General features: G+C 42.8%; 1 protein-coding gene and 1 long non-coding RNA gene across 3 annotated transcripts in view; one reads left to right on the top strand and one right to left on the bottom strand.

Annotated features, from left to right (window-relative positions):
- LOC116562378 overlaps positions 1 to 17,213 on the bottom strand; it is a 29,826-nt gene extending 12,613 nt beyond the window's left edge. The window contains exon 1 of one of the 2 annotated variants that reach the window (XR_004273902.1): positions 17,070 to 17,213. This is a non-coding gene — a long non-coding RNA (uncharacterized LOC116562378). The remainder of the gene's footprint in view (positions 1 to 17,069) is intronic. The other variant, XR_004273901.1, reaches the window with a different exon arrangement.
- Positions 17,214 to 51,367: 34,154 nt separating this feature from the next.
- On the top strand, positions 51,368 to 108,609 carry FAM124A (family with sequence similarity 124 member A). The gene is made up of 4 exons (XM_032294570.1): positions 51,368 to 51,596; positions 60,259 to 60,290; positions 79,511 to 80,244; positions 104,836 to 108,609. The coding sequence occupies exons 1-4, from the start codon at positions 51,529 to 51,531 to the stop codon at positions 105,640 to 105,642; spliced, it is 1,641 nt and encodes a 546-aa protein (XP_032150461.1). The 5' UTR covers positions 51,368 to 51,528; the 3' UTR covers positions 105,643 to 108,609.
- The last annotated feature ends 35,570 nt before the right edge of the window (positions 108,610 to 144,179 follow it).

Here is a 144,179-nt window from a genome sequence, read left to right as displayed (position 1 = left end):
TTTGGACTTTGTCAATGAGATTTCTGCCTTCCATTCAGGTTCAGCCAATGGGAGCATGAGCGAGAAATCAAAGACCCAGACCCTCCCAGCTGAGCTGCCTTATGTTGACTCTGTACCTGCATCAAAGGCTATAGCTCCCACCAGCCAGCTCACACATCTGTTACCCTTTTTCGGTTCCAGTAGCCACTTCTATTCTAGCCCCTTCAGGTTCTCCACTGTTTCTAACTCCAGATACTGCATTATCTATTGTTAATGTGTCTAAATTGTGCTGACATCTATAAAATGTCCCAATATTATACTCTCCTTAAATTACCCAGGTATTTCCTATTGGAGTCCTGACCAATGCAGGGAGAAGACACAGAAATAAACCCAAGACTAGGACCTGGGCAGTCAACTTAAGAGGTTGGGAAGAAGGGCAGGAGCAAGTAAAGCAATCAGCAAGAGGAAGCAACCAGGGATGTAAGAGACAATGCAAGAAGACGCGGACCCCAAATGAAGAAAGCATCTCCGGAGGGATGACCAACAGTGTTGATGGTGTAGACAGGTCATGTGAGATGAGGACCCACTGTGGATATGCCATTGGCTTAGCAACACTGGAGTACTGATCACCTTGACAAGAGTAGTTTTGGTGGAATGCTGATGGAATGTTTCCATGTACAGTGGTCACAGATAGAAAATGAGAGGAGATTCTGCTGACCTGTTCCAAATGATCATAAGTAAACACAGTTTCTGGAAAATGAGATATAAAACTATAGTTAAGCATATTTTTAATCAGCATAGCGCTAAGCAAATGTAGAGACTCCCAAATAATAATGGCAGCCACCATGAAACAAGCACCAAGAACCAGGCTCAGGGGCAGATGCTTTGCATACATTGTCTTATTTAATCTTCAGAGCCAGCCCATGAGACAGAACTATTATTCCCATTTAATTGATTTGTTTGACAGGTATTTATTAAATACCTACTATGGACTAAGTACTGCTCTAACTTATGTAACAGGGAATACATCAGTTATCCAAAGGGAAAAATGAATCTGCTTTAATGAACTTACTCTCTGGTGGTAAGGTTCAAATAGGAACTGCAACACAGCGAAGTCATGTAATTTTTTCCAAGTTCAAAAAGCCAGGAAGCAAAGGACCTGGAATTTGAATAAAACACTGTTTTTTCCAGTTCATTTTTGACTTTGAAGTAGCATACCAATAAATTTACAATCTAAAGGGTTGTTCTAAAAAATCAGGGATAACTTTAAGCTTTCTGGAGAATAAACACGATTGCCAGGGCACGTCTCAATTCTATATTCAAATATAAAACATCTAGGCTGGGCGTGATGGTGGTTCATAGCCTATAATCTCAGCACTTTGGGACGCCGAGGCAGGAGGATGGCCTGAGGTCAGGAGTTCAAAGCCAGTCTGGCCAACATAGTGAAACCTTGTCCCTACTAAAAATACAAAAATTAGCTGGGTGTGGTGGCATGCACTGTAGCCCCAGCTGCTCAGGAGACTGAAGTAGGAGAATCGCTTGAACCTGGAAGGCAGAGGTTGCAGTGAACCAAGATCGCACCACTGCACCCCAGCCTGGGCGACAGAGCAAAGCTCTCTCTCAAAAAAAAAACCTCAACAAATATGAAACATCTGATGGCCCAATATTTGTCAAGGACTAAGATTTTAAAAGCTCAAATATCAAGTAATTCTGTCCAGGAAACCCACCAGTAGTTTGCTGCATTTGAACTCCAAAGGAAGTACAAACACATACACAACACACACACTCAAACACATACTCTGCCTCTTACATGTATCTCCCAGATAGATATATAAACCTATCTGGGAGGGGAAGAGGAAGGGAGAGTGACCCTGGCATTGCACGTCTTGGACAAGTCAGAAGAAGGAGTGAATTTCTAGAAGAAAGTACACACGAGCACCTTCTAAAGCTGGAAAGCCCTGTTTAGATATTTGTCTAACAGCAATAGACACACAGTCCATAACTCAAGGATTCCCCAAATCCCTCTGGAAAACAGAGTCTAAGGAGTTAACCACTGAAAGCCTGGACCTCACCTTCCAGCAATGGCACAGAGCCCCTGGTGGTGGGGGTGGGGGGAGTGCTGGGTACACAGGAGGGAGAAATAGCCTTGCTCATGGAGACTTCAAATCTCTTTGTGATACAAAGTGACAGGAAAGTGACAAATAGCCATTAATTCCATTTTCATGATTTAAAAAGTCTCAGTGCTCCATTTATTTATTTTTAATCTTCTGGGTGGGTGTCTCATTTCTATGAGCACAAATGCCTGATTGGGCCTCAGCTAATCAACTCTAGCAGTTTCCGATTCCACCAGTATGATGGAAGATAACACATGTGTGTAATTTGATTGCCAGGCTTTGGTTGTACTGTACATCCTGCTGCCTTGTGGCTTTTACCTTTAATCTTTGTGAGCTCTGTATGCTCAGAGAAGCTTTCAAAATCATTTATCTCAAGCTCTCCAGCTGCTGCCTCTCAGTGTGTATGTCCAGCCAGAAGATGAAATTCCCATGAGCAAAACTGGGCTCTAAGCCCTCAGTGGCTATACAACACAGTCTTCCTGATAGACTCTCCAGAGTTTCATATTTTTTAGAAAGGGGGAGAAAAAAGGGACACTTCATTTTTGACCACCTACTATGTACCAGATGCTCCAACAGATGCCTTATAAGCTTTACTCCCCTTTATGGTCTCTTTTTCATAGACAAGAAAATGTGCCAAAGGAAAGCCCAGTTTGCAAGAAGCAAAGCCAAGATTTAAACATAGTTTAGATTGTCAGTTGCATAAATTGGAGGAGTAGTTTCTCATTGTCTCGTAAAGTTTTATGTGCCAGAGATTGCTAGCTATCCCCCAGTAACTGTTCTCCCTTTTATCTCTCAATTTCAACTGAACAGTTTCCCCAAAGAAAGGCTGTATTTCCCAGCCTCCTTTGAAACGTGGTGCTGTCATGCAGCAGAGTTCTGACAAGTGGGAAGTAGTTGGAAGTGATGTGAGCTTCTTCTAAGTAGCTCCATTAAAAGGAAAGGGCTTTCTTCCCCTGCCCATAGCCATCTTAGGCTAAAATGATGAGTTATTTTAGACTATGTGGATAAAGGCAATAATGCAGAATGGATCCCCTCATCATTGCCACAAAGCCATCCTACCAATCCTGGGCTGCTTACATACCAACTAACATGGTTTGAATTTGTGTCCCCACCCAAATCCCATGTTGAACTATAATCCCCAATGTTGGAGGAGGGGTCAGGTGGAGGTGATTGGATAATGGGGGCACTTGCTCCTTGCTGTTCTCATGCTGATGAATGAGTTCTCATGAAATCTAATTGTTGAAAAGTGTGTGGCACCTCCCTGCTCTCTCTCTCCCTCCTTCTCCCACTATCTAAGATGAGCCTCCTTCCTTTTTGCCTTCTGCCATAATTATAAGTTTCCTGAAGCCTCCCCACCATGCTTCCTGTACAGCCTGTGAAACTTTGAGCTAATTAAACTTCTTTTCTTTATAAATACACCAGTTTCAGGTGGTTCTTTATAGCAAAGTAAGAACAGACTAATACAGAAAATTGATACCTAGGGGTTGGGCATTGCTATAAGATATCCGCAAATGTGGAAGCGACATTGAAACTTGGTTTAATGGGCAGAGGCTGGAACAGTTTGGAGGGCTCAGAAGAAGGAAGGAAGATGAGGGAAAATTTGGAATTTCCTAGAGACTTGTTAAATTGTTGTGCCCAAAATACTCATAGTGATATGGACAATGAAGTCCAGGCTGAGGAGGTCTCAAATGGAGATGAGGAATTTATTGACAACCAGAGCCAAAGTCACTTTTGTTATGTGTGAGCAACGAGATGATCTGAAACTAGAAGCAGAGTGTAAACATTTGGAAAATTTGTTGCCTGGCCATGTGATAGAAAAGAAAAACCCATTTTCTGGAAACGCATTCAAGCTGGCTGCAGAAATTTGCATATGTAAAGAGGAGCCAAATGTTGACAGCCAAGATAATAGGGAAAATGCCTCAAAGAAATTTCAGAGGTCTTTGCAGCAGCCCCTCCCATCACAGGCCTGGAGGCCCAGGAGAAAAGAATGGTTTTTGGGCCGGGACCAGAGTCTGGCTACTCTGTGCAGCCTGGGGACATGTGCCCTGCATCCTGGGTGCTCCAGTTCCAGCCATGCCTAAAAGGGGCAAGGTACAGCTCAGACAGGGGGTGCCTGCCATAAGCCTTGGCAGCTTCCATGTGGTGTTAAGCCTGCATGTACACAGAGTTTGACAGTTGAAGCTTAGAAGCCTCTGCCTAGATTTCAGAGGATGTATAGAAACCCCTGAATGTCCAGAAAGACTGCTGTAAGGGTGGGGTCCTCATGGAGAACCTCTACTAGGGCAATGTGTAGGGGAAATGCAGGCTTGGAGGCCCCCCACATAGAGTCCCCACTGGGGCACTGCCTAGTGAGGCTGTGAGAAGATAGCCACTGTCTTCCAGACCCCAGAACTGTAGGTCCACTGACAGCTTGCACTGTGCTTTTGGAAAAGCCACAGGTACTCAATGCCAGCCAGTGAAAGCAGTTGAGGGGCTGTATCCTGCAGAACCACAGGGGTGGAGCTTCCCAAGGCCTTGGGAGCCCAACCCTTGCATCAGTGTAGCCTGGATGTGAGACATGGAGTCAAAGGAGATTATTTTGGAGTTTTAAGATTCAATGGCTGCCCTACTGGTTTTTGAACTTGCATGGGGCCTGTAGCTTCTTTGTTTTGGCTGATTTCTCCCTTTTGGAATGGGAGCGTTTAGCCAATCCCTGTACCCCTGTTGTATCTTGGAAGTAACTAACTTGTTTTATTTTACAGACTCATGGGCAGAAGGGACTTGCCTTGTCTCAGATGAAACTTTGGACTGTGGACTTTTGAGTTACTGCTGAAATGAGTTAAAACTTAGGGGACTACTAAGAAGTGATGATTATATTTTGCAGTCTAAGAAGGACATGATATTTGGAAGGGGTTAGAGATGGAATTTTATGATTTAAATTTGGGTCCTCATCTCCAATGCCATGAAGCCATCCTACAAATCCTGGGCTGCTTACACACCAATAATATGGTTTGAATTTCTGTCCCTGCCCAAATTTCACATAAACTGTAATCCCCAATGTTGAGGAAGGGTCTGGTGGGAGGTGATTGGATCATGGGGGGCAGACATCCCCCTTGCTATTCTCATGATGGTGAGTTCTCATGAGATGCGGTTGTTTAAAAGTGTGTAATACCTCTCCTCCTCTCTCTCTTCCTCCTGCTCCAGCCATGTAAAATGTGCCTCCTTCCTCTTTGCCTTCTGCCATGATCATAAGTTTCCTGAGGCCTCCCAGCCATGCTTCCTGTACAGCCTGTGGAGCTGTAAGCTAATTAAATCTCTTTTCTTTATAAATTACCCAGTTTCAAGTAATTTGAATTTTTTTATAAAAACTTTTTATAGTAATACGATAACAAACTAATGCATCAACTATGACAAAGAAACAAATCTCTATTTTGTTTAATCAACTATCGTTTCAGATCTCTGCCACCATGACCAAGGCTATAGCCTAACTAAAATCTCTTTTTTCAGAAGGTTGTATTTTCTTCCCTTATCCCTCTTCTAGGAGCAAGTATTCCCTCAAAGGAATTTACATAAACACAAGAAGAACACATATTGGTGGGAAACCCTTATTGGTTACAGAACACCTTCAAAAGATAATAATTTTGCATTCAAAGAAATATATAATGTTAAGAGATTCTGAAAATAAAAAACCTTAGCAACATCCAAGGGCCTATTAGGGTAGATATTATTGTTTCTAAGATGCACTGATGAAGTAATATGTGTTAGAAAAACACATGCTATATTCATTTAATTTTTAACCTTTTGGGCAAATGCCCCTTTTTTTAGGAATGCCCCAAAAATATGGATGTGAACATAGTGGCTTTGAAATCAAAGAAAAGCAAGGCCAGGTGCCAGCTCAGCTACTCAGTAGCAAAGTTAATGTCTTTAATTTTTCTAAGCATTAAAAACTACTCAGCTAAAGTAACTAAGACCTCATGCAATAGGAAAAGAAGTAAAAGCAGTGATGAGCAAATTCACAAACAATATAAGACCAATATGCATATGGGAAAAAGTCAGCTCAATAGATATCAGAGAAGAGTAAAAATGTGAAAGAATTATATAACTGGAATAATTATATAACTGAAAGAGCTGTCCCAGGAAATTTGGAACCATAATACAGTACCTTATATATAGTAGAAGCTTGGCAAGTGTACATGGTTGGTCCAGCCTTCTCTGAATTTTGTTTGCATTTCACAGCAACTAATTCCTTTAATTTCAGGGAAAGTGGCTGCACCTGCCACTTTATGTCTGCCTTATAGGAAAAACTAGTTCAATATAACTTGAACACTATAGGAGGAAGGTTATAATAATAGACAGTTCTGTTTGGTTTACATTTAGATGCTTGTGAGAAGATACATCCTTGGACACAGAAAAGGGCACAAAACATGATGTCAGGAGCCACTAACTTTAGTCTGAGTTCTACCATCTACTGGCTCCATCAAGTTTTGGTCAGCCTCAGTTTTCTCATATGGACCTATGGCATTACATGTTAGTTTGTTTCCTTGTTTTTTAATTAACAGCTAGATACTACAATTAGTGCAAACATAGATACCAAGCAATGAAATAAACCCTGAAGAAGTGAAATGATAATGTGTAGCAAACAACCAACTACCACTCAATGAGCCAGAGGAAGTTATCCGTCCTCCAGAATACAGACAGTGAAAACGAATGAACTACAAAACTCACAGACCTTCCACATTCCCAACTGTCCTGAAGAGCTAAAATCCATGTGCCATTATTTCAGACTGCAGCTCTTACCACACACACACGTAAACACTCACATACCCTTTCCATGGATCTCTAACTTATGTTTGTCCCCCACACTAGATTTTAAAGATTGACATTTCCAATCCAGTGTCTACCTCTATACATGCTGTAGTCACATGTCTGCTACATGCTCCAGACTCTCTGGAACTAGACTGAACATCTCAAGCCTCCATGACCTGGGACTATAATTCCATTGTTTGTTCTACTTGGTGGAGAGGTCTTTTTCCCAACTCAGATGCCCCTGAGACAAAGTAGTACCTAAAAAGCCCATTGAAAAAATAAAAATAAAAATGAAAAGCTCATTTAATCAAGGGCTCCCAATCTCACGATATCTCTCTTCTGCTCTTATTCAGAACTTTGACCAGAGTCTGCCCCTTTGCACTCTGGAAATTCTAGAACTCCCACAAATGATACTCACTTGGATTATTAATTAACTTCCAAGTGACAAGCTGAGTAACAGTGGTCTCCAGTCCCCTGCTTGCCCCCTTGCTGAACAGCAAGTAATGAAAGGGCAGTCACAAGGTTCAGAGTTCTTTCAGTGCTTATCGAAAAAGAGGCAATATGTGTAGGAAAATGTCCTCCTCTCACAAAGTTGCCTCTGCTCTCAGGGGTCTATTTTATCCTCTCTTTGTCCTGAGTTGATCACCTCTCCATGGTATAATAGAATGTCCACAAGTGATTCCTAGGTAGAAATGAGTACCTCTGGGGAAGAAGTCAGGCTTCCCACACAACAGTCAATTGACGAAGTGCCCACACCTGGTCAAGCAGCACAGCGATCAACCCAAAGACCATCCTACAGGGTCATTATTACATAGAATATAGGACCTAGGCCAACATCCTGAAACCACAGAGCTACATGTTGTTTTTGAAGGTGCCCTCTCCATGACTTTTCCGAGTGCTCCCTTTACACATTGTGAAATTCAGCTCCTAGACTGACTTCCCAATCCCTCAATAATGCTAGGCTTTCAAAATTCCTTGCACTCCAGTGCCGCACCAGGCCAGCCATCTGTCTTGGCTGATAAATTCTGCATTAGCAAGAGAGACATTAAACTTGAAGTAGTTCATTTCCAAGAGATATGCTTTATGTTTTTATTTTGTATGAATTTTCCTGGAAAAATAAAATTGACATTAAGTTCCAGGTTCATCTGGAAGACCAGGAAAACTCTCCCTTCAGTGAACACACACGCTTCTGTTAATACCCAGGAGTGCCTGTGGGAAGTCACTGTACCTCGATGAGAAACGGATGGGTTTTGGAGTACACAGACCTGGAGTTGAATCCAAATTCTCCCAATCACCAGCTATGGGATCTTGAGCAAATTATTAATCCTTTCTGAGCCTTTGTTTCACTATCTATGAATGGTGATGGTGATAATATTACTTTGCCAAATTAGCAAAACATCACATATAATAGCTGATACCTAACACTAATTCAACGGATAGAAGCTAGTATATATCCTGCCAGAAGGCTATATCACTAATCAGAAGTATATATCCCTTAGTATTTATCCCTAATCAGAAGGGATTAGGAACTTGAGCTTTCATTTCAGACAAACCTGGCTTAGCATCCACATCACTAGTATGACTTGGGAAAATTTATTCAACCACCTGAGTTTGTTTCTCTCTGTAAAGTATTAGTGAAAACTAATGTATTTCTTGTTGGAAGGATTAGAGGCAGTTTTTGTAAGCACTTAGCACGTGGTGTGTGTTTAATAAATGGTAGCTGTTATCATCTTTGATGTTGCTACTACACCTGTCACTAGGTATTAATGAGGGGATTGGTTCCAGGACCCCCTCAGATACCAAAATCTGCAAATGCACAAGTCCCTGCTATAAAGTCACATAGTATTTGCATGTAACCTTAATAATCTCTAGATTACTTATGAAACCTAAAACAATGTAAATGCTATGTAAATAATTGTTCTATTATATTGTTTTTATTTGTTTTTTTAATTGTCATACATTTTATTATTTTTTCCCCAAATATTTTTGACACATGGTTGGCTGAATTTGCAGATGCAGAACCCATGGACAGGGAGGGCTGAATGTATTATTATCATTGGGCACCTTTCCTATCGCTGGCTCAGAATGCCCCCTCTCAGCAGAATTATCTACCAAGTACGTTTAGGAGGCAACTCTGTGTCTTGGAGGCCACGTTTCCATTTTTCCCACATTGCAGCTGAATCCTGGGTAGGAGAACAAGTGAAGATTTTCGCTTCTTGATTTTAAAATTCATTAAGGACCTTTGTGGCCTCCCTAAAAAATGTCTCAGTTACCCAGTCCCCAGTCTTCAGAGTGATTAGGAAAGCTATAAGTCGTGATAAAGATTTCCTCTTCACAGGTGGAAGAGTGGTCCAGGGAACTATGAACCCAGGGTTATCAAGGCTTACAGAGCTGAAAGCCCAGAACGACTCAGTGCTATATGTTTTAAGGGAACCAACAAAGATTATTGTTACTCAAGCAGTGAGATTCCTGCCACACAGTGCAGGCTCTCTACATTTTTATTTACCACCTTCATGTTAAGCCCCAAGTAATATTCAGATTGTTTTGTAAAACTCAAAATTCTGCTCCAAAAGAAGATTCTGCCAAACCCATCTATCCGAGTGTTTGCCACTGAACTCCTCATCTTCTTGTCCAAAGGCAGTCCTTCAATCAATTCCTCCAGAAACTTACTAAACAAAGAACAGCTGACTGCATTTGAATGCTCAAGACCTCAGTTGAATGGGGAGGGAAAGAGTTACACGAAAAAACACACCAGCTAACTGGCTTCAACTCACTTGAAATATGAGAGATTCTGAAAGACCCTCATGAATAATGTTGGAAAAGGAATACACTCAGTTAAATTCTTTGAATACTCATGACAAAAGCCAACCCTATATCCAGCAGAAGTTGAGTATAAATGGGGAAAGGCTGCACTGAAAATTATGAAAAGTAAATTATTATATGTAAAGCATGTACCTTTGCATGGAAACAGAATTTTATGACTGCACCATCTCTGTCCATTAGCCAATAAAGTTTTAAATGATATTTTTGATCATGTCTCGAGAACCTTAAGTGTTGGAGTTTCCACAACAGAGCACTGACATGAGAAAGAGACAAAAACAAAAACAAACAGGTAGATGGCTCTCTGGGCATGACAATCTCTATGGTAATCATAAGGGTGGGAACCTCCCTAACAGGTATCCAGGGTTCAAGGATCAATGCCCCAGGGGTGACTGTGAATGTGATAATTAATTCACAACATTTGTACTCATGCATGGTGAATGTGGAAACCAGAATAATCATCATTTAAGTATATGTAATCATATAAATATACGTTCATAGATATCGATATCTATCAATCTAGCTATCTATGCCTATCATACATAATTGTGTAGCCAGGGCAAATCCTCCTTAGCACTGACATCCCTGGCTGGCAGCCTAATTAATAGTCAGTACTTTATTAGGCTATTGTGATTTCATATTGTCAGTATCTGTTTTACTCTTCAAACTTCCAAATGAAATATCCATCAAAATATATTTAAAAAACCATTACTAGAAACATGTTATTATTTTTAACTTGATGTGTAATACACTGAATTTATCTATCAATATTATATATATAATATCCATCTTTTAAATTATTTTGCTTGAATCATTATTCCTTCGCTTGCTTTACTTGTCAGAGACTGAATGTGGTATCTATTGATCTCTTAACTCCAGCATCCTGACCTTAGCCCTCCCCACTCCACTCCCACCAGCCCAAACAAATCTATTAATAATCTGGAACTCGTTTCCAGTATTCTCAACTAAGCTTCATGACAAAAAATAATTCTGATCAAACAATCCAGTGATAGCAGTTGCTAAAGATGCTTATAATAACTAACAGAAGGTTTTTGAGAAATGAATTATCACTCCAGATATCCCTAAACAGTGTCTTTGAAACATGCCTGAAAATTGATCATCTCATAGGCCACAAAGAAAATCACAATAAATTCCTCAATAAGCTCTGGTGGCATTGGGACCAGGTTTCCCATGGGGGTGGCCAACCAGTTAAGCACACTTCTATTAGATTTTCCTCATTTATTTCACCAGCACCACTCTCCTACTCTTTGGATTTCATCCCAAATAAACCATCTGCCCATAAGCCCTTACTTCAGCTTTGTTTTTCTAGAAAACAAAATCTAGGATATGCTCTTTCTTTGCACTAATCGTTCGCATCCTGCTCAATTTGGACTCTATGCCCAGAAGTTTCTCCTCAGTTCGTGTTTTATCTTACAAGGGTGCTGTACTTTCTTGGTTTTGACAGTCCATGGGGTCCAATCACCCATAAATTGCAGGTTGCTAAGTGCTCCTGAAGTTCTGTTCTCAGACCAGTCAGGTGTACTTCCCTATGAAAACCTGTTAGCAATTTCGAGGCTTTTCACCCTCAATCTGTCAGAAACCCAACTGCTTTCCCTTCTTTTTCATCTATAGGTAGGTGCTGATATTAAGCAGATTTGGTTACTATGCATAGTTCACTTGTATGTAAGTGTTCATTGAATACCTTCTCACACACTTGTATGTGGGGGTTCATATGAATATCTTCTCACAGGGCTTTTGTTGTAGATTTCTCTGTTCATTTGGGTTTGCTCTCCTAGTGGCATTCTATTCTATTCCATTCCATTCCACAACCACACATGAGTAAAGGATATATTCTGTAAATGATCTACAAACCAATTGATTGAGAAAAATCGTGGTCATTACTTTACAATACATACTAAAATGAGCTGCAAATGAATTGAGATAAATCTTAAAATGTAAACATAACAAGAAGAAATAATAAGCAAGCATGTATCTTATTCGTGAAGAGGAAATTGTTTTTCTAAGCTTAAAATCCTAAAATGAAAAGAAAAAAATGATAGACTCATTTATATTAAAATTTCAAAAGCTTGATATAAAATAGTTAATAAGTTTAATGCAAGTTAAATAGCAAAAAAATACCAGAGTTGATATGGCAAATGATTAATTTTTAATATATAAATGCTATGAAACTCATCAGTGTGAATGATCCTAAAATCTAGATAGAAAAATGAGCATAAGGCATGAACACAGAATTTGTAATAAAAGCAACAGAAATGACTAGTAAATGTGTGAGTAATTTGCAAGCTCTCAAGCAAAAAAAGGTGCAAATTAAAACAACAGTATAATATCTATCTTTTTTCTCCAAATTGCCAACCTTTAAAAATCAGATAAGTCCTGATTAGTTTACTTATTTCATAGTTTTATAATTTCATAAATGAGTATTTCATATTTCATCATTTAAGGAAATTAATCAATTAGAATGTTGTTTGGCAAAATAGAGAATCAGAGCAAAAGGAGGCAGTATATGAAGGTATGTCATACTGTTAAGTTGGCAACTTCAATGCATCATCCTTCTCCATTACAAGGATGAATCCCGTCCACAGATGAGATTTGCCTATTAACTACGGCATCCCCTACCCAGGAAACATATTAGAAAATAGTTACTCTGTAATTCACCTTTTCCTAATCTCTTTGAGGACTATAGTCTTTCTCTTTGCTCTTGTTAGGTTGCCCTTCTTTATTTATTTTCAAATCTTGGTTAATGGCCTCATCATCTAATTAGTCAACCTAGCTGGATCCTAAAATATCCTTAAACTTCTTCCTGTATCTTGTTCCCACTCCTGACAAGCCAGACCTTGGGATGCCAATTTAGATGTAATATCCAGGAAACTTGAATGGACCCCAAATATGGGGTATTATTGGTGGTGGGGTTCGCAAGGGTGTGGTCCAAGAACAGTGAATCAGAGAGCTGGGTAAATTTCCAAAGGAAGTATCACATCAAGGGGCTAGACAAGTGACATTCGTACCATCTGTGAAATGTTGTAAAATACAGATGCTCAAGTCTCCCCACAAGAGATGTCATTTAAAAATGCTATCACCGAATTTATCAGTGACTTCCTTACCACTAAATCCAATGGGCATTTTTTTAACCTCATCTTGACTGAACTCTCAGCAGAATTTGACACTCGCAGGAAAAACTCTGCTGTGCTTCTTTGGCACTATGCTCTGCTGTTCCCTTCTTCCTCTCTGGCCAAGGCTTCCAGTCTCCTTTTCCAGCTTTTACACTGTTTAGTCTTCAAATGTTGATGTTCCTTGAAGCTTGCTCCTCAACTCTTCTTGCTCCGCAAACTCTTTCTGACAACATCATATTTTCACTTACTGTATACATACCAAAGACTTCTACAAATATATCTTCGGATTAATAAATGTTCATTTAATTCATAAACAAATAAATGACAAACATTTCAAAAATGTGTAATTACTTTCTCTTCAAACTCACTTTAGTATATTCTTGGTGACATGGAAATCACCCTTATCTCACAATATCTCCAATCCTTAATTTCTATAATCAGTAAATCCCGGAGTTTGAAAATTGGTATAAACTTTAATACAAAGAGGTTCTCTTCAATGATCTATCTTCATTTTGACTTGCGAATTAGTCATCTAACATATTGTTGTTTATCCCATTGTATCTAGTATAATAATTTACATATAGAGTTCAGTGAGAATGTATTGTATGTTTGATTTTGTTTATTCCTTAATTTCCCTAGAGGAGGCCAAAGCAAAATTTGAGTTACTTCTATTTGATATAATCTGATATAATTTTGTGTGGATTGATCCCACATAATAACATCTTTCTTTCAATTTACGCTTTTTTGCTTTGGACTATTCAATTTCGGGCTATATTCTTTCTAGAAACTAAAAATATCACAAGTGATTTTTGTAGAAAAAGAGTATATGGCTTTGACAAGCCTAGTAACTAAAATCAAGCAATTAGAGACTGTCATAACTGCACAGAAACTGCATAGAAAATAAACTACTTATAAATATCTACATAGCCAATGTTTTTAAATAAATATTTCAGTACAAAAGTGTTTGCCATATTATATATCTTACTCTGCTCCTTATCTTGTCTCATTTCTTCTAGTAATAATTCTTTGTACTTTTACAGAGTAATTCAGAAAAGAGACATCCTTTCTTTTAATAATTTTGAACTACAAAGTCTCCCCAAAACTACCTCTAATGCATAATAATTTCTGTTTCAGCACATCTTTTTTGCCCACAGTCAGGAGAGGCAGACTTCCAAAATAAAAGATTTTTTTTAAAATAAATTGACCAGTATAATAAAAGTGAACTTAAACTATTTCAGAATTCTACTTTCTCTATGCTCAGTGCAGATGTTGGGACTGGAGTGTTAAGGAAGGGCCTATGTATAAATTCCTTCTTCATTTTTTTGTCCAGAATAAGGACTGCCCTAGATCAGCAGGGTTAAAATTGTACAGAAAATTACTCAGATGTGAAAGGAAACATAGACTTGGTTTACCTATCTCCTGAGCTTCTACTCAGTGGAGAAACATAGGGGAAGGTGAGATGGGTGAGTGCCACAAAGACCTCAATCAGTTATTGTAATATGCTCTTATCTGTTTTAAGTAAATCTCTCTCAATATTTTTCCTTTGAGATAATCCAGTTTATTTCCACCTATCTTCTCAAAATGACATCTTGCTGCAGTTTATTTTTAGCTGTAAGAGCCAACAAGTACACCCTTCACCTCAGAAATGAGGTAATAGAACTCAGGGGAAAAAATGAGAAAAATCATTTCAGAAATGACTAAACCAGAAGCAACACAGAGCATCACAACAGTGATGGTGTAAGAGAAATGGAGGACTACAAGAATAAATTTTTTTAATTGAAAAGAAATCTACAGATAAAAAGGATTCAAAAACTATATAACTAATATTAAAAATAGGCAAATAATCCATTTTATAGGTAATAGGAGTCTCAGAAGAAGAAACCCAAAATAAAAAAACACAATACTAAAAAATATGATTCAAGAAAAGATTTGAAACTACAAACTGAAGAACACCATGTACTTAAGAATAACAACCCATAATGACCAACATCAAGTCATGTTTCAGTAAAAGTACTAGACTTCAAAGAGAAAGAAAAAACCCTGCAGTCATTTAGATAAAACCAGTAAATAATATATAAAGGAGATTGAAGTAAATTGCCATAAGAATTCCAGAATTTTTAACAGCAACATATATGCCAGAGAAAGTAGAATAACAGACTTTAAACACTCAAGGAAAACTGAACCAATCACTATATAACCAGCTAAACTGACTTTAAAATATAAGGGCAATAAACTATTTGACATGGCAAGAACTTAGGAAATACTATTCGCATGAGCCCTTACTGAAGAATATACTAATGAATGAACTTCAAATTTGATTGAGAAGCATCAAAATAAGGACTGGTTATTATTAAATACATATTTACTTGTAGAGCTAAATTATATTTAGGATAAAAAGGAAAGAGAACAAAATACAATGTCTACATGTTCAGGCAGCATAGATTTTATATAATTGCAAAGAGTCGAGGATGAAGGGGAGCACATCTGCAAAAACAATTTTAACTGGTGGTGGTAGTCCAGTATTACTGTGGATATTCTTATCTTAGACTATGTGTGCAATGTAGGAAAGAGAAAAATAAATACTTATGAAATTTTCTAATTGATTATTCCTCAAGTCCTTGAAAATCAGGATCCTCAGATTCTCAATATGGAAAAAGAAGATACAGAAGTAATATAAAAGATTAAGAAAATCTCTGAATTTTACATCTCTGAATTTTAATTAAAAGTATCAATATAAATGCATAAGATTACATAGCATAGGGTTATTGGAGGTATATATTACTCTGCCTACTAAGAGCCTAGAAACACCCAGGTTATGGTCTTAAAATACCTTTTCTAACCAAAGAGGCTTGAATATCTTTGAGGAAGTGACTGATTCCAAGTCTGAGGCAGAAAATGAACAAGATGAGCCTAGAACACTTCGTTATACCAGGTAGAAAAGAGGCTATCAAAGACTACTAAGGCCATGTCAAAAATACTAAGAAACTGACTTGAAGAAGCTCCCACTGGCTAAAGAAGGAATAAATGAGCTTCAAAGGGATTACTGCAATCATACATCCATTAAATCAATGAGTTTATAATGACATTTTTAAAAGCCAAATTTTTGTTCACCTTCAGAGAATAACAGAAAAACAACATATCTTGAAAACTAGCAAACAATTAGAAAGAAAAAAGTATCATCCTGTCATTATATATCAACTAGACCACTCTATAACCAAATTGCAGATGTATGAAATTTCTCCTTGTAAAGAGTTCTACACTAAATAAATGGCCAGAAATAATAGAATTTAAATTTGACTATTTCCAAATCCCAGGGAAGTAATGAATCAATGAGCATCAACAACTGCAACCACAGAAAGAAATGACCAGACATTATGTGCCTCTTCACTACAGAACACACCATGACCTGCAGCCTTGGAGAAAGGATTAAGCAAGAATCTGATCAAGACTTTGGATCCAACTGCCAATTTGCAGAAAATACAGAAGATGGAGGAAGATGCTGACTCACACTATGATTATGTAATTTAAAAATCCTCACTGTAGATAACTGTTCAGGTCAAATGCAACAGATACATTTTAAGAGAAAGAGATGGAGGGAAAACTGGAGATTGAGAGACTTAACAGCTGCAATTTTTCAATGGACAAGACTATAGTATCTATTGATATACATTTAGATAATAAAAATATTTAAATATCACAAATGATTGATTGCCAGATTAGTTTATTTCACTACATAAATTTAGTGGTGTACTATTGGGGAGGTGGGGATTAAGACTAGGGTAGGCCTTATGGAGGGGTTTCTAGAGTGACCGGCGAAATTCTATTTCTTGACCTGATTGTTTGCCTTATGAGTCATTAAGTATACATTTGTTTTGCAGCTTCTTTTGCATCTGGTTTACTTCTAAATCTAAAAGTTTTTAAAATGTTTTTCTTTAAAATGTTATTCTTTACTGCTTCTCTATTGTGCTATTAAGACAGACATGGAGACTTTATGATAAATATAAAACTGAAAAAATTTTTTACATTAAAAATATAATGAACAATCAGACATAAAGAAGATATAAAGTTTTCATGAAAAGAACTTGGAAGTTTTCTTTTATAGTAAGCTTAAGGTGTATTAATATTTAGATAAGAAAATTCCCAGGCACTAACATGGTCTTGACACATTAATAAAACAGAAAATCTAAAACAACAGAATAATCGTTGCTCTCTTCACTCTGAATGGTTGTAGGCTATATACCTTCACAGGGACCCTGACAGGCAAGGGTGCCCAGAGACAGACAAGAGAGGGAAGGGTTTCAAACCACATTATACAAGGAACTATGAGACAATGAAAAATATTTACTCTGAAAAGACTAGACTGAAAGACGTGGCCATTATCTTCAAACATCTGATGAACAGCCTGTTGAAAGAGGCATAATAGTTGTTCTCAGTGGTCCCAAGTCCAGTGGGTGGAAGAGACAGGGAGACAAATTTCCTGTCATAAAGAATTTTCTAGCCGGGCCTGGTGGCACATGCCTGTAATCCCAGCACTTCAGGAGGCTGAGGTGAGGTCAGGAGTTCGAGACCAGCCTGGCCAACATAGTGAAACCCTGTCTCTACTAAAAAAAACAAAATTTAGCTAGGTGTGGGGGCCTGCACCTGTAATCCCAGCGACTCGGAAGGCTGAGGCAGGAGAATCTCTTGAACCCCTGAGGCAGAGGTTGCAGTCAGCCAAGACGGTGCAACTGCTCTCCAGCCTGGGCAATAGAGTGAGACTCCATCTCAAAAAAAAAAAAAAAAAAAGAAGAAAAAAAGAATTTTCTGACTGAGAAAATGTAGTGAATTGCTTTAGAAAGTAAAAATTTCTGAATGAAAGGCTGGTTCAAAAAACACAAATCAATAAACATAATCATCACATAAACAGAACCAATGACAAAAACCACATGATTATCTCAATAGATGGAGAAAAGACCTTTGATAAAATTCAACACCCCTTCATGTTAAAAACTCTCAATAAACTAGGTATTGATGGAATTTATACCAAAATAATAAGAGCTATTTATGACAAACCCACAGCCAATATCATACTGAATGGGCAAAAACTGGAAGCATTCCCTTTGAAAACTGGACCAAGACAAGGATGCCCTCTCTGACCACTCCTATGCAACAAAGTATTGGAAGTTCTGGCCAGGGCAATCAGGCAAGAGAAAGAAATAAAGGGTATTCAACTAGGAAGAGAGGAAGTCAAATTGTCTCTATTTGCAGATGACATGATTGTATATTTAGAAAACCCCATCTTCTCAGCCCCAAATCTCCTTAAGCTGATAAGCAACTTCAGCAAAGTCTCAGGATATAAAATCCATGTGCAGAAATCACAAGCATTCCTATACACCAATAACAGACAAACAGAGCCAAATCATGAGTGAACTCCCATTCACAATTGCTACAAAGAGAATAAAATACCAAGCAATACTACTTACAAAGGATATGAAGGACCTTTTCAAGAACTACAAACCTCTGCTCAAGGAAGTCAGAAAAGATACAAACAAATGGAAAACATTCCATGCTCATGGTTAAGAAGAATCAATATCACGAAAATGGCCATACTGCCCAAAGTAATTTATAGATTTAATGCTATTCCCATCAAGCTACCATTGACTCTCTTCACAGAATTAGAAAAAACTGCTTTAAATTTCATATGGAACCAAAAAAGATCCCACATAGCCAAGACAATCCTAAGCAAAAAGAACAAAGCTGGAGGCATCACACCACCTGACTTCAAACTATACTACTACCAGGCTACAGTAACTAAAACAGCATAGTACAAGTACCAAAGCAGATATATAGACCAATGGAAGAGAACAGAGGTCTCTGAAATAACACCACACATCTACAATCACCTATCTTTGACAAACCTGACAAAAACAAGCAAAGGGGAAAGGATTCCCTATTTAATAAATGGTGTTGGGAAAAACCAGCTAGCCATGTGCAGAAAACTGAAAGTGGATCCCTTTTTTACGCCTTATACAAAACTCCACTCAAGATGGATTAAAGACTTAAATGTAAGACCTAAAACCATTAAAACCCTAGAAGAAAACCTAGGCAAAATTGACAAATGGGATCTAACTAAAGAGCTTCTGTACAGCAAAAGAAGCTATCATCAGAGTGAACAAGCAACCTACAGAATGGGGGAAAAATTTTGCCATCTATCCATCTGACAAAGGACTATTATCCAGAATCTACAAAGAACTTAAACAAATCTACAAGAAAAAAAAAAAAAAACCATCAAAAAGAGGGTGGAGAATATGAACAGACACTTCTCAAAAGAAGACATTTATGCAGCCAACAAACACATGAAAAAAAGCTGATCATCACTGGTCATTGGAGAAAAGCAAATCAAAACCACAATGAGATACCATCTCATACCAGTTAGAACCGCAATCATTAAAAAGTCAGGAGACAACAGATGCTGGAGAGGATGTGGAAAAATAGGAATGTTTTTACATTGTTGGTGGAGTATAAATTAGTTCAACCATTATGGAAGACAGTGTGGAGATTCCTCAAGGATCTAGAACTAGAAATACCATTTAACCTGGCAATCCCACTCCTGGGAATATACTCAAAGAATATAAATCATTCTACTATAAAGACACATGCACACGTATGTTTATTGCCGCACTGTTCACAATAACAAAAACTTGGAACCAACCCAAATGCCCATCAGTGTTAGACTGGATAAAGAAAATGTGGCACATATACAGCATGGAATACTATGCAGCCATAAAAAAGGATGAGTTCATGTCCTTTGCAGGTACATGGATGACGCTGGAAGCCATCATTCTCAGCAAACTAACACAAGAACAGAAAACGAACCACCACATGTTCTCATTCATAAATGGGAGTTGAACAATGAGAACACAGGGACACATGTGAGGGGAACATCACACACCAGGGCCTGTCAGGAGAGTGGGGGGCTAGGAAAGGTATAGCATTAGGAGAAATACCTAATATAGGTGATGGGTTGATGGGTGCAGCAAACCACCATGGCACATGCATACCTATATAACAAACCTGCACGCTCTGCACATGTACCCCAGAACTTAAAGTAGAAAAAAAAAGTACAAAGTTCTGTTTGAAGTCCGCTATCAGCAGATATAAACCTTGCTACACACACACACACACACACACACACACACACACACACGTTAATTTAAGACACCTTTATTGCTTCTGTGCCTTTTCCATTAAACTTCCCTGAACCCTTTCCAGATACTTTTCTTGTCCTTGGCAGCATTTCTATGAGTTGCATCTTACCTACCATTCGAGCCAGGACATAATGGAGTGCAAATATACCATTAGTCTGCATATCACCCTTTTTCCGGGAAACATTCTACTTTCATTTAAGGTGGTCAATGTGAGGATGATGCTGACTATACATTAGTCCCAGAGATGGGTATATGACCCAAGATAGGCCAATGGCCGGGCTCCAGCCCTATGGCCACAATGATGGTTTCTAAGATGGCCCTGTTATCCTGACTGAAGCACAATCTTCCCAAGGAATTTTCTGTCTGGGCTTTTTCTTCTTCTGGGATCTTGAGTCCTAAGGTTAGTAAGTTTAAATTCCTTTGAAACACTTTCCTTGATTAGGAAAAGCTATCTGTTATAGCAATTTAAAAGACCAGCAGTTAAAAGAAGCAGAAGAGAAAGAGATTGAAAAATTAATTCTTTAGGTCCAAATATACCTTAAGTATACCTGAATTTTGTAGTTACATAAATCAGCAAGTACCTTTCTGTTTTCTTTAAATCAGTATGAGTTGTCACTTGCAACCAAAAGAGTTCAGATTAATATGTAGAGCATATCATAGTTGTACATTTGTTTAATATAATGCTTTCTTGGATAATTGTGTTAATGAAACAAGATCTGAGAATAAACCTTTAAAGTGCAGACAGTAGTATTCAATTAACTCAGTCACATATTCACATATACAATTGTTGTTACAGAGAGTAAGATTTGGTTGAGGAACTGGAAATCATTTATAGCATAAAGCTCTGATATTCTGGATTGCAAAATTCTAATCTCTGTAAGATGAATAAAATATAGCTCTTTCTGCTTGAGAAATAACTGGCTTCTGCCTAATTTTGAATTTTTGCCTCATTATGTGCTCTGAATCAGTACTTTCACAAATGGAAAATATTAATTCTCATTAGAACCCATTTGAATTCTGACAATAGTTGCGATTTGTATTTGCATTTAATTACACTCTAGTAAAAGGAGCAAATTGGATGCAGCAGAGATGAAATCTGTTGAGTCCTAAAGAGTAAGGGAGTCTACAACAATGAGAGGGAGACTCTGGTGAAACTGGAAGTGGGTAGGTGCCTGAATGCTGTCATATTTTCACCTCCTGAATATATTACAAGAAATATCAGCCTTTCTTGGCCCTGGATTCCCAGTGAAAGTAGGGCTTCTCTAACACACACACACACACACACACACACACACACACACACACACACTCTGATCGTAGCTCCTTAAATATCAAGAAGTCACTGGCCACATTTATTACTCAAATAATTTAAAGTATGATTAAGAAGCTACAAAAGCGTCACTGTGTCTACAGTTTGACTCATTTCACTATCCTTTTTAGTTACTCCAGGACTTCAACATCTTTAAAACAGGCACTCTATGGTTTATTAAAAACATTACATTCTAAATTTCTGATGGCCGTTTTAGATATTTTATAGAGACATCTACAATATGTTTTCCCACATGCTACTGGAAATAAAACGTTTTGCTTGAAGAAGCTTCAATACTGTACTGATTCCTCTGGTTCTTGCATTAATTAATCTTCAACCAGGTTTTCAATAGCTCCGGTTCCAAAATCCTGCTGCATATCAGAGTTACCTAGGGGGCTTTCTTGTGAATTCAGTTGTGGAAATCCCTGCTCTAGAGCCCTCACCCAAAGCAGCATTGACATCACCTGGGAGATGATTAGAAATGCAGACTCTCTGGCTCCACCCTGGACACACTGAATCAAAATCCTCATTCCACAAGCTCCCGGGGTGATTCTATGCACATCAGTGTCCAAAACACCCTTATCTGCAGAGCGTGGTCAACAGAACTAGTCATACTTCTCTCCATTCCTATTCCTAGTCTACAAAATTCTGACTTCTCCTTAATTAAGAACATTATATTGTAGACAAATTTGATTGGTTCTTCATCTACACCTTATTCCAACCAGACTTTAAATCCTTAGACCACAGGTGAGAAATAAGATTTCAAACTTTTTTTTTTTTTTTTTGAGACGGAGTTTCGCTCTTGTTACCCAGGCTGGAGTGCAATGGCACGACCTCGGCTAACTGCAACCTCCGCCTGCTGGGTTCAAACAATTCTCCTGCCTCAGCCTTCCAAGTAGCTGGGACTACAGGCGCGCACCACCATGTCCAGCTAATTTTTGTATTTTTAGTAGAGACGGGGATTTCACCATGTTGACCAAGATGGTCTCAATTTCTTTACCTCGTGATTCACTGGTTTCAGTCTCCCAAAGTGCTGGGATTCTAGGCGTGAGCCACCGTGCGCGGCCGACTTCAAACGTTTTAAAATTCCTCTTTATGTCTCATTCCATTCCTATTCCCCATAGGCCTGCACCACTGAAGCCTCCTGAACACCATCTCCCCTTCTATATTTCCCCTGTAGGTTTTATTTCGAAGGCTTTTTGATCTTAGCTGTGACATCATCATTCCCTTCTGCTACCTAAATGTTTAAAAATCCTCCCTGTAAAAGACTTCCCAGGCTCTTGCCAGCCTTTCATCTCCCTATGGGCCAGCTTTACTTTTGGATTACATGGAGGCCCGTTTTCCGGAGGCTCTCAGGCTAGACGCCATGAGCTAGTCCAACTTCTAGATTTCCTTTCTAGAAAACTGCTCGCCAATCCCTACTTTCTGTCCGTCCTTCCTGACTTCAAAACATCTGAATAAAAAAGGGAAATTCATCAGTTACCTTGACATTGATCTTTCCACTGCTGGAGGCGTGGGTGTTGCCCAAACCGTCTTCTTGAGGATCCTCCTTTTTTCCCCTTTCCATCTGGATATTTTGACAGTACACATGATAAAAAGAAAAACTTAAGCCAAATTAAATTTAAAGGAGTTTCATCCAGCAATGAAAGACTCGCAACTCGCGTGGCCTCCCAAACCAGAACAAGCCCGGAAACTCCAGCGCAGCAGTGCAAGATCTCGGGACAGAAAACGGAAGTGACGTGCAGAAAACGGAAGTGACGTACAGAAACAGTGGCTTGGTTTCAGGTTGACATTTGCCTTATTTGAACGCGCGTAAAACAGTTGGCAACATTAGATTGGGCAAAACTCGGTGACAGGTACAAGTACAGGCCACGGTCTGTTTACACCTCCGCTTGTTACAGTTCGCGATGTACAGAAAAACCTTTAGGCCAAATTTAAATTACGTAAGTAGTCAGCTTTAGGCTTAACTTGATTCAACACGCAGATGCAGCAGACAGCAAGCGCAAGGGCAATGGTTAGCTTGTTCTAATAGCAGTAATGAGTAAGCCCTGATGATCAGAGCATGAGGGTTGTTAGGAATGAATTCTGTCTGGTTTCTTCAATCTCAGTCCCTAAAACCTTCACTGCCCTCCCTTTCAATCACCTCTCCATCATGAGCCCCAAGGCCAGGCCATCATAGGGAATTATCCACCTCCAACACCCTGAACACCAATTTCCCACTGCTCAATCAAAAACCTTTTACCTGTGACGCTCATATTCCCTCATTCATGCCTGTTGACGCTAATTCAGGCTGAATCAAGCAGACATGACCTCGGCCTTTCAGCAGTTTCCACGGGAAATGAAATGACCTAAGAATGTCATCATTTCTGAAGTCATTACTGAAGACTTGTGGAATCATAGAGAAAAGTTACCTCACACATAGGATAGTGTTATGAAGGTGTTTTCTCTTCACATATCTGGCACTTTGCCTACAGACTCCACTCTGATAGCCCCTATACCTCTACTCAACATTTCACTCAAGTTCTCCCATCCCTTGTGCAAGGCAATTTCGGTCTGCACCCAGCTCCTACCCGCAAAACGTCAGAGAACCTAACAAAACCAAAATTAGTGTCTGATACGCAGCAAGGTTCCAGGAATGCAAGAAAACATACTGGTAGAAGATGAGACCAAATAGCAAAGAATGTGGAGCAACAGAAGAGGAGCTCAAAAAAGAGAGTTTGCAAATAAATCTACTTGAAATCAAAGTGCATGAGCACTCTCTATACTTCATGTTAACTAGATTTGTGCATCACTGGTCCTCCATGTATGAAAATTATATTAACTCATTAGAAGATGGTATCAGGTCTTACAGTATAGAGGCTAGATGCAAAGGCTCTGAAGTCTGGCTGCCTCTTACCAGCTGTTAACAAGTTATTTAGCTCCTCTGTGCTTCTTTTGTAAAATGGGAATAATAAAAGCATTTGCCTCCAAGGGTCATGGTAAGGTTTATATGAAATATTGTATGAACACCGCTTAGCACGCAGCCTGCCCAAACTAAGCACTAAATGCATATCAGCTATAGTAAGAATCAGCATTGACCATAAAGCTTCCTTCTGAAGGGCTCACATTAAAAACAGCTTTTTATTTTGATAACTCGTATTCATCTGTTATTTTGATATAGCATCTGTATGGACAAAAAGATAAGAGAAATAGAGATAGAGTGAAAGAGAGGTAGGATGGAATGCTGGACTTTTAAACAAACACAGAAGTGATGAAAAGAAAAATGATTCCTCTACCCTATTGAATTATTACAAATATCAAACCAACAATGCCAATGAAAATGAAAGGTCAGCGACTTTCCTCTCTCAACATCATTCAGGACCACATCCAACTCATCCCTCGAGGAATGCATTTTATTTCCAAAGGGGCTTTTAGCAGAGATTGGGCATTCTGCTTGAGTAACCAACTCCTTTCTTCTGACTGTAAGATTAGAAAATGCATTCCTTTGTATTCTCAAAATTGATGTGTGTATAGAAATAAAACTGAGTGGTCAGTGGGCACAGAATGGGGAAATATCCATGTCTCTTATTTACATTTCTGTTTTCTAGTTATCAAACATAATTTGCAATAAACAAGAAACAATGACCAAAAAATGCTGTAGTTTCACTCAGATTATTCTCAGAAAATTTTGCATTGTTTCTTCAGTTTGTAAAACCCTTGTCACTAATACAGTCTTATCCACCTAAATTTGCAAAAGTGATCTTAATACATTTCAAACAATGACTGCCACTTCAAGAACAGATCTTCAGCAATCGTCCTTGGGTTTTAACCTCTAGATTTAACCTCTTCCCTGAACTCCGAGCTTATATACCCAGCTACCTACTCAGCTTCTTTACTGGCATAGCTATTAGGCTGGTGCAAAAGTAATTGCAGTTTTTGCTGTTATTTTCACCTCAACCTACTGTACGCCTCTTAACATGCCCCAAAGTAAATTCCTGGTCCTTCCCGTAGCCTGCTTCCCTGGCTGCTCCCCTCACCTTATCGGCTACTCTACTCTTAGTTGCACAGGTCAAAGGTCTTACAGTCCTCCTGACTCCTTTCTTTCACATGTTCCTTCCAGCCAGTCAGAAAGTCTCAGGTTTGCCTTCAAAATGTATCCAAGAGTACCCTTAATTCCAGTAACAATGGGCTAAATTATTCAAGCCAAATCAACCTTGGCAACTAAAAATTCTGGACAAAATATTTTAAAACATGTAAGAGCTGACAAAATAATAAGGAAATATAAAAATGAGGAAAAAATTATAAGGGGAGAAAATATCTGTCTTTGCTCTGAGGACATGTGCCTATCCCAAAACAGTTTTCCTGAGGACCTAAATATTATGGGGATATAACAAAAAGACTATTTCTAATTTGAGAAAATAAAGGATTGGGAACTTAAAGGATTGGGACCTTAAAGGACCTAGAAGGTGAGGTTAGTTCAGGAATAGATGACCTCACATAGAGTTACACCTGAACCTTATTCCTGGGTCATCCAGTATAGCAGTCTCCAACCTTCTTGGCACTAAGGACCGGCTTTATGGAAGACAATTTTTCCACAGACTGGAGTGGAGGGATGGTTTAAGGATGATTCAAGTGCGTTGCATTTATTGTGCACTTTATTTCTGTTGTTATTACATTGTAATATATAATGGGAGAATTATACAACTCACCATAATGTAGAAACAGTGGGAGCCTTGAGCTTGTTTTCCTGCAACTAGACAGTCCCATCTGGGGGTGACAGGAGACAGTGACAGATCATCAGGCATTAGATTCTCATAAGGAGCGTGCAACCTAGATCCCTCACACGCACAGTTTACAATAGGGTTTGTTCTCCTATGAGAATCTGAAGCTGCGCTGATCTGACAGGAGGTGGAGTTCAGGTGGTAATGTGAGTGATGGGGAGTGGCTGTAAATACCGATGAAGCTCTCTCGCCTGCCACTCATCTTCTGTGTGGCCCAGTTAGGCCACAGACCTATCTAGGTAGGTTTGTGGCCTGGATGTTGGGGACCCTGATCTAGTGAATCTCAAGCCTTGAATTTGATTTAAGGTAGCATCTCCAAACCTGGCAGAAACAATTAGAAATCCTATCTGAATGAAGTTTTCCTTAATAATAGGCTTCAAATTACCCCTGTAGTTTTTTTTTAATGCAACATCTAATATCCAGTCAAAGATAACTAGGCATGTAGGAAGCTAGACAGCATGAGAAAGAACCAAGCAGAAGTAACAGGTAACAGAAATAGATTCACAAGGCTTACATAGGAATTATCAGCCTGTAAAATAATCATGCTTGCTATGTTTGAATTCATAAAACATAAAACTTGTGGATCTCTGCAGCAACAGAAAAAGATAAAAAATGACAAAGCAAACTTTAAAATGAATTTCACAGAAATAAAAACAAAATAAAATTTAAAATTACATGGATGGGTTCAACAGCAGATTCTATGTGATTGAAGAGAATTAGTAAACTGAAGGATAAATCAGAAGAAATTATACAGACTGCAACATGGAGAGAAAAATGATTAAATAGTATATAGGTAGTCAGTAGGAGTGGCTGGGGAGCAGGTGTCACTTCTTTGCCTCATGTCCCCTGTCACTACCTGCATGCCACCAGCACCATGAAGATCTGGATTTCAGAGCACATCTTTGACCACCCATGGGACATTATTACAACAGCTGCAATGCAGAAATATCCAAACCCTAGGAACCCATGAATTGTTGGATCTGATGTACTGAGCAGAAATACAGGTCCCTTTGAAAGTTGCATAGCCATAGACTTCTCTACAGAGAGTGGGAACTGCCTTCCATTACAAATTCTCAAATATGATTTATTCCAAGAATGAAAGGTTGGTTCAACATTAGGCAATGGAATGCACCACATAAATAGCATAAGGGAGAAAAACTATATGACTAACTCAAGAGAGTCAGAAAAAGGCTTTGATAAAATTCAACATCTGTTCTTACAAAAACACTTAATGAACTAGGAGTAGAAAAGAATCTCCCTTATCTGATGAAAAGTACCTGTAAACATCATACCTGAAACACTGGAGCGCTGGAAGCTTATGCTGTGGAACAAAGAACACCATGAGGATGGCGCCAGTAGCACTTCTTTATTATATTTTATTGGAGGTTTTGGCAAGTAAAGTTAAAAAAGTAAAAGAGTGGGGGGATTATACTTATACAGATTAATGGGAAGAATTAAAACTACCATTATTTGAGAATGATATGCCTGCATGTATAGAAAGTTCCAAATACTCTACAGACAAATTATCAGAATTAATAAGTGAGCTTAACATAAGTGATCTGGTTACTGAAAACAAGACCAATATGCAAAAATCAATTGCATTTGGACATCTTGCTGTGTGGGAAAGCAATGAAGCACTTACAGACTAATGGGAGCAAGTTAAATGGACATAGGAGGCAGCTTGAAGAGGTCTCCACCGGCTGAAATTTGAGAGAATTTGAACATTGAAAAGAATAATGATTGTAATTAGCTGTAAAGTATTTAATAAATAAAACTTCATGAGTACAGTGAGAGAGAGGAGAGAGGCTTAATAATAAAGCTGCCTCTGAGACCCCCAGGAAGCTGCTGGAGCACTGGTGGAACTTACTGGGGAGCCCTTGTGTCGATATTGCTAAAGTCACTGGGAAGTTTCCCTCAGGGATGCTGCTAAAACTTGCTAGGGTGTGAAAACACCTGGGTGTCCCACATGCCAGTGAGCACCACAGGAGAAAAAAAGAGAAGAAAGCACTGGAAGCAGAAAGAGAAGACCTGGCTTGTGCAATGTCCCACCAGTGTCCTCCACTGACAAAGCCTAGCATCCTAGCATCTGGTAAAGTAGAAGTGTATACAGAGTCCAGCTACAGTATCATAAAGCAGAGCTGAGAGACAGTCAATCAATAAACACATACATATTTATGTATGTAACATGTATACTACAGTTTTTATTTAATATGCTGATAAAGTTAACTATACTTATGCCAAAGTTGAAAGCTTTAAGTTTAATGTACCTTTTTATATGTGTGTATTTGGAGACATGGATACATAAAGGTGTATTAAGATTATATTTAATTTTCTAAAGTAAACTTCTCAATATGTCAGAAAAAGAGAAATCTTTGAGTATATTTTCTTTGGGTATCACCATTGTAACTCACTTTAACAAAAGTCTCTAATTCATCAAAAAAGCTCAAAGTTTCTAATAACCATTTATTATTGCTGTACTGCTTCAAAATAGTGCCTGTGACTATTTCTTGCCTTTAAATAACTATAACTTATATTCCTATCTGACAATTCTTGATGCCTATATTATAAACTCTCTTTTGTTTTTTTGGAACAGCTACCATGTAATTCAAAGATTTGCTGCTCCCCCTTATAAAAGAATGAATCATAGAAATACTGAGATTTGCCTTACATTCTCCAAATTTTAGATAATAACTTTAGATAAATGTGTTTCAGTGACTATGAGGTTTTTTCAAGTTAAAAAAATACACTCTTCTTCAATCACAATTATTAGTACAATAACAGTCAATAAAAAATGGGGAAAATGGCCTCTTTAGTAAATCATTCAGAAACAGTTGGATATCCATATAGGAAAAAATTAACTTGTTCCTACTTCACAAACATATAAAAAAATCAATTGTGGGTCTAAAAATGAAAATTAAACTATAAAACTCTAGTAGATGATACTAGAGAATTGTTTCATGATCTTGGACATGTCGAGGAAAAAAATGAATAAATTGGAGTACACTGAAATTACAAGCTTCAGTTCATAGAAGACACCATGAAAAGAACAAAAAAGGAAGCTATAGAATAGGAGAAGAAATTTACAATAAAAATAGTTGACATAGGGCTTATTTGCAAACTACATAAAGAACTCTCACAAAGCAGTGAGGAAAAACCCAAAAGAAGAAGGGCAAATGACTTAAACAGGTGCTTCACAATATAGGAAATGCAAATATTAAATAAATATGTATATGCGAAGATGTACAACCTTATTAATAATCAGGTAAATGCAAATGAAAACAAGACCAACAGGTTACTATATAAGCACCAGAACACATAAAATATGAAAGACTGACAATAACAAGTGTTGGCAAAGAAGTGAAACAACAGGATCTTTCATACATCACTAGTGGGAATGCAGCCTGGACAGCCACTTTCAAAAATAGTTTAAGGTTAGCTACTAAAGTTGAAAATACACGTATCACAGCCAGAAAGGTATATGTCCTAATACAAACATACATGCATATACACACACACACACGCACACACACACACACACATCCAAATGTCACATATCCAAGAGTAATGTGTATACCAATAGATATTAAAAGAATGTTCAGAGTAGCACTATTAGAAGCGGCTAAAAAATGGGGACAATCCCCAAATCCTCAATATGCAATGGTTTTAAAGAATTTTGATCTATTCATGCAATTTAACATTGCACAAACGTAACATTGGATACAAGAAGTCAGACATAAAATACATACTGTATGATGTCATTTTCTTAAAACTCAAAAACAGGCAAGAGCAGACTTTATGCATAGGTATAAAAAATATAAAGAGAAGCAAGAAAGTGATTATTATGAAAGTCAGGAAGGTGGGTGCCCTTGGAGAACATGGCAGACTTTCTGGGGAGGTGAATACTTATGCTTTGATCTGGTAAGTACTCACACTTAGACAATGAGCTGTTACATTTTTATTTACATTTTTCTGAATGTACATTCTATTTCACCATGCAAATGGACTGTTCAAAGTCTTTCTAAAAAGTCTTAAAGGTTATCAGGCAACCAGGACAAATTGGTTACTGTAGTTGAGGACAAGATCAACTACCAAGACTCCAGGCAACTCAGTGTGGAGAAACGAATGTCCTCTATGGCTTCCCTACAGGCTGATGACCCAAGGACTGGCTGGGAAAAGGGAGCTTGCTGCCAAGGAATCCAGGCCATATGCAGCTGCTTTAACATCTCTGGGCCTGTTTCTCTCCTCTGTAAAAATGATAAGTTTCACCAGATTACATTTAAGGTCATTTTTAGTTCTAGAAATTTGTGATTCATTCTTGATTCATTGATCAATATTTTTAAATGTCCCAGTTCATTCTGAGAAGCAATTTATTTTTCTTGGTATTGATTTGTAGGGGAAACATGTGACAGAGTTCTTGATATCAGGCACATTGAGTCACTCAACTAACAATGTGCTCATTATTTTTCTTTTTGCAAAGAAAAAATACAGAACTGCACATTTAGAAAATTTTTTTTGTATCCTCCCTTTATAAAACTTGAGGACAAGAAATATAGATGAGCTCAGTGCTTCCTAAAGTTTGTTCCATTTGTACTGCGAGGCACAACTTGAAATTTGTAAGTAAAATTAAGGAGGAAAATTCACAGTTAATATTAGCTTATCAAGGTGCATAAAGATAGGTAGGAAAGACTTTTTTAAACCCAGGGTTTCTGAAAACTTCATTGCATTAAACCAATTTAATACGTAACATAGCTCACATTCTGGAGAACTCACTTTAGAAAATGTTAACATTCCATTTGTCATTACTCACTTTCAGCAAAAATGTTCAAGATATTTGACCAGGAATGCTGCCTCCAGCTCTTCATCTCCTACTCCAGTGGGGCTTTCGGTTTTTTCACTCCAGTGAAATGACTCTTAACAACCTCAGTGAAAACCCTCATGCTCTCAATCCCAGAGGCTTGCGCCTGTATCACCTAGCTGAATCCAGCTGATGGCTGCTCCTATGTTCTAGAAGCACTTCTTCTCTTGGCATTTGTCTGGTTGTACTTTGTTTCCTGTTCCATCACTGCCCTCCTTTCCACCCTCCTCTTTGAAGCCTGTTATGCCACACTTCAAAGTGGGGCTGTTCCTCTGCGGTGCTGGGTCTTCTCATTTCTGCCTCATCTATCTACACCATTCCCATGGGTCATCTTTTCCTTCCCCACAGTGTTAAATGCCATATTTGTGCTGATGGCTTCACAGTTTGGTCGCCAGCTCAACCCTCTTTGTCATATTTTGCTCCCCCTTTCTCACTATGCTCCTAGAAGATGTTTTAGGCTTTTCTGCCTTGGGGCTTCAGACTTGCTGTCTCCTGTTCCTAAGACACTGGACTCATGGCTTTTCCTATTTCTTCTTTTGTCATCTTAAATGTCACTTCTTAGAAAGGCTATTCTGACTCTTCCTCATCTAACATAGGCACCTGACCAATTATTCTCCATCACACATCCTATTTTTCATTGTAGCACTTGTTCAAGCTATCAACGTTTTATTTGTGACTTTTTGGATCATTTCTCAAACAGGTTCCAAGAGTGTGAAACTATGTCTGTTTTCCCAAGTACCTAGCACTCTGCCAGATGCACAGCAGGTGCCTGATAAATATTTGTTGAATAGCTAAATTAATATGGTTCTTCTGATTTCTTACACTAACAGAGTCCTCCTCACGCTGTTTTCTGGTGATCTAGGCATATAGTCTAAAACAGAGCTCTTAGATGTCTCTCCAAAGTATCGATGCTTCAAGGGAGATAATATAGTTTGGATATTTGTCCCTTCCAAGTCTCATGTGGAAAATTGATCCTCGGTGTTGGAGATGGGGCCTAGTAGGAGGAGTTTGGGTCATGGAAGTGGATCCCTCATGAATGACTTGGTGCCTTTCTTGCTGCAGTAATGAGTGACTTCTCACTCTATTACTTAGAGCGAGAGCTGGTTGTTTAAAAAGAGCCTCCCTCCCCTCTCTCTTTAGCTCCCTCTCTCACCACGTGCCATGCTTCTTGTATAGCCTGCAAAACCATGAGCAAAATACACCTCTTTTCTTTACAAATTACTCAGCCTCAGGTATTTCTTTATAGCAATGCAAAACAGATAAACACAAAAAGTTTGAAGAAGAGGTGGATGACAGACAATTCCCAGTCTACTTCTCTGAAGATTTCCCTAAATGCCAATTCTGGCATATTGTATTTTCTTAAGATGGCCACAAAAATGCCTCCCAGCCCACATCGTCTTCTTTAAAATATGACTTTGACATTCCTTCTGTTGATAGGCAGGGTCTATATTCCTATACTGAATCTGGCAAGTTTGTAACTTTAGCAGAAATGATACTGTGTCTTACAAGTTCCCTTGAACAAAGAAACAAACAAAGAAGAATCAAGGCCACATCATAAAAGGCAATACAGCCTCCACCTGGTCCTCTAGGGATGCCTTCACTTGAAACCTAGCTACCACCCCAGGAGAATGTCCAAGCCACTACACGCAGAGACCATGTCTGGGTGTTCTGGACAATAGCCTCAGCTGTGGTTACAGATGAAGGCCAATATCAATGTCAGACATGTGAGTGAGGAAACCTTCTAGATAATGCCAGTCCCCCAGTTAGCAAGTAACCCCAGGCTTTGAGTGTCCTCGTTGGAGCCTCTAACATGTAGCAAAAATAAGCCATCCTTAGATATCCATTCTCCAAATTCCTGACCCACAAAATCCATGAGCATAATACAGTTTTGGGGGGGCATTATGTTTTGGAGTTTGTTGCAGCAATAGTAACTAGAATACCAGTATACTTTGTTATTAGTTATAGAAAAATGTCTAATTCCTGTTGTCCATTTCAATGGACGGCATTGAAAATTTGCAAGCAAGGACTGTGCTTGGAGAGACGAAGAGTTCTCTCCCATTTGTATGAAAGTAACACGCAGAGGTGCACCAGCGATAGCCCATGTGACTTGTGAGAGCCAGTTGTGTGCAACTCTTCCCAACTGGTCACGGTAGGAGTATTTACACAATGAAAATTGGCATTCAGGGCTTTATTTTTTTCCCAGAGAATTGGTTTACCAGCTTACCACTGAAAATTGTAGCTTCACTTCTTGATGTGAAGTGAATTCAATTTCTGCCTTACTGCAAAACAAAAGAAAAAGAAAAAAGATTGTCTTTGTTGACAGTTTTTCCAGTAAGTCTGCTTATGGCTGGTCTCTGGTGTTCCAAGAGCTGCTCCTGAACCTAAGACTTGCAGGTTGGCCTCCCGCATTCCAGTGTTCTCGTGTTTCCACATGGGCTGTCCCATCCCTGCAGCATCCTTGATATACAGTGATAGGCAGAGATGGAACAAGCCCAGATGTTCTGGAATGGGTCAAATGGCCAAAAGAGGGATTTTCCTCTCTTCACATAGTGTGTGTCTATGAAAAGCTCTCCTGCTGGCCACAGCTAAGCCACCAAAGGCCTGGCCAGCAGGCTCAGCACAACTGCAGTTTTAGATGGTGGGGCCTAGCAACTTCCATACTCCTTTCAGTTGTGGCTGAGGACCACATATGGAACTGAGATGTGCACAAAAAATGAATCAGGCCTGGCCAGGTGCAGTGGCTTCTGCCTGTAATCCCAGCACTTTGGGAGGCCAAGATGGGCAGATCACCTGAGGCCAGGAGTTCAAAACCAGCCTGACCAACATGGTGAAACCCCATCTCTACTAAAAATACAAAAGAATTAGCCAGGTTTGGTGGCGAGTGCCTGTAATCTTAGCTCAGGAGCCTGAGGCAGGAGAATTGCTTGAACCCAGGAGGCAGAGGTTGCAGTGAATGGAGATCTCACCATTGCACTCTAGCCTGGGTGACAAAAGTGAAACTCCATCTCCAAAAAAAAAAAAAGAGAATCAGGCCCATGAGTTGAGCCTTTAATAAAGAACTAAGGAATTGAATTATTAAGTCAATCTCCCAGTGCATAAGTGGTACTTTCTGCTGCCACTTTAATAAATTACATCTCCAGTGTATTATTGGCATAGCTATTAAATATCTTCATTATTAGAATAGGAAATTGGGCAGCAAGAGATGAAGCATCAACCCTGTGTTAGTCCAACACAGTGGGACTGCTAGGAGCAAAACCAAGTTTTGCGTTTATTCAAACTAGAGTCTGAGAAAAAAATACTTTAAACCCTTTTAAGCATTTCTATTAACAATTTATCTTACAAATGTATTTACACATGGACAAATTAACAAAGAGATATTATAAGGATGTTAATTGAGGCATTTGAATTCATCAGCAACTTACTAGTTTAAAACATGATACTCCATGCAATAAAATATAAAAAGAAAAGCTTTTTCAGATGGAGGTCGATCTGTATGTATTCATATAGAAACATATCCAAAATACATTAAGTGGAAAAATAAAGTCAAAGCATAGTCTGTAATATTGCAAATTGGTGAAAGATAATACATTCATATATGTGAGTATATGCATGAAAAATGTCTGGGAGGAAGCAGAAAAACTTGGAGAAAATTAGGTAAATGGGACAAGAAATTTGGGGTAGAAAATACCTTATTTTTCATTGTATTAGGCTTTACACTATTTGAAATTTTTACCATTTGCACATATTTTAAGCTTAAGAAATCACATCACTAACTCAATAATAACTTAATATTTAATAGAATAATTTGGGTTAAGATGCTTGAAATCTTCTATGGTTTGAATGTGTTTCCCAAAATTTTATGAGTTGGATGCAAACATGGTTCCCAGTGCAGTATTATTGAGAGGTGGAACATCTGGGAGGTGTTGGGTCTTGAAGGTTCTACCCTCATGAATGAGCTAATCCACTCATGAATTAATGGATGATCAAGGAAGGGGTTAGTTATCACAAGAGTGGGCCTGTTATACAAGCCAGCTTGGGCAACTCTCCTGAGCCCCACACCACGTGATGCCCTGTGCCACCTCAACACTCTGCAGAGTCCCCACCAGCAAGAAGGCTTTCACCAGATACAGCCCCTAAACCTTGGACATACCAGCCTCCAGAAGTATAAGAAATTAGTTCTTTTCTTTGTAAATTTCCCAGTCTCAAGTAGTCAGTTGTAGCGAAAGGAAGACTAAGATAAAATCCTTTTAGACGATTTTGTCCTCTTCAATTCTATTGTGTCTGAGACCCCTCAGTTTTCATCTTTGGTTACCTGGACACACCCTTGAAAATTTGCTCCTTCCCCAAGCAGCTCACAGAGGCATTCGTCCACAAAAATGTTGTCTGTTTTATCACTGTATCTCCAACACCTAGAACAGCACCTGTGCACAGTGGGAGCAAATAAACCATTAAAATACCTAGCATGTCAGATGGTGGTGAAGTATTGAATTGAGTATGAAATTAACACCAAGACAAAAGTATGCCAAATTGCAGGGTCTTTATTTCCGGCGGCCACAGAGGACTCACGTCTCTCCAACCTGTGGCCCCGAGCTCAGGGAGAGAGGGGTTTTTAAGCTGAAAAACCACATCCTGGTTTTAGGACTGAGAGGGTGAGGGGCGGGGGTGGGGCTGAAGGGATTCAGACATTCCGAGGGCCAGGGGATTCTGTAAATCACCTCCTGAGCAGAGATGAGAGTGGGGGTCTCCGGATATTCCAAGGGCTAGGGGACTTTTGTCATTCCAATTGTTACTCAAGTCATTTACAGAAGTCAAGATAAATGTTAGTTTACACATTGTCTGGGTAGTGGTGGAAGTCACAGATCTTAGTTACTTATTACAAGTTGCAGGGGCCAAGATGGCATTAGCTTGGGCTGCTTATTCTGGTACTGATAAGAAAAGGTAAGCAGCCTTACACAGTGGGCATTTTTCAGAGCAAGCTAGCAGTTTTATTTACAGAAGCCAAACACAGCTTTATCTTATAAAATGGCATAGCTCAGGTTCTGGCTCTAGGCCAGCTATAGCACAGTGGCTAGTGCTATGAAGAAAATAAGGCAGAGGAGGGAAAGGGGAAGTATACTTTTTAAAAGATGATCAAGGAAAGTTTCCTTGGCAAGTTGATAATTGAGTAAAGACTTAAAGAATTTAGTAAAGCAAGGCACAAGGCTATCAGGTGGAAGAGATTTAGGGCAGAAGAGTAGCAAGTGCAAAGGCCCTGAGGTGGGATGTGCTTGATCAAACAATAAGCTGAATTATTTTAAACTTTACAATTCAAATATACACAGATCTCTTGTGAACTTACCATGAGACATTAATACAATAGATTTGATCTACTTCATCATTTCTTTAATCCTAGGGTTAAGGACATTAACCAAGATAACAATTTTATTATCTCAAACAAATGGGGATTATTGTTCTAACTTCAGTAAACGGGCTGCAATTACTAGCCCAAGAAAATGAGGGGTGGACTCTCCCAAGAAAGCCAAGGTGATTCCTCTAAGAATCGAAGTTGCCTACTATCTAGTTGTAGATATTTAGGGCAATTTTGCCAATGGCCCTGAGCAAGAAGACTTGAGCTTCCTTCTACAGACATTATCTCAATAAGGACACCCCATTCACTTCTGCCCAATGGAGTTGTCTTTCAGCCTGTATACCTGGATTCAGGTTCACATTGACTAATTATCAAATCTGCTTTGGATCTGCAACCACCTTGACTGGAGTCAATAAACCTCTCTGTCACCTGATTCTCAGCATCTCTAACTAGGAGCCACAGCTTCCCCAGCCACTGTGATGACATCTTGTTTCACTTTTCCAGCAAGCCTTTCTGACTCTCACCGACTTCTTAAATGGTGAGGTTCCCAAGGTCTGTTTTGACATTTTTTTCTCTCTCTCCCTCTGGCACTGGCTCCCACTTAGATGCTTATAAGACCCTGTCTGTGCTGACCCACAAAGAGAAGTGAGACAATTTCCACCTCTACCCCATATCATCCATCACCATTGTAATTTATAAATAACATCACCTGATGAGTGTTCAACAGAAAACCAATGATATGGTAAACAATGTTAATCATATATGGAAGAAAACAAAGATTATGCATAAATATAAAACATGCAATTTGTGTTAGCCCAAGGCCAGTTAAGCTAGCTTGCTAGTAGCTTCATCTTGAAGAGGCACAATTAAAGTGGGATTTTTAATTAAGGAAGCTGAAATCTGAGCAATAGTATTTTGTCCTTTTTGAAGAAACATTTTAATGGAAGGCTGGTGGTCAACAGGTAGCCTAGGGAAAAAGCCACAAGACAGTGCAACTCTGTCCAAGTGTCTAATGCATAGACCAGTGGAGAGGGATCCCGTCCCTGTGGACTGACCAGAGAGCTGCTGTTCCCCCATGGTTTGCCTGGAGTAAGCAGTCTGGAGCCATGGCACTTAAGAAAGGGAGCCATCCGGGGGGATTGTGTGAGTAAGGAAGAAAAAAATAGAAAAGGCACCAATGTCCCAGTCCCCACCCCAGTCCATTCCCCAACTCAGGTCCTTGGGTAGATCCCCTCCATGGGTGCAGACATGCATCTCCTCAAGCGATTGTGGCTTACCGCAGACATTGTGTTATCATCTCCTTTGGGACTATGGATCACTGACTTGGGGCACGGCATCATTTCCAGGGAGAGCAAAAGGAAGAGATCGTGTTCTTGAGACGGTGAACTCAGGAATCAAATCACCTTGGTTGAAATCCCAGGTTAGCTGCTTTCTTGACTATGCTTTAGCAAGTTACTTGCCTCTTTGAATCTCCATTTTATGCAAATTGAGCAAATACACCATCTAATGCACAGGGCTTGGACAATGCAGAGTTAATATATTTAAAGGGTGAAGAATAGTGCCTGGCTCAGAGTCAAATTCTCAACATTATGCTAATGAGGACAGGATGAATACCACAAATCTCAGCAGTTGTGAGCTCAGAACTGTTATTGTGCTTCTCCCAACTTCTCATTAGAGCAGAGCTTGGGTCTCACTGATTCTTTTCCCCTAAGGCAATTATATCAGAAGCGTGGTACTTATCCTTCTTCAGTGATTTTTTTTTCCTCAGACCTAAGCAGAAGAGAGGAATCAAATGACTATTTGCTAAACTGCTCTATCTGTCTCAAGGCAAAAAGTTTAGTAAATTAAAACATTCTTCCAGCTGGTTCCTGCTGAGAGTGCAAAGCTACCTTTTGACTTATGATATGTTTTGAAGCAAATATTTCTAAATACTACACATTTCCATACCCTTGTGCTTTTCTTTTGTTGATTGTTTGCTGTTTTGTTCTGTTTTTATAAGGGACAAAAGCCATTTCAGAAAAAAAATTATCATATATTTGTAAAAATTGCTTTACAGCTTTTAATCTCAATCTTAAATTTTGCTAAGCACAAATAAGTTTAAGACAGAGTCTTGACAGGGGCTGGAACATGTACATAAATATACTAGACCCACAGTTTAATAAGAATCATTTCTCTCACTTCCCTAGCTTAGAATCTATGCTCACCAAGAAGCCCTCTGATTATAATTTGTCTTCATTTGTCTTTAGGCAGCAAAAGTATTGAGGCACTGTTTGACTTTGGTAGTTGTATTTCCTACTGTGAATTAATAAATTGACATGTTAATTGTACATCAATCTTTTGTGATTTGGATGTATTCAAAACAGACCCTAAAAGACTGGTTAATTCAGGAAGCTCTAGAAAGCGAGAGTGTCCTATTCTCTAAAGTATCTGGAATGCTGTGGCTACACCCAGGTGTGATTGCCAATGTGAGGCTATGATATGGGGACCTCCTAGCTTACCTTTACAACATCTCTAGTTGGTTCTTAGTTCCTACACCTACTACATTATAGCCTATTATAGCCACTATCTGCAACTGCCCAGTGGACTCTAAGTTATGTGTACCTGAAGCTCAACATTTCTAAGACATGATTCATAGTATCAGCCTGCAAGCCTGTTCTTCCCGCTATTTCTAGAGGTGTCAGGAGACCAAAGAAAGACCTTAAGCAGAGTAGAAACAAAATCTGGTTTGTATTTCTGTAAAGGTTCTCTACTTGCTATAGAAAATAGATTGCTAGAGGGCAGGAGTGGATACAGGAGGGCCAGGTAGGATGATACTGCAAGTTAGCTAGGTCTATAATGACATTGACCTGGACTGAGGAGGTGACATAGGAGATGAAAAGAAGGTGATAATTCAAGAGACACTTATGAGATGTATCTCTGATGGCTGGATATGAATGGTGGAAGAGGCCAGGCGTGGTGCCGAACACCTGTAATCCCAGCACTTTGCGAGGCCAAGGTGGGCAGATCACCTGAGGTCAGAAGTTCAAGACCAGCCTGGCCAATGCAGCAAAACCCCGTCTCTACTAAAAATACAAAACTTAGGGAGGTGTGGTGTAATCTCAGTTACTGGGGAGGCTGAGGCAGGAGAATTGCTTGAACCTGGGAAGCAGAGATTGCAGTGAGCTGAGATCGCAGCATTGCACTCCAGCCTGGGCATCAGAGTGAGACTCCATCTCAAAAAAAAAAAAAAGGTGGAAGAGATGGAGGTATTAAAGATGACTCCTTGATACCTAGTGGATCATTTACTCAGAAACATGGAGGAAAAACAGCAGGTTTGGGGAAGAAAACCATCACTACTCTTTTGGACATGCTGAATCTGGTATATCTCTGAGCCATCCAAGTAAAAATACCATGTAGAGAATTAGACTTAGGGTTGAAGCTCAGCTGGGGCACATGGGCCAAAAGACATAAATTTAGAAGTCATCTGCATATTGATAGTGCTTGTACTCATGAGAATGCATAAGATCTCCAAGGAAATAAGTGGATAATGAGAAGACAAAGCGGGTGCAATGGACTGGAATAGAGATTCCAATGCTCCAATACTAGAAGCCAGATTGATCTGTAGGACCTAGCAAAGGAATCAGAGAAGCAGCATCCAGAGAAATGGGAGATATACCAGCAAGAGTGATGCCATGGACGCCAAGGAGAGGAAGTCCTCTAGGGAGAGGGCATGGCTGCCTGTGTCGGCTGTGGCTGAGATGTCAGGTTCAAGTTTCTACAATCTTTCTCTTAGGAAAAATCCTGTAATAGTATTGAAAAATGTTTATTTTTAAAAAATAACCCTCTGCATATGCAATGTAAATCCTGGTTATATTTAATAAAAAAAACTTTTCAAAAATTATTTATGCAGCACCAAAATAAGGAATTTTAGAAAATACATAATTGTTCGTCAGGAAAGTTGTCATTGCAATGCCAGACATTTGAATGTTTTCAAATATCTCAGTGTTTTGCATCTCGTAAACCAAATGGGCAGATATTCGGCAGTCTTTTTTCCCTGCATGAATCATCCTGATATTTAGCATCATGTATAAAACAACCTAAAACTTCCCATAGCTAGCTGACCCCACATTCCCACATTCCCACCTTTCTCACTAAAATCCAATGGTTGCACCTCGATTGCTTTGGTTTATGCCTTGCTGGCTTCTTAACTCACTTAGAACACCATTTGTCAGTGTTCCCAGACTCACAGATAAAATATTACATGCATTCCCTCCAACCATGAAGCCAAATCCTGATAAATTTTGATTCAGTAGCATAAGCCCTCTGAGATCCCCATATCGTGCTTTGCTTGTTTCCAAGGTGACAAAACCCTGCAGCTCGTTACTATTCCAAAGCATACAGCCAGATTCCCATCACTATGATATATTCCATTTTCTATTCAATTTCAGGCCCAGGAGAAAACTCAGGGGTTATATGGAATTGCACATTTAGACTTGCCCTTCTGTCAAACATTAATAGAATCATGGCATCATGAGGCAGAGGGAGACCTGGAGAACTCATGGACTCAATTTGCTCCTCTCAGCAGGTGGAGGTTTAACCTAACTCCCAGGAACTGATGACCCTCCTATTTAAAAGATAGCCCCTTTATCCTCCAGAGGCAAAGATCCTACAACCTGCAACAATTCCCAGTGCTTAGCAACCTCTACCCTGTGAGCACCCTGAGGTAGCACAGCATCCGCAATGATCACAGTTGGGGACTGCCAGTCAACGATAGACTGGGAAGAAAATGACCCGCTGCACCTAGAGATGATTCAGATAGAATACTTTTAATTTTGGAAAATATTATGAAAAACTAAAAGCATACCCAGTTCATATTATGTTTTCCAGATTAGATCACTCAGGCTTGGAACTGTCCAGAGGTCACTCAGCATCCACTTGGGTTGCTTCTTGAGGGGTTGTGGGAATTAACTATTGTCACCCAGTGTACTCTTTTCTCATGCCTATTCCAGTAAGTAAATCTCCCAGTGGGAGGAAACCTAGTTATGTGAATTGTGTCAGCTCTCCCACATGTTCTGCTTTGCCCATGATGAAAACTTGAATAAAATTCAAAGTCTTTTTTAAAAAGAGAGTGAGCATCTTTGGGAATTCCTCTAGTTTCCTCTATGGGATTAGAAGAGGCATCAGAACATTCCCAGCCTATGTGCTCAGTCACTTTTCGGCAACATTTGCAGAATGCCTACTGTGTGCTAGGCTGGGCATTCAGTGCTAGGCATTGAAGCATTTCTTGTAATAAAACTCACCACGTGGCAGGCACTATGTTAGTAAGGTACAGTGATCAGCAGAATAGTCTGGTCTTCATGGAGCTTACAATTTAGAGGTGGGAAAGAGGGAATAATCAAAGAATCACATGAAGAAATATAAAATGATGATTTTGTTAAGGTCCTCTGAATGCATAAAAGAGGGGTGTCAGTCTAATCAGGAAGGAAATAATGACTGAAAGGTGATCTAATGACTAACCAGCTGAAGATGGGCCAAGAAGAGTATTCCAGGTATAGTAGCTGGCATATGCAAGCCGGTCCTGTGAGGAACTAAAGAAGGCTGGTATACTTGGAGTGCAGAGAATGCCGATAAAGTAGGGGGAGGACTATAATGACATGTGGAGGGCTTGTCTCCATCCTAAGTGCAACAGGAAACTTGCAGTCTTTCAGCTATAGAGGGGACAATATGGCCAGATTCGTCCTCCAGGGAAGAACACTCTGGCTGTGGTATAGGAATTGGATAGGAGGGGGCAGGAATGGACGTGGGAAGCCATTTGAAAGACTGATGTGATAAGCTAGGCTAGAGAGAAGGGAAGAATGGAATTAAGATGGCAGCAATGCAATGGAAGAGGAGGAAAAAATTTTGGGGTGCTTCTAGCAAGCAGAAATGGCTAGACTCAGCGGTGAACTGATAAGTGGTTAAGGCAGAGGGAGTTTTCAAGGATGAGAGCTAGAAAAAGGCATGTTTCGTAGACAGATGATAGCACCATGCACTGAGATAAGGAACAGGGAATCATGGCAGGGGTGACAGTGTGAATGGGGGACTATAGGTGGTAATTATGACTTTAGTTTTACATACCCATAATTGGAAGTGCCCTCAAGACAATGTGAGGAAAGACGTCAAGGACACAATGAGATCAACAGGGCTGAGGCACAGAGGAGATGCTGGAGCTAAAGATTCACATTTGGAGTCATATGCACATCAGATGAAGTGATGGGCCCAGGGACAGAGTGCAAAGAAGAGAAGACAACCTAAGAACAAGCTTTGGGGACTGCAGTCCATAAAGACTGGGTAGAGGAGGTGGCACAGGAAACAAAGCAGACAGGACCAGAGGGGCAGGATGAAAACCAGGGGCCCTTGTACCTTAGGAAACAGGAGAAGAGACCATTTCAAGAAGGAAGGACGGATCAACTTGTCTAAGGACACTGCAACCTACCTGTAATGGAAAGGAAGCAGAGACAACAAATGTGGACAACACTTTCAGAAAATGTGCTGTGTAAAGCAGTAGCACCTGCTGAAAGGGGATGCGAAGTTAGTATTTTTTCTTTTTTAACATGAAGAAGTTAGGTGTATGTAATGCTAAAGGGAGAGACCCCATAGAAGACTGAGGATGCTACAGAGAGAAGGAGCAAGCAATAGGGAAGATTTCTGAGAGGGGAGAAGAGGACAGAGCCTCTAGGTGGATCGACTTTATTAGTAAAGTAGTCAATGTAAGGGATGACCAGGTCAGGCGTTCAGACTGTGTTACAAACAACAACCACACAGCTAACTGCAGGAGCAAGCAGCATCATTGCCAGCACCAAGGAACCCCAAAGGAGCTATCAGTTATGCTTCTTGTTGCCACCCTGAGGACAGCCAAGCTAGTCAGGCCACTGAGGCTTTGCTCAAGCCCACCCAGTGAGCCAACTTTTTTCTTCATTCATCACCAGGGCAGGAAATCGAGACCATCCTGGCTAACATGGTGAAACCTTGCCTCTGGCCCATGCTACTTGTGAAGCTACAACTCAGCAAAAGGGCTCTGGACCCACAGACATGGTCCTGCCCAAAAGCAAGCAAACGAGCCGAGTGCAGCAATGGGTGTTGTGATAAAAGTTACGATAAAGGTCCAGGGAGCTATGGAGGTAAAGAGGATCCCCCAGCCTGACTTAGGGCTTGACAAAAGTCATCACATTGTTTTCAAACTGTCTAGTTACTTTTCACCCCTGGAATATAGCTGGCAGCTCCTAGGGGCAAGGATTGTGGCTTTTTTTTTTTTTTTTTGAGACAGAGTCTTGCTGTGTCACCCAGGCTGGAGTGCAGTGGTGCAATCTCGGCTCACTGTAACCTCTGCCTCCCAGGTTCAAGCGATTCTCCTGCCTCAGCCTCCTGAGTAGCTGGGACTACAGGTGCACGCCACCATGCCAGGGTAACTTTTTGTATTTTTAGTAGAGGCGGGGTTTCACTGTGTTAGCCAGGATGGTCTCGATCTCCTGATCTCATGATCTGCCTGCCTCAGCCTCCCAAAGTGCTGTGATTACAGACGTGAGCTACAGCTCCTGACCTGGATTGTGCCTTTTTTATCTGTGTCCCCAGTGCCTAATGTGGTCCTGACACAGAGTAATCCATGAGCCAGGCGGACCGGGTGCATTCCAAGGAAGGTAGAGAGAAATGGGGCTGGGAGACGAGCCTGGGTGTGTGCCTTTATTTGGTATTCTGTAAGATGGTAGCAATGAAAATTCTTTTTCTTTTTCTATTTTTTTTCTTTTTCTTTCTTTCTTTTTTTTTTTTTTTTGAGGCAGGGTTATATTCTATTGCCCAGGCTGGAGTGCAACAGTGTGATTCTAGCTCACTGCAGCCTCCAACTCCTGGGCTCAAGCGATCCTCAGCCTCCCGAGTAGCTGGGACTATAGGCAAGCACCACCATACCCAGCTAATTTTTAAAAAAATTTTTGTAGAGACAGGATCTTAAAATGTTGCCCAGGCTGGTTTTGAACTCTTGGCATCAAGTGATCTTCCCTCCTCAGTTTCTTATACTGCTGAGATTACAGGTGTGAGCCACCGTGCCCAGCCACAATGACAATTCTTAAAGCTGTGCTGTAGGCCAATAACTCAAAGCAGTGGGCACGTCCAAAGATCTTTAGGATGCCTAATTGAGACACCTAAGTAGGAGATTTTATGAGGCTAAGGAATAGGTAGGGAGACAGAAATGAGTATCATAAATTGGTATCTTAGAGTTTCATATTGCAGGATTAGAGCAGGTACAACATGAAGACAAAAATTTAGGTAGATGGGATGATTCTGAGCCAAATGCCAACGTCCTCACTGGGCCGGGGGGAGGAGCCAGGATGTCTGTAGTGACAACACACCAACAGCCACAGGAGTGGGCCTGGAGGGAATGGTTCCTGCCTTGCCCCTCTTTGTCTTTTTGCTGAACTCTACTCTTTAAAACTCAACTTACGTGATCTGTTCTCTGAAAGCTGTGCCCATCACTTCCTCCTCTTTCCCCTGGCCCCCTCCCTTCCCACCCTCCTGAGGACGTGCCATTTTCTCCCTTCCATTGGCTCTAACAGCCTCTGTTGCCCAGGCTGGAATGCAGTGACACAATCTCAGCTCACTGCAACCTCTGCCTCCCCGGTTCGAGTAATTCTCCTACCTCAGCCTCCTGAGTATCTGGAATTACAAGCATCTGCCTCCACAACCGGCTAACTTTTGTGTTTTTAGTAGAGAGGGCATTTCACCATTGCACAGCTTTCCAAACTGAATGGCATACGCCACTGTCATAGCATTAGTTACACTGTATTGAGGTTTGAGATTTACTTGCTTGGATCTCCCACTAATGATTGTCAGGGTCCAAGGGCAGGATCTCTATCTTATTTGGACCAGATCCAACAGGATACTCCGGTTAGTATAATTTGGAAGAGTGGGTGCATGAGTGCATGGCATTCCTGTGGACAGGGCCAAGAGCATTGGGACACTCATATGCAGAACCAGAAAGAGATCATGAAGAAAGATTGAGATATGGAAGCTGACTGCAGAGTAAAATGATAATACCCAAGACTTCCTATGTGCCGGGCACTATCTCAGCACTCTCTGTGTGATAACACCTCAGTCCTCATAAAGACCTTAGCATGCCTGCGATACAAACAACTGAGTCCCAGAGAGGTGAAGTAACTTGCGCCAGCTTCACAAGCCAGCATGTGATAGAGGGATAGGGAAGGCTCAGACTTGCGCACTGCGGCTGGAGACGAAACTGTCTTACCCATTTTAAGATCCTGATTCCCATATGATATGGCTTCAAAGGCAGTGTTATGAGTCGATTGTGTCCCCCAAAATTCGTGTTAATATCCTAATCCCCAGTACCTCAGAATGTGGCTGTATTTGGAGACAGGGTCTTTAAAGAAGTGATTCAGGGCTGGGTGCGGTGGCTCACGCCTGTAATCCCAGCACTTCAGGAGGCTGAGGTGGGTGGATCAAGAGATCAAGAGATCAAGACCATCCTGGCCAGCATGGTGAAACTCGGTCTCTGCTAAAAATACAAAAATTAGGCAGGTGTGGTGGCATGCACCTGTAATCCCAGCTACTCACGAGGCTGAGGCAGGAGAATCGCACATATCCAGGAGGCAGAGGTTGCAGTGAGCCGAGGTTGTGTCACTGCACTCCAGCCTGGGTGACAAGCAAGTCTCCATCTCAAAAAAAAAAAGTGATTCAGTTACAATGAGGCCATTTGAGTTGGCCTTCATCTAATCTGTTTTCTTTACAAGAAGAAATTTAAACACACAAAGGGACCCAAGAATGCACACAGAAGAAAGCCACAGCAAGAAGGCGGCCATCTGCAAGCCAAGGAGAGGCCTCCAAAGAAACCCGTCCTGCTGACACCATGATCTTCCACTTCCGGCCTCCAGAACTGTGAGGAAATTAACTTCTATTGTTGAAGCCACGCAGTCTGTGGTACTTTGTAATGGCAGCCCAAGCAGACTAACATAGACCGTTGGAGCTGGGGAAGACTGGGTCCCTGAAGGAAAATGTCAGGATGAAAGAGGTCACAAGGCCAAAGCTTTCCAAGCCTAGGTTATTGGTAGAACCATAAATGGGTGACTGAGCCTCAGTTCCCAGGAGGCATGTCTATCTATCCTCACAGGGGCCTGGAGGGCAATGCCCTGAGTCTAGGGTTCCGTTTGATTCTTAAATTTCCATAGCACTTTTCCAGAAGACAGTCTTTCACATTCTCATCTCATTTTACACGCCCACCCACCCACCAGTTGTTGGGGGTCACATGGATGGGTGGTCTGATGTCTGGCTCAGACTCCAGATCCCGTGCGGGTATAAACTGCAGGCTCAGAATTCTTGGGAAGCCTCCAAGGCAGAGCCGCTATCTCTGCTCTCCCTTATCAAAGCAGAGTCATTTATATTTTAATAAGATTATTTCCCAACACAACAGTTTATCTTTCGTTTCATTTATCCCTTTGCCATCTGGTCCCCTTATGTTTGCATGTAGGGCTAGTGGTTTTCTTTGTCTAAGTAGATTTGTCAATAGTTTATAATTTTTCTTCCCATGATCATAATATTTATTTTTCACATTAGACAGACTCTTCTGGAGACTTGGAAGAAACAGATTTTTTTTTATTTTAATGTCATTCTTAACCTGTAATTTTTGTTACTGAGAAATGTATTTTCAAAAATTAATTAATTAATTAAAATGGATGAGCAAAACTTCCCAGACCAATATATTTTCTGGTTCTATTTGCTACTGGATAACCTAAACAAGTATTTTACTTAAAGGACTAGATTAGATCAAGCTCGCCTAATAGAAAATGGTGCAGACTCATGTAACGAAAGAGGCCGCATTTCTCTAACTTGAAACCCAAATCCAGGGAAATCCAGTGTTCTGGAGATGTTCATTTTTATCTGTTTTCAGACTGTTTTGGTCCTCCCTATTACTCTTGGCCTTCTTAATTATTAATCCATCTCTTTTACTAGCAAAGTTGATGGACTCTATTTACCATCAGATTATCTTAAGTTTTTAACTCCAAGACAGGGCTTTGGCATCCCAGTCCTATTCTAATGGCTGATGGCACTACATACCTCTCAGGTGCCTGGTGGGAAAGCTAGCCATGCCCATGGATCATGGAACATGATAAACTGCCCTCTCTTGACCCAAAAAGCTCCATTAGGCCAGAAAATAACTCTGACCTATTCCTCAACGTATCCCAACATCAGGCCCTGCTCAGTATGCACCGAGTGATCAATAAATAAATGAATGAACTGCCTCATTTTCCAGCACACCAAGATATGCAATAATATCAACAGAGAATGAAACAAGCTTTATAGGTGAAATACAACATAAGATTGATGTTCAGACCTTTTAAGAAAAAGGGATTTAAAAACCAGCAATATCTTTTATTCATATGTTTCATAGTTTCTAAGGGGCTCTGAGTCTCCTGTGAGATTTATATCAATGACCCCATTTTAAGGACACAGGAAACCTCACAAGGTTTTTGTGAGAATTAAATAAATCATGTATGTGAAATCCTTACCACAATGCCTGACATGTAGTAAGAACTTTAGAAACAGGTGATGGTCTACCCTTTTTTTCTATCGAGAGTTTAAACAGCGAGTACATGATGGATTGCGATCCAGAAGTCAGGTTTCAGGTTTTCTGGCCTGTTATACTTCCCGCCATACTTCAGTATTCCCCCAACACTGCCCTCAGGCTTTGATAGGAATATCTTTAGGGCAGCAGTCAGGACACCCTAAGCAGACCAGTGACACTCCTCTGTCCCCATCTTAAAGGGGTGGAGGGACTTGTACCCCCACAATTAGAGACTGACATTAAAGAGCTGGAATATGGAGTGTGGGAACCACGCAAGTTTAGGGGCTAGATACCCTGCAGTGATCACTTCAAGGTTCTTGTGCTGGTTTCCTGCCAACAACTCTTATACCCCTCCCTTGCAAAAAAAAAAATGGGCCAGGTGAAATGGCTCATGCCTATAATCCCAGCACTTTGAGAGGCCAAAGCAGGAGGATCACTGAGGTCAGGAGTTTGATATCAGCTTGGGAAACATATTATTCTCTACAAAAATAAAAATGAAAATTAGTTGGGCATGGGGGCATGCCTGTAGTCCCAGCTACTCAGGAGGCTGAGCTAAGAGGATCACTTGTGTCAGGGAGGTCAAGGCTGCAGTGAGCTGTGATTGCACCACTGCACTCTAGCCTGGGCAACAGAGCAAGACCCTGTCTCAAAACAAACAAGCAAACAATGAAGTGAGGTTATAAACCCCTGGGAAACTGAAGCAGAAGCCCCATGCATCACTAGAATACAGTGATACTGTTCAAGCTTCTCTTCCATATAATAAATGCATCACTGAGTTGCCATTAGACAGCTACGCCAATGATGAATGATAACATTTGTGTCCCCTGTGGGCGAGGGGAACCTGAATCAATGCATCATTTTGAGATGTGGCTCAGGGTTTTGATCTGGCCTGCCCTTTCTCTGGATATTTGAGAAAGGCAGAAATCAGTAAATAGCAACTCATTTTCCAAAGCCCATCTTCTAAAAGTCATGCTGATTTCACCCTTTCTTCCGTGGCCTTTTTCTTAGTACCATCTTCCTGAGGATTCAAATGGCCCATTAGCCTTCTAGGTAAGTGGCACAGACTCCAGCCACCTTAAGTGGACTACCTGCCTTCCCTACTCACTGATAGTGTGTCCTGGGACGAGGCACTTGAACTCAGTAGGGTTTAGTTTCCTTGACTGTAAAATAGAAAATAAGTCTACTTCACACACTTCCCTGAGGATCAAATGCGGTACAGTTTGAATTGTTCCCATACACAGGTTCCCTCATGGCTGTAGGATAAAAAATGGTGGAATATTTATTTTACTTACCTACTTGGCCATTTGTATTACTCCTTTTAGTTTGGATTCATTGACAGTTTTTGTCTATTTTCCAAATACACTATAATGGTCTACTGGTGACTTCCCAGAGATGTCACACTTAGGTCACACGTCTTGTTACCGTCTTTGCAATTTTGCATAGCTCTATTCACCCAATTTGCCATCATTTCCCCTCTAAATGCTCAGTGCCCCATCCTGCCTCACACTTGCAGGTCTCTCTTCCCGGAGCACCTCTTCACCCCAAAACTTGCACTAGGGCTGTCTCCCTGTCACTCACTCAACACATGCCCATTGCTCCAGGGGCCATTCCAGGTGTTAGGGACACAGCAAGAACAAAAAGCACTGTGTCTCTGCACTCACAGATCTGATATTAGGGGTAGGGATGGGAAGGAAAGAGCAGGTGACCAGTAAATAAATCTATCATCTGCCAGCTCCTGGTAGAGTGCTAAGAAACAGAGTTGGGATAGGCTGCACATGGTGGTTCATGCCTATAATCCCAGCCGTTTGGGAGGCTGAGGAAGGTAGATCATGAGGTCAGGAGTTCGAGATCAACCTGGCCAACATGATGAAACCCTGTCTCTAATAAAAACACAAAAATTAGCTGGGTGTGGTGGTGTGTGCCTGTAATCCCAGCTACTCAGGAGGCTGGGGCAGGAGGGTTGCTTGAACCTGGAAGGTGGAGGTTGCAGTGAGCCGAGATCACACCACTGCACTCCAGCCTGGGTGACAGAGCAAGACTCTGTCTCGGGAAAAAAAAAAAAAAGAAAGAAAGAAAGAAAAGAAAAGAAATAGAGTCGGGTAAGAGGATACTGTGATGTAGGATTAGCCAGGGAGGCCTCCCTGATGAGGGGCCATTTGAACTGAGAACAGAAGGAAATGTGGAGGGAGTCTTGCAGAAAATCTGGGAGAAAATATCCCAGAAAGAAGGAACAGAAAGTGCAAAGGCCCTGAGGCAGAAGAGGGCTCATGTATCCCTTCTCACAATTTCAATTATGTTCTTTCTTTCTTGGGCACACTATTCTTTTCCTCCGTAGTGGTTTATCTCCATTTTATTATACACATGTAATAATAATAATATATATACACACACATGCGCACAGAATTTGTTTAATTGTCTCTCCTCTGGAATGTGAGAGCCATGAAGGCAAGGATCGCACCTGTTGCTGTTTTCTCTCATTTGCATATGCAGAGTTCACCGCCCCCCCCGTTTGACATTTCGTTATTGAACGAATCAGTATCTTAAAAATGGATCATTAATGGCATTGTGCAACACATCACTCACAATGTTCCTCTCCCCACTTGAGAATTTTCTTTTAGAAATCAGTGCATGGGCAGAGGAATCTCCCCTGAAGAACTGGCACGCTCCTTTTTTTCAGCTAATGAGCACAAATATGTCCATTGTCGTTTGGGGTACAAGGAATTTTAGGCTCAGTAAGGACAATTCCTCCCAATGGCTTGGACAGGGCTGTCAGAACTAAATTCAAGTTGTTCAGATTCTCCTCCTGCCACCCCTGCAACTTGCCTCCCTCTTCACCCTCCTAATTGGAGGTGAGCCTTTCCAATCACGATCATTAATGGACCCTGAGGTTATCCCCTTGCTGCAACAATCCATGAGTTGCAGGTTCATTCAATGCTCTTTAGATTATTTTTAAGGCTTTTTTTTTTTTAGTAGCAAAAGAACGCCTGATCAACCTATTGTAAACTGGCAAGTAGGGTGGTGGGATGCCACTCAGACCTGTGCTGAGAGAGGTGATAATGAATTTGGTGTCAGCAATTCTTCAGAAACTATAAGAAAACGCCCAGGTGTTCGAAGTGGTCCCAAAAAGGAAACAAATCCTTCCAGCTTTCACGATGCCTGGGGTTGGTTTTCTCAGTGCTCCTCCCAGATCAGGAGCTCGGGAACCTCGGGGCAAGCGTTGGGGCTCGGGATTCCCTGACTGTGGGCCTGGGGCAGAGAAGAGGCTCTCCTGTGCACACTCACCCGCCCCCACAACACAGACGCGGTCAGCACAGCCACAGGCGCGTGCAAGTGTGAGTGCACACCACACCCACATCGCACCGCATCCACAGACGCACGCGACCTCACACACCTCGGCCACACAAGCGCGCGAGCGCGCATCCGCGGGTCTCGCCAGGCGGCGAGGGGCGGGGCGGGCGCGGCCGCGGGTGCCCCGCCAGGCGCTGCCGGGAGAGGGCGCGGCGCGGAGTTCGCGGCTGGCGTTCGAGTTGTTTGCTGCTCCCCGGCAGCCAGACGCTCGGAGGGAACCCGGCCGGCTCGTGCAGGGCGGCCGGGAAGGTGCGCGCCCCAGGTCACGACGGCGCCTGCGACCCGAGCGCGGCCGGGACTGGCACCATGGACCCGAAGGCGGGCGGCGGCGGCGAGGAGGACGACTGCGTGGACTCGGGCGCCGAGACCGGAGGGTGAGCCGCGCGGGGCCGGGCCGCGGGCGGGGTGCGCTCTCCGAGTTACGCGGCGGCTCCTACCCGGCCGGGGACCCTCTAGATCCCTGCGGCGGGACCGGCGTGTGGGGCTTCCCCTCCTGCGGGAACCCCCGCTCCCTCCTGGACTGGCGGAGCCATCCGTGGCTGCCTCGGGTGGAGCGGGGCGGGGCGGGCCCCAGCTTAGGGGAGGAAAGTGCAAAGACTCAAGGTTCAGGGCAAGCCCACGCATCTCGTGAGGCGATGCGGAGCACCTGGTGTCAGCGTCGCTAGGGGCAGGAGATGCTCTTGCACTTGTTTCCTCCCTCCTCGGGGACTTTTCTCCTGTAGCTCCGGAGCCCCCTGGACTCCGGCCCTGGAGACGGGGAGAGGAGGAAAAGCAGGGTGGGACACCCGCGCCTGGAAGTCTTTCCGAAGTCGGCTAGGAGGATGGCATGTCTCGTTTTATGGCTTTATCGTGGGACTTTAATCTGTGCTGCCGAGTCCCCCTCCTTGACTGCTCCAGTCCCGCCGAACTTCCTCACCCCTAAGTGCACCTGTCCCAGCCGGAACCGCTGGCCTGTGGTACCGGCGGGATGGAGATGGTGTTAGGATCTGGCCCTGCCTTTGTTTTGTTTTTAATATTCTCTTCTATTCTGGGGACTCAAACAATGAACTCAAACCTTTGGAGGCTAATTAGTTCTCTCCCAACAACACTGTTTTCCTGAGCGGAACAAAAGACAAATGCCTTTTAGGAGATGAATGTCATTAGAAAGGCTTCCAGGCAGCCCCTATCTCTAGAGGACTTTCCTGTGCAGAGTCAGCACCACATCCAGGCCGCGGGTCCTGACCCCGGAGGAAAGGGTGTCTTTTCCTATCTGGAGTAATCCTGGGGGAGGGCGGGAGCTGCCCAGACTACAGAAAGCCTCATTCCTGGAAGGTCGGAGAGGTTTTAGACTAATCTCAGGATTTGGCAACGCTGTGAGGGCAGGTAGAGAATCCAGGCCCACGATCAGTTCAGAGTTCTAACCCAACGCGGGGGAAGCTCCCCATACAGCCCCTCATGCCCCACCACTCCTACCCCAAATGTGGGACTTGACTCTCTAGGGCATTCACCCAGCAGTGGGCTTTCTCTCTTATCCAAGCTCATCCATAGTTCTCTACAGCACCCAATTATAATCTGGTGGAGTAACCTGATGCTAAATGCTAAACTCCCTTGCTTCTTCCCACACTTCGTGTAAGTGGCATTTATCAACTTTAATTGAAGATTCTTGGCTTTTTTTTTTCTGCCACTAGTTAGCTGGACCATGAATAGAAGAAACAAAGCAAAATTAACCGGCTCATTTGCAGCTGTGTTAAAGCGTTCATTAGTCTACTCATTTTTAATTTGCAGAGCTCACCTAAAACTGATATCTTTTTCAAGGGCTGTGTCTTAGAGAAGGGAAAGGAAGTCCTGACCCAGGGGGTGACGTGGCCCCAGGATCTGGACATTAGCATGACAGCTGCCAGGCCTCCTGGGAGGGGCTCACCAGTCCTGCTGACACCAGAGCTTCTGTTCTCAGCCTCTGTCACTAACATGTGTAGTTGTAGCAGGACAGAATTGTTTAAAGAATTATTGTATCACTACCGTCTTTAAGCTAAAGGAAAAATAGCATGCCTTTAAAATTGTTTCAATATATGCTTATTAGTCTTGTTTGCCATCTATTCATAGAGCCCTTGAATTTCAATTATCAAAAAGCTGTTCATCGTTTTCTTTTCTGGAGCTTGCCCCACATCCTTTACCCTATCCAGCTTTCACAGAGATTGTGTAGAAAGCACATAGAATGCACTCAATAAGTGTTTGCTATCGTTTTTGTTTGTTTTTGTTTTTGTTTTTTGAGACGGAGTTTTGCTCTTGTTGGCCAGGCTAGAGTGCAGTGGCGTGATCTTGGCTCACCACAATGCCCACCTCCTGGGTTCAAGTGATTCTCCTGCCTCAGCCTCCTGAGTAGCTGGGGGTACAGGCAAGCACCACCATGCCTGGCTAATTTTGGATTTTTAGTAGAGATGAGGTTTCTCCATTTGGTCAGACTGGTCTCAAACCTGTGTGAGCCACCTCACCTGGCGTATCATTGGTATTTTTTAAAATGCAAATCTGATCATGTCTCTCTCCTTTTCAAACTTTTATGGCTCTGTCATCTACAAATGCAAGGAATTTAACGTATATACCCTGACTCCTGTTACGGAGTCCATTCTTCCCTCCCTGGCCTTGTTTCTCAGCAGGTCCTTCTTTGCGCCTTGTATCTAGCCACATCCGACAGGTTTTTCTGTTTCTTTGCCTTTGTCAAGCTGCCCTCTTTGCCAGCTCTGCCCTTTCCACCTGGCATGCCTGTCTGCCAGGTGAAACTCTACTCTTCTTTCAAGACTCAGCTCAAGTGACACATCTGCTAAGGCAGTGATCCTTAATTTGGGGTCCATGAATTGCTTCAAGTTGTATGCAAAATGATGTGCTTTGTGAATTTGTATGAGAAGACAACTTATTTTTTTTTATCAGATTCTCAAAGTAGCTGGTGATTTCTTCCAAACCAAGTTTGGCAAGATATGAGACATTTCATTTTCAGCACACTGTGTGTGTCTGAGGTGTTGTGAGACATCCAAGTAAAGATGATGAGTCAGCAGTTGGATATATCTGTCTGGAACTCAGAAGGGAGGTCTATATGACATTGCATTTGGGAACTATTTACCTAAAAATGGCGATGGAAGCCCTGGGAGAGATTAAATCAACTGAAGTTAATAGCAAGCACTTACTTAGCATTTACTATGTGTCCCCTACTGTTCTAAGCCTTTATGTATTTCATGGACCCCTCGAATCCTGCAACAACTCTGTGCAGCAGGTGCTCTTTAAGACCAGCCTTGAGAAACTACAACATTTAAATGGCCAGTCAATGATAATGAGCTGATAAAGAAGCCTAAGAAAGAGTAGACATGGAGTCAAAGAAAGAAGAATATAAATCACTGAAGTCAAGGGAGGTTTGAGTTTTTGAGAAAGGAAGGAGAGATCAGCTATGCTACTGAGAAACTAACGAAGATGAGGAACGTGAAGCGTATTTTAATGGAGATGATGAAGGAAGAGTGGTATTTGACAGTGGGGTGGTGGAGGCAGGAGTCAGATTAGAGTGGCTGTAGAAGGCAGTAGAAGGTGAAGAAGAGAAGACAGATTCCTTTGTTTGGAAAAAAGAGGCAAAAAGAGGCAGTAGCTAAAGGGGAGAGTGGGTTGAAAGATTTCCTAAACATAGGCACTAATTGAGCAATCAGTGTGATAGAAAGGATTCTATAGAAAGGAAAAGGAGGAGGAGGAGAAAAGATGGTAATCCATAGTTTCGGCTGGCTTGCTTGCTTGCTTGCTTGTTAGTTAACCAGACAGGGTCTCTCTGTCACCCAGGCTGGAGTGCATTGGTGCAATCATGGCTCACGGCAACCTCAGACTCCAGGACTCAAGTGATCCTCCTTCCTCAGCCTTCTGAGTAGCTGGGATTACAGACCTGAGCCACCGACACCATGCCCAGCTAATTTTTTTTTTAATTTTTGTAAACACAAGGTCCTGCTATGTTGCTCAGAAACTGTCTTAAACTCCTGGCCTCAAGCGATCCTTCCACCTTGGCCTCCCAAAGCACTAGGATGACGGGTGTGAGCCACTGCTTCTGGCCCTGCAGTGTCAGTATTCTGAAAAAGTGGAGGCCGATGGACTTCAGTCCACAGGGGGATGGATGGCTTTAGGTAGGAGGCAGAACATCCCCTCCTGCAATTAGAAGGGCAGACAAGATGGGATTTCTATTTGGTGTAAATATGGCCCTTCACCATCTGAGGAGAATGGAGATTCAAATAGTTGTTTGGGGCAATGTTGAGTGGGTGCCCAGCTGAGATTTGCAATTATGTATTTACAGAGGTACAAGTTGCCCTTGTTATTGATTTTCCTGCAGCAATGCTCAACTACCTAGGGTCAGGCAGAGAGAGATGGTGGGTAGTTAGGTTTATCAAAGTTTGGGGGAAGGGTGTGTGAATAAAACACAGAAACAAGGGCTTTTAGGGTATTGCTTAAGCTGATTATCCACCCGTTCAGCAGCATGATGGAAGAAACAGTTCCGAGAAATTTCGTGGGTCCCACTGCCTGTGGGCAGGCCGGGCTGGTCACTTTGAAAGTTATAGTCACGAGAGCCAGCCCTCTTGCATTCAAATTCTTGCTCCTCCATTTAGGGACTGTGAAACCGTGATCCAGTGACTTAACCTCTCTCTGCTCTCAGTTTCCTCCTCTGTACAATGGGAATGGTGATAGCAGTACCTACCTCCTAGGGTTGGTGGGAGGATTAAATGAGCCTATATATTTAAAGCTCCTAGAACTGTGCCTGTTCAGTGTGTACAACCCTCAGTACATGATTATGTCTCACCGTATTATTGTTATGAAGAATACTCCAAATGATAAACTTAGAGTTTTGTATAATAAAAATGGTAAACTCAAGACCATATGTTCTTCAAGCTCATCACAATAGATGCTCTGTTGCTTTTAAATACTCTAAGTAATTAGATCATTTAGAACATCTGAGAGACTACAGGGCATGCCTCGGTATTCTAATAATTATATTTTACAGATGAGGAAGTGGAGACTTGGAGGGTACACAGTTCGTTAGAGGCATGAATTGAAGCCTGGGTCTCCAGTGTGCTTCCCACCTAGTGAAGTTGCCTCTCAAGGAGCTGTTTGATTTGTAATTAATTCTTGTTTTCTGCTCAGACATTTTCTTTTGCTTGAAATGCTGCTGTTGCTGTCTTGCCCACCTAACACAGGCCAAGACTAAAGGCAAACTAGTATTCTTCTGGGGCAATTGATGTCATTTTGAAACTCCCATTTTCCAAATCCAATTGAAAGAAGTCTTGTGCTCTTGTGTACTTTTTATTAGCAAAAACTGGCAAGTCAGCTGCTGATGGTAGTAAACTATCTTAAACAGAATCCCTTAAATAGAAGGACAGGCAGTTCCTTGTAAACGCAAATAAAAGCCAATGCTTTATCGTGACTGTTTCATTAGTGATGTCTTCAAGATTTGGCATCTGAGTCACTCTTTCACCTGTGATTGATTATTTTCATTCATTACTTTGGTCTGGCATTAATGAACTTCCACTTCCATCTCAGCTGTTGCTGAGCTTCTGAACGTATAGGGCCATATCATGCCCTGTTTCTTTGGAGGACCTGCAGTTGATACTTCACTGTGATTTAAAACATAACAAACAAATCAGGGGTCTAGAGTTTTCAAATAGGTAGATGGAAAAGAATAGGTGGGGTGAATTTTTAAATAGGACAGGTCTTTCAAAAGGTGAAAGAGGAAATACTGTATAGAAGACCAGATTGTTTGTTAGTTCTTTGTTATCTTTGTGTTCAAGGTGGAGCTAGTTAACACTAAATTTAATTCAGTGCAGTTAGGGTTATCAGATGAGGTTCATGATGCATTGAGCTGATGTTTTACAGAAACATCAAGATCAATTTTACAGAAATGCCAAGATCCATTCTTATGCCATGATTTTCCTAGAAAATAATTAGGAAGGTAGTGTATTATTTGGTAACTAGGCTGCTGTCTGATAAACTGTCTTAAGTACAGAACCTCTTTATATACAATCCCTCAATATAATATTGTAATTAACATATAGTCAAGGGACTGCATCTAGCTTTCTGTTCATTATTGGCACAAATACTAAATAAGTATAATATATGGAGATGTGTCTATTTGTCAGGTGTGTGAATGTACATAATTCTTGTGTTATTCTGCTCTATATCTTGTGTATAAATTTTTCATTCTGAATTCACCTTTTATGCTTCATTCTGGCAAAGTTGAATGTCTTATGCATAGCCAACTGAATGAATTCTTATGATGTGAGGCCAATAAACAGAAATCTCAAGGCAGGCACCCTACTGCTATTCCTTCCTGCCTAAAAAAAATGGGGGAGTACAGACTTGTCCATTAGAACCCTAATCAGATACCTGGTGGTTCTCTGAAATTGTTTGAACCTATTACTATGCATAAAATTGTTTCAAGCTTTATAGTTTGTCTTTCCTGGCAATATTTCTAGTAAATATACTTTTGATGTTATTTGAAATATATTTTAAGAGCGATAAAAATGTTTTCAGCTCAATTCAGTCTACATTTCCAACCATGATAATTTTTCTAAGGAAAAGAAAATAAATATGAAGCTATATTCATAAATACCTCATTGCTCTGTGTTTTGTAAAGGTGAACAACCAGGAACAATCATTTAGCCAACAAAAGTGTTGAATAAATTATAGTATATAACTTCATTTAAAATGACAATTACAGGAAATGTGTAGCAGCATGTTATGGTATCAAGTGAAAAAAGCAATTCAAAATTGTCTCCATCATTATGGCAATTGTGTACAAGTTTCATATACTGAGGATCAGAGGCTAGAGAGCAATGGGAGGCTGTAGGTGACTTTCTGTGTTTTTTCTGTGGTGACAGTGGACCGGGATGAAAGTTAGACTGCAAGCTAGGTCATCCATCACAAAGAGAGGGGTTTGTGTTTTACACTAGCGAGCTTGAATTTCATCCAGAGAGAGACATGATCAGATTTATCCTTTGCAAAGATTGGCTGCTGTATGTGGAGGGAACTGGAGCAGGATCAGTGTGGTTGTCAGAAGGCTGACCATTCGGCGGGCCTGACCCTGAGGTGCCCTTAGTCTCTAGAAACATGGAGGGACTCACAGAGGGGCATCAGTTATCCCAGCACCTGGCCTAAGACACTAAAATACCGTTGCACTTTAAGATTCTTGAACTATGTTTCAAGTGTAAATTTCATTCTACATACATATCCATCTGTATGCAGATCTTTAAAATGTATGCATATGTGAATCCCATCTGCTTGAAGAGAATTTGGAAAATCCTAGCTGAAAATACACATTTGAAAGCATAAAAGAAATAGAAATATGATGCGTTTTTATTGTGTGTTGTATTTGAATAGTCATGACGTTTCTTTAAAGTCTGGCCATCTCAAGGTGATTTTATTGTAATTGAGTTGTCTTCCTGTTGCATCTATCACAGTGGATGTTTGCTGAGCAGTCACTAAGTCTATATATAGTTATGTTTCTAAGTATCATTCTAAAGTTTATGTCCCAAATGGTTCCAGAAAGAATTTGATGCACCAGTACTGGATTACAAATCCTGGGCTTCAGAACGTCGCTAATTCTTGCCTCTCCCCTGTCTATTGTCTCCCTTAGCCAGGGTGTCACCATGGGCTAGCCAGTCAATCCGTTCTGCCTTCAGACTCCTTCCTTTCCACCCACCTGCACACTCCAGTTGCTTATCATTGCTCACCTCCTGGTCTTGGTACAGAGAGTATCACTTTAATTTCCTAGTCAATAAAATTAAAAGTTGAAATATATATATGAAAGCAGTTTGTAATATATAAAGGGATATGCATATGTTGGTAGTTATTCTTTCCAGTTTTAAAATTCATTGATTCCATAACTACTAAAGTATTTCATTTGCAAAAGTGAAAACCACATGTTGTTTTCTTCCATTTTGTTCCTCAACCAATAAATCAGTGCAGCATTTTGAGTGATGTAGGTTATTTTAACCAGTAAGAGGCATGCTGCTTCTGATTTTTAAAAAATGTTTTGCATGTACTTTTTTTAATGTGGCAAGAAGTTCAATGGAGTGAAAATTGGATGATTCAAGAAAGGCAACAGGAGACTAAGGAGATAAAAAGAACGTATTTCTATAAAATTAAACATAATTAAGCAGTTTATTTGCATAACTACGTTCCCTAACTACCATGGCAGAATAAATCCCTACGTGCTAAAGTGATTAATTTCCTACTGAGAATGACTTTGGGACACTAGGGGAAGAAAATAAACAGCTTCCATACCAAATTTGTTGCCAGAGAGGATAGTCTTAACAGCTAAATAAGTAGGGCAGAAACTTAGTAGAGATTAAGCAGATCCTTGGCCAGAGCCCCACTCTTATGGAGGCCAAATGCCAGCCGCTGATTTCTCAGCATAGAAACTGAAAGGGCATTTTCACTCCAGCCTTAGCCTGCCTCTTCCTTTTCTCTATCACAGCTCACATCCTGTTGCTCTAATATCCAGCAGGCTGTCTTCTCAGATGGATCTGAAATTGGTGGAAATATCATTGTACCTTTGTTTACTGGTGATCAGCCCCACCTTGAATGTGGAAGCCTTCCCAGCTGAGGTTCCCTCTCTCCTCACACTGAGGATCCTCTGCTTATGTCAGCAAAGAACTTTTCCCCATGGTGTGGTGCTTATTTGCAGTGGTTTAACCTTTTGAGTGAATCTGTGAGTGGTGAATCTGCTGAAAATTTTTGGCCTTCACCCCAGAAAAATAACCATTGAAAATTTTTGCTGAACCTTTAGATGGCTTCTTCCAAACCCCATTAGAGGAATTCACAGAACTCATATGAAGGACCCCAGAATTCTAAAGTGCTTTAAAGTTTTTCTTTCAAATTCAGATATAACTTTATTTTGCATAAAATGAACCTTAGCACTACCGTTTTTAATTGGTGACATTTCTTTAGCAATTAAATGCCACTTACCATTGACTGTTTAAAATTCTGGCTTGAATAAATCATTTGGATAAGGAATTCTACTAACACTGAGGTCTTGTGTTTCAGGTCCGACTACAGCCACCTGTCCTCCACCAGCAGTAAGTATCTTTTAAACATCCTTCAGCATTCTCTGACGGTCCCCCAAAAGGTCAATACCATAGAGGCCATCAGTATGTACATGTTATTATAGTAGGTAAGAATCACCAAAGGCATCCTTGCCAAATAATGTCGTACAGGATGATTAGAAGCAGAGGCTTTTCCTGGAGAATCTGATCATACAGAAATTCAGCTTGAAGGATGTAACCCAGACTTTATCAGCTGCTTGTGGATGCTTCTAGGAGCATCATCTCTGAAGAATCTAAGGTAGCACTTTCATTGAACAAACATTATACCTGCTACCCTCAGGCAAACAAAAAGCTCAGAGCACAATTCCTAGATCCATGTGGTTGCTCCAATTCATCTCTTGCAAAATCTCTTCCCTTGCATGTCTGCATCTGTAGGCAAATATCCTTCCCTCTCCAATGGAGGGAGCATCTATCTCTGGCAAAATCCTGCAAAGTGTGTTAACAGTTGGAACAGTGATAGCTAAAGTGGAAAAGTGATAGCTAAATTCCCTAATTATAACCTACATCGGTTATACATGCCCATACATATGTACCGATACATATGTACATCGATATGCATATATATCAGTATGTATAACCGATCTAGGTTATAATTAGGGAATTTAGCTATCACTTTTCCACTTAAATGTGGCTAAAAGGAATACAGACATTGTTATCAATCCATCATCCTGTGTTTGTAATTCCTGGCTTGTAGGTGGTTACTATATGTGGCAAAAAAAATGATCAGGTATATGTTTATAAAGACACTCTGGTTATTTAAAAAGTGCTTATATTTAATATTAAAGTATAGGTAAATGTACTCATGACAAATTATGCCTCATAACTAGAAAGAATTGAGAGTGATTAAAATTACTACATAAATGACCAAAGCCATTCAGATTGATTGAACACTTATTTTAAATTAACAAAAGTAATTGTCTTACAATAAAAGCCCTGATTGTTTAAATCAGTGAATACTAAATTGTTTTGCCCTATCTCACTAGCCTGTTAAACTCTCAATTCTAAATAGTTCCCAAATGGAGAGACACTTAATTGGATTATTCTATTTATTGATGTTGTGGCTTAGTTTTCCTTTGCAATAATTGACTGCAGAAAGTTTTATATCTCGATTTGTGATTTAGTGTCAAATTATATTTCATTATTAGTATAACTGCAATGAGCAATTTCTGGTCAGTTCAGCCAACTGGAGACCCAATGTTGCCCCTTAGTTATTAAGAACCATTAGTAATAATGAGAATAATGCTTCAGAGATTTGCGCTCATTCCCCGAAGCTCCTGCATTCCTAAAACCAGAGAAAGCTCAGTTGAACTCTTTCTCTGTGCCACCATTTTCATTCCACTCAGTTTTACCCAGAGGCTACATTTCTTTTAAGAATGATTTTTCTAAAATACTTGTGTGAAGCCTTGGCTCAATTTGTAGCTCACAAATCAGTCCTCTGGGTCACAACACAACATCTCTATAGCTATCAAAACTGGTAATTTGGTGTGGGATGTTTTTCTCTCCATTATTTTAATTGCAGTCTCTGAGTTGGAGTTTCTATTCATGCAGCTGGGATCAATACTCTGCTATGGCTCTTCCTTTCTACTTTAACTGTTTGGTGGTTCCTGCCTCAGTCCTTAGTGTCAGGGCCTCTTGGAGAATGAGTGTGTATGTGTTTCAGTTAGGAAATGTATTTGACTACCATGATGGTGAAAAATAATGGTTAAACAAGTAGGGATTATTTTTTTCTCTAATGTTTAAGAAAAAAAGAATAGTCCGAGAAGGCAGTGCAGGTCTGGTGTAGAAGCTCCTTTTGTAGTTTAACTACACCGTTCTCAGCTTTTGGCTTCCTTTTTTGTCTCAGAGTTACAACATGGCTGCCTCCACCCCAGCCATCACATCCCTGTTCTGAGCAGGAAGAAGGAAAGGGGAAGGGCAGAGAGTACCTGCCAGCTGAGCCATCCCCACTTTTTAAGGAGTTTTCTCAGAGACTCTACTCAGTAATGTTTACCTTTATTGGTCGCATGTTTATCTTGGACACGTTTATCCCTAGTTACAAGGGAGTCTGAAAAAATCTTATGATTTCTTTAGTTACATTGTCACATACTGTTTCTATTAGTAAGGAAGAAGGGGAGAGTGGATACCGGGGCTGGGTGACTGGCAGGGACTGTCCCTGCCTCAGCACCTGCATGGTTCCTGGCCTCCCTCTCCTCCCAGCCAGGAGCATAAATCCTGGCCCCACTCACTTTCAGGGAAGGCCAGTTGAGCAGCCAGTGAAGAGTAACATAGTTGACCCTGTTTGAAAAGATTTGGAAACAGTTTTAAAACCTCAAGTCTTAAATCCTTTAAAGTATCAATTTGACAATGCTACAATAAGAAAAATTTTCCCAGTTGATTTTTGAAATAATGTTTGCCTACAAACTACATAATCACATGGGTCTGAGTGTGGAGAAGGGTAGTGAGTTTGACATTTATCCTGATTTAGTTGCAGAGCCTCTCCCAGTCACAGTCGAGACGGGGTGGCACCGTCTGTGTCCAGCAGGGTCCCGGGCTGCCCCTGCCCTACAGCTGCATTGTCCCAGTCCCCATTGTCATCCTGGGAGCAGCTCCTGCATCTCATTGTCATTCTGCCGCTGCTGTCAGCCTCTCTCAACTCAGTGCCTTCTGAATGATTCCCGATTCCTGTTGAGAATTGAGAGTTAATTCTAATCATTCACTGTTACAAAGTGGATTATTCTCTGTCTGCAAGTGGTTCTTACTCAACATTCACATGATGCTCCTTTACCCATTTGCTCCTGAGTTCACAGGGGCAGAAATGCTTCCTTGGGGTGAGCTAGCAGGAGCATCGACCTTGTTGCCCGTTTGTCCACAGCTGAGTTTTCATTACTAGGCATTGTAATGAGACCTCCCTCCAGAGAGCACCATTCTATTTAGTTGTTGTCTTTCCTCAAAATGCAGGGGGCTGCTTCCTCACACCAGGTGCCCCATGGGAGAAAAAGAAAAGTTATCACTAAGCAAAGGGTACAAGAGTGGTGGCGTGTTTAGGTGTCCTGGGTTCTAGTTCCAGTTCCACCATGAATTAGCCACATGCTCTTGGGTCATTCACCCTCTCTGGGCCATCATTTCCTCCTCTGTAAATGAGACGATTGGGCTGGAAAGCTTTTAAGGATTTTTTTTCCAGAAGCTCTAGGAGCTTGAGATATGAAATGTCCAGGAAACTCCTCTACAAAGAAATGGAAGGAGAAGGAAAGAAAGAAGCAGGGAAGTGCTGAGGCCTCTATACCTTTTGTATTTGCTCTCTTTTTGACTCAGAATAAAACTCTGGAGGCCTGGGCATCCTCTCTCCTGGCCTATAGTGCAAATCCCAAAGCAAGGGCTGGCCAGAATCAACCCGAGCTTCTCTGAACTGTGGGCTGCCTGTACATCCGTCACAGTAGAGAGACTGTGGGTGAGAGGCAGCAGCTGCTCTTTGTCCCCCTCCCCTCCCAGACCTGCACAGGTCTAGGGTAGGAGCAGGCATGTGGACTGCTGGCCATTGCCCTCTTTTCCTCCACCTCACAGATTACGGAACTGCTCTTCGCTGACTTGTTCAAATCTTGGGGGGCGTGACCAAGGGGCTTCTTTAATGATGGTTTGGTTTTGCCTGGGTGAAATTTTTTTGGTTGCAATTGGTTCATTTGCCTTTTTCAGATTGACAAGGAAGGCAAACTTTTTCTTTTTTTTTTTCCAGTGTTTTCTGAAAGGCTAAACACACTGTTGGCACTCAGGAAATCTCAACAAATCATAATTCTTGCTAAGGAAGATTAATTTTTACTTTCAGAATTCTGTTTTTCCAGAAATCTGGTGAGATCATCAAGCTGCTATGTAAAATTTACATTCTTATGTGGTTTAAATAAAAGGGGGGGAAGTTATTTATAAATGAGAAAAAAGAAAAACAATAATTATGCCAGGAAAAAAAAATCAACTCTGCCACGTAATGCTAATGAAATTTGCATCATGTGTGATTGGATATTTCCATTCAAATAAAGGTTATAATCATACTTAATTACTCTTAGAAGATATTAGGAACTTAAAAATTATATTTTTAGGAAAGTATAACATTTATTGAGGCTCTCTAGCCCCAGAATAAGCTGATAGGAAGTAGTTGAAGATTTAACTAGTCCCATTTGAGGCTGTTCTGTGGGAACTATCGCTATTTTTTCCTCTTAATTTTGCCTTTAAAACCACTCCTCCTCAAAACTGAGGATGGTCGTGAACACTTTATCTGGCTGGCACCTTAGGAACTGCCAGTGATGGCAGGAATGCCTTGTAAACAGCAGAAAGCTCAAATGGTAAAAGATCGGGTGAAGTGATAGAGGGCTGCTCCCAGCCACTTGGCGATGCCCTGAGGAATTATCAGGCTGTGGAAGTCAGGGAGAAAAGGCCATGAACAGCGTGCTCTGCTGATTTGCACCTGGGAACACGTACCAAGCTGTGCAAAAAAGGCATACATTATGGGTGGCCGTGAGCCACTGAAAGTGTTCTTCAACCTACTGGGGCCTCAGTTTCCTGCTCTCTTGCATTTTGGCCCTATGTTTTTTTTCCAGCTTCCTGCTCTGTCCCTCCAGTAACTCAGATAGCCTCCCTCCCTGCTGACATCCTCCCTGCTGCTTTCCTGGAGTCTCCATGTCTGTGAACTGCCCTCGAAGCTGCCCTAAGTAGGCACAGCTGCTGCTCTGGGCCTCTGGATACACTCTCTTGTTGAGGGAAAAGGGGTCAGGTGGATCACAGGTGTTTTTCAAATAGGCAAGTCCAGGTGTCTTGGTTAATTACAAGGCACTCTAGCTGTTCTAGAGCCACCACAGGGACTTGTCAGTTCTGCTTCGCTGCTTTGTCTGGAAAGACATCTCATCCCTTCCTAAGGCTGTCTTTTCTCACAGGTGTCTCTTTCCACATAAATGCTGCCTTCTCCCTTTAGTCTGCCAGCCGTTTCAACATTTTCTTGCAAGTTCATGATACTAATGCAAAATGATGTCTTGATTTTGGCCTTGGCCACACTTTTGCAACCCCTCAGCATTTTGGAGGGAAAGATTAGCTCATTGTGAGATAATTAAGCAATTCAATTTGTGATAAGCCAGTGTAGGAGCTTTGAAAGCAACACATGGGAACAGATATGATTGCATACTGTAGAACTCCTCACCAGTGGGGAATGCATGAATACATGTGATCCATGTCTCCATATCCAAGACCTAAATTCAGACTTGGGATAATAAAGTATTTATTATTTTCTTTTTGCTTTCATTAGAGGAAATGATAATTTATTGACAGATTTTGCTTATTTTAGAGCCAGTTTTTCATTACATCTCCAGAAAAGGAAGATCAGTGTGTCAGAAGAGATGCTAGTACCCAATTTAACTTTGATCCATTTGTAAATGTTAGAGTCTTTTTTTTTCTTCTGTGTAAAATATTTTCCCTGTAATTCTCAAAACAAATATTATTTCAGAGTCTTATTCCACAAGATCTAGCCAAAACTCAAATCTATTTATTAATTCTCATAAAGAACAATTTTAGCTATTGAACTGGCTTAATTTTGTGATTTAGCATAGAATTGGCAGTGTTCACAGGTTTTTGAAAAGACTCAAAAATCCACCTGTTCCATCCCTGGCCCCCCACCCCACTGCAGTAAAAATGTCAGAAAGAAGTCACCAATATTCTCTAAATTCGAATGTAGTCTCTTAGAGTTAGCTGTATACCTTGAGTGTCTCAGTTCAGGCCTGCCCCTATTTTCATTAGATTTTTACTTCCTTAGCTTCCAAAGGGCTTATTAGTAATACTAATGATTGTTTAATATACTGTAATAAACCCAGCAGTTGACACAAAACAAATGAAAGCACTGGGGAGATGGTGTACTTATTTCCAAGTGGAGGAAAATCATAGGGTTTTGAATTTCTGCTCTACCATCCACAGAGCTGGAAGCACTTGAGTGTGCAACTTCCAGCCAGTGAACTCCAAATAAGAACTATTTCCATTTTTATTACATTTAACACCATGTTCTGGCACAACAGTTATGTTTATTTGCAGAACTGTTCTCAAAGGAGATGCAGGGTGAGCTGTGGCACAGCAGGAATGAGTCTGCTGCCCTGGCTCGGGTTCTTCATGAGAAGCTGCATGTTGGACAGTGGTGTTGGGGATAACGTGTTCCATCTTAGTGTGTGGCCACGGCTGCAGAAACCAGTGAGAAACCACTGAAATGCTGTACCTGTGGACAGATCAGTCTGATTTCCTTATCCAATCTGTCTTATTTTGTGGCTTCTCCTTCATTCTGACTGTAGAAGTAAAGCTTTTACTCAGTATCTATTGCATTCCTGGCATGGGGCATGTGGTATACCTATAGCTACTGTTCCTGTTGGTGTATAGGAGAGCACCCTTAAGGTTTCTTTTCTCTGCCCCCAAAAGGCAGAGGCCTCACTCCAGCTTTCCTTACCTGTGGAGAGAGGGCCCTGCTGGTGGTGGCTCTTCCTACAACCCCAGATGTTAAGGCTTTCTGTAGAGGGGGTTGGGGATATTTGTCATGTTCCTGGGCCCGCCTCTTAGGGCTGGAGCCATTTAGCATGCAGCTGGTAGGTGACACTAATAAAAAGGCCACAGGCTTGGGTGCATCATTTATGGCAGGACTGGGTTTTGCAGCCACTCAGGTGGTGGCTCAGCCACAGCCTCAGAGCCACAGAATGCCAGCTGGCATGGGTCAGGGCATCCTGCTTGCTTCACATTTTGTCAGCGGCCCAGGGAAGGCATTATGGCCTGGTAGAGCATATAAAATCACCAAACTGGAAAACTTTCTGCTCAGAGTGTGGTCCAGGGACCATTGCATCAGCAGCACCAGAAGCTTGTTAGAAATACAGAATCCCAGGCCCCTGAGGCCAGTAAGTTGTATGTACTGAAATTTTGAGGAACACCGGGCTAGCCCATCTCTTTGTTATGCGAGCTCACTCTTAAATCATCCCTGACACATGTGGCTTATCTGAATCTCTTCCTTTGGGATTCTAATTTTTAAAACCTATAGGCTCTAGGATCCACCTAATATCTAGATTAAAATTTTTTCACTTGATACTTACATTTTTAAGTTTATGGTAATTGGAAAGATTATGTTCATCCACTGAGAGTGGTTTATTCTAAAACACATGATATATCCCTTATGAAGAAGGTAGAGGTGTGTGTTTGGGGTTTGTCTAAGAAGCAGCTAGCAGCCTTACCTGTAGGACCATGGAAGTGGCAAATGAAACCTCTGAGATGAAGGGATCTACTGAAGCTGAACGTGTGAGTCCATTAGACTGTTATTCCATAGAGTGGGGCCTGTATATTCAGAGTCCTCTGAATGGGAACCTGAAAAGCTAGCCAGTCTTAACTATCTGACAGTTGATAAGAGAAAAGCAATAACCAAAGATATGCATCAGGAAATCACAGGGTAAGGACAATACACAACACAGACAACTCCTTTGATGCTTTGCTACACTGGCATCCATTGCCAAAAAAATATGGTTAGTCCTCTGGCTTCAAAGATAAGTTTGAATTGTGTGACTTCAACTCCACAGAGGATGTTGATTTCTATCCAGGATATGAAAGAAAAATGGAGGCAGACTTCTTATGACTACATTTTTTTACCCCCTGAAATGCTGAAGTGGTACTTTGGGGATATCTGATCTACCAGAATTGTCAGGATTTCCCCCAAGAGAGGAAGCAAAAGTGAGTAACTACCACTACTCCTTACCTTGATGTGCCTGGTGCTTTTCTCAATTTCAAAATAATTTTTTGTTACCCAAATAATACATAGTCATTGTAGAAAAATCAGAGAATATAGATTCACAAAAAGAAGAAAACCCAGAATCCTACCATGCAGAAACAACCATTATACATAATTTGGTGTCTGCCTTTATAGTTTTTCTGAACATCTATATAATTCTGTAGATATATAAAATTTTGAGTAATAACTTGCTAAAAATGGCATTGTATATTGCATATATTGTCTTATAGTCTAATTTTCTAACTGTAATGCAAACATCTTTATATGCCAGGAAACTCATTTCTATAATAGTTTGAAGATTCATACAGTATTCCCTTATATTTCTGCACTGTACTTTATTTACAAGTGCCCAATTGTTGGTCCTACAGGTTTTATTCACTTTTTCACTACTGTAAACAGCATTACCAGGAACATCTTTGTAATAGGTCTTTGTGCACATCCTTCCTTATTAGAAGAAACTTCTACAGTTGGAATTGCTGGGGTAAAAAGTTTTTGATCCCTATTCCCAGGCTATTCTCCGAAGGTGCCATTTCACTCTCCCACAGACATGGATGAGAGTGTCATAAAAACTGTGATTTTATGTACACAAAAGATTATCTGGATAGATACATACGTAGATAGATAGGTTTTTTAAACAATGACAGTGAGTAAAATTGCTCAGTGGAGTACGTTATAAACAGGGAGACTTTCGGGTTTTGGAGACCCACAGGGAAGTCTTTTCTGCTCCCCTCTCTCAAGCGTGGTATTGGTGACAATCCTGCTTCAGCCTCGGACCACAGTAACAGCCATAGCAAAGCCATCAGTGCTCTGTCCAGCCTTTATGGAAAATATTTTCCACTCCAGTAGAGCTTCTATCTTTATTCAACATCCACACTGCTGCCTTTAACCCCTGATGGGATAGCAAGTTGGAAGTAGCTGAAAATTGTGATGCAAAAAGTCAAGTCATATCCATTCAAGGTTACAAAATTCAGAGTCAACAGAAAACTCAGATGATGCCATCAGTCTTTCTTCTTTCCACACCTAGGGGGCTTTCTAAAACTAGGGGGCTGGACTGTCTGTCTTACCAATCGATAAATGTGGAAGAATCCTTCTTCTTCCACATTTATGAAACGTCTATTTTTGTGCATCATCTGGTTTGGGAAGGGAAGGAATGTTCCATGTGCTCTCACTCCCCCTTTTATTTTGACCTGACCCTGACATCTTCTCACCTTATTATTGGCATACAAAGGAAGTGAAGCTGAGCAGTTCAACCTGTGCTTAGAAGAATAATTTTCCTTTTTGTAACAAGAGTAGTTGCAAGGAGTGTTTCCTTTGTCATTTATGGAGATAACTGGGCTTTTTCTACAAGTCCATATTTAATATTTCATTGCCTCAGGCTGGAGGAGAGTGAGGCTCAAACATGTAAAGCCACAGATAACCTGAACTAGAAAGCGGGAGGTCTCTCTCTGAGACAGTGTGATGATTGCCATCTGTTAGATTGTAACAGTTTCTGCTCTCCATTGAGAACTCCTATAAGAAACTCCTACTACACTGAATATGAATTTTCAGTAAGCAGCTAAGATGTAAAAGTAGTACTGCTTTATTTCTCTACAAATGAGCTGAACTTCATCTTGAGCTGCTGCCATCACCCCCTATGTGAAGACGAAGTGTTGCTCTTCCTGGGGATCCCCATGCCTGCAGGGCTCAGCCCAGAAGCGGCTCGATCCATGATCCTGTCTCAGAACCCTTCTGGCATACAGATTTTGGCCATGTTCCTTCCAGTCATCTTCTTCCCACCAGAAGCCCCAACTTGGCATCTGAGCTGGAAAAGCCGCCCTTGCTGCCTCACGTGTTCTTCTGCCTTCTGGTTCACAGTGTGAACCCTCTGCTCTAGGTTTTTAGCCTTTCCTGGCTCAGAAAGCCTTTTCTGTCTCCAAAGCCCAGCTCTTGCAATAGAGAGCCTTGCCCTTCAAGACCATTTCCTCCGCTATGGGTTAAAACAAAATTTTCAGAAATTTGATTACTAAGTTTATCTGCTGCCATCCTCCCTGAAGCAGTGAACAGCCTGGACTCTGTAGGTGGAGGGCCCCAAGGTGATAAAGCTGTGGGAAAGGGAAACATGGCTATGATTCCTGTACTTCATTCTCGGCATCATTTAGAATGTTTCATCTCCCATTTGTATTTTGGTTACATTTGTCACGTATGAAGGTCTTGGCTTCTCAATTAGATTGCAAGCTGCACAAAGGCAAGGACGAGCTATATCTCCTCCTATTTGCAGTCTTTGGGGCCTTCAATGAGAGCGGGCACTTCAGGACTAAGCTCAGCTGAAGTATAAAGGAGAGTGCCCCAAATTGGGAGATGTTCATTTTCTTTCTAGACCCACCATAGATAAGTGGCCAGATTTCATCTGTAAAACTAGGGGCTGGACTGACTGTCTTACCAATCCTTAATTTTCTAGTCATGCCCAGTATGTTTGTTCTCCAAATGGGCCCAAGGTATGCATTTTCTAAGGAGACTTGGAAACAAGGACTGGAGACTTTGTCAGTATTATATTGAAATGTTCAAAACACTTCAATATTCCACTGAATTTTAGGCCAAAAAAAAAAAAATGAGTCCCCAGGCTCCATCCATTTCCTACATTGCTTGTTTGATCATGAGCAAAGCCAATGCTGGATTTCGTCACTGCTGCATCTGCGGCGTTCAGGACGTGTTTTATAAGCACATATGCAGCGGCTTCTCTTAGAAGAGTTGCAACAGCTAATCACTGTTCATCTGATTTCTCAACATCCTGCCAGAATAAATCCCTTTTTAAAATAAATCTTCACTAATATAATTGTAAGGATTCCTCCCACGAGCTCTAGTGTAAGACTGAGAGGCCTGGAGCTTCCTGATGCACAAATCCTCGGGATAGGCTTAGGCGAACATCTTCTCTTTTGTTGCTTATTGTTTGGTTCTTTTTGGTAGATTTCTTTCATTTCTTAATACAAGATGAATATTAATTCTGTCCTCTTGTTTCCAAGCCCTGCTCTGTCATCTCCGGATCTCCAGTATTTGTTGAGATTCTGACTTTCTCAGAACGACTTTGCTATAAATGAAAATGACAAGCACATAATGTGTAGAGAGAATTGAAATTACTGAGAAGAAAGGACTCTGTGTAGAATGCTACAGCCTCTTCAGGCATTTCGAACTCTCGAATTTTTCTGCGAGAGGAGTCTTAGTACATCATTAAGCATGGCACATTGTTGTGTGTCAGACCTGCATTACCTTCTCATAAACTTTCAAAATCCTTGCAGTCCCAAGGACTTACACACACATGCTAGATATGTTTAAGTGCTTCTAGCTGCAATTATGCCTCCTCAGACTAATTACACATCAACCTCCTGGTCTTCTCTCAGAATCTCTGTCAAACTGTGTCAGAATTTAAAGTGTCTCATTCTCTGGTTAGTATCCAGCTTTTGCTCCCCTCCCCACCCACTCCCTGCTTTTTTCCCATCAAGAGAGTATGTTTCAGAATGACGGACCTGAATGAAGCTTAGAAATGCATTTTAAGAAAGATGGATGCCCCATTTCCAAGTGGAAAAAAAAAAGCAGGGTATCTAAAGTATCTGCCTTACTTTCTATATATTTTTTTCTTAATAGTGTCCTGGTTTTAGAATGAGCTCAGGAATATGCATTAGACATCCAGATCCTTGACATTGTTTCTGCAGCAAACAATTAAAAAAAAAAAAAGAGAGGGCAGTCAAATAACTGTGATAGCATTGGCACCCTTCTTACAAAAGCATGAGAGGGCCTATAGACCAGAAAGCTCCCTTATTGTACTCCTCTGCCAAATGAAAATAGAAGTTTTGGCTTAAACATTTCAGCCTACGGTCAGCTCTTCAATTACAGGACAGTTCTGTGAATTCAGGCTGAGGAAGTTTATGAATGCAGTTTGGATGTCCATGTTAAAAATCCTATATGTCACTTCACTGCTACCACAGGTCACTATTTCCAAGACTGCCTCTAATTTCACCTTCATTTTGGGGCTGGCACTGCGACCAGCCTCACTACTTTCACAGCCCAAAATTGCAGGCCAACCAAAGGCCTTTCCAAAATTATAAAATTACTAAGAATTAACAAAGTCTGGAATTTTGTCTTAAACATTGGTGGAGTAAGGGAGTTGCTTACACATTTTTAATTAGTTCAAAGTTTCAAAGAGCTGGCTTCTAAAACTGTGGAAAAAAAAGAGATGAAGGCAGGTTATTCATTACATTCCGAATGAATAGTGTCTCCCAGGAAGGAATTTGGAGGCCCCTTTCTGAAGGCGTTTGTTTCTGGTGTTCTGGGGAATGCCTCAATGTCCAGAGGCCGGCCCTCTGTGAGTTTTGTGTTCATCGTCATGCAGAGCTTTTTCCTCCAGCTTTCAGATCTGATTTTTTTTTTTTAAGATGGAGTTTCGCTCTTGTTGCCTAGGCTGGAGGGCATTGGCACCATCTCAGCTCACTGCAAGCTTCTGCCTCCCACCACATCCAGCTAAATTTTGTGTATTTTTAGTAAAGATGGGCTTTCGCCATGTTGGCCACGCTGGTCTTGAACTCCTGAACTTGGGTGATCTGCCTCCCTCTGCTTCCCAAGGTGCTGGAATTACAGGCGTGAGCCACTGTGCCCAGCCAAGATCTGGTCTTTCTTCATAGTGTCAGCCTGTGTTCTGGACTGTCTTTGTTGTGTGTGTGACACACTGTCTCACCTGAGTTTTATGCCACTGGATCATGTGGATCTGATTGGCAGACCAGTGTCCCAGCCCCCAAGCTACTCAATGCCACAGAGGGGGGCTTTAGAAATGCAAATAAGGAGTTTATTCAACCTTATGCAGGTCTCAAGCCAGGCTCCATGGCCAGATTCCTAAACCAAACAGCCTGCAACAGCTGGAGGTGCCCTTGTTCACAGTCTGTTGGCCTCCTGGGGGATTAGTGGGCATTGGGGTGTTGGCAGTAGTTTTGGCACTGGAATGGGGCACGGCAGTTTATTCAGTTGATGGTAAGGGGTTACAGCCGCTGCCTTGGAAACCACATTGAGTGTGTATGTTGAGTGAATGTCTGTAGGACTTAGCTCTCCAGCTTTGTCTTCTATATTTGCTTATTGTCTATCTCCCTCACTAGATTATCAGCTCTCTGAAGGCAGAGACTGTTTTATTCGCCACTGTATCCTCTAGTGCCTGGCACATGGTGGGTACTCAGTAAACATTCCTTGATTAAATAAATGATGCAACTACATTGCAAATTGTCAGTGACAAATTGTGTCTAAAGTGGCAATCATATTGTGGCCCAAAAATTCTAGAATGGGCCTAGAATATCTTGTCATATCCTGAGACTTGTTCAGGAAGTTCTTTGGAATGAAAGATACCTTCAACTAGACATGCCCGTTGTTGGGGAGTGGGTGCTCTGGGGACACACCAGTTGGCCAGTTCTGGGAGAAAGCCTTGTCTGGCAGGTACCAGCCAGCAAGAGGCAGTGCAGGCAAGGCTGATCTGAAGCCCAAGACTGCAGGGAGTGGTAGACAGAGAGTCAGAACTCTATGTCTGCAGGGCCCTGGCACAGGCAGCACTGAGGTAGGTCCAGCACCCGGAAGTCTGTCAACAGACAGGACTTCCATCTCCTGCCCTCTTCTCCTGAAGACTCCAGCTGAGGATGCCCACCTAGGTGAAATGGCCAGCCCATTCACAGCAGGCTCTCCCACCTAAGGTAGGTGAAGGAGCTAAGCCATGATTTCAGAGCCCTAGCCAATTTGGGACAAAAAACAAAAAACACGAACACAGTGATTCCAAGTGAAGTGGCATCATTCATCTGGGATAATACCTGAGGTCTGTCATCTCATGCCAAGGAAATCAAGGATGTGGACACAAAGGGAATGAGATTAAGAGGAGAGCTTTAATAAGTGAAAGAAAGAGAAAGGCTATCTCCTGCAGAGAGAGGGCTCCGGAGCCGGTTTCCAGTCTGCAGCAAAATGCAAGGGGTTTTATAGATGAGCTTGAGGTGGTGGTGTCTGATTTACATAGGGCACAAAAGATTGGTTGGACCAGGTGTGCCATTTTCATAATGTGCAAAAAACTGGTTAGGACTGTGTGTGCCATTTGCATAGCATGCAAAAATCTGGCTGCTCCCCACTTTAATCTTTTATTATGCAGATAGGTTCTCTGCCATGTTGCCTGTTCCTTTACTGTTCACATGGTGACAAAAGGGAAGAGGGAGCCTCCATGTTGAACATACTTGGCCCTCAGGTAGTCCTTTTCTGTTGGCACAGCTGCTGGCATTCATCCGTGCAAGCTTCCAGCTTGTTATACCTACAGCTCGAATTTTCAGGCTCCTCTTTGTTAGAAAGTAAATTTGGGGGCTGCTTTTTTGTTAAAAGCAAAATTCTGGCAAGGGCTCTTTACGCTCACTATCTGCCTAAATAATTTCTATCTCCTGTATCACAAGGATTGTGGCCTTGAGAAGTGAGAGGATGTACTAGTGAGGAATACAGATCCGGGGTTCAGACAGCTCTTGCTGTTCTCCAGCCAAGTGGTCTTGAGCAGGTCAGTTAGCGTTTGATCTGCAAAATGGGGCGCATAGTCCTCTGTCATCGCATTTAAAGATTAAATGAGATAGTATACGTAAAGCTTGCAGGGCAATGTCTGGCAAATAATAAGAGCATAATAAATGGTTGCTATTATGTAAATTAATTTTCTGTTAAATTTAAATTGCCAAAAACAGGATACACAGGAGATATAAAATGTCGGAAAAGATATATGTAACAAATGCCCAGGCTAATAGTACGCTTTCTGGATCATAGAAGGCCTGAGCTTGTACACTGCTTTCTTTAACATGGTTTTCATTTTATGTTGTCAAAGGAAAGCCTATTTGTCTATAATCACATGAAAAAGAATCTTCCTTCTTCTTAGAGAAATACAAACTAATTTGAAAGCCTTGTTAAGGCTGTGCGAGCAGCTCCCATCCTCCCTCCAGCCTTGGCACAGTCTGTGCCACTGGCCTGTTTGGTTCTGGTCTGTGTTTTACCCTAATTCAACAGGTGCTCGCTGAGGTCCTTTGAGAAGACATGTAATAGATATGATAAAGGCAGAGCACATCCCATAGTCATGTCGTCTCTGCTTCTCCAGTGAGGCATAGAGGCTTTTCGTGGCAATTAATTATTCACATTTTCTGTCCTTCCCCTCAAATACTTGGTTGCCTATCCAGCTCCACAGAGGCACGTTTCTCTTGGGGGTGTGTAACTCTAACACCCGATGACAGCTTGAAGCTGCTTTCTGTGTTCTTTACTGTGTGTTTTCAGGTCATGTGCAGCGGGTACATGCCAGTGATGGCCAGGGCATGCTAATGCCACCACTCATTCTCCTTATCTCCTCTGGGGCAGGGTCTGAGCTACTTACATACCCCTGGTTCACACATTGCAGAGGGGGCTTTAGGGGTCGGGTCTTCATCTTCCTGGCTTGCCTGCTCTTGGCTGCCTCCCAAGCTGCCAGGCGAGCTGGTACTTGGTGGAATGCCTTTCAGCCCACCCCGCTGCTCTGAGGCCTGGCATCTTGCCCTTCTGCAGAGCTGCAAACATTCACTCATCCATGCAGACTTCAGCGTGGTCTTTGTTACTGCTCTCAGGGAAACCTTTGTGTAACTGATTGAGATGGCACAGGGCTAAGTGCCCTGACAACTCTGCTAGGGAGTCAGAGAAGCCACCTTCTCCTGCGCCTCTTCACACCCAAGCCTCTCACACTGTGCTGCAGGCTTTCCTGGTCATTGTTTTGCATTCTTTTCACTCGTACACCCACCTGTGTTGCTGGCCTGTTTGAGTTGCCCTCAGGGGAACTGCTGAGATGTGAAGACCTGGGCATGTGCCAATGGGGAGGGTAGTTTCTAGCTTATTCTTCCTCCAAGACCTGGGGCTAGAGGAAAGAAATATAAGTGAGTATCCAAGAAATGAAGCTGTTAGCTGGTGGCTGGGAGTGAAGCCAGTCAGAATGAGGTGGGAGAGCCATGCAGAGGGTCAGGCGGGAGCTACCGTGGCCAAACAAGGATGGAGAATGGCAGCTGGCCACTCTACTGTGAAACAGATACAGTGGAGAGGCGAGTACACTTCTCTGCAGAGCCTAGGCTGATGGTGCACATGGACCTGGGATGCTGGAGTTAGTGCTCATACTCTGTGTGACCTTGGCAGGCAACTTCACCTCCTGTGCCTCAATTTCCTGCTCACTAAAATGGGAAAATCATAGCACCTCCCCCTTCCACAGTGGTTGTAAGGATTAAATGAGTTCATATATGTAGAACATTGAGAAGGCACCCACATTAGCTAACATGTCACCCTGTGTACCTGGCCACATGCACAGCTAGGGGTGGGATCAGGACGTTCAAGGGACTGTGTGGTGGCCCTGACACTTCTTTACCCAGATGCTCCTTTACTTCACATGGCTTTTTCCTCCCTCATTGACGTCATCTGTAATTTCTTCAGGTAAAATTCTTGATCCCCAGATTGTTCAAAGTCTTTCTGTCCTTTTCCATTTGCTTGGAGCATTCACTGATGTTTAGCAAAGTCACATTCTCCAGTTAGGAGTTCAAGGCAGCAGAGAAAAGTGAAATCCATTTAGGTGATGTGGTATGTTCTCCTAATTTTACTGGAGTCACTGACTGGCAGAAAATTTCATTGTAGCTTCACTACTTTTGCTTCAACAGTATTTCTGCGGATAGTGTCGTGACTTTTCAACCAAACAGAAAGAAGCCAGGCAGGCAGAAAGGGCAAGCAAAACAAAGGGCCAGAATAATCTCTGAATTCTGATTGTTTTCCTAGCCATCATGATGAATTTCATGATGGATACAGAGTAGGATAAGGACCCGGGGCCACGAATGTGACCTCCTCCACTGCCAAGTCCTTGTCATCTCCTGCCTGGATCTTCACTAGTCTTCTAACTCCTTATTTTGCCTATAGCCAACTTCCCTCCAACTTGATCCCAACACCTCTGCGTAAAACCTTCCTTTGCCCCTTATCAACTACTGAATTGAGCTGAGGCCCCATACAGCTTGGTTCTAATCCATTTTTTCCAGGTGCATCTGTTGCCATGTCTCAGAATTACCAACCACCCCCTTCCAAATGTGCTTGTTTTTTGCACAATTCTGTACCTTCGTAAACTCTCTTCCTAATCTCCTGAGCATTTGAGGGCAATCATGAGTGAGAAGCCCTTTACCCTTCAACACCCAGTTCATATGGTGCCTCCTCCAGGAAGCCTTCTCAGGAGCCTTCCTTCCTTTGTCATATGTAGTGAGTTGGAATTGCTTTATGCTCACATTTAGTTCATACAAATTTGGGAATACATGCTCAGTCAGTGGGAAGGAAAGAGAGGGAAGACAATTTAAAGGATTTCACTCACCATTCTACTCCATGATCGCAGAGAGCTGAAACTTGACTCTGTTCTTACCTTAGTCATCCTTAAGTTCCAGAAGCCTCTCAGGTTCCCAAAAGCCTCTTGCAGAGTGAAGGATGTTTGATGAGTCAGAGTCTTGTGTTTAAAGAAACAGGCTATCTCTTACACGTGGCCCTGTAGCAGGATGATTATTTATCTGGTATTCAACTAAAGAAACATCTGTCTGGCCATCTTGTCTTGTTACAAGTTAGTGGTTTATTGGAAATTCAGGAGACTGTCTGTGTTAATAGTGATACCCTATTATCACAGTGTTCATATAGATGACCTTTTCTTCACAGTGACTCTAGCCCTCACCCCAAGTTACTATTCCATTGTGTTCCTTTTAGGCATATATCAGATTTAATTTTAATTTTTGATATTTGTGTTTCCCAATGAAATCATGAAGTTCTCATCTGTCTTCAGAGGACTGCTGCCTGTGGTTGTGCAGGTTGTGCACTGCACAATTCTCAGGAAGCATATCATGCCAGAGTATATGCAAATGTACTCCCATAGTGCTTGGGTGTACATAATTAGTGCCAGCTTCCTTGTCTCCCCAGTGCGTGGTACAAACTGATTGCTTAACAGATGTGCAAATAATGTGTGAATGAGAGAGAAGACAACAAGCTGGACTGTTTTCAAGTGAAACACCTAATAGAGATGAAAATTCAGACAGGTTTTGAGCTGATGAAATTAAAACCATGTTATTGCAGCTGCACATGGTGAAATGGACTTGTGAGCCCACTTGAAATGTCTACCTTCCACAAAAAACAATTACTTTTCATCCTGTGACTTGATCAAGGTTATGATTCCAAAAATCACACCACATTGATGGAACACAATTGACCACATGATTACTCTATGCCTGACACCCCTAGTGGACGCTATGAGGCATGTGTGTAAAGACAGATCTAGATTCTAGGTGACTGTAGCCCCCTAAATCACAACTGGCCTAAAGATGTCTCAGTTCCGTTAAATGAGACCTAAAACAGAGAAATGCAAATAGAACCATCTTTTAAAAGAGCAAGACTTTTATCAGGTATAGTTACATGATTTAGAGATATGCCAAGTGTGGCCAAAAAACTGTCACCCCATGGGAAAGTGTTGCCAAGTTAAACAGTCAACTTCACGCTTGGAATTCAATACTTTCAGGTATTCTGCCAGAGAACACAGGGAGGGTATAACCGACCCATTCAAGATGTGTGGGCTTCTGGGTGGATGCGGCCAGCAAGGGGCACAAAAGGCAGCCTTTCATGGGCAGTCATGGTCTTAACCCGCTTTCCTTCCACCCTTACCTCAGCCCCAGTAAGCTCTAACAGCAAGAACACTGTGCTTGGCTCCAGGGGTCATCCTTCTCTGTTCCTCTAGCAGCAAGATGATCGTAGCCGGGCCTCCACAATAGAGGGCACTGTGGGCAGGACCCATCAGCAGCCAGGGTATCACCTGTCCATAGAGTAAGCCTCAGGGGGCAAGCACAGGTCTCTCCTGTCCTCCATCGTTCACCTTGTGCCTCACTCCCTGTAAGGCAGGTAGGAAGGAGCCCATGAGCATGTGTTAACAAAATAAACAAATGAAATAAGCAAACCAGAGGAGTGTGTTGGTATAGGGAACATGAATGGGGTAAGGTCCTGCAGTTATTTCAGGAAATACTAAACGGTGCCCACAAGATGCTATGGCATCTTCTCTAATGGGCCTGTTAGTCCTTCCAAGTCACTAGACTTGACTTTCTATTTGTGCAATATGTAAATATAAAGGCACATGTTCCCTGTACCACTCAACCTGATGAAATACAGCAACAAGGTTCTCCTCCCCCTGTCCAGCTTGGAGACTATTCAGGTGGCAATAGCCCTTTCCTCTTTGGCTGCTAGGGTGTTGGCATAGTAGTTTTTACAGGTAAACTTGGGATCAGAAAATCACAGGTCTTAGAGTCAGTTCAGCTGAATTTGACTTCTCTGTAAAGCCCTTACACGTTATCACTGAACACTTGAATGAAATAATCATAATTGTATTCATTCATTTTCCGTGTGCCCCCAGGTGAGCTTTCCGTGGAAGAGGCGCAGGACCCTTTCCTGGTCAGTATCCACATAATCGCAGACCCAGGGGAGTCCCAGCCCCTGCAGGAGGCCATCGACAAAGTCTTGGCGTGGATCCACCCAGACCTCCCGCTGTTCCGGGTGTCTGAGAGGCGGGCGTGCCGGCGGCGGCGGAAGCCACCTAAGGGCGCGCAGCCGGCGCTGGCCGTGGTGCTGTTCCTGCAGGAGGAGTACGGCGAGGAGCAGATCCTGCAGTTGCACCGCACGCTGCAGCAGCCGCCCTGGCGCCACCACCACACGGAGCGCGTGCACGGCCGGTTCCTGCCCTACCTGCCCTGCAGCCAAGACTTCTTCACTCTGGCCCCTGGGACACCGCTGTGGGCCATCCGGCCCGTGCACTACGGCAAGGAAATCGTGCGCTTCACGGTGTACTGTCGCCATGACAACTACGCCGACAGCCTCAGGTTCTACGAGCTGATTCTCCGGAGGAGCCCCAGCCAGAAGAAAGTGGACTTCTGCATCTTCCCTATTTTCTCCAATCTGGATGTGGACATCCAGTTCTCCCTGAAAAGACTGCCCTGTGATCAGAGCCCGGTGCCCACCGACTCGTCCGTGCTGGAGTTCCGAGTAAGGGACATCGGCGAGCTCGTGCCTCTCCTGCCCAACCCTTGCAGCCCCATCAGCGAGGGACGCTGGCAGACGGAGGACCATGATGGGAACAAGATCCTCCTGCAGGTACTGGGGGGATGCCTGTTTGTCTGTTTAGGGGACCAGAGAAACAAATCAGTTAGCTCTGCCTCAAACCCTGTAGTACCAGTCACAGAGCAATGAACAAGGAAGGAGAGATCAGTGACCCTCTGCCCAGCTGATAGGCCAAGTCAAAGTGGCCGTACTGGATCGCAACAAAAGAGGGGGCACGAAAGACTCTTCCCATTGGTTCTTTTCATTTCACTGTCAGCAAACATGCTCCCAATTCTTCAGGTGCACCTCTGTCATTCCCTGTTGAGCATCCACTAAACACCCATGGCTCCTGGGGATTTCAAATGAGCTTATAAGTGAGGGAATTTGCTATTAAATATTCCTGAACGTATGCCCATGCACTTAGACAGTTTTTACCACTGGATTCTTCCCTCCCACAAAGGAACTTCAGGAAAGCATCTATCTGGAAATGTTAAAATATATATTGACGTTCATAGAGGAGATAGCTGTTCTCTTCCTTCGGGCACCTCCCCCACCTTCTACTCTTGCACCGTTCTGCTGGGCAGCAGGTTGTTGAAATCCTGTGATCACTTGGAAAATGAGGCCTTCTTAAACATTTTCAGGAGTAAGTGCTGCCTTGGGAGCTTCTGGTTTCACTGAGCCTGGAGGGGGTGAGTGAATGCATTTTAAGGACAGTAGGCTGCCCTAGTCCTTCCATGGTGAACTCTTTAGCTGCATTATCAGCCCCCTTTCTCCTCTCATCCTTCCAGTGGCTGTCCCAGACTCATTAGAGATAATTAGTTAATTCAAAATTCAGCATGTATATTACAGAACATCTGACATGTGGTCCTACATGATAAATGCTTTCCAGACCCAAGCTTTCTTGATTTAACAATTAAATCAGTTCCAGGAGTATAGGGCTTCATTTTTCTGAAAAGCGTCTACCTCTGATGTCTCAGTTTTCACATTTGGCTACCCAAAAAGAGAAAGTTGATAGTGAACTGGGGACATTGCCTTAAGAGGCACAGATTGTGGTTACTTGAATCACAGGTAAAGTTTCATCATTTTTGTTGGTTTTGGCTTTAAGCACCAGAACTGTAATCCACATATCATGAAATGAAGTCAGAATTTGGCACATGTCAAATAACTGGTTCAGACTACAGCCAGGCCTCATTTCTCATCAGAAAGGTCACTTTGAGATACTATTTATAGGAACTAGATAATTTTCAGACTTCCATTTGAACTATGCAGATAAGGAACTAAGTAATGTTTTATTATTCAATAAGCTGGATGCTAGCGTTGACGCTATAATCCCTTTTGAAATGTGAGAAAAATTGTCTTCTGTGTTTGAAGAATGCCAAATCTTTATGCAAAATATAATACAGTTGCACCAAATGAAAGTTAATGAAATGCAAAGGATATTGTTTATACTAAAAGACCAACAAGAATGTGACTGTTTCTGAAGTGACTTTTTTTTGCAGTAATTAGAGCACTTTTTTCCCCGATCCTTCTAATAAGATAAATAAGAAAATGCAGTATGAAAGCTTGGCCTGGGTTCTGCTCAAAGGAACCATGGAAAGAATATTTCAAAGAAGATCCACACATTTAAATGGCTATAAAATCTATAGAGGTGCAGGATTTTGAAGTTAGAGCAACAGAGTGTAAAAGAGTAGAAAAAAGATTTGTATCTTGGGACTCAGGAATGTAGCCTTTGTTCAGATAGTAATATGTTGAGGAATTAATGTGGGCAGAAAGGATGCATAACCTCCCCTCCCAGGATTCCTGGTAATGGCCCTTCAAGCAGGTTCCTTTTCAGCTGCCTCAGTGCAGATACCTAGCATGAGATCCACACCTGCCCATCTCTGTAAGTTACTTTCCAGAGTAAAAATTTGTATTTCAGTCTTCAGTGAAATTAAGGTAGTTAGGTCTTGGTGGGAGGGGCAATTGAGAGTGAACCTTTCCATCCACACTCTCTTTAGCAGTGTGTCTTCCCTGAGTGCCATTTTGAACTGTAATGCTTAAGATAATTTTTTTTGTTTAGTTGAATGAAGCTATATATTGAAGAAACTCTCAATTGGGTAGTTTTTAGTTGCTTTCTTAAAACATAGGTTTTTTGTTTTTTGTTTTCCAGAAAGATTGCATTTATTTCCTCATCCTACCCTACTGACATAACATTCCATATTTCAGGGCTTTCTCCTCCCATTTTAATTCCTCCAGAGAAGAAAAGTTGATTTTTTTTTCTTTTTCTGGGCTCTACTCGGCCCCTCGTAAGACTTTGAAAATGCTTTTTACTGAGATTGGATAAAATGGAAAGGAAGCTGTCCTCCTCCTGAAACGTACCTTCCCCTCATTCTTGGCATTGCCTGATTCATGGTGGGAGGGCAGGGAGGCAGATGGGGAGTTACTAGCATCATGAGTTACCCAGGAGTCCTCTGGAAAATGCAGAGGGGGCATAAAAGACTCTTCCCATTGGTGCTTTTCATTTTACTGTCAGCAGACATGCTCCCAGTTCTTCCCAGTGCCCCCTGGAAGAATTTTCTAGAAATTTGCACTCATGCCTGCTGATACTAAACTATGGCTTTGTGGAGTCAAGAACTGTTTCATCAATCTTTCCGGATCCCACATAGAACTGAACTGACATTCTGCTTTGAACACAGTAGGTTCTCCTTATATGTTTTTGTTTGCTTTAGATTAAAGAATATTAATTACGTATATACCAAAAAGTTCACGTTGTAAACATACAGCTCAATGAATTTTCACCAAATTAACATTTGTGTAAGCAGCACACAGATGGAAAAACAGAACAAAGACAGAAACTGAAGAAAAGATTCTTCCTCCCCCGCCCTGGGACCCCTCCACTTAAATGAACATTTTAATTATCCTCTATTACATGAAAGGGGAGGGAGAAAAAATTTCTAGTCCAAAAACATTGGACATATGGCTATGTTATCCTTTTTTTAAATATTTATAAGTGGATCTCACATTTAAAAAACTATTTCAGATGGCTGGCAAACATATATACCATGAAAGAAAATTAATGAAAATAATTAGATACAAAGAGATTTCAAGAAGGCAGCAAATGTTGATAGAAAAATAAGATAAACCAGGTGTGGCATCCCAAATGCACGTCGTTTCCTATACACTTTCTAGAGGTATACCGTTCAATGGCAGCCACTAGCTACATAGTTAACATGGCCATTAAAATGTAAATGTAAATGTTATTCCTCATTTGCACTATACACATGTGGCTAGTAGCTACCGTACTGGTCAGCACCACTGCAAAATTTCCCTCATCACAGAAAGTTCTATCAGCCAGCACTGTTCCAGAAATAAGCCCCAAAGTTGACTTTGAGTTCTTTGTGGCAAAAGCAAAATGAAAAATCAATGATATGATTCAGTGCTCATGAAGGAAAAATCAACTATGCTTTAGATGCACAAGTAGTCCCAGTTCAGAGTCCTGGAAGCAAAAGCCCCCCCCACCACCTCCCCCCCAGCATCCCACATGCTCAGTGGTGTCAACAGCCTGTGCTCAGAACACAGCAGGGGACTCCCAAGGCAGCCTCCCGCTATCCTCCTGCCTCTCCCCTCATCTGCCTGTGACCCTGCGTCACTTGGGGTCCATTCAGAACGCAGGGCATCTCCCACACTCGCCTCCCCTTGATTCCCTCCCCACATAAACACATGCTGGCCACCTCATCCCTGCAGGTCCCCTCAGGGTCCCCTCATGAGTGAGGCCTCCCCAGAGGGTCAGGGAGATGTGTAGGAAGAATGGCCACAGTGAAACACAGTTGTCCCTCTCTCACTCTCAGGCACAGATGCCCCAGCCCATCACCCTCACCTCGCTGTGTTCCTTCACGTAGCACTGTCATGCTGCCCACATCACAGGCTTGGCCACCTTCCCACCAGGGACAAGCACCTTGAGGACAGGGTCTTGGTCTTTTGGGCCCACTGCCATCACCTTAGAGCCTCTAACAGTGTCTGGCACGTGTTAGACACCCAGTGTTTGTGGACCGAATAAAAGAAGGAAAGGGAGAGGAGGTGAGGACGGCGACCTTGGGTTGGTGGGGGTGTGTGCGGGAGGCTGAGGGAGCCGTGGAGAGCCCTGGCAGAGGGGGTGGTTGAGAGGCAGTTCCCAGGTGTGTGCAGAGTGAGGAGGACCCTGCAATAGGACATAGAGGAGGGAGAAGGCTGTGTCAGGAGGTGTCGGGAAGAGGGCTCCTGGGGCCGTGGTGTCTGCTCGCTGGCTGTGAGGAACCTCCAGCCGCTGAAAGCAGGGACGGAGAGTAAAGCAGGCTGTGAAGTGGCCATCGTGTACCCTGTCCCTGCCCCTCATGCCAAGGCTGAGGGCTGTATGCCGGCTTCCCTTCCACACAAAAAATGGTGGCTGTGCTGATGGGGTCCTCCTTCCCCAGGTCAGCCATGTGGCTTCGAGAGAGGATCACTTCTCCTGGGGAGGGCTCAGCCAGTGTCTCTGGGGAGGCCAGAGACACACACTGCCATGGCCCACCCTCCAGGCATGACACCTCTTCTTGCTTCCAGAAGAAGGGACAGACCTACCCGACTTGGTCTTGCCTGGGAATGAGCTCATGGAGGAAATAATTTACCCAAGAAATAACAATGTGATAACTAATGCTAATTGCATGCTTAGTAGGTTCCACACTTTGGGCTAAGTGCAATCTAATATCTTACTTAACCCCCAGCATTTCTGTGAGCCAGAGACCATTCTTATCTCCATTTTGCAGATGCACACACTGAGATTTAGGTCAGAAAACTGCCTACTTCCCAGTACTACACACGGTAAGTGGTGGTGGGACTGGAGTGGAAGGAGGCATAGCCAACTCACGAACCCAGTAAGGACCTGGCATTTCCAGTGCTGGTGTCATCGCCAACTTTAGCAGGTATAGAAACCTGGAGGGCCTGCCAAACAGACTTTTGGACTCCACCTCCAGAGGGTGTGGTCCAGCAGATGTGGGCTGGGGCTCAGATTCTGCCTCTCTGACCAGCTCCAGGAATTGGCCAGTAGCACCCTCCTAGACACATTTGCCAGGCATGGCGTACTTTAAGGCAGGATAGCCCAGCTGCTGCTTCAGGTTTGACTACCACCATCTAAGACATGCCACTTTTTAAAGTATTTGTAGTTTTCATTAATAACAGGCTCAGTAAGACCATCAAGAATACAAGTCTCAAGAGGTATCTGGAGAGTGAACAAACCTTCCTCAAACTGATTTATCCCATTAGCACCTGATGTCTGATACACAGCAGCTACTCAGGAAGCATTAGCTTGCCTTATTTCTCCCGCTTGGGCTCTGGTATTCTCTGGGCAGGGTTGCAGTGACCCAAGGGGCAGGAAGACACCTGCAAACAGCAGGGCGTGGGGCACAGGGCTAGTGCAGAGGGTCCCCGGACCTGGAGAACTGATACTAATGTGCCCGCCACGGGCTTGCCCCTAGGCTGAGACTCTGAAGGAAATCGCTATTTCAGTCAACTTCATTGCCTGCACAGGGTCATGTCATCTGTGCTGGCTACCCGGGGTGCTGAAAGTCACCCCCAGAAAATCATGTCTCAGAGCATCATCTGGGTTTGATATTACTGCAGCAGGTGTGACATCATCACCTTTCAGCCCTGAGAGGAAGAGTAATTTTCTTTTAGGAAAAAAGAAAGAAATGAACTATGATTACAGGCAGATCTTTGAGTCGGAGGAAGGAAAGTAAGGAGTTTCAAGCGATTTTTTTCTCCTCTCAGTCTTGGACCAGCTTTCCCTCTTGGCCTTCCTTTCTCACTTAGCTTATTTAGTTTGGTTTGTTCAGGGTTTTGTTTCCTAAGGGAGGTTTGGTGGTAGATCTGGAAGAAAGTGCTGCTGTTTCTGCATGTAGCAAGTGGTGCCCAGCAGGCAGGGCCCACCCCCTGGGACACAAGGCTGCAAGCCACCGCACTGCCTGTGAGTAAGCCACACCAAAAATGGCCAGTCCAGCACTTTCAGGAGCTGTTCAGGTCAGCAAACTCTTTGAACAACTCCTTTCAGCCAGGGACAGTACTGGAGGGGAACAAAGATGAACCAGAGGGTCCCTGTGCCCCAAGTTCACTGCCGGTTCCAATTGTTCTGTGGCATGACACATGGGAGCCATGACACAGAGAAATGGGGTGTGGCTTTGGAGGGACCAAATCCTGTTTGCCCTGCAACCTGCCAGCTTCGTCAGGTTGTCCTGTTCTTCAGACACCAGACCAAAAACCTACTTTAATTTCCACTGAATTTTCCCCCCACATTAGAAGTTATTTTTTGTTAGCTTCTATTTATCCTTCTTTTGATGTTTTCATACTTTTAATTACAATTTTATTGTAAAGTAATCAAAGCAAATTACCCCAAAAATGTTTTGGAAGTTACACAATATTTTAAAAAGTCACTCATGGTACTGCCACCATCACAGGGCATTTTGGTACATTTTCATCCACATCATTTTTGTTATGTGAGCTACATATGTCCATTTTTTTTCTTTAAAAATTTCTTTTTCTTCCTCACTTATCCCCAAAAATGTAGGAAAAAGAACCTTTTCCTAAATGGGCTTGAGACCTTTGCGTTAGTTGTGTCTTTTCTGCTGCCAACCTGTTTCCCATTCAAATGGAAGGTCAAACATTACGTTCACTTTAAGGAACTTTCCTCTTGGTTCTTGGCTTCATGCTGAGAGAGTGAGCCCCTGGGCCCCTGGGACTTTATGTGAAGGGAATCCCTGCTTTGCTACCAAAGAATCTAGGTTCTACTAGTTTGGATTTTTGTCATCTCAAAGAAGTCACGTTCTTCCCCAGGTGGTCTGCGTATGAGAATCCAGTTAATATATCTCAGCACCTGCTCACAGCAGGCTCTCAGTAAACTTTAAAAAGTTAGTGCCACATGACCAGCATCGACTGGCCTCAGATGTTTGCAAGCACCCACCCAGGCCACGGGGTCAGGCAGAGGGCTCCTGGGCCCACTGTAGCTCCTGCTGGGTCAGTGTAGCTGGCAGGTTGCGGGCCCTTAGTGGGGAGCCACAGCCTTTCACACTAGGAGGCTTCTTGCTCTGACATCTCCCTGTGGTGTGCCGACCAAGGGTGGGGAGGGAGACACGTTGGCCCTAAAGGGAGGTGGTAAGAAGTGAAGACTTCCAGATCCACCCCACAGGGGGATCTGTCCATCTGCTCCTGAAGAGCCAACGCTGGCCTGCCTGCCAGAATGCCAGCCCTGCCCCAGGAGACTGGGTGACTCTTAACCAGGCAGAGAGCCTGTTCTCTGTGTATTCCCTAGCATGGAATGGAAAAACGGCCTGAATGGTCCTTCCTGGCCCCTTTGCCAACCTTTCTGTACTCCTGGACCTCACCACATCCCTGAAGAGGCCTCTTCTCCCCTGCGTCCTCACCCTTCCGGGGACAAGAGCGTTGCACAGCCCTGGCTGGAGAGTGATGGGATTAACAAGAGGTGGAGCCCCACTTGCCTCTCAGGGGGACCCTCGCTTGGCCGAGTGAACCCTCTGCTACATGAGCTTCAGACTCAGTGATTTGTAAGTAGGTAGAAAACCTGACTAAAACAAGAACAGCCTCCTCCTGGGCACACGAAGCCCTCTAGTCCCCTTTGGGAAGGAAGCAAGTCAACCATGTCCCTTCACTGTGCTTCTGCTTATTGGGAATTTCCTATAATCCTGTTTAGTTTGAGTTTTACTTCTTCAGTACTTCTTAGTGTCTGTATTTGGTATTTATAAATTATATGCTGGCATCTAAAAAAAGTTTAAGCAAGTATATACATGGCAGGATAGTTGTCCTAAGAGATCAGAAAGTAAATACAGCAAGGGCAGGAAAGGAATTAAGGATTAAATGCTCAGCTTCCTGGAAGCCAAATCAGAACGAAAAATGAAATTTTCATTATTTGACTAAAAAAAAATCCAGATCTGAAAATAAACTTTTCTAAATGCTGAACCTCATTAGGTTTCTTTTAGGAGAATCATTCAAAATAATAGTAAGTGGTCTTCTACTATGACTTTTTGGAAAGTGCATAAATGTTTTTCATGTGACCAAGGACAAAGTCAATGGTGGCTGATGCCTTTAGTAGCTATACTCATTGGTACTCCAGGCCAGTGGTGCTGACTTGCTGGCTCTGGAAGGGTTTTAATGCCTATGATTGCTATTGCCCAACTTTGGAAGAGGAAATAAATTAGAATTAGCATTAAATAAAACATTATAGTGACTGGATGAGAGCAGCCACTTGGGTTGAAACCCCCAAGGTGCCCCCTTTCCCTGCCATCTGTCCATGATCCCATTATCCTATGGGATTCCTCAAAACCTGACCCTTCACCTTTTATATCCTCAGAAACTCAAGCCCTGCCTGCCTGTCAGTCCATCTGTATCAGTGCCTCCTCAGTAGCCTGTGCTTTGAGATATCTCTCAACTGAAACTTAAGAAAGCTTCAAAAATTACATATCCCTGCCAGATGCAGTGGTATACACCTGTAGTCCCAGTAACTTGGGAGGCTGAGGCAGGAGGGTCACTTGCACCCAGGAGTTTCAGGCTGCAGTGCTCTCTGATTGCGTCTGTGAATAGCTACTGCACTCCAGCCTGGACAATACAGCAAGACCCTGTCTCTTTAAAAAAACAAAAAATTACATACACTGTTTATCTTCCACAGCAGTGGCTTCCATTTATAATTTTAGTTTTTGCATTTTATGGGTTTATAATAGCTGTACATATTTTCAGAGTACTCATGGTCACCTGATACACTCATTTAACCAAATCAGAGTAATTGAGATGTCCATCACATTTATTAAGCATATATTTGCACCTGTCATGGTTCAGATATTGTGTATATATCATCTTCAAGCCTTGATGCTAAGAATCATTTTTCCTGTTTTGTGTATTAGTAAAATAATGATCCAAAGACTGGTCTCTGGGCCAGGGTTTGCATTTGTATCATGTCTCTTCCAAATGCTAGCTTTACAACCCTGGGCAAGTTATTTTCCCCCTCTGTGCCTCTATTTCTTTATCTGTAAAATGGGGATAATACGATTAAGCCCCTCACAGGATGGCTGTGCCAGTCAGGGCACACTCAGAGGCTTAGGAGTGGTCTAGCCTAGGGATAGAACACAGCCGGGGGAGCTGGTGGAGGAGACTCCTGGTGTTGGGGCTGAGATCTTCCCAGATCAGCTTGTCACCAAATGGGAAAGAAGGCTGGTGGGAAGTCGGGGAGATCAGGGATGTGCTGGAACCCACGTCTGTCTCTCACTGCCTCAACTTCTGTGACATGGTGACCTGAGGAGGAGCTGGTACCCTTTGCCATAGTCCTAAAACACACCTGCCCAGGGCCAGATGAAGCTATAAATGGCAACCTGGTGAAAGCTAGAGGAGCTGCAGGCCTGGGAGCACTGAGCCAGCTGACTGGGGACAGCCCTGCTATAACCTTCAGAGCATGAAGAAATGGCCACTTGTGCATTTACACCTCATACCCAACCCTATACAATGCTACTTGTATACAATACAAGTCCCTATACAAGGGCAGGGACTTCTGGGTAGTTCCTGTGTGCCTAAGTCAACACAGTCAAGGCCACATGGTTATGGGATGAAATGAGCAAAATATAGGGAAAGAATTTAGAACGGTAAATCCTGGCGCACAGTACGGACTGTTAAGAATTAGCTGCTGCTGTTATTATCACCACCGCCGCTGCCACCACCACCATCATCAGAGCGCATAAACCACTAAGGATTCAAATGCACAGAGGTAGCTCACCATTAGCTGAATTTGGTGGCTGCCCAGAGCCTCTCCAACATCAAGGGCCTCCTTTCAGATCACAAAATAAATCACCTTCCTACTGAGATAGGAATTCAAGATGCTTGGTTGGCTGATGTAAACACGTGCCCATCTCAGTCACATATGTGGGATTTATAGAAATAATTCCAGAAGATGCCACAAATTACTTTCAAGCGGCTCACCAGAAAACTCTACAGATTATATTATATATATATTCTCATACATATATGTATACCTGTATAGATGATAATATATGTACATATGTAGATTTTAAAAATAAAATAACTTTAAGTGGTAGGTATAGGGATGTTGCTCTTTAACACTTTTGGATGTTTGAAAGTTTTATAATAAACATTGGAGAAAAGTGCACACATTCTCAGCCATTTTTAGGGGATAGTTTTGGGGGGCTTTCACCAGTGGAGGCCACTAAATAAACATTGCCAGATTTTTATTTAGAATATGTAAAGGCTATCTGCTAGGTAAAATATAAGACAAACACAGTGTCTCTGTACTCCTAAAGTAAGTACCTAAGTTGTACTCTTTTCCTTTTTTCTTTGAAACCACCTTTGTAAAATTGTACTTTTAATGTGCGTTAGTGACCAAGAATCCACTCGTCCAACCCCAAAGCCACGTCAGTTAGCAGGGACTCAGTAATGCTCTGATGATGCATCTGCAGGTGTTTGTTTATGGCAGAACTTGACAACTAGATTTTAGAAGGTGATGGGGCCCATTATGAGCCACAAAAACTGATGACTTATCAGTAACAACACCGCAAGTTTATAGCAATCGTAAAAATGCCTCTAAGTCAGAATGGAAGTGGCAAGGGCAGGAAGCTTGAGAATTATCATCCTGAAAGACAAGGCCACCTATTTGGGAAGGGGGGCCTGCCTCCTGCATAGCCATGTTCCTTGGCCTCTGCTCACACAGAGCCCTCAGGCTTCCACCACGCACCACTGCCCTCGTAGTGACACTCGGGACTAAGAAAAGTCCTGCCACAGCATCTGCTACTGTCATTAATCCTTATGGCAGTTGTTGGCATCAACAAAGACCTGTAATCTTTAGGTCAGGAGGAATTTATGTCATGCCTAAATTTAACCAGTTGTCCATTCAGCCAATTTATTGGGTGCCTGCTCCGTGCCAGGCTCTGTGAGCTCAGAATACATCAGTAAACAACACAGAAGTCCCTGCCCTCATGAAATTATATTCTAGCAGGGGCAGGCAGACAATGAACAATTGATGTAATAAAAATTATATAGTGTATCAGGAGAGCCAGTGGGGGGAAATGGGTTCAACCTGCTTTTTAAAATTTAGAAGGCTGATTCTGTTTCTCAAATCACTGTTTATTAAACCTTCAAAGCCTAAAGATTTTTAGTTACTTGAGTCAAGCACTTATTGTCCTCACACATGCTAAGATTCACTAGTAACCCAAATCAAAAACTTCTGGAAGCATGTAGATAAACCTCCTGTGGAAGAAATGACGTTTGTTTTCATATGTTTTCCCTTGCTTTTACGTTATATATTATACAAAATATATATAGGAATTAAAATTCTTTTAAATGTATGTCATTTTAGTCTGATCCTAGTGTACTGCTTGTCTGAAATACTCATAGGAAATTGCCAATAGATTTTTCTGGGCCTCAAGAGACAATAATAACTTCCTGAAATTGAGAAGCAAAGAAAATGCCTAGAACTGCCAGGTTGAAGTCACACCTAAATCTTTAGGCTATTGCTATCTGCTCATTTCCCATAAATTTCCAAGAAATTAAGTTTTATACATTTCTTGTCATATAGCTTTCATGTAAATAAGATTTTTTTTCTAAAAGTTTTCTCTTTTTCTGATTCATTTTGAACAATGTAAATGAGAAATGTAAGCTAGCTGTTTTAAGAGAAACAGCTATTCCTGAACCACCTAAGCGATGATCTGAGTATAAGGGTTAAGCTGCCCTTCTCTTAATATTCAGCACTGGTCAGCTCCATATTGTGGCCAACTAAAATGTTCCCTTTTCAGTACTGCTTTACTGAGAGCCTCCTACCCCATTCACACTTAAGTGCCATGTTAGAACAACCCAGTCCCACCTCACTAGCTGCAGTCAGTGGGTCAATATGTCACGAGGGACTGGGGATTGGAATTGGTAAAGAAAAGTTGACTCTTCCATGTAAAGCTTGGGGAGTGGTCAGCAGCTGTGTTTTCCACCAGGGACAGAAAGCCATCCTGCCTTGAGTGACAGGATGGCTGCTGACCTGCAGAGGGAAGGCCAGAGAAGGGAAAGAATGGGCCCTGTTGCCTCAGAACCCTTGGCTCCACTTATCCACTTATCGTGTGCCCCAGCTGCTTTCCTGCAGTTCTGGGCATCTCCTCAGGTCATTAAATCTCTCTTCTTAGCGTGAGTTCTGTCCTTGACAAACAAAACAGTCTCAGGGGACAAAGTCAGTTCTGACCTCTTTCCTTTGAAAGGGCAATGGAAAGGAGTAATGAGAACAGTTGAAGAAATAACAGGACCAAGGAGGAAGTTTCCAGAACTTGGTCATTATTGAGTGAAGAAATAATTGTATAACCTTCTCTTAATGTCATATTTTTTAAAAAACAAAAAGAGATCTTTAATCTCCTTTTCACTAGAAGAAATGGGTGAAAGTCAACTCACACTACTAGGAGAGGGGAATCCAGTTGGCTCAGTTCAGTCTTTTAGTTGCTTTTCATTAGGTCAGGTGTCTACCCAGGCCCAGTCACTGAGATGACAGGATCAGGGTCCTATAGCCTGAACAGGTACAAATGGGACCTCAGGCCTATGCATGGGCACAAGAGGACACCATGTTGTAGGGCCCAGATGCCAATAAAGCAGATTGCTTTCCAAGATCCACTTAAGTCTAATGGTGTTGATTGCCAAGTTATGAGGACCTTTAATGGCTTTCTTTCCTAAACCTGCTTCTCTCTTCAGTTGCCTGGCTGGTTTGGGGTTGCTCCTTTAGTATCATTCTCAAATAGGACATTTCAAACATCTGGGGCTTCCAGGTTCAACCAGCTCCTCTCTTCCATTAACTCAGGAACACCACATTATCAGAGGGCTACAGAGGCATCAAAGCCTCAAGAGAGAGGCAGAATCCAACTGAGCAAGGTGTAAGCATCTTAGGAGAAACAAAGACGTGCAGAACCAATGAAGCCACGATGGAAGTCAGCCGCAATCTGAGTCCAGTGCAGTGAGATGGGCTGTGTGCACAGCCCTTTTCTGTTCTGAATCCATGTTACAGAAACCATAAAAGAGGCTGCTGTGTGTCCTTCCTTGTTGGGATACCCCCTGGCCAGAATTGCTGTCTGTGTGCAACCTCAGTCAGCTAGGAAAGCAATACCAAACTGTTGGGTGATATAATTACCTCCTTAATGGACACTTAATCCCAGAGAAATTTAGAATTAATATAAATAATACAGTAAAAATACATGATATTAACATTTTGTGGTAGCTCAGAAAACAATTTGCTCATGTTTGGTATTTTAAGAATTTGTTGTGTTTTGGAGAATTTGACCTATTAAGACAAGAGGTCAACCTTGTGATTCCAGTTTAAAATGTAGTTTAGAATTTATTTAGATTTGTACTTTTAAGTTGTGGGATATGACAGCAAAGTTTTAGTAAATTTGTAACATTGAAACAGTTAGGATCTAACTGTCACCATGTTTATATGTTGAATTGATCAGATTTACAAGAGTCACTTAAGTACTTTAAAATTTTATTTATTAATGAGACCAATGAACTACTTAAAAAGAAAATCAATAAATTAAACGTATAAATGAAGTTTAAGATGTTAAAGGAAATTAAGCTACAAAGCCCTTTTAAAAAATAATTGTTAACATTTGCTAGACTTATTAGTAGAGTAAGATTTGTAAGTTGAACTCAATCAGTTTAAGGGAAAATTGAGCTCGAAATTGGTAACTTTGATTAATTAAATGCTAATTTTTAAAAGTTTTTTGTTTTTGATTTTTTTCTGTGCCCAAAAGCAGATCAGAAAACCTACCTTGATATTCCAGAATTTCATCTGATTATATAAACCCCTACCCTAAGTAACTAATGGAGGGTTAGTTTAATCCCAGCCGGGACTGCTTCAGGTACAGCTACTGTCCTGGGTGAGTTTAGAATCAGTGAGACATTTCTGGAGACCGGTTCTCATCCACAGTGTTCCTGAAGACGACCTGTTTACTCTGGGTTCCCCCAGATCCTGTGGACATGGGGTTCTGGACTGTCTCTCTCAAGGCCCTTCGCAACTCCAGTGTGGGCCCAGTCTGAATCAGAGACCCCAGGCCCAGATCATCCTCTAGCCTTAGGGTTCCCAGCAGTTTAGGAGGCTGGTACTTCTTCAGGCAAATAGCTCACTGACTATATATGAGGTTGTTGCCATATCTGAAAATGCAAACTTGACATAACTTGTTCTTTACAATGTATTTTCATCCCATCTTGTCTCTGGTGAAAATGCTTATGCTTAGTTAATGGACATATTCTTTAAACAACGATCAAGTTGCCCCATCTTTACGTCCTTCTGTTTCTGCATTTGTATCTTAAATACTATGCACTTCAAAGATGGGATTTTTAAAAAAATTTATAACGTTCTTAATTGCTTTTTACTACTCAAGAAAGCCCACACAGAATTCTGGCCGGGAGAGCACCTACGGACTGCTGCTTTGCAGTTAATAGAATAACCACAGCAAGTTCTTGACCTGTTCTTGTCACGTATCCTACTAACCCATGGAACTCCGAGATGCTGTCCTAAATTCTATTTGCTGAGAAGAGGTATTGTTAGTACAAGGCTAATCTCAACAATCAACCTTCTCCCCCCTTACGCAGATTTATGGAAAAGATTAGACCTATAGTTACTCTTTAGAATCTACAACGCCCATGACGTATTCTGAGGAAGGCTGGATGGACCGTTTGTTTGTTCAGCCTGGGTCTTTGTTCTGTGGGTGGTTAGTTGATCTCTTCTGATAGAGGCAGCCTGTGTTTTTGGCATGAGCCTTACAAATATATTCAATAGTTATCTGTTTTGAGTGAGCTAACAGATAATACTGTAAGAGCAAACTTATGTAAGCCATAGAAATGGATGGAACTGATGAGGATTCAAGGCTAAAAAGCAAGTTTTGTTATTTAAACAGATTTGCAGATAAGAACAAAATAAAAATTTATTGAGAGGGGAATGTGGCAGTGGAAACTCGTTCTCCGGCATTTCCATTATTCATATCATGTTCCAGACAGAGGTTAATTGAAAGGACAAGTTCAGCATACTTTAGCCAAGATAATTGTATACAAAGGGGGGAAACATGAATGCTAAAGGAGTTACCATCCTAGGGGATAAGACAAAAGGGAAGGAACGCTCCTGCATGCCGGCGCCACCTCTCCGGCTGGCTTTCTCACCACATATTTTACGAGCACGATTTTTCTAGGTCTCCATTTTTACAGCTTTCCAGAATCACAGATTTTTGGAGCTGGGAGGTTGTAAGAGTTTAGTTCACAGAGAGTAAAAAGGAGGGTTTTTAAATTTTGAAGAGTAAATAGTCATGAAAATATAAGGTCATTCAGAATAAAATAATTTCAGTAGCCATAAAAATAGAGAAGGCCCCAGAACAAGAGAAGTCAAGCCGGCTAGGCAGAAGGGTAAATTGGGAAGTTGGCCTTGGTCTGGCTGCACATTAATTCAAATCACCTGGGGAGCTTTTCAACTGATGACTGGGAACCACCCCAGAGATTCTGTTTCAGTTGCTCTGGAGAGGGTTTTGGTTTTTTTTTTTCTTTTTAAAGCTTCCTGTGTGATTCTTATGTGTAACAGGATTGCAAAGTACTGGCCCACATAATACAATAAATTCTGCTCTCATTTCTGTTCCTCTTGGCATGACTTCATGACAATCTCAGCCTCGAAGACTCTGCCAGTATCCTTCCTGGCAAATACTTGTATTCGCTGATTCTAATGATGGTATAGGTGGCCAGGGTGGAGGATGCTTAGGTGGGGACTGTGATGGCCAGCTGCAGTCTGGGCAGTAATATAACCTGCCCAAGTCCAGTGGAAGGTTGTGAAGGTGTTGAGGACACCTAACTCACTGGTGTTAACCACAGTTTAGGTGTGGATCCTTCTCCAATATGGTCAGCTAGCTCAGCCTTGCAATAGCACTGCTTTTGAGTTTTTGTAAATTTTTTTTTTTTTTTTTTTTTTTTGAGACAGAGTCTTGCTCTGTCGCCCAGGCTAGAGTGCAGTGGCGCGATCTCGGCTCACTGCAACCTCCACCTCCAGGGTTCAAGTGATTCTCCTGCCTCAGCCTCCTGAGTAGCTGGGATTACAAGCATCCGCCACCACACCTGGCTAATTTTTGTATTTTTATCAGAGACAGCATTTCACCATCTTAGCCAGGCTGGTCTTGAACTCCTGACCTTGTGATCCACCTGCCTTGGCCTCCCAAAGTGCTGGAATTACAGGTGTGAGCCACTGCGCCTGGCCTGTAATCAGTTTTTATTATGTGAAGTAGTAGGGGCTCAGTTTTCCCTGAATTAGTGATTGGAGTCCAGGCGAAAAAGCAAAAATGGTGATAAGTATCTCACACTTAAAGTTCAGAGAAGCTCCAGCTGTGAGAACAGCCACTTCCCTCTTCAAGGCATGCTGGGTGGCCCAATACAGCAAAACCAGAATATCCTTTTCCCCCTACCTTCTTACAAGGAAGTTGGGGGCACATGAGGTCAGTAGGTTGGCTTTGGGAGCACACCTCCCCTCTGCTCCCTACCAAATCAAGAGTCCCTAAACCACACTCCCCTCCTGCCCTCACCGATTGTCTCTTGTCTTTATCCTTCTGAGCCACTAAATGGCCAAGACTTGATGCTGTAGGCCTGGGCCCTAAGAAAGGAGCAGGAGGGAGATGGCCAGGCTGAAAGGGAAAGAGGCAGTGTCTATGCCTAGATGAGAGAGTGGGAAACTTGGTTTAGAAGTTTGTACAGAAAGCAACTGACCAGGAACAACAAATTAAAGACAGGCCAAATCTGGCCCACCACCTATTTTTGTAAATAAAGCTTTATGATATACACCCACACACAGCAGTTGAACCCCCAGATCAAGTACCTCTTCCCTTCCCATCAGGACAAAGCTTACTCTCTGGAAAGGTGGACCAGTGCAATGGACCTAGACCACAGGACACCAAGCACAGTCAAGGGTGGGAGTTCTGTACCAAGCCCAGGAGAAAGAAGTGCAGTTCTGTATTGTACTTCCGGTATTGCCAGGTTCCTAACACCTGCCAGGCAGGAGGCTGAGGGAGTCCTCTCTGGGGAGAACTGGCAGGCTAGTGGCTGCCATATCAGACAGCACAGATATTAAACATTATTGCACAGAGTTCTATAGACAGCAGTACTCTAAGAAATAAGACTTGGATAAGGGTAAAATCTCTTTCTCCCCCCACTTTGTAAGCTTTTTATAACATACTTTGTTTTTAAAACTGTTTACATATCAGTTTATTAAAATAAAAATTTAATTCAAAAAATGATAGGGAGACATTCCCAGAGAACTTAGACCCTCAGGTTTATGCAATGACATTATGTTTTCATAACACAAAAGTTTAGCAATGATTCTCACCTAGGGGCACTTGGCATCGCTCCTCCACCAGAGGACATTTGGCAGTGTCCTGAGGCATTTTTGGTTGTCACAACTGGGAGGTGGCCAGGGTGCTATTGGCTTCTAGTGGATAGAGGCCAGGGATGCAGTTAAATATCCTCACAGGACAGCTCTCCCAACAAGGAGCTATTCAGCTAAAAATGTCACTTGTGTTCAGCTAGAGAAACCTGGGATTAAACTGAATCTCCAAGATTCCAGTCAGGCTCCCAAATATACACATATGCATGTCATTTTTCTTTTAATGAGATGGATTCTTGCTATGTTGTCCAGGCTGGTCTCAAACTCCTGGGCTTAAGCGATCCTTCTACCTCAGCCTCCTGAGTAGCTGGGACTACAGGTGTGTACTACTGAGTTGGCTTATTTTCTTTTTAACTTGAATAACCCTCTGGGCTAGAATGCAGTAATTAGCTAAAGTTCAGTCCCATGAGCTAGCATTATACCCTCAGTGCAATAGAAAATTAAATTGGAGAATTGAATAAATTATCTGGTTAATTGAAAAACAAAATACTCTATCTCTTGATTGTTGTTCAAATAAAGTAAGAATGGGATTTTTTAATCTAAGTTACTGTTAATCATTTCTGTCAGCTCCTCCTGGTCACTGAACTATGTCACAGGATATTTCTCTTTTGGAATTTCTTAAAATCAATGATAATGAAACTCTGATGATCCTTTAATATAAAAATCAGTTCTGTCTACTTCTGTGTTTTACAGCCAATGAGCAGGGTAATTCACAAATTACACCAAAAATAAGTATCAAGGAAAGATGAAGAACTTATACAAAGAGAAAGCTTGCACCTGGGCACAATATTCTTTCAGTTTTACAGATTCTGTCATTAGATTTGTTGGCGTCAGCTCTGAGTCCTTAGATATCACCTTGACTTTCTCCGTTGTTCATAAGTGAATAGCTTTTTAATATATATCAGATCAATATCCGGGTTGTTTCCTAGAACTCCTAGGTGCCCAGCCCTTTTTATTAATAGTATCTCCTGTGATCCTTGCCACATCTTCCTGAGTCACTACTGATACAGGTTGAGTATCCTTTCTCTGAAATACTTGGGATCAGAAGTGATCGAGATTTCAGATTTTTTTGGAATTTGGAATATTTGCATTATACTTACCACTTGGGCATTAGAAATCCAGAATCCAAAATGCTTCGATGAGCATTCCTTTGAGCATCATGTCAGCACTCAAAAGGTTTCAGATTTTGAAGTATTTTGGATTTCGGATTTTGGGATTAGGGATACTCAACCTGTATTGAACAAAGCTGGTCCCTGAGGCAACCCCTCAGATATTTTTTTATTTGAAAAGTTGCTCTTTATCATTAGGTATTGCTACTGCTTTCCCCAGAAATATCAGAGTCCTCATAACTTTTTTCCTGTTATAATCAAATAATATCTGTTGGTATTTATGAATTATATATGCTTACATATGTATAAGTACCTTAAAATTACCTTATATTAAGTTATTTTATAAGGTATGTATTTGTATCTCACATGTATTTTTGTATTTATTCATTCAGAATTATATTGAGTGCTTGCTATGTACAAAACTGAACATTTGTTTAAACACATAATTGCAGGGTCAGAGATCAAGCAACCCAGTTCCTAAAAACTTTACAGCACTAAGTGAAGATTTAACAGTTAACCCAGTTCCTCTAATTATATCAATGTCTCTTATTTTTTGAGGTAATTTGTAAGTTCAGGTTCAACCGAGAATGACAGGGACCTGACGAATCGTGGCTTAATCAAGAGTGGCTTATTTTCTCTCCTACCTGTGATCATCCACAGTCCTCAGGAGTCTGGTTCACAATGGCTACTGGTTGCAGTAGCAAAAAGTTTTTAAAATAGAGCAAGGGGCCAGGCATGATGGCTCATGCCTGAAATCCTAGTGCTTTGGGAGACCAAGGCAGGAGGATCACCTGAGGCTAGGAATTCAAGACCAGCCTGGGAAACACAGCCAGACCCTGTTATCTACAAAAAATAAAACATAAAAAAAAATGGGCTGAGCATAGTGTCACATGCCTTTAGCTCTAGCTGCTCGGGCAGCTGCAGCAGGAGGATCACATGAGCCCAGCAGTTTGAGGCTGCAGTAAGCTATGATCATGCCACTGCACTCCAGCCTGGGTAACAGAAGGAGGCCCTATGGCTAAAGAAATAAAGAAATAAACCAGAGCACAATAAGTACTAGCCTTAAAGACAAAAAGATAAATGACTTTAAGAAGAACTTCTGTTCCTCAAAAGACACCAATAAGAAAACAAGGTAAGCCACAAACTGGTTGATGATATCTTTTGCAATGCATATATCTAAGAAAGGAGTTAAATCCAGAATATGCATAAAGAGCAGGAATGTCTCAAAAGAGAATGCCTAAATAGCCCATAAACATCTAATAAGATGCTCAATATCATCACTCATCTGGGAAATGCAAATTAACAACATGATGAAATGCCATTTCCCACTAGAATGGCCAAAATTAAAGAGAATTACAACGCCAAATGCTAGTGAGGTTGTGGAGCTACTGGAATACTTATAAATTCCTGGTAGAATTATACATTGATGCAACCAATTTGCAAAACTGACAGTATCTACTAAAGCTGCAAACATGCTCATGCTGTGGCCCAGCATTTCCACTCCTAGGAATATGCCCAAGAGCAGTGAGTGCATGTTGTTCACCAAATGAAGGGAAGAGGCCAAATGAGGCTTCACAGCAGCACCTTGAATTTTGTGTCTGGAGGTGGCAGGTGTTCTCTAAGCGCACAGACACTGGGGGCACCGTGTAAAGTCATAGAGATATAGACGAGCATGAGGTGTTTATGGTCGTTGTAAACTGCTGGAGCACATGGGTTAGGATTCTAGAAAGACACAAGGCTGAAGGGGTAGGCCGGGTCTTGTCGAACTTGCCAAGGAGTGGATTTTGCCAAAGGGCTTGTTCAGGTTTGGCTTTCAGAAGGATCACTCAAGAGGTATGCAGGGTGAAGCTAAGGAGGCTAAGTAACTCTTGGCAGGAAGCTATTGAGGGTGCTAATTATCACTTTGCTGCCATTTTGCCAATTTTGGGGAATAAGTACTTTTACTTTATCCTGAATTAGACTACCTGCCATTCTATGCAGATAATGGAATTGGTATGTTGCTATAACTGATGATTTTCCAGAAAGGCTTATACTTCCATAATGGCGACGGGAAAAGGAAGGCAGGCAGATGAGTCTAGCAAGCATTTGCTCAACTGCCATCCTGCCTAGCTCAGTATCTCTCTGACAACTTTCAAACTTTCTACCTAAAAACGTCACTGATTTTACAAAACATGTACAGGCTTTGTGCATTCTTAGAGTAAACTTTGCCCTTTTCATCAAAATCCTCTTCCTGTACTGACCATTCCAAAAAGACAACACAGGTTTTGCCCATGGCCAGCATACTTAGTGAGTGTATAAAAATCACCCAAAGGAGAAGCTAAACATGGTGTTTTTCTTTAGAGCAAGACTGATTTCTCAATGTGAACCTGTTGCCCAATTTTCTTGAGATAGCCCCAAAATTTTATTAGTCCCTGTGTTAAAGTGGCCATCACAGGCTCCTTAAACAGCAGACATTGTCACACCGGTCATGTTTCTGCCGAAGACAAAACAAAAGGAGATCTTACTGGGAAAGAAGTGTGAGGCTGAGGGTGAAGTCTGTGCCCATGAACAAATCATGAGACTCTGCCAGAGTTACTGGGGGAGGGGCAGAATCACCTTTACTAGTGATTTCAGAAGAAAAGATTCTTATCAAAAAGATACCTGCACTAGTATGTTTATCACAGCACTATCCACAGTAGCAAAGATATGGAATCAACCTAAGTATCCATCAGAGGACAACTGGAAAAAAATGTGATATATATACCATGGAACACTCCTTAACTATAAAAAGGAATGAAATCACATTTTTTACAGCCACATGGTTAGAATTAGAGGTCATTATCTTAGTGAAATAACTCAGAAGCAGAAAGTCAAATACCACAGGTTCTCCTTTAGAAGTGAGACCTAAACAATGGACATATGGAATGGAATAAGAGACACTGGCACCTCCACAAAGTGGGAGAGGGGGAGGGGAAGGGAAGGGGATGAAGGCTAAAAATTATCTATTGGGTGTTCACTGTTTGGGTGATGGGTACACTAAAATCCCGGACCTCATCACTATGCAGTATTTGCACATAAGAAAACTACACTTGTACTCCCTAAACCTATAAAAATTAAAAAATTTAAAAAGAGAAAGGATTCTATCCATGTGCCAGGGAATGAGCCTCTTGACACCCAGATCCTTGAAAAAGATGCTTTGGCTGAGTAGCTCACCACAGACCCCTTCACTTCCCCAACTGCAAACTGCGTACACTCAAAGGTACAGGAAAAACTTTTGGATCAGTTACTGAATTCCAATCTTTTGGTGACTTTAGGGACATAACCAGATTTCCTGGTTGCCTTAAGCACATTAATTTATTTGACGCTATTCTGTTCCTTAGATAAAGTTCCTTATATAGCAAAGAAGAGAGCTTCTGGATTCCAGGGAGGCAGCTAGCCTGCACTGCTTCAAAGAGAAAAGAAGCGGTACATTGCTGCTGTCACTTGGAGCAGCTCAGGAGAGCAGCCCCTAAGAAGCTGAAAGCCAGGAGGGAGGCTTCCATGTGAGGAGGAGTCAGGCACCTGTTTCACTCTGGAAAGGTCCACTGAGTGGGAATCTCGGGAAATATCTGCAGTAACTCCCTCTCAGCCTCTAGTGTTTCTGGTCAGCAGACAAGCACACAAGAGGCCAGAGATGGATCCACCACCAGGGGAAGAGCACATAAAGTAGCTCCATCCTTCACATAGGCTAGTTGTCTTTAAATCCAACAAGACCCCGCTTTTAGAAACTGACCTCTTTGCCACTGGACAGAGCCAGAGAATACCACCAGATCTGCCCAGGCAACTCCTTCATGCACATCAGCTCCAGGCCTCAGGAGGGATGTGGAGGCTCCTCAGCCACCTGCCTCCTGCTGCCCTCAGGATTCCTGCCATTATCCACAGTGCCACGCCAGCCTCCAATTCCGCCCACCCAGCAATTCCGCCCACCCAGCAGGCAGCTCCACTGTGCATGTGGGCACCCTCCAGTGAAAAAGACCGGGTACCACCTCTCTTCAGAGCAACAGAATGTAGGGTTTGTCTGGGTTCCTACCTTCATTATGTGGTAAAAATAAAACAGAGTACAGGTAGATTTCTGTTAAACAAGCAGAGTCATGGAAATCTCTGCAAAACTACAGAATCTTCATCCTCCATCAGTTATGCCTGATTTTAAGCCAAATTGAACAGTTCCCTGCTCCCTGACAGTGGGATGATTTACATGTCCCCTGGCAATCCTTGCATGGGAACCTTGACCTTTTGCTCCTCATAAAGCAATAACCACAGAAGCTTCCTTTTTCAGGCAGATTTGAACTGCAGAATTTTTCACAAAGCGCATGTTCTCAAATAAGACTTTGAAGATTGAAGTAACAAGGTGATGCATACTTATCAAGAAAGAAAATAACGTAGGGCACCCAAGGGAATTGGCCTTTGGGAAAAAGAAGATACCCATTTTAGTTAATAAACATTGCCCCCCCAACCAGAAACAACCTCCATACCCAAGGACTTCTTTTCTAAATAGCCTCATGACTGTTTCCTCTCTTATTTAGCAAAATTCAAATGATTAAGAAAATATGCAGAGACCACAGACAGGTCCGAGGAGGACAGCCGCAGGCCCGTGTCCACATCTGTCTCCTGGGCCCCCTCTAGGTCATCAATGGAGAGGAGGTGGCTGTGCCTCCAGGAGAGAGCCTTTGTAGTATAACCCAGTCAGAACCCTTTTCTCATTTCAGGGATTTGTAAATCAGATACTATTAATATATACTATTAATATATATAATAAATATATAATTTGTAAATCAGATACTATTAATAATATATCAGACAGTGGGTTAAGCCAGACCCACTGTCCCCAAACCTATTATTTAATTGAAACCTTGCATAGTAAGGTTGGCCTGTAGGCTTGGACACCGACCAGAGAGAGAAGCTGAGAGAAGCAGCCCCAGGTGCAAATGCGCATTGGAAGAGAGGTCTCCAGTTCTGCGCAACAGAAACAGGTTACTGGTGAGCTACAGTGAGGGCTGGGGAGGGCTGCTGGACCGGAAGGACAGGCTGGGATACAACAGGGCAAAGCTGCTCATCCAAGCCCTGCAGGAGCCACAGGAACAGGAGCAGACAGTAGGCAGCAGCTCCCTTTCCTGTACACAGTTCCTGAAAGTCAAAGTATATAGAGGAAGCAGTAGTTTCTAGCAACAATAGATAAATGCTAACCTCCTGATAGCCCCTCACTCATGGAGTATTTACTGTCCGGAACCATGGACCACTCTAAGATTGTGTCCTGGCTATCGTGCATGTACTAGAATCACATCCCATGTGGATCTGTTCTGAAACTGTTTGTGCATAGCCCATCCTGATCACTTATGTCCTCTCATCAGTAACAGTTCCCGTGGCTACCAGGTGAGCTCATTGTGGTTCTTTGGTTGGAAGGAAACAAACCCTGCAAGCATTCTTTTTACATTTTGTGATAATTCCTATCTCCTTTATCCTGCTTAGCCAGCCCCATGCTCTTTTTGCCAATTTGTTGAGCACCACGGGCATTTGTGCTTTAAAAATTATTCCGTATGGTGATAAGGAGCTGAATCTCCTCCTGGCCTTGGAGATGACTCCTCAGACTGAGAGTCTGTCTGGTGCTCTTCAAAGCTCTGCTACCTCTATCTTTGCTCTAGAGATTGCAGAACAAGGCCAGGTGCAGTGGCTCATGCCTGTAATCCCAGAACTTTGGAAGGCCGAGGTGGATGGATCACCTGAGGTCTGGAGTTCGAGACCAGCCTGACCAATATGACGAAACCTCGTCTCTACTATAAAAATTACAAAATACAAAAATTAGCTGGGCATGGTGGCATGCACCTGTAATCCCAGCTACTCGGGAGGCTGACACAGGAGAATCACTTGAACCCAGGAGGCGGAGGTCGTGGTGAGCTGAGATCGCACCATTGCACTCCAGCCTGGGCAACAAGAGTGAAACTCCATCAAAATAAAAAAAAAATTGCAGAACAAAATTTCTGGTAATGCATTATTGCCATGACATTGCCAGGAGCTTCCAGTGATTGGTAACTGTGTTTCCTAATGCATTTAACAATTCCCATCCTGCACTAATGTGATCTGCCTCTCCCCCCACAGGCACAAAGGGTGCACAAGAAGTTTCCCAAACCTGGCAGAACACTTCATTCCTCCGAGAAGAAACGTCATTCCACTCCTTTACCGAGCACTGCTATACTAAGCCATACACCTGGCAGCAGCCAGCAGTCCCCACTTGACAGTCCTCACCCGGGGCCCATCCGAACGGGCCTGCCTCCTGGGCACCAGCAGGAATTTGCCAGACGAGCCAACAGTAGCCCCAACCCTCCCTGGTCTTTCCAGAGAAGCAAGTCCTTGTTTTGTTTGCCCACGGGAGGCCCCTCCCTGGCCTCCTCAGCGGAACCACAGTGGTTTTCAAACACAGGTGCCCCAGGGCACAGGGCATCAGAACGGAGGCACGGCCACCTCCTCTCCATTGATGACCTAGAGGGGGCCCAGGAGACAGATGTGGACACGGGCCTGCGGCTGTCCTCCTCGGACCTGTCTGTGGTCTCTGCATATTCTGCCCCCAGTAGGTTCTGCAGCACAGTGGAGACACCCCTCCCGTCTGAAAGATGCAGCAGCCACTGGGCAGCTCACAAGGACTCCAGGGACGGACCACTGCCCACTGTCAGCAGGGTGACCACAGAGACCTCCTGGGCTTCCCTCCCTTTCTTCACCAAAAGGTCTTCCAGCTTGTCAGCAACAGCCAGTGCTGCTCCCCCAGCTCCCAGCGCCTCCCCCATCACAGACTCCTCCCCGCAACTCCCATGCGATGCCCCTAGAGTCAAGCAGACTGTTGGAGACATGCCATCACCTGTAGGGTCGGCTGACCGGGGGGATAATGACCTGGAGGAATTCTACATCTGAATGTCCTCTGCTCGTGTTCTCGAAACACACAAACTCAGGCCCCACGGCCCCTCTGGCCTCTGAGCGCACCAAATTCTTCATGATCCATTTCCCAGGAGCCCGTAACACATTTGCCTACCACCCTTAGCTGGGGGTGGTATGTCTCTAGGGACATAGCAGAAAAATACTGGAATTTTTATGCAAATAAATTCTCAACAAACTTAAGTGATAAAATATATTTTTTGAATATTCAGCATTTGAGATATGGTTTAGTGGGTTTATACAATTTAAATGGTTTATATAATTATTTGAAATGAAAGAAGACCTAGTCAGCCAGAACCAATTCGGCAATTTTTCCATGGTGTAAAGGAAAATCAATTAAGGCCAAAATGTTGAATGTGGGAGAGATACTAAGTGACTTGTATGAGGGATTACTGCATAATAATGTAATGCACACCTTACTGGATTCTCCATATATTTACATTACCAGAGAACAGTGGCCCCAGGAATATTTAAGCACTGCTTATGATGGAAAAAGTCAGCTTGGTAAGTAAACATATCAAACATATATAATTCCTCACTTTGAAGCCACACAACACCTGAAAATCTGGATTTATACAAAAGTGGTTAATATATTTTATAAAGATTTAGCATGAGTAACAGACTCTTGGTGCATTTAAAATATGTGAGTTCCAGAAACTAGATTTGCATACACCTTTTCAACAGCACATTCACTGGAACGGATGAGGGGCTTCAGAAGACCACTGTACTACCTGAATTTATTTGGATCACTGAGGAAGAGTCATTTGTTGCAATTACAGAATTATAGGCCATTAAACATCATGGGTAGGTAGTCTTAAGATTCTTCAACTTTCAAAAACCACAATCTAAGGGCTATATTAAAATGACAGGAGCCACACTGTATACTGCTTTCTGCAGTGACCATGCTGGGTCACACATCCTATGTCTCTCGTTTTTAAATGATTGGGAACATTTTCACCAGCATTTTGATCACACAGATTTATAATGCCATTCTCCCCGAAACGGGAAACTGTACATGAAACACTCTCCTGAACAAACACCAGTGCACTGCCAGCCTCACATGACTGCATGGGAGCTTTAATTAACGCCGGAGCTGGAGCCCAACGACCTTGGCTTTTCCTGCCTGTTATCTGCTTCTGCCACGGCGTGAATGGTATTTGAATCTCACCTCCCTCTCACCCCAGTAAGGGTATGTTTGTTTACAGCTCCAACCTCAGCAATGCCAAATGCTGGCATCGGGGGCAGTGCCAAGCTGTCCCTGGATACTATTTACCTTTGAGGAAGAAGAGCATGGGTTTGCCAAGCTCAATTCCCAGTCTGGTGCTCCTTGCTTGAATTAATCATGGCACAGTGTTCGTCTCTCTGGAAACGCCCACACCAGCCCAGACACAGCCTCAGAGCCCTTTCCAACACAGCCCTCCAGGCAGCAGTTACCCATCATCAGCCTTCAGCTGAAGCTTCAAGTCTTTCCCATCCTGGTAATGAGCGCCTTAGGTCTTGCCCCAAGCATCCTGGACTCTCTAACATGCAGAGTTGTAATATTCTGCTCTAATTTAAAACATATATAGTCTCCTCATTCAGGACCAGGGGTAAACTTTTTCTGAAAAGGGCTAGATAAGAAGTATTTTAGGCTTTACCAGTCATACGGTCTCTGTTGCAGCTGCTCCACTCTGCCACTGTAGTATGTAAGCAGCCATGGGTAATATGTAAATGAACAGGAGTGGCTGAGTTCCAATAAAACTTTATTTATTTATTTATTTGAGATGGAGTCTCGCTTTGTTGCCCAGACTGGAGTGCAGTGGTGCAATCTCGGCTCACTGTGACCTCTGCCTACTGGGTTCAAGCAGTTCTCCTGCCTCAGCCTCCTGAGTAGCTGGGATTACAGGCGTGTGCCACCATGTTCAGCTAATTTTTTGTATTTATAGTACAGACGGGGTTTCACCATGTTGGGCAGGCTGGTCTCGAACTCCTGACCTCATGATCCACCCACCTCACCTCCCAGTGCTGGGATTGTAGGTGTGAGCCACCGTGCCTGGCCAATAAAACTTTATTTACAAGAACACCACCTAGTGGGTAAGATTTGGCCCAAGGGTCATAGTTTATTATCCCTTGAGCTAGGCTACTGCCTGAGGTTGATTTAACATCCCCAGCTCCAGTCAAGAAAAATTCTGTCTCCCGCTCACTGCTGCTGTGGTGTGTCATGCCAAGAAAATGGGCTACTCAGGTCAGACTAATGACTACAGAACCACAAGGCTCAGAACAGGAAGGAGCCTCTTTCTGCCAAGCTGATTGCCAGAAAGCCACCAGCATTCCACCTCCTGCCCATAAATGGGATTCCTAGTCAATAGCTGATGATGAAAAGCCACGTGCAAACATTAGGGAGAAGGAGAAAAATAATTCAGAGGTGATGATGCCGCCTCCAGTGAATAGGGAAGCCAGTTCATCAGTAGCAAAAGTCAATGAGGCAAAAACAAATGGACTAACAGCGGAGGGCTGGCTCCTTCTGGCCTCCTCCCTCATCAGTGTCCTTATTTCAGTGTGCTCACATGCTGGCCTGGCACTGCTTTAGAGTGCCACTCTGGCCCCACCCTTTCCTAGTGACCTGCCCTCATCACAGTCCAATCTACCAAACTGAGTGATCCCAAAGGACATCATAGACACCATTTGAAAGGAAGAAATGCAAAATGTTGCCCTAGCATCAGGTGAGCAGGGAGAGGATGCCTACTGCAGACCGTATGGGAAATGGCAGTCACTCCACGGAGGAGGGATCACAGGAACACATTTACCAAAGCCTTCCCTTCCACTTCTGTCCATTCCAGTAGCATCTTCCTCATCCAGAAGGGCTCCCAATATTCTCTGGAGGATCCTGACTCGTTTGAAGTATTATCCTTCTGAAAGCTGCTGGCACATAGCAGGTGCTCAATAAATGTGTTCAGTTGAAAAATATTTAGGTTGTCTCATAAATTATTTCTCTCTGTATGTATTAGGCACTATAGTGTAAGAAGTCTAGATTGTAGCCCTGGGTTATTGTCACTTAATGGAGCCCTGTCTCTTGTTTACTTGGTCGTGCACTTCCTCCAGCATTGCCAGGGAAGGGGGCAGGTTGGTAAGTGCTCTGGTCCAGTTACGTCCCATCCCTTATTTGCCTCTTTTCCAAGTAAGATCCCCCCATCCCCAAATTACTGCTCACAGTCTTACTTTGGCCGACACTAAACACCACCTAGTGTCTGCTTTAAAGAACAAATCATTCCCTGTCTGTTCCCAACTGACTGGCAAGTCCTACAGAAATCATCTTGGGTCACCTCAGCTGGTTAAAAGGAGCATAAGAGGAACTGGTGGAAGCAGTGGGTGAGCCACTGCAGAGACTTTGTGATATAGGAGGGTTGGCGTGTGCTTGAACAGACTGGGTTTTAATACGGCTGCTCCTTGAGCCCCTGAGTCTGAGGGCAGGGAACAGTCACAGCGGAGTGTATTGGACTGCACCACCTAGTGTGTATGTTTACTTGGAATGAGCTCCTGGCCCCAGTGGCCCCAAGTAAATCAGGAGAAATACAGGTATCGTCCTATCACCCTTTTTTTTTTTTTTTTTTTTTTTGAGACAGTGTATCACTGTCGCCCAGGCTGAGTGCAGTGGCACAATCATGGCTCACTGTAGCCTTGACCTCCCAGGCTCAAGCAATCCTCCCACCTCAGCCTTCTGAGTAGCTTGGACTACAGGTACACCACTATGCCCCATTAATTTTTTATTTTTTGCAGAGATAGAGTCTCACTATGTTGCCCAGGCTGGTCTCAAACTCCTGGATTCTAACCATCCTCCCGCTGCAGCCTCCCAAAGTGCTGGGATTATAGGCATGAGACACCGCGCCTGGCCTGTCTCTCTACTTTCTGTAGATGAACTAGTTCTCCAAACTGTCAGCCAAGAGGCACATGAATAGACTCATGGAATTCCTGTAAGAGATTTTTAATGACAATAAAACCAGCTGTGGACAGCTTTTCCCTCCCCATACCCTCAGACTGGTATCAGTGACCAGTTCTGACCAGGGATCCCTGGGTCTGAATTTCAGGAGAGCAGTAGAATAGCTGAATTAGCCACCCTGTCCTTCTCCGCCCCAAGCCAAATGACTCCATGTGCTAATCATTTGTAGGGTTTCACTTCTCTTGCATTCTTGAGAAATACAATTGATCAGACGTTGTGGAGGCTTCAGAAAATAGCATGAGAAGCTGACATGAATAAATTGGGTTTTCAAGGGAAACACCTTTTGACACACTATTATTATAACAAATGGAACGATGAAGGGTCAGGAACCTGAATTTAAAGATTATATATAGGTACATTCTTCCACCTTTTACTGAAGGCTTTTCCTAGTCCTAGCACAGAGGTCTATTTACAACATGGCTTTAAAAGATCTAATTTCCTTGAGTGAATAATGGAGGCAAACGTGAATGGTAATGTCGGCAAGCTTGGTTCTTTTTAACCATTTCCATCTTAGAGGGGTGAGGACTGGTGTCCAGTGATGCACCCACTATGAGGAGCAAGATACTCATTTCAGACTGAAGTCGCTAGAACACATGGTGAAAGCAAAAAGATCCCTTCTGGGCCCCACTGACAACTTCAGCAAACTCTGTTTCTGATAAGGGTGTTGCCTCCTGTTACCTGTGGTGGCAGCATAGAAAAATGGAGCCATAAGCCATGCACGGTGGCTCACACCTGTAATCCCAACACTTTGGGAGGCCGAAGTGGGTGAATCGCTTGAGGTCAGGAGTTCGAGCCCAGCCTGGCTAACATGGTGAAACCCTGCCTCTACTAAAAATACAGAAATTAGCTGGGTATGGTGGTGCACGCCTGTAATCCCAGCTACTTGGGAGGCTGAGGCAGGAGAATCGCTTGAACCTGGGAGGCGGAGATTGCAGTGAGTTAAGATCACGCCACTGCACTCAGCCTGGGTGAGAAATCAAGACTCTGTTGAAAAAGAAAGCAAGCAAGAAAGAAAAGAGAGAGAGAGAGAGAGAGAAAAAAAAAAAAAGAAAAAAGAAAAGAAAAATGGAGCTGGTTCACCATGCCCCACTGCTGTGTTCTGGCTGGGAGTGGTCCCATTCCATTTGAGACATTTCAAATACTGATCTTATCAGTTGAGCACCTGAAAGAGGCTGCCTGGCTCCCTTAGGTCAGCCTTGCCCAGTCCCTAAAACTAAACCCAGAGCATTTTGGATTGGCATCACTCTAAATGTGTGTGGCACAGCCCAAGAAATTGCCCATTGAACAAAAACGCTTTCAGGCCAAATCACATCCCTGAAGGTGGCTGCGGGGAAGCTTTGGTGCCACCTGGCGGCCACTGTGCCAGGAGGGTCAGTGAGTGCCCTTTTTATTGAAACAGCCTCCACCTGAATGAATGGAGGGCGGCACTTCATTATGATGCATTTAATTTTCTCTGCTGTTTATGTCTACAGAGGACTGAGGCCATTTAAGTTACACATGAAACAAGACAATGCAAATAGAAAAGCCAGCCCCCAAGAAAGGGGCCTACAAATATGTCCACCTAAAGAAAATGTAACTGCTCTAAGTGTTGAATTTCCTGGAAGCCAGAGCAACAAGGGAAAGATGAGTAGCTGTCTGGTTCTCATTTACAATGAAAGAATCTAGAAACGCTGTCTTATTTCATTGGAATTTAAGTTGCGTCAACGCAGTTCCACATAAGAAACTGTTTTTCTTAGTATAGATTTTTAAAATCTCTTTCTCACCAGGGGATCTTCATTAGGGATTTCCTCTGTAGGGTTACTAATTTGGTCCAAGTCTGTGGCTTTCCTGCTTGGGGGATGGAATCGGCAACACCTGGAGGAGACAGTATACCCACTGCTTGTGGGTGAGGCTCCCTAGACATCCTTCTCCAGCCACACTGTGCAGCAAGGTGGAAATTTCTCTCTCAGCAGAAAGCCTGGAGGGCTGGGCTTCTCCAGTGCTCTTGAGCCATATCTGCAGAGCTTAGAAACAGAAAGGCTGATGATAAGGTTGCTCTTCTTTTCAAAGTTAACCTTGTCCCTATTCAACCAAGGCCAGAAGTGTCTATTACCTCCCCAGGGGTCCTCATCACAAAAGATGTGTCAGATCCTAATGAGGTAAGAAGCAAGAGGAGACTAAAGAGTAGGCTGGATCTACCGCCTGGGTGGGGGGGGGGCGGGCGGTAGCCCTTGGCAGCGGCCTGAAGACTGGAAATGCAGCCTGTCAGAACAGAGGAAACTGAGGCGCAGCGGGAGAGTCCTCAACCTATTTCTACTCCAAGAGCTATGTTCCACTTCCTGCAAAATGAGCCTCCTGTGCCCAATGCAAGCTAAATCACCTCATGCCAGGGCCTCTGAAATTCTCCTTGGCCATAAAGCTCCGTGGCCATCTGGGCCCGTGTTCATCACCCACGCTGGTTCTGCACTCCTGCAATGACCCCGGGCGTCTGGCAGCAGGCTCTAGATTGTGACCCGATCACGTGTGGCCCTCTCAGGGAACTCTGCGTGGTCACATTCTGTTCTGGGTCTAACCTGGCCTTTGCTTTCAAATTCAGTAAAGACTGGAGCTTCCCATTTGGCGGACACTGGCTCTCCTTACCTGACTTGCATGGTCCTGGCCTCTCTTACACATTCAGCCATACTTTCCTGGGTGCTAGACCTGAATTTTTGGCTTCCTGCAATATACCCATGACTTGGGGTTTTCCCGTGCCGCCAAAGCCACGCCAAACCACCACGCACACTTATATACCAATAAAGACCAGTGGCTCCTCCTCCTCCCCCTTCTCCTCCTCCTCCTCCTCCCTGTTCTCCTCCTCCATTTCTCAGATCTGTTCATGCTTTCTTCTCCCTCCGCATCATTCACATTGAAAAACAAAGAGCGATGCACCGAGAGCGCCCAGTGGAGAGAAGCAAGGCTTTGGAGTCACACATAGCGGACTTTGAATCCCACCGAGACTTGCTAGCTGTGTGACCTTAATCAAGCTGTTCCGTTTCTCACCCTTGGGTTCCTCATTTGCAAAGTGGGAGGAGTAGGGTTAGGTAAGTGAGGTACTTGCCTCAGGGGCAAAACCTAAGAGGGTTCCCAAGACCTCATTAAGATTAACGTTATTTTTGAGCTCATAGAAGTAAAAACTAAAACAGAGGATACTAGAGGCTAAGAAGGGTAGGAGGAAGGGAGGGACAGGGAGAGATTTGTTAAAGGACACAGAATTACAGCTAGACAGGAGGAGTAAGTTGTAATGTCCTGTATCACTGCAGGATGATTCTAGGTAACAATCATATATTTATTATGTAGATTCAAATCACTAGGAGGGGGATATTGAATGTTCCCCACACAAATGATAAATGTTTGAGATGATAGATATGTTAATTACTCTGATCACTATAGAATAGAGCGATCCAAACATTACTACGTACCCTATGATATGTACAATTATTTGACAATTTAAAAATAAAATACTAAAGAGATTATTCATAATAACATTTTAAGAAATGAAGTCTTCTTCATAGGATCATTCTGAGGAATAAATGAGATCCAGAGGCAAAGACTGCCATAGTGAGCTGTCATTTCCACTTTTCAGATTAGCAAAGGTTTTGAAGATAATGCTTCACTGATGTTTATTCATGGTTTTTAGCACGGGAAAGAAATGTAGCAATAGATATATCAGCAGCCTTAAAAATGCTTATGTCAGATCAGGCGTGGTGGTGCATGCCTATAGTCCCGGCATTTCAGGAGGCTGAGGCAAGCCCATAGCTTGAGCTCAGGAGTTCGAGACCAGCCTTGGCAACATGGTGAGACCTCATCGCTACTAAAAATTAAAAAAAAAAAAAAAATTAGCCAGGTGTGGTGGTGCATGCCTGTGGTCCCAACTACCTGGAAGGTGGCCCCAGGAGGTCCAGGCTGCAGTAAGCCTTGATCATGCCATTGTCCTTCAGCCCGGGCAACAGAGTGAAACCCTATCTCAAAAAACAAAGCAAAAAAATGCTTATGTCTGGTAATTCAGTTTCTGGGAGATTATCCCAAGGAAATTATCCAAAACAGAGGTAATTCCTTGTACACTTGTTTGTCACTGTACAATTTGTAATAGCAAGCCACTGGGGAACAACCTGAATGTGCAGGACATTCATAAGAAAGAAAAGTAAGCGAGGTGCCCATCCAATGCAGCATTATACAACCATGACAAATAATGCTTCAAAGCATGTTGAATAACAAGGGGAAGGCTTGACATAACTTTAAGCTTTAAAACATCAGGATAGAATGTTCAATATAATAAAATACCCTTGACCACGTAAGATACTGTAGAAAAAAATAGATTGTAAAGAAGTGTGTCAGAGGAGGATCCCTTTTGCTTCTGGGTGGTAGAAGCATGGATAGCATCTCTTCTTTTTCATTTTCCTTTTTGAATTTGACATTTTATATGATAAACATTAATTTTATAATTAAAAGGTAAAGATAATAAAAATGGACTGGGCAATGTGACTCATGTCTGTAATCCCAGCACTTAGGGAGGCTGAGGTGGGAGGAGTTTGAGACAGCATGGGCAACAGCGTGAGCGCCATCTCTACAAAAAAATATTTTCAAACTGGCCGGGCGTTGTGATGCACGCCTGTAGTCCCAGCTACTTGAGAGACTGAGGTAGGAGGATAACTTGATCCCACGTGTTTGAAGCTCCAGTGAGCTACAATGGTACCACACTCTAGCCTGGATGAGAGTGAAACCCTGTCTAAAACAAACATGAAAACCTGGAGAAACCCAGCCACGCTTAAGCGTTCTGCACCTTCACATCACATCACATCTGTCCCCTCCCGCTTCTTTGTCCTCTCCAGGTTTTGTGTGTTGTGTGTTTCTGCTCCTTCCGTCCCCTCCCACCCTAGTTACACAGGTGGGATAAACTAGTGGTTAGAGCAAGGGTCTTCTAATCCTTAGCCTGAACAAGTTCCTTAACCTTCTGTGACTCAGTCTCCTCCTCTGTAAAGTGAGGACCCTCTAATACTCCACCTCTTGACGTATTTGTCTTTGTGGTACAGAAGTTGCCCTCATGGGCCACTGTGGGCTGGGATGGTAAGGATGTTGGCAGCAGCACCACAAGAGACCAGAGGCCCATCCCCATCATCCCCTACCATATCATCCTTCTAGAGTCTGCTGCACCCATATTCAGAGGAGGGTCCCCTATATGATTACAATGGAATTTTTCAATGACACACAGGATGACAGCTTCAAGTCAGAATTAATTTGGTTTAAAGAAAATGCAGACGTATTTTTTTGCACCCCTGATTTTGTTGCTTCAGAGTAATGCTCTGTAGCCATTGTCATGATTAGTAGTGGGATCAATTTTTCTATTATTCTATACACAGTTCTGTGCCTGAAACCTATAAAAAAAGAAACTGTTAGCCGGGCGTGGTGGCTTACACCTGAAATCCCAACACTCTGGGAAGCTGAGGCGGGCACTTTCCCAGGTTATGGCCATAAACTCCCAACTGTCTCCTGACCCCAACATCAATGTACTTTGCTAACATTGAGCCTAAACACTGAGGGCATTTGTCAATCTACACACAACTACCAATTATTTTTTAAAAGTTATTTGTATATCTTCATACTCAAGACTGTCCCATGCCTCCCTCTTGCCACGTAAAAGAGCCCTTTTCCCAGACACCCCCTCAAGGCCTTCACTGCCTGGCCCCATCGCCTTTGCTGCCTCAGCACTCATTATTCCAAGCTCCAGCCAAGTGGGCTCCTAATTCTCCACCAAACATACCCTGTGCTCTCCCACCCTCAGGCCAAAGCTTAGGTTATTCCTATAACTCCCCCTCTCTAGCCATCAAACTCCTGCTGCCCACCAAAGCCCAGGGCAAACACGGCCTCTTTCAGAAAGCCTGTCCACCTATCCCTGCCAGAACACACGCCCTCCTGCTAAAATTCATGAGGTTGTCCTTGACTCAGGACAAATCACAGGTTATTTAGACTTGTAGTGATTCAGGCATACGGCTTATCTACCCAGGCCAATTATAAACTAGTCCTCGGTCCAAAATAGGACCGGGATAAATAAGATTTGAAGGAATGCCTGTGTGAGTGCTTTATGTGCACGGGGCAGCCTCTCTGTGGCCTAGCGGATGTGTGTTTCATGACATACCGGGTTATCACATGCCCGTGTCAAGGTCTCTGCCCTGATCAGACTTGCTTATTTCACGATATTCAAATGTCCTAGAGGGTTAAGAGGGAGAAATTGTGTGCACAGAGGAAACCACACGAGGCCGTTACTGAGCCTGTTTGTATCTGCCTTAACCCCAGCCACTTACTTTGTGTTCTGGTTTAGCTCCTATTTGTCTTCCTCCTTGCCGGCTGAAGAGTCCTACCTTTTCAAGCCTGCCCATATGGAATTTTCTCTCCCTCTTCCTCCCTCGCCTCTTTTAAATTTTTCATTATTTTTTTCCGGGCCTTTAAATGCCCTCATGATGTATTTCTGAGTCACTCTATCCACACCCACGTATGGATCCAGTTGCATCTTGGTTCGGACCAAGCGCAGGACAAGGTTGTTACTTTGACCTCTGAAATGTTTTTTGCCTTTGCTAACATTGAGCCTAAACACTGAGGGCATTTGCTTACAGAACCTTTTCCCAAACTAGAATTTACCCTCATTCCGCTACAGACATCCTACGTGTACATAGCTATTTTTAAACTTTTTACCCACAAAACTCTTGGCAAAAACACAAACTGAGTAGATTCCAAACCCAACTGGCTTGGAGCCACGGGTTTGAAAAGGAGCATTAGAATGGCTTCACTGCACCTGCTTGCTCTCTTCTAGCTTTGAAGGTGAGATTTATAGCATTTCAAGGTAGGGCCAGGAGTGTAGGTATTTGACCTGTTTCTTTGCCTCAGACTGGATATCATTTTCATTGTCACTTTTTAGTTTTTTCTCAGGATCAGCCTCTGTACCTCTAAAGCCACATGTATAACATAAACCAGCAAATGGGGTCCTCCGGGAGGGGAGCTGGGGCTGTGCACTGAGAGTCTCTCTGAGAGTGGCCACCACTCCCTGGAGCTGCAGTTCCAGACTTTGTTCATTGCTTTGCTTTTTCACCATATCCAGGTACTCACCGTGCAATTGTTTACTTATTTTTAAAATCAAATGGAAAAGCAGCAGACTCTCCCACACCAGGTTTCCTGGGAAGTGCAGTCCAGTGCCCAGCATTCAGCAGCCAAAGGCTAACTGAGGAGGAGGGTGGTGGCCGGCCAGGTTCAAGGCGTGCTGCTACATCTCTGTGCTCAAAGCGCTGGCCTTTCTTCTCAGTACATCCACTGCTTTGAGGCCACCTTACTTGAAGGCTGGTCAGACCTCAGGGAGATAGGCATGCTCCAATCTGTCCCAGGGCAAGGGGCACCCTGAGGCCACCTGAAAGTATTCAGTGAAGAGCCTCCCTGCAAGCCAGTACAGGGGCTCGCCAGGCAGCCACAGCCCAGTAGGAAAACATGTAAGTAAAGAAACAAAGAGAGCTGAGAAGGTGACAGAATCTGAATTGGATCATGTCGCTATCCTGCTTAAAGTCCTTCAGCGGCTTACCATTGGCCTTGAACTAAAAATACTAATGTCTGTGCAGAGGTCACAAAGCCCTGCGTGGCCCAGCCATTCCATGTCCACCCAGCCTTGTCCCCTGTCCCCTCTGCTTTGTTTTCTATCTCCCCATCTCACCAAACTCCTTGCATCTCATCAAACACTCTGCCAAGACCTTTGCTCATGCAGTTCCCTCAGCCAGCGATGCTCTTCTCCCTTCTTTGCCCATAGCCACTTCTTATTCTTCCTGTCTCTGCTTCAGTGCTATCTCTTCTAAAAGGGCCTCATTGACCATCTATCTGTATCTGCGTACCTATTCATTTATCTACCCACAAGCATCCCCTCCCTCCATTCTTTCTATTTATTTATTTTTTGAGACAGTCTCACTCTGTCATGCAGTGGAACAATCTTGATTCACTGCAACCTCCGCCTCCCAGGTTCAAGCGATTCTGGTGCCTCAGCCTCTGCAGTAGCCAGGATTAAAGGTGTGCACCACAATGCCCAGCTAATTTTTCATATTTTTATGAAGGGGTTTCACCATCTTCCCCAGGCCCCTGAGCTCAAACTGCTGAGCTCAGGCAATCTGCCCACGTTGGCCTCCCAAAGTGCTAGGATTACAGCATGAGCCACCATGCCCGGCCCCTTCCCTCCATTCTTCCTATTCACCTTCTCAGCCTCTGGTCTTTTATCTTTTGTGATATTGATTATAATCTATAAATGTATATATTTGTATCTTGCATTATTTTTTATTGAACACCCTGAATACAATACTCTTCATGACAGCAGAGATTGCCTCTAACTTATATACTGTTGTCTTTCAGGGCCAAGCATTTGCAGGTGATTCACAGATATTTGTTAAAGGGATGAATGAAATGAATGAATGCCTACATGTATGATAAGAATTGATCAGCTGTTTTTATAACCTTAGACCACAACTCTGGAGTACGTTGATATATCAGATTCCTTTTTTTCTACAGGAATATAAACCTATAAATATACACATACACACACACACACACAGATCAAATGTTACACACACAAATCAAATAGCACTGACTACCATTCCCATAATGAATTTGATCCCAGCCCTCATTGGGGCTCCCGTACTCTCTCCAGGGATCCCATAATAACATGGGCTTATGTGGTCCTGGGAAATCAAGGAAGGGGCTGGCTGCTCCCTTGTCTCAGCCATTAGGGCCACTGGAATAGAACGCCGGTCCTGTGTGTGACAGGCTCTGTGCCCTAGCTGGCTCAAAGAAGCCTCATAGCTGTCTGTCCCTCTGCTGCCAAATCCTCCTGGTACAACATAGAAATGGAAAAATTATCAAAAGCAGATCCACGCCTTTTTATACTCTACTGGTAGAAACGAACCTTTAAACATACACCTGCCCTCCAAGAAGGTAATTGCAGTAGTGCAAATAGGAATAATCCTGCAGGCGGGGAGGCAAGGAGCTCTTAATGGACGCCAGGGAAAGCTTCCTGACAGAGGCACTTGTTTGTGCTTGGTCTGGGAAAATCAGTGCAGGATGCCAGAGGAGAGGGATATAGAGTAGCTCTGGTGAAATTGGAAAAGTTGGAGACCACGAAAGTGAGAAATGCTGCATCTAGCTCTTACTTGGCAAAAAGACTCTCCAGTGAGAGAAACTGCCTCCCATCATCATCAATAGTTATTGACAAAATCTACTTTGGGTGTTGACCCGAAGGTCACAGAGTGATTGCAAAACCCTCTGCTTGCTATGGGAAAATGAATACGGAGAGAAATAGGCGTCAATTTAACCTTCCTTGGAGAGTCCTTGTAAAACAGCAGAGTACCAAAAATACCCACCAAAGCCACGCTGTGTCACAGGGAGACCAGCACAATGTGAGTTCACTTGAGAGTGGACACAGTTATCTGTGTTATAGATCAAATTTATGATAAGGTTGAATTGTATTTTTATGTACTGAATGTAGAGTACATAGGACCCTTCTGGATTGTATATAGAACTTGAAGCATTATTTTACCAGTTGAAATTACTCTCACTTTATAGCTGTTACTTTGCTTTTATGGGATACTGTTGATCGTATCTATTCATCATTTACCACTGTGCCCTTGGTCAGCAAAGAAACCACTCTACCTCAATGTACCTGCTGGAAAATGCATGCCATGTTAGTAATGATAGAATAAACAGCTGACATGTATTAAGAACTCAGTGTGCCAGGCCTTTTGCTAAGTACTTCACATACATGACCTCATTCTATCTTAAATGTAGGAGGTTGTAAAACCATTTACACATGAGGAAACAGAGAGGAGATAAGAAATTGTTCAGGATCACACAACTAGCCAGTAGTAGACTGTCATCATCTATTCATTCATTCTTTTAAATAAACATATATTGTAAATTGCATCAAACTGTGTGAGTTGTACATAATAAACTTTCCCCTAAGGAGTTTAGGATGTAGCAGGTGAAGTAAAACTTAGAAGAATGAGGTGTGTGATAGCTAGCCGTGGTGGCTCATGCCTTAATCCCAGCACTTTGGGAGGCTAAGGCGGGTAGATCACCTGAGGTCAGGAGTTCGAGACCAGCCTGACCAATATGGAAAAACCCTGTTTCTACTAAAAATACAAAATTAGCCTGGTGTGATGGTGCATGCCTGTAATCTCAGCTACTCTGGAGGCTGAGGCAGGAGAGTCACTTGAACCCGGGAGGCAGAGGTTGCAGTGAGCCGAGATCGCGCCACCACACTCCAGCCTGGGCAACAAGAGCGAAACTCCATCTCAAAAAAAAAAAAAGAGTGAGGTGTGTGACAAATGATGTCAGCACTTTATGCTTATAGAGAACTGAAGACAATTCTGCAAAGGCAAATAACAACTGAGCTAGGTATTAAAAGGGGTAAAATTGTTAGAATAAGCTGTTAGAAAGTTCTTCCAAACAGAAATATTTCTTAAGTCAAGCTCCCCTAAAATAAGAATAATAAAACCAGCACATCTGGTAAACCTATTTTATTATTTCGTTAATAAAATATTAATGTCTTATGTATTCACATATTTAACTGTAAGCCCAAGTCACAATCCTGTTCTCCTCAGAGATGGCAATTGAATCTGATGGTAAAGATCTGGCAGGTGTAGCCTGTAGTCACTGGGGACACAGGTTTCAGAAGTCCCAAACAGATTTAGTAAAACTCTATCCTTATGACTTAACACATTAGCGAGACTAGCTGTGGATTGTCTTCTTTCAATGGGAAAGTCCTGCCTGAAGCAGAAATGTGCCGAGTTTGAGTCTGAACTCTGCCTCTGAAAAGCAGGCAGGAGGATCCAGGTACAAACAATTTCAGGCCCCATCCGTGGTCAGTTAAGCCACTTAGGGCCACAGAGTCTCACTGGAAGGTCCTTGTCACACTTGCGGTTTGACAGGGACACCAGCTTCTTCCCTCTGCATCCAGGGGGACCTGGGCAAGGGAACTCTCGGGGGCTCTTCACCTACCTGGTTTGGGGTGAGAAGAAGAAGAAATGAGAAATAGTCTCTAGATTCACATCACTCCCAATCAAGAGCTGAATTATTCCACCACTTTGATGTTTGCAGCAGAAAGAGGAGAGGGAAATTAGAGGGTAAGAAGGACAGATAGAAGGACGGGAGAAACCAAATAGTCACCCAGAGAGACAAGACACATCCCTCTCTGCTTCTCCTCACCACTGTGGTCCCAGAGAGTGGGGGTGAAGGCTTGGTGGGGTTCCCCTGCATTTCTGAGAGGTCTGGACTCAATACTCTGCCTTTGGCACCATTCAAGCATTCCATATCCACTTTGGATCAAAGGGGAGAGGATTTATATCTCCACATTACCCCATGGGGGACACCAAAGATAAGTATTTTACAATTCTCCTCACAAATAAGGATAATCTGGCACAGAAAGGAATAGCAATGAAGCCAAGATCAGACAGTTGATCAAATCAGATCTGTGACATTTCTAACTCAGCTGAAGAATGTCATCAATTCTCAAAACAAATTTCACATCAATTTGCTCTATTTGGCAAGTTATAACATTCATCTGGAACTAGGGAGGGGTGAAGGGTAGGAGCGGAGGGAAGGAAGGGTGAAGCTGAGTTCCGCCATCATCAGATGAAACAAAGCGATGAGGATGAAGCCTCAGGAACATGAAGCCAAAAATGAGTCCCTGGTCCCACACGTGGACTTCACTCTTGCACAGAGGCCCCTTTGCACAGGTCAGCACTTGTCACAGAGCCCCCCAAGTCATGAGTTTGCCCAGCTTTTTCTTGTCTAAGTACAATCACTTTGGGAGTCTGAGCATTTCATTTGCTATAACCAACATAGGGTCTTCAAAGCAGCTGCCCTGCCCAACTGGATTTCTGTCTGTTCATTTAATTACACTGTCCGAGTCCCTCTCTGCAATGCATCACCTCTAGACAGCAGAAAGATGGCATTGTAGTTGAGACAGGTCTGCTAAATTGCAAATGTCTCCCATGCATTTGGCAGCTCACTCCCCACCACAGATCTCTAGCAGGGGCCTGGGAACCAGCATGCTCTAAACAGCTGAACCAGAAATAACCCAAGAGGATGTTCTCACCAAATGGAGAGGGAGGCCAGGATGAAAGATTTAAATGCTGAGGAAAAGTGTGTGATGAAGGAACAGAGACATATGCATTAATAGAAGCTGTTCTTATAAAAATAAAATTATATATTTGCAAAAGCTTTGCTGAAGTCATGCCTGATACTAATATTTGTAGTCTTCTACTCCTGATCCATCCCCAATTACTATCTGCAGGATCATGATAGCATTAACCTTAGCAGAGCCAGTGACAAAACCAATGTCCAGTGCAGAAAGACCAACCCCACATTCTAGAAAGACACTGTTTGGCCCCACCCCATTGTTGGCTTTCAGAGGATTCCAGATGTCCCATGGAGCAAGACAGGTAAGAAAACCACCTCTACAATAGACAGAAAGAGGCGCTTTTACCTCCAGCTGTTTCTAATCCTTCATTTTGCGTCTTTATCACAGAAAAATTCTAAAATAATAAATTCAAAGACAGAATGTATGCACACCTCACTGGAATAGCTACACTTTCATTCACTGAGTGTCAACCATATGCCAAGCACTGTGCTAAATGCTTTACATTCTCTTTTGAGTCCTCAGAACAACCCAGTGTGATAAGTTTTAGTTACTTATTTTATCAATGAGAGAAGAGAGACTTGGTGAGATTAAATAAGATGTCCAGGGGTATACAGCTAATTACTAGCTGGGTCAAGTTTCATACCCAGATCTGTCAGATTGCAAAAACCATGCTAATCATGACACGGTCCTGTCTGCCCACCACTTCGTTTGAAGTAGTTCTTAGCTGTAAACAACAGAATCCAGTGTCCTGGTTGAAGGTAGAAAGAAATTTGTGAAAGAGTGCCAGACAGATCCCAGAGTCTGTGACAGGGCAGAGACCCAGCTTGAATGCCACACTGCAGGAATTAGGAAGGAAGGAGACCAAACTGCTCTTTGGAATGTTTCTAGCAGAAAAGCCACTGCTGCTGTGACCTACCACGGGCCCTGATCATGCCTGGAACTGGGCACCAGATTCCCCACTAAACTGCCCCGGAAAAGCCAGAAGCCTCTACTAATGCATTTACCAGGAAGTCAGTTTCCCTGCATTGCTCGCCATTCTTGTTTCCATTCCTATCTTGCATGTGTGCTTCTGACTAAATCACATGGGTGCATCCAGTTGCAAGGGATTCTGGGAGATGTAGTTTGGGAGCATTTACCTCAGGAAGATGAGATTTGCAATACAGAAGCCATGAAAGGAAAAGGAGAGGTTAAACAAATTTTGATCCACTAAAAATAGTAAGATCAAGCATATCTTGAGGGCCTACCATGCACAGAACATGGAACTAGACTCAAGGATTCCATGTAGGAGGAAATATGGTCTGAGACCCAGTCATTGGAGGAATGGAATCTGGCTGTGTAAAGTGATCACCCACCCAAGGAAGCCCTTATGAGGGCCAAGTGAGCAGTCAGAGAAGAGATAAAACCGCAGTTCAGAGCCATGTGCCACCTCAGTGAGCTGGGGCATCAGAAGTGATGGATGAAGACATAGGACTCAAGGCTTTGTCCCTGAAAGGCACAGACCCCATCTACAAAGCAGAGGAGACATGGATGGAGATGGTGGCCCTCCCCTAGCCTGGCTCGGGGTGTGTGGGGTCAGGAAGAAGGATCACACTCCCAGGGCAAGGTCTAGGGTTCCACTCCAGCCATATGCTAGAGGGCCCGAGTGTGCAGGAACGTACTTACCATGAAGCAGTTTTTCTTTAGGGATCAATAAGGGGAGGGTGAGGCTGGGGGATGGGGAGAGAACACACACAGAGTTGTGACCATGAGCATGCGGGAGAGGACAGGAGCCCAAAGGGCCTGCGTTTTGGACAGTGGCATAAGGAGGACAGGTTGGAAGACTGTGCCAGGCAGAATTATGAATTATAAACAGTACCCCTCCACCTGTTTAAGCAGCAAGGATTTGTTGTTGTTTTTAAAGCGGTTAGCATTTGAAACCCTGGAAGAGCCAAAGAGTCAGTTTGGAGGCTATGCAGCCAGGACCCGCGCCCAGACCCCGAGCCTCTGTTGCTGTTGCTGAGAGACAACCTTGCAGTCCAGAAAGTGGAGTCCGGAAGGTGCCATGGCCCTTCCTCCCCTTGCTCTGTATAGGAACACTTCTTTGTGGGTGCCTTTGTCAAAGCCCGTGTTCCAAACTCCCAGGGAAGCCTGAGGAAATGAGCTCTGCCTTCTCCCACTGGGAAGCAGGACAGATATTGTGGGAAAAGGTTAAGGATCCAGGTAGCCACTTTCATAACAAATGTCCTCCACAGAGGCACATTGTGAGCTGGCTCCCATGCCTGCCTAGGGAAGAGTGACATCAGATTCGGCTTCGTAGACCCTGACCATGAAGCAGTAGCACCTATAGCCACAGAGAGGCTCCAGGGGTCCCCGACACCCAGGTGGGGGTTTCCAGGCAATTGGACCTGGAGAAAAACTGATCTCTGAAAATATGAAAAGCTCACTCATCCTGAAGTATAAAAATGACCGACAATGCCGCGGTGGCTCACACCTGTAATCCCAGCACTTTGGGAGGCCTAGGTGGGTGGATCACCTGAGGTCAGGAGTTCAAGACCAACCTGGCCAACATGGTGAAACCCCATCTCGACTAAAAATGCAAAACTTAGTCAGGTGTGGTGGCTTACATTTGTAAACCCCAGCTACTCAGGAGGCTGAGGCACAAGAATTGCTTGAACCTGGGAGGTTGAGGTTGCAGTGAGCCGAGATCATGCCAATGCACTCCAGCTGGGACAACAGAGTGAAACTCCATCTCCGAAAAAAGAAAAATGATGGACAATGCTTATAGGCTACCTTCCCAGAGATACTGCAATTTAATAGAAAACAATGCTTTAAGTAAAAAGAATAAGTTACTACTAATTGGCCCATTTGTGGGTATCAGGCAGCTACTGTAACCAGTATTTGCTAGTTGGTGGGAGGAGAAGCTGTGGCGAACACTTCACACTGCTCGCCCATCACCCAGTCTTCCTTGCTTCACTATTGACAGTATTCCAATTATGGTGGGAGGGAAACAGCAATGTACTATTTAAATATAGCCACTCCCTTGCAGGTGGTCTGGTGACTCACTTTGGGCTTTTGGGGTATAAGAAAAGCCTACTGGGAGGGATTTCTATGGAAGCTATTATTTTATTGAAGAAAAGGGGCAGACTGAACTGGCCCATCACTTTCCTTAATAGACTTCATTAGAGCAGTTTTAGATTCCCAGCAAAATTGAGCAGAAGGTAGAGAGACTTCCATTATATCCGCTGTGCCCACACACATACAGACTCTCCCACCCTCAGCAGCCCTACTGCAGTGGAACCTCTATCACCATCAATGAACCTACACGGACATGTCATTATCACCCAGATTCCACAGTGTTTACATTAGGGTTCATGCACAGTGTTGCATTTTCCACGGGCTTGGACAAATGTATGATGACACATACCCACCACTGTAGTGTCTTATGGGAGAGTTTCACTGCCTATGTTCATCTGCTTTCCCTGCTATAAAGAAATACCTGAAGCCGGGTAATTTATAAAGAGGTTTGCTTTGGCTCATAGTTCCTGTACAGGCAGGCTGTACAGGAAGCAGGGAGCTGGCCTCTGTTTCTGGTGAGGGCCTCAGGAAACTTCCACTCATGATGGACAGTGAAAGGCAGCAAGTGAGCCACATGGTGAGAAGGAGCAAGAGGGAGAGAAGGGGAAGGTCCCAGGCTCCTTTAAACAACTAGATCTCTGTAAACTGAGCAAAAACTCACTTATCACCAAGGGGGTACTACTAAACCATTCATGAGGGATGCGCCCCCATGATCCAGTCAACTCCCATCAGGCCTCACCTCCAACACTGGGAATCACATTTCAACATGAGATTTAGAGGGGACAAACATCCAACCATATCCCTGCCTGAAAAATCCTGTGTTCTGCCTATTTATCCATCGCTCTCTCCCCCAACTCCTGGTAACCACTGATGTTTCTACTGACTCCATAGTTTTTCTTTTTCCAGAATGTCATTGTATAACTGGAATCATAGCCTTTTCACATTGGTTTCTTCCACATAGCAATATGCACTTAAGTTTCCTTCATCTTTTCATGACCTAACATCTCATTCCTTTTTAGCACTGAATAATACTCCACAACCTGGTTGCACCAGTTTATCCATTCACTTACTGACAGACATCTAGGTTGCTTCCAAGTTTTGGAGATTGTATTAGTCTGTTCTCACACTGCTAATAAAGACGTACCCAAGACTGGGTAATTTATCAAGGAAAGGGGTTTAATGGACTCACAGTTCCACATTGCTGAGGAGGCTTCACAATCATGGCCGAGAAGGCAAAGGAGGAGCAGTCACATCTTACACGGCAGCAGGCAAGAGAGCTTGTGCAGGGGACCTGCCCTTTATAAAACCCTCCGATCTCGTGAGAGTTATTCACTACCACGAGAACAGTACGGGGGAAACTGCCCTTATGACTCAATTATCTCCACCTGGCCCCCGCCTTTGACATGTGGGGATTATTACAAATCAAAGTGAGATTTGGGTGGGGGCACAGCTAAAACATATCAGCAATTATGAATTAAGCTGCTATAAATATCTGTGGCTGATGTCTGTGTGGACAAAAGTCTTCATTTCATATGGGTAAACACCAAGGAATGTGATTGATGAATCGTGGCTCATGATTTGGGCACTTTGCCTATTGCCCTCTTTCCTGCCTGCAACTCGGGGGCAATGCCCAGAGGAGGAGAAGCCATCCTGCCACCCCAGGCAGAGGCACCCCACACTAAGGAAAAAGAAGCTGGAAGCCAGAGAGGAGCTGGTCCACAGTGGCTTCCTTGAGCGCTACCCCAGCCCTTGAATTGTCTGCACCAGACTTTTTGTTACATTCAAAAACCAGATCTCTTTTGCGTTATGCTACTGTGGTTTGGTTTTTGTTTTATCCAGGCTTAGTCCTAACTGGTGTGGAAAACATCTTGATGTTCCTAAAATCACTTCAGATTGGCACCTTGTGGGCAACAGCCTTGGTTCTTAAAATATTGTCAGCCTAGGAATGAGTGTGGAGGTACCCCCTTTTTTAAATTCTGGGTTTGAATTCCATCTGAATCTGGAATCTTTTGCCTTTCATTTAAAATAGACATCCCCACTTCCCCAAGTGAATCTCAAAGAAAAGAGAAAATGCCTTGCCAGTGTTTGACAGCTAGACCCCTTCCTTTCTCATTCAATCCCCAGTTGAAAATGTAAAAGCACCATCTGCATTTCAGTACCTGCTGGGCAGAAGATGTGCATTCTGAGCAAAGAATCCTTTTGGTTTTATGAGAGAGGTTTTTTTTTTCCTCCCTGTGAAAGTCCTATTATAAAAACAATTAGTCTCCTTGAAGGATTTTGTTCTGCAAAAGAACTAATTCTCTGCACATCTGCTCATCCTTAGAAACGGCCTAAGCAACAGAGGGAGGGGACTCCTGCCACTTCCACAGAATCTGCTTCCGAAGCCAGAACTGGCTCTGCCAAAACAGAAGCCCTCTGGTCCCCTACACCTCCAGAGCAGTAAGAGCTGTCAGCCACCATGTATTAACCCGCCCATCCTGCCAGGCTGTTGTGAAGACCCCTCGGGAGCTGGGAGGAGGCAGGAGACAGGCAAGGCCTTTAACCCATCAGAGCTGCTCTGTGGTCAAGAGGTTAGAGTGGCTCAAATCCAAAGGCGAGAAAGGGCTCAAGGCCAACTGGATCATGTGGGAAAACAATTCTCTGGGTTCCCCAATGCTTCATAGTGTGTTCAGCAGCAGCGGCTCTTGATTAAAAAGGGCCCTTTTCAACATCTTCAGTTTCGTTGAGGTATGCAGTTTGATTGAGGAGGTTCAATTTAGGAAAGATAGACATGAAACAGATTATTTTTCCAGTATATCATTATGCTCTGACCAATTCAACTTTTCTGCTGGGTAGCAGGCTTTCTTAAGAAAACTTTAGCCCCATTTAATAGCTTTTTAATCATTTTCTGTTATTTAGATAGTAAATAACTGGCTGGGCACAGTGGCTCATTCTTATAATCCCAACAATTTAGGAAACCAAGGTGGGAGGACCACTTGAGCCCAAGAGTTCAAGACCAGCCTGGGCAACATAGCAAGACCTCATGTCTACACACACACACACACACACACACACACACACACACACAAAATACTAAAAATACAAAGAGCTATTTGGGCGTGGTGGCATGCTCCTGTAGTCTCAGCTACTCGGGAGGCGGAGGCAGGAGGATCACTTGAGGTCAGGAGGTGGAGGCTGCAGGGAGCTGTGATTGTACAACTGTACTTCAGCCTGGGCAACACAGTGAGACCTTATCTCAAAGAGAGAGAGAGAGAGAGAGAGAGAGAGAGATTACTAACTCTTAGTCTTGTTCATTTTAAAATCTCAATCCTATTTGACTCACATGCTTCCCCACCATCCAGCTCAACCTAGGGGTGGCAAGTGGGAAAAGCACCAATTGATATATTTTTCTGATTCTTGTGGTTAAATCTTCCCAGTATGGTGGGTTTCCAAAGGTGATGTCACTCAACACAGAGTTGGGAAGGAAGAGATGGGCACAATGAGCTCCTGCCAGCTGATAACACCAGAAAAGCACTGTGTGGAGGGCACGGAAGGATGTGGTCCCTTCCCCATGTCCTTCCCTGGGCCTGCTCTTCTGGTGTTGGGTCAGGGAGTGTCAGAGGCATGTGATCCAGAGCAACTCCATCTTGAATAGGAGCTGGATAAAATGAGGCTGAGACCTACTGGACTGCACTCCCAGAGGGTCAAAGCATTCTAAGTCACAGGATGAAATAGGAGGTCAGCACAAAACACAGGTCATAAAGACTTTGCTGATAAAACAGGTTGTAGTAAAGAAGCCAGGTAAAACCCACCAAGACCAGATGGTCACGAGAGCTACCTCTGGTCCTCCTTATTACTATACTCCCATCAGCGCCATGACAGTTTACAAAGGCCATGGCAACATCAGGAAGTTATCCTGTACGGTCTAAAAAGGGGAGGCATGACTAATCCACCCCTCGTTTAGCATATCACCAAGAAAGAAACATAAAAATGGGCAACCAGCAGCACTCAGGGCTTCTCAATCCATGGAGTAGCCACTCTTTATTCCTTTACTTTCTTAAAAAACTCGCTTTCGCTTGAATCTATGGACTCCCCCTGAATTCTTTCTTGTGTGAGATCTAAGAACCCTCTCTTGGCGTCTGGATCAGGACCCTTTCCTGTAACAGGAGGACAATAAGAAAGCCAAAGACACTTCCAGACTGAGCAGTTACATGATAATGGGACTGCTCATACCGGCAGTTCCAAGCCACCCCCCTTCGTTTCAGCCAGAGTGTCGCGTTAGCTCATTGGCGATTGTGCAATTATTTGACATGTTATTGCATTCTCCCTTCATTTAAAAAAAATCCTGGAAAATAAGAATTAAAAGGTTTCCTATGGAAGATCATTTCTACAAAGTGATCTTCCAAATGATCTTTACCAATATTGGTGCTGGGGGCTTCTCCTTGGCCATCAGTCAGCCATTTTTTTCCTCTCCCCCCTGTGATAATGTCCCTCTCCCTGAGCAACATGTGTGCTTCTCACCCACTGGGTGGAGAGGCAACCGGGGAGCAGAGAGTAATACTTCAAGGCATTCTCGTGGATCTGTGGCAATAGGAAGCATAGGCATCCTGCGTTTCATGTGCTTGGAAGATTTGACATGCCAAAACTGGCAGATGAAGATTCACTTCAAATCAGTTGTCTCAAACACCTAAACGGATAAACAGCCAGGATGTATATTTCATCAATGTTTATTATTGATACAAACTCTTAAGGAAACAGATGCATACTTCTTTAAGATAATGTAATAACTTGCTCTCTCTGCTCAGCCCTAAGCCAGCTTAATGAGGAAATACTAGGAACATTCTCATGTAGGTCAGAAACAAAATGTCCAGACTGTCTACCACTGCCCCCTTCAATTATTTAACCTCATTCTGGGGTACTAGCCAATCAAGCAACCAGTAGAAGGAAACGGAAGGAATAAAAATTAAACAGAAGGTAAAATCATAATTCTTTGAATTATAAGATTGTTCACATGCAAAAACTAAGAGAGTCAAGTGAAAAGCTATTATAAACAAAAATAATTCAGTAAAAGAGTTGACTACAATTTTTATGTATAGAAACCAATGGCCTCCATGTATACAACCAACCAATAATTAGAAGGAAAAATAGAAGAAATAACCCTATTTACAATGGCAATAATTTAAAAAAATCCCTAGGAAGCTAACCAAGAATTTATAAGGTATGTTTAAATTACCACTTAAATCACCAACAATTCAAAGAATTTATCCTATAGGCATATGTGCACATACAAGAAATTGCACCTACATTGAAGCCTTGTTTATAACAGGAAAATTCAGGACAGGAAAAAGGTATTGGAGAAATTGAAAAGCCTACTATGTTCTTAGATAGGAAGTCTCTACACCATAAAGATTTCAACAGTTATCCTTAAGTTGGCCAACACATTTGACATGGTTCCAAGTAAATTCCAATTGAAACTTTTTAAGTGAACAAGTTGATTCTAAAGTTCCTACGGAAAAAAAAAAATAAGAATAGCCAGGAAAATAATGAAGTGGAACTCTTCCTCCCAGGTATTAAACATAAAGCTACTAAACAGTATGATTCTAATACATAAACAACAGACCAGAGACACTGAACTGAAATAAAACCAGATACATGAAGGAAATTATATAATAATAAAGATAGAATTTTCAATCAATTTAGAAAAGATAATGTTGGATTAACTGAGTGATCATCTGAAAAAAAATTAGAGCCACACACCACATCTTACACTGAAATAAACTACAAGTAGCACAAATATTTAAATGTAAAATATAAAATGAAACCATAAAAGCAGAAGAAATCACAGGAGAATTGTTTTTAACCCAGAGCAAGGAAGGCCCCAGTATGACACAAAAACCCAAAACCAAGAAGAAAAATCAGATAAATTCTCTTATATAAAATTTAAGATTTTAATATTTTCAAGACAAGAATCATCACAAGCAAAGTCAAATCCACATCACAATTCTGGGAGAGGGGTAATGGAGGAGCACATGTAACTTATATCTCAAACAAAGGGCTAATTTTTCTAATATATAAAGAACTCCTACAAATCAATAACAAAAATGATAGGGCAAAAGAAAAATAGGCAGCCCACAGATAAGCAAAACAATGAAACATGAAAAGGTGCCCAATTGCAGATGAAATGAATGTTGCTAATCAGCTGACCTTAAAATTGGCAAGAGCCCAACGCAATCAGAAGTATCCTTAAAGTGGCAGAAGGAGAAGAAGAGAGTGAGATACGGCAATGAAAGCAGAGTCAGAGAGATGCGTTTATAATGAAAACAGTGCACATGAAAAACGACACTTGGGTGCCATTTTTTATCTTTCAGACAGGAAAAGATGAAAAGTTTTGTTTTGTTTAGACGGAGTTTTGCTCATGCTGTATGGCTCACGCTTGTAATCCCAACACTTTGGGAGGCAGAGGGGGGTGGATCACCTGAGGTCAGGAACTTGAGACCAGCCTGGCCAACGTGGTGAAACCCCGTTTCTACTAGAAATACAAAAAATTAGCCAGGCATGATGGTGGGCACCTGTAATCCCAGCTACTTGGGAGGCTGAGGCAGGAGAATCACTTGAACCCAGGAGGCGGAGGTTGCAGTGAGATGAAAAGTTCTGAGACAGAGTTTGTTGGTGAGGATGTAAGGAAAGAAGCACTGTCACACGCTGCAGGTCACGGTGTACTAGTACAACCTCTGTGAATGCCAGCTTAGCAATATCTAGTAAAAGTCACAAGTATGTATCAATTCCAATTCAAGGAATTTATGCTACAGGCATCCTTGTACATACGAGAAATAATGCATGCATTTAAGCATTATTTATACTAAGAAAAATCACATATGAACCAAATATCCATTAATAGGGTACTAGTTATAAATTCCGACAGTGGATTATTATGCAGCTGCAAAAAAGAATAAGAAAGATTTTTATGAAGAGAAATCATTTCTTGCAAGTTTTAAGGGAAAAAAGACCATAATACACATGGACATATAGTAGAAAATTTCAATGTAAATATGAATATGATCATGTATATCCATAGTTGTTTGCATGAACAGAACTGAAACACAAGAAACCAGTACTCTTGGTTGCCTTGGGGTAATAGAACTAGGTGTTGGGGACAGAGGTGTGACACAGTCTTTTCAGTGTATATTCTTTTGTGCCTTTCAAATTCTACAATCTTATGAATACCCTTTCTAAAAACAAATTAGAAATTGTGCCTAAAAGAGAATAACTATTTGGAATTTTACTATTTTTGAACTCTCTCAAATCAGAGCATCTCCTCTGCCCACAGATCTCCCAAGTCTACTCTTTCATTTTCTCACAGTCAACCTTCTAGCAAGTTTTCAAGAGCATTTTGTATGAAGAGGAAACAGCCTGCCTATCAGTGTCACAGACCTTAGTCTCATTTCAAAATATAGGCATCTCCCCCTTATGTGGAGCAATTTCCCTTGGTTCTTCACTAGAGGTGGATTTACTGAGAAAGATCTCTCACATGCACAAACTTTTTCTTGTGGAAAGTGGATACTTTGGTAAATTTGCAAAAGTGAGATATTTTAACCATGGGTTGTTAACACTGATATCTCTTTTAATCCCCCTTCACTTCCCCTTATTGGAATGCAGTGAGTCTGCAAGCCTTTTAGGGATCCTGCCAAAGGGGAATTAAGCTGAGGATTCTCTTAATTTGGGTCTAGTAGACACACTTCTGTGTCCTTTTGCCATCTTTTCCATGCATAGTTAAATTGTGGTTGGGGTCACAGTGCTAAGAATGGCCTCCAGGAGAGCCCCTCTCAGGCCCTTGTGAAGATGCAGGGCAGGGAAGTCACGCTGGCATCAGGGAATGCGCTCTGGCACTGGCCTTGCAAACACGTGGATGGTGGAAGAGAAGCAAGGTTCGAAATGTCTAAGACCAGAAGCTTGTCTAGGGAACATCCTTCCAATCCTAAAACATGTGAAACTGTGAACAGAGAATTCAGCTCTGTTAAAGAGAAATAAAAGCCCACAGTTGAGCTATACCCCAAGTGGCCCATAACCACGCAACCAAAACATAAGTCATTCCACTTTCCTTGAAACCCTAATTCTAATCATAAACACAAAATGTAAGTTTTACATCCTTGTCAGTATATTTCAGCGAAATTAATCAGCTACAGACAAATCAGTTTAAACAGCTCTGTTTGCCCTAAATAAAGGTAATATATAACAACAAATCACCAAAAAAAGGTCAAAATTCATCCTCCCTTATGCTTTACAAACTGTATTGTAACTGTTGGAAGGCAAGCTTTTTTGTTTGTTTGTTTTTGTTTCTGTTTTCGTTTTTTGGAATGGAGTCTTGCTCTGTCTCCCAGGCTGGAATGCAGTGGTACGATCTCTGCTCACTGCAACTTTCACCTCTTGGGTTCAAGAGATTCTCCTGCCCCAGCCTCCCAAGTAGCTGAGATTACCGGCATGTGCCACCACGCCTGGCTAATTTTTGTATATTTAGTAAAGTCAGGTTTCACCATATTAGCCAGGCTGGTCCCAAACTCCTGACCTCAGGTGATCCACCTGCCTCAGCCTCCCAAAGTGCTGAGATTACAGGCATGTGCCACCACGCCTGGCTAATTTTTGTATATTTAGTAAAGTCAGGTTTCACCATATTAGCCAGGCTGGTCCCAAACTCCTGACCTCAGGTGATGCACCTGCCTCAGCCTCCCAAAGTGCTGGGATTACAGGCATGAGCCACCGCACCTGCCCAAGGCAAGCTTCTTACAACTTGGTTTGAAGTCTCCCAGATCAATATCTATACTTTTTATATGACAATAAATTAAATTTTTTCCTAACTTGATCCGATTTTATTTTAGATAATTCTCCACAGATGCTGAGTCAAACTAGAAGTTCTCTCATTAGGAATATACTCAGTAATAAAATATGTACAAATATAAACATATCATGCATTATATTTTTCCTCCGGGAATTACATGGAAGATAATGTCTTAGAATTCCTTTATCTGTTAACACATAAACGTACAGCTAATAATACAAATAGTTTGTACTTCAGTAAATGAAATCACATATTTTATTCATCCTGACTGTCAATTAAAATTTTTTTGGTCAACCATGCTAGACAAGTCTGAATTATCTTTTTAATCTCTCTACAGAAAAGGATATTATAAAATTATTTCTATAAAGAAATACATGGTGGCTCACGCCTGTAATTCCAGCACTTTGGGAGGCCAAGGTGGGCAGATCACATGAGGTTGGGAGTTTGAGACGAGCCTGGCCAACATGAAGAAACTCCATCTCTACTAAAAATACAAAATTAGCTGGGCGTGGTGGCACATGCCTGTAATCCCAGCTACTCGAGAGGCTGAGGTAGGAGAATCACTTGAACCCAGGAGGCGGAGGTTGCAGTGAGCAAACCTCCATCTAAAAAGCAAAACTCCATCTAAAAAAAATGGATAACAGCTGGGTGTGGTGGCTCACACCTGTAATCCCAGCACTTTGGGAGGCTGAGGCAGGTGGATCACTTGAGGTCAGGAGTTTGAGATCAGCCTGGACAACACAGCAAAAGGTGTGATGGTACACCCCTGTAGTCCCAGCTACTCAGGAGGCTGAGGCAGGAGAATCCCTTAAACCCAGGAGCCAGAGGTTGCAGTGAGCCAAGATGGCACCATTGCACTCTAGCCTGGGCAACAGAGCAAGATTCCACCTAAAAAAAAAAAAAGGAAAGAAAAGAAAAAAATTTAAAACAGATAACAAGTATGCATCCAAAAAATTGAAGCTATAAGTATTAGGGAAGTATGTCAGGTACTTAGCTTATTAAAATAGCAGTTTTTTCTGGATTTTGTATATTACGCTGCTTGTCCAGTATTTCCAATCTGTAATTTGTTATGATTTCTTTTCTCATTCTAAGTATTTATTTTCCTACCTAATTTGTTTCAATATTTTCGATTCTTCTTTCTATAAAGTACACCTAAAATTATTTAAAGTTCAAGCCCCACAAAACTTGGGCCCATACCAGGTATTCACTATCAATTTAAAATTTGAATTTGTCAATCTCCCACGTGAAGATTAGAACTAGCAGAGCAGGGTGATTTTTATATTACACAGGGTTGTTTTTTTTTAATACCAAAGACACTGACATCCAGATCAGCCCAGTAACCTGAGCCAATGAAAACTCTGGAAATAAAGCCCTGTCTCTAAATCCCCCATTAACTCCCCTTTAAACCTTTGTCTCTTTGGGGCACAGAGAACAAAAATAGGTTTTCCCCAAAAATCGTTGTAAGCCTCAGTCTGCTAATCCTCAAGTGCTGTCATTCTCCCAACACGCTCGAGGCCTCAGTGAACTTCTCATTTTACCTCTTAAAAGTGGAGAATTAATTATAAGACTTCATTCACTCAGTAATAGAACCTCTGCTGAGTGGCACACTCTGCAGTCTCATTTGGAGGGCTTGAAATTAACCCAGCATATGCCAAACAGCTCCTGAATTCTCAGGCTGCACGGCTGCCGTGCTGCTTCGGGTTTCATTACATGGGAGGCTTTTCCACCTGCTGGCTATGTTGCAAAACCCAATCTGTCCTAGCAGGGCTTTTTACCAGCTTGTTTTGTTTAGTTATTGAAAATTTGGTTTTTAGCTGTAAGCTGAAATCTATATGAAAACCTCAACAGACAATAACAGTAGAGTTTGGCCGGGCTTGTTGGCTCACACCTGTAATCCCAGCACTTTGGAGGCACAGGTGGGTGGATCACCCGAGGTCAGGAGTTTGAGACCAGTCTGACCAATATGATGAAACCTCGTCTGTACTAAAAATACAAAAATTAGCCAGGGGTGGTGGCATGCACCTGTAGTCCCAGCTACTTGGGAGGCTGAGACAGGAGAATTGCTTGAACACAGGAGGCAGAAATGGCAGTGATCAAGATAGCACCACTGCACTCCAGCCTGGGAGACAGAGTGGGACTCTGCCTCAAAAAAAGAAAAAGTAATAAATAATAGTAGAGGTTGTTGTTGTTCTTCTGTGCATTTGGAGAAAAAAAAAAGTTCCCCATATATTCCCGGCAACTATGGGAATACATGGTTCAACTCTCCCTTTCAGAGAGAACTTGTTGCAGGAAAGACAGCTGGCTATCAGCTGCTGACCCTTTGGGATACAAAGCAGCTCACACAAAGCCTTGATATCCCTGGGCTGTTCCTAGACAATGACTGACCACAGTGGGGTTTTAGAGCCAGGACATTCCTGCCCAATGCAGGGTCGTCTGATGAGTAGTCTTCGCTCTGGGATTCCCCGTTGCCTGGCCAAGACTTTCTCACAGCTGCAAACTCTCAAGCTCTTCCTACCCAATCTTTTCTCCATCCCTTTCTTCCCTCCCAGGTGTCAGACCAGTATTACAGTTTGATGGCTCTCTGCACCTTCTCCTGCTCCTTCTTTCCTTTGGGGCATGGAAAACAAAAACAGCATTTCCCCAAAAATCGTCCTAAGCCCAGATATTTCCCCCAGTGAGTCCCTTACACATCTAACTTCATCTTAGCATATGTGTCTCAGAGGACTGAAACTGATACACCACCTTACAACCATTGAATCATATGAGTAAAAGGGAAAAAATTATTGCTATCTTTTTTTTCAAAGAAAAAAGTAATATTTATGGAGCATCTACTCTGTCAGGTATTGCTGCACATTTTAAAATACATTCTGTCGTTCAATTCATAAATGGGAGCATTCTTTCTTTTTTTTTTTTTTGAGATACGCTCTTGCTGTCACCCAAGCTGGAGTGCAAGTGGCATGATCTTGTCTCACTGCAATCTCCGCCTCCTGGGTTCAAGCAATTCTCGTGCCTCAGCCACTCAAGTACCTGGGGCTACAGGCGTGCACTACCTCACCCAGCTAATTTTTGTAATTTTAGTAGAGAAGGTGTTTCACCACACTGGCCCAGCTGATCTGGAACTCCTGACTGCAAATGATCTTCCCACCTCAGCCTCCCAAAGTGCTAGGATGACAGGCCTGAGCCACTGTGCCTGGCCAATGGGAGCAGTCTTATCCCCAGGATTTTAAAAAGTCCGGTGAAATTCTGGTTGGCAAATTGACTGTGGATGCCCTCTGTATTTACAGAGCTGCCAGCCTGACTTAGCTTTCTAGAGAAATTCTAGATTTGAAGTCAAGAGGCAGTTTACATACAGTTTTCCTCAGCTTAGGAGAAGGGCTAATAAATATGTTAGTTTGCAGGTTGCATGGAAGGAAAACTATTACCTTTAGAGATCTTATATCCTTCCTTTGCCCTAGCCTCTCTCAGATGAAAAATCTGCCAGGCATTCTTTCCTCACTGACTGTCCACCACTCTGGTTCTGAGAATTCTCTGCCAAAGTCCAGACTGAGCCGGAATCTACATGGGGGAGTCTCAGTCTTTGTAGCTTCAAATCTGACAAAAAGTTGGATCAAATTGTGGCTGTAGAATATCATGGAATGGTTAAAGCAAAGTTTGCAACAACATTTGTGTTGAAACTCCCTAGCCTTTTTATTATAAAAAGAATGTAAAATCAAAAAGTTAAAAATATGGCTTAAAAGGTTGGGTAGATATATTAATAATGGTAGCACCAACCGCTGGAACATCTGCTGACATCTCACTGGTTTAACCTGACAGAAGCTTGTTTCTTGATTTTGTGCAGCCCCATGGTGTGGCAGCAGATGGTGAGGTCCTGGGCCACGTGCAGCACTCAGAAATCCAGATCCCACAGAGGCTCTGCCATCTTCAATACATAGTATTTCCAAGATTGCTTTGGGTGTCAACATCCATGTTATATAGGAGGAGAAAGGAGAGAAGAGCCTGCTTCTGCTTTGCTGCTCACATCACAGCCATTGACAGGAACCAGCCACACAGCCCTACTTAGGTGCAAGGGTGACTGGGCAAGAATGCAGCATGATGTGTAGGGGACAGTGGCCATCTCTGCCACAGCAGGCATTGTCACCTAGGGTGGCCACGATCTCGATTTGCTCAGAATTCTCCATTTTGAGCACTGAAAGTCCCATGTCCTGGGAAACCCACTCAGTCCCAGGCAAACTAGGACAGTTGTTATCCTATTAGTCAAAATGAATTAACAATTTAAAAATCACAATTTTTGGACAAAATTGGTTTTACATGAAATCAAGCATTTTGCAGATGGCATAAAAATCTGAGTGATTAGAAAATTTTAAGACTTCATGAAAACAGTGACCAGCAAGTAAAAGAGTCACAATTGGCTGAAAGTAAATCGGAAATAAAATATTATAAAAACAATAACCCCCAAAGCTATTACAAATCTTCCATATGTGAGTACACGTGGACACAGGAGTGGAACAACAGACACCAACCAAGGCTTACTTCAGGGTGGAGGTGAGAGGAGGGTAAGGATGGAAAAGCTGTTCATCGGGTGCTGTGCTCACTGCCTGGGTGATGAAATCATTTGCCCATCGAACCCCAGTGATTCACAATTTGCTCATGTAACAAACCTGCACGTGTACTCCTTGAGCCTAAAATAAAAGATGGAAGAAAAAACATCTTAATATGCTAGAAAATGAGCACAAATGCTTAATAACGCACAAAAAAGTTGCTGAACTGTCCAGCTGGTAAAAAAAAAAATCATCAATATCTGAAAAAAAAAAAAAAGATACTATTCACTTTCACCAAGTCAATGTATTATTTTCTTTTCTTTTTTTTCCAAGACAGAGTCTTGCTCTGTCACCCAGGCTGGAGTGTAGTGGCATGATCTCAGCTCACTGCAACCTCTGTCTCCTGGGTTCAAGCAATTCTGCCTCAGTCTCCCGAGTAGCTGGGATTACAGGCCTGTACCACCACACCCAGCTAATTTTTGTGTTTTTAGTAGACGTGGGGTTTCACCATGTTAGTCAGGCTGGTCTCAAACTCCTGACCTCATGATCTGTCCCTCGGCCTCCCGAAGTGCTGGGATTACAGGCGTGAGCCAGCCACTGCGCCTGGCCCAATCTGTTATTTTAAATGGCATGTTTTAGCCAGTGTTTCTGCCCATTTGTTTGATGCCACCTCACCTGGGCCTGCTCTGTGTTAACTGTAGGGCGGGTCCTGATTCTCTGAGAAGCCCTCCCAAACCAGCCCATCCACGGGGAGTCCCTGCCTTACCTCCTCCCCAGCTCTTTTTCTTTTAATATCTGTAGTCAGCTTTGCCTCCCACGGCCTCATTCTCCTCGCCTGCATTATCATTTCTCTCAAGCACAAAGGCAAAGTGTTTCCTTGGGGTGTACTCTCCTCCCCGACCCTCCAAAATGTCTCATTTCAAAAAGCAACACAAAGCAAAGAAAGTCTGAGAAGATCTAGTTCCCACATTCTCCCCAGAAGGAAGAGATGCTTCATTGAATTTCCTGCTTCCCCCAAACCTCCCTACACACACACACATCAGAATTAATCTCCCCTTCCCATATGCTTAAACTTCCATTGGGCTTCCCCTGTGAGTGCTTTTCATGGGCTGCTGGGAACATGTGACTTTCCTTTGCTACTTGTGAACTTAAGGAATTCCACATTGCACCTTGCTCCTGTCAGGAGCTCACAACGCATTGCATTGCATTTAAGTTTAACTTGAAAATGCTAGATGAGAAATGGATCCAGAAACTCTAGTCTTGTGATAAAATAAAATTCTCTAGGGAGGCTGGAATAGCTAGAGCATTAGCATTTATACAATTTGGCAATTTCTGTGAGAAATCTGAGCTCTAGAAGGCCACATGGACAAGTCCATAAATTCTGGCTCTCGGCTTCAGCTGTTGAGAAACGAAAAATTTTCATTCTTGTTCGTGGCCTTTCAGTTTTCAGAGCACTGACTCCAGCTAAATTTCCCTGGCACTGGGGTTTATTTGCTTAGGTCATTGCTGATTTAAAGAAAGTGAGTGGGGCTGAACCAGCTTTTGCTTTTCACAGCTGTGAATTACAGCTGTGAATCCCCAGGGCGCGGAAATAACAGTACGGTGTGCTAATCCAATCTGTGCTTTTCCTGGGGGCTGTCATTATTGCAAAATGAGGTGAGCTGGGTGGATGAAAAGCTCCAAGGTGGCTATAACACTGTACACTTAGAAGAGATGCAAAACCATGTCTGGGGCTTAACAAAGGGTTGTGATCAGAGGAGAAGGAGCCAAGGACCCAGGGGCTCTTCTACTATGGCCACTATATGGACTATACATATACATACACATATGTACACTATAACCTCTACACATACTAATGTACCTGCTATATACAGTGTAATGTGAATATATCAATAATTACGCAGCTAATACTGTAACTACTCCCTGCTATACTGTCAATCTGTCCAGCATTCGGCTCCCCTATTCCTACCACACTGGCCTCTTTCGGAACCTTGAGTGTGTCATGCTGGCTCCCAGGTCAAACTGCATGGACAGGCCGCTTTCTTAAAGCCCACTAGTCACAATGGGAGGCAAGCCCCTCTTACAATACCAAATTCCATAGTGATCACTGGAGTGGTATATCCATTACAAGCCCTTTTTGGTATATCAATGAATCTCACTGTTGTAGACTGAATTGTGTCCCTCCAGAATTCAAATGCCAAAGTCCTCACCCTCGGCACCTTCGAGTATAACTGTATTTGGAGAGAGAGCCTTTAAAAGAGGTGATGAAGTGAAAATGAGGTCATTAGGGTGATCGCTAATTCAACATGACAAGTATCCTTATAAGAAGAGATTAGGACAAGAGACAGGTATAGGGGAGAGACCATGCAAGGACCCATTGAGAAGGCAGTCATCTAAAAGCCAGGGAGGGGGCCTCAGAAGAAACCAGCCCTGCTGACACCTTGATCTTGGACTTCTAGCCTCCAGAACTGTGAGAAATTAAATTTCTGTTGTTTAAACCACCCCATCTGTGGGAGTCTGTTATGGCAGCTTCAGCAGACTAAGACGCTAATACAGCATGGAACAGAATCCTCTCAAGACCTCTACTTGCACAGAACATTCCATTGCCCCAGCTTCCTACACTTGGTTCCACTGGGCTGAGGGGCACTCTGCTGTTCTACCTTGGGCCAACTAATCTGCCCAGGCAGATAATCCAGACTGGTTAATCCCCGGTACCTGGCAGCCCACTTTTGTACAGTGACCAAATATTAAGAGGTAGGCATTAATTGAGGCTCCCTTAATCCATGCTGACTGCCTGTCTCTGTGTCTACAGGGTACAGAAGGTTAAAAAGTATTAAGAACCTTAACCATGAACTTGAGGTTCCAGGGTTACAGACTTGATGCCCAATCCTATCCTCAAACATAATACTTGCTTTCATCCCTGGAGCCAACTCGTGGATCTGAAGTTTTTCAGAGAGAAAAGCTTGTCATAAGACTGGTCAGCTGTCTGGTAGCAAGGCCTTTTATGGGGATCAATCAACAATCATTTATCAGTCACCCCTGGCACTGTGGGAATTTCAAGGAAATATTATACTTGGCTCCCATCCTCAACATGGTAACAATATAGTTGGGATTGATGTGGTTTAAGGTCTTCAAAAGTTAAACAAAAACAAGGCAGCTGAGTAACTAAGCAAAGATCAGACCTGATGCCTGATTCTGTCTCTGATTAGCTGTGTGATCTAAAATTCTTCAACCTCTGAGTCTCAGGGGCCTCCTTGACCCAATGAAGATAAGAGAGCCTTCTTCACAGGGTTTTTGTGAGAATGAAACAAAACAGCATACATAAGAAGTACCCAGGCAGAAATGGTGACTCACGCCTGTAATCCCAGTGCTTTGAGAAGCCGAGGTGAAGCATCACTTGAGGCCAGGAGTTCAAGACCAGCCTGGGCAACATAGCAAGACTCCATATCTACAAAATAATTTTTAAATATAGCATGTCATGGTGCGAAGTCCGTGTCATCTCAGCTACTCAGGAGGCCCAAGGGGAAGGATTCCTTGAGCCTAAGAGTTCAAGGTTATGGTAAGCTATGACTGCACTACTGCATTCCAACCTGGGTGACAGATCGACACCCTGTCTCTAAAAATAAAAAAGTGTCCAGCTAAATGCCTGGCACCTAGTAAGTGCTTCATTTTTTAAAAAAAGGAGATCAACCAGTGCAGGCCACTGCAGCAGCAGTGAATGGGGGATGGTCACGGGACCTTGTTCCTAGTATTCACCCAGTATTTACTGAGCACTTAGTATGTGCCAGAACCTAGCTCTGTGTTGGGAACACAAGAAAGACCTGGTCACAGGCTGTTCCCAGTCCAGTGGAAGCAGGCAGGTAAACAAGCAATAAGAGACCAGTGCTGAGTAGGACTTGGGGTTTGTATAATTCTGACTCATCAGGCCATTCACTGAAGAAGCTAAAATGAGCCCACAAAGCCGGGGATCATTTTGACACACACGCGCAGAAGGGTTTATTGAGGTTCCCACCTCACTTTGCAATTCAGTGTTTTGTCTATAATGGCCCCTTGAGGGCCTAATCTGGGCAAGGGCAAGACCTGAAGTCAGATGGGGATGACATTGTAGTTTTCTGTAGTCCATCTGGATTGAGGTTGGATCCCAAGCAGACCCAAGGGATTTCTGGAGTCATAGTCTAGCGCCTTGACAAGGGCTAGTGTACTATTTGGTGTCATCCAAACAGAGCCAATAGGAGACACACATACACACACACACACACACACACACACACACACACACTCATATTGAGAAAGAGAGATTTATGATAAGCTACTGGTCACACAATTATAGAGGCTAAGTCACAAGATCTGCTGTCTGCAAGCTGGGGACTCAGGAAAGCCAGTGGTGTCATTTGAAGGTCTGAGAGTGGGAGAACTGATGGTATAGATTTTGGTCCAAGTCTGAAGACCTGAGAAACAGGAGCATCACGGCTAGAGATCAGTATTCTAGCCCAAGCAGTCAGATAAAGAGCGATTTCAACCTTCCTCCATCTTCTTATGATTCAGGCTCACGATGCTGAATCATAATGGATGGTGCACACCCACGTTGGGGAGGGCCATCTGCTTTATGCAGTTCAACAGTTCCAAGGCTAATCCCTCCTGGAGATGCCCGCACAGACACACCCAGAAAGAATGTTGAACCAGGTACCTGGACATCTCGTGGCCTGCACAAGTTGACACAAAATTAACTATCACAGCTAGGAAAACTGTCATCACTTAGACCAAGCACAGCCAGAATCCAGGGATAGTCGCTGGTCTCAGCGTGGGGCCTGTACCTGAGATGGAAGCATCAGAAACCCTAGGAACAAGGAGCGTGAAACAGGACGAGGGGAGGCACTAAAGACAGCGGTAGCTACTGCTTAGTGGAGAATTTATTCCATGCCAAGTGCTTTCCAGGTGTCGTTTCCCCTGAGCCTCACAGCAACCTCCAGGGGTGAATCTTTATTACCTCTGTTTTACAGATGAAGAATCAGAGGTTTGGAGAAGTTAGGAAACAACCCAAGATCTCATAGCTAGAGAGATCAGCAATCCAACCCAGGCCTGACTCTGAAGTTCACGCCTTTAACCTCTCCACCCCACTGTCTACAGGCGAAGCCCCTGGCATTCAGCAAACAAGGGCTCAGGCCAGCAACCCTCTCAGGATAACAATAGCAAGACTGACTCCATGCCTCACCCGCCGTGGGAGATAGACTCCTGCTGTACTTACTGATCTGGTCAGCACTGGCTTCTGAGCCAGGGGAGGCAGAGTTCATAGGTGCCTGGCTTCAGTGGCTTCTGCTGAGGGGGTTTGGGAAGACAGTGGTTAAGACCTAACAGCAATAACAAGTAAGAAGTGAAAAATTCCGGGCCTCCATTGCCTCCATTCAGATCTATAAAATAAACATTAAGATGGCAAACTGTGTTTTCTACTTCCTACCTGGATGCTTTGATAAACAAATTATAAACTATCTTCTTTTTCTCATGTTTAGGAATTTTCCAGTGCTTCAGCCATTCTGACCATTCTTAGTGATGTGGTGAACTCTGAGTAGAAATGGCTTGTGTTTCTTCCTGCATGTCATCCATCCATGTAGATTTCATGAGGAGTTTTAGCTGGAAGAAGCAAACCAGAAAATGCATCTTGCAGTACCAGTTGCTAGAAATGTTTATTTCATAAGGAGAAGTGATGCGATGTTTGTGCCTATGAACTAGTTGAAGTGGGCCTCCCGCCAGGGGGCAGCCAACAATGACCAACACCGTAGACATGAGGACGTCCCATATCCAGACACCAGATCTAGCTCCTATCTTTGGTACTAGAGGAAGAGACCCAGGCCCAGCAAGAAGGAAATCAAGGCTTAGGCCATGCTGGGGTTTCAGGCACAGGGGCACGGCATGGGTGTAGATAGAGCTAGCCCATAGCGGCACTAGAGTCAACCAATGGCCAGG

The sequence above is a fragment of the Sapajus apella genome, unplaced genomic scaffold (genome assembly GCF_009761245.1).
Source record: "Sapajus apella isolate SASKATOON/1434 unplaced genomic scaffold, GSC_monkey_1.0 scaffold32, whole genome shotgun sequence".
Classification (NCBI taxonomy): Eukaryota; Metazoa; Chordata; class Mammalia; order Primates; family Cebidae; genus Sapajus; species Sapajus apella.
The sequence above is the reverse complement of the archived record's forward strand: the minus strand, read 5'-3'. Positions and strand labels throughout refer to the sequence as shown.

What these genes read in the sequence shown, in the direction of transcription:
- FAM124A (XM_032294570.1), top strand. Translation starts at nt 51,529, where the DNA reads ATGGACCCGAAGGCGGGCGGCGGCGGCGAGGAGGACGACTGCGTGGAC. An exon ending in TCGGGCGCCGAGACCGGAGG is followed by an intron (nt 51,597 to 60,258) that starts GTGAGCCGCGCG and finishes CTTGTGTTTCAG; the next exon opens with GTCCGACTACAGCCACCTGT. An exon ending in GGAACAAGATCCTCCTGCAG is followed by an intron (nt 80,245 to 104,835) that starts GTACTGGGGGGA and finishes CTCCCCCCACAG; the next exon opens with GCACAAAGGGTGCACAAGAA.